The sequence below is a fragment of the Centruroides vittatus genome, unplaced genomic scaffold, assembly GCF_030686945.1.
Source record: "Centruroides vittatus isolate TY-2023 unplaced genomic scaffold, ASM3068694v2 contig_329, whole genome shotgun sequence".
Classification (NCBI taxonomy): Eukaryota; Metazoa; Arthropoda; class Arachnida; order Scorpiones; family Buthidae; genus Centruroides; species Centruroides vittatus.
Window position 1 is genome coordinate 4,164,507 of NW_027122113.1, and position 144,179 is coordinate 4,308,685.

The 144,179-nt window shown below is 30.8% G+C and overlaps 7 protein-coding genes and 1 non-coding gene across 10 annotated transcripts; 4 read left to right on the plus strand and 4 right to left on the minus strand.

The window, feature by feature from the left end:
* Positions 1 to 8,268: 8,268 nt before the first annotated feature.
* Positions 8,269 to 18,524, plus strand: Pyroxd1 (pyridine nucleotide-disulfide oxidoreductase domain 1). The gene is made up of 13 exons (XM_067268636.1): positions 8,269 to 8,507; positions 9,984 to 10,064; positions 11,242 to 11,361; positions 11,840 to 11,911; positions 11,978 to 12,034; positions 13,209 to 13,282; positions 13,364 to 13,524; positions 13,599 to 13,690; positions 13,753 to 13,873; positions 13,950 to 14,062; positions 15,555 to 15,677; positions 17,899 to 18,036; positions 18,109 to 18,524. Exons 1-13 carry the CDS (start codon positions 8,448 to 8,450, stop codon positions 18,355 to 18,357), a joined length of 1,461 nt encoding a protein of 486 aa, XP_067124737.1. The 5' UTR covers positions 8,269 to 8,447; the 3' UTR covers positions 18,358 to 18,524.
* A 3,419-nt stretch (positions 18,525 to 21,943) lies between these two features.
* Positions 21,944 to 23,443, minus strand: LOC136973856 (U8 snoRNA-decapping enzyme-like). Its single transcript, XM_067268637.1, has 3 exons — positions 23,226 to 23,443; positions 22,224 to 22,490; positions 21,944 to 22,140 (listed from the first exon to the last, which is right to left on the minus strand). The coding sequence occupies exons 1-3, from the start codon at positions 23,391 to 23,393 to the stop codon at positions 21,970 to 21,972; spliced, it is 606 nt and encodes a 201-aa protein (XP_067124738.1). The 5' UTR covers positions 23,394 to 23,443; the 3' UTR covers positions 21,944 to 21,969.
* Positions 23,444 to 36,635: 13,192 nt separating this feature from the next.
* On the plus strand, positions 36,636 to 54,368 carry LOC136973815 (uncharacterized). Its single transcript, XM_067268593.1, has 9 exons — positions 36,636 to 36,915; positions 40,968 to 41,038; positions 41,143 to 41,371; positions 41,437 to 41,545; positions 41,617 to 41,671; positions 41,743 to 41,893; positions 41,960 to 42,247; positions 42,318 to 42,572; positions 54,204 to 54,368. The coding sequence occupies exons 1-8, from the start codon at positions 36,783 to 36,785 to the stop codon at positions 42,563 to 42,565; spliced, it is 1,284 nt and encodes a 427-aa protein (XP_067124694.1). The 5' UTR covers positions 36,636 to 36,782; the 3' UTR covers positions 42,566 to 42,572; positions 54,204 to 54,368.
* Vinc (vinculin) lies at positions 42,681 to 77,487 on the minus strand. Of its 3 annotated transcripts, XM_067268590.1 has the most exons (23): positions 77,262 to 77,487; positions 70,197 to 70,304; positions 69,603 to 69,774; positions 69,341 to 69,486; positions 66,578 to 66,746; positions 64,645 to 64,799; positions 64,339 to 64,557; positions 64,071 to 64,263; positions 63,609 to 63,754; positions 54,545 to 54,637; positions 54,398 to 54,467; positions 54,148 to 54,296; positions 50,542 to 50,607; positions 50,342 to 50,453; positions 50,049 to 50,246; positions 49,884 to 49,975; positions 49,701 to 49,800; positions 49,496 to 49,620; positions 49,303 to 49,418; positions 49,097 to 49,220; positions 48,774 to 48,864; positions 48,608 to 48,646; positions 42,681 to 43,726 (listed from the first exon to the last, which is right to left on the minus strand). In XM_067268590.1, the coding sequence occupies exons 1-23, from the start codon at positions 77,316 to 77,318 to the stop codon at positions 43,557 to 43,559; spliced, it is 2,910 nt and encodes a 969-aa protein (XP_067124691.1). In that variant the 5' UTR covers positions 77,319 to 77,487; the 3' UTR covers positions 42,681 to 43,556. The 3 variants fall into 3 exon arrangements, with proteins under 3 accessions (XP_067124691.1, XP_067124692.1, XP_067124693.1); XM_067268591.1 differs by lacking the exon at positions 48,608 to 48,646; XM_067268592.1 differs by lacking the exons at positions 42,681 to 43,726; positions 48,608 to 48,646; positions 48,774 to 48,864 and having other exon boundaries at positions 49,109 to 49,218.
* A 4,877-nt stretch (positions 77,488 to 82,364) lies between these two features.
* TRNAR-UCU (transfer RNA arginine (anticodon UCU)) lies at positions 82,365 to 82,442 on the minus strand. The gene has a single exon. It is a non-coding gene; the product is annotated as a tRNA-Arg (tRNA).
* A 16,580-nt stretch (positions 82,443 to 99,022) lies between these two features.
* LOC136973890 (transmembrane protein 11, mitochondrial-like) lies at positions 99,023 to 99,708 on the plus strand. The gene is made up of 2 exons (XM_067268668.1): positions 99,023 to 99,093; positions 99,165 to 99,708. Exons 1-2 carry the CDS (start codon positions 99,023 to 99,025, stop codon positions 99,706 to 99,708), a joined length of 615 nt encoding a protein of 204 aa, XP_067124769.1.
* A 4,163-nt stretch (positions 99,709 to 103,871) lies between these two features.
* On the plus strand, positions 103,872 to 126,531 carry Dbct (Dihydrolipoamide branched chain transacylase E2). Its single transcript, XM_067268594.1, has 11 exons — positions 103,872 to 103,988; positions 111,306 to 111,423; positions 111,887 to 111,962; positions 114,134 to 114,318; positions 116,013 to 116,167; positions 116,238 to 116,334; positions 118,556 to 118,833; positions 119,066 to 119,143; positions 119,215 to 119,406; positions 120,517 to 120,588; positions 126,342 to 126,531. Exons 1-11 carry the CDS (start codon positions 103,917 to 103,919, stop codon positions 126,507 to 126,509), a joined length of 1,491 nt encoding a protein of 496 aa, XP_067124695.1. The 5' UTR covers positions 103,872 to 103,916; the 3' UTR covers positions 126,510 to 126,531.
* A 703-nt stretch (positions 126,532 to 127,234) lies between these two features.
* Positions 127,235 to 138,354, minus strand: LOC136973818 (uncharacterized). Its single transcript, XM_067268595.1, has 13 exons — positions 138,059 to 138,354; positions 135,200 to 135,415; positions 135,076 to 135,128; positions 134,867 to 134,968; positions 134,770 to 134,796; positions 134,669 to 134,701; positions 134,568 to 134,594; positions 134,448 to 134,499; positions 134,299 to 134,363; positions 134,096 to 134,215; positions 133,955 to 134,020; positions 133,842 to 133,862; positions 127,235 to 127,374 (listed from the first exon to the last, which is right to left on the minus strand). Exons 2-13 carry the CDS (start codon positions 135,273 to 135,275, stop codon positions 127,354 to 127,356), a joined length of 663 nt encoding a protein of 220 aa, XP_067124696.1. The 5' UTR covers positions 135,276 to 135,415; positions 138,059 to 138,354; the 3' UTR covers positions 127,235 to 127,353.
* Between the last annotated feature and the right edge of the window lie 5,825 nt (positions 138,355 to 144,179).

Below are 144,179 nucleotides of genomic sequence, written 5' to 3' on the forward strand. Positions count from 1 at the left end.
TCGAACGGGTCGATAAATCCCCAGAAATTTTTCGGGAATAGTCCGTCCGGATATGTCAGGCCCCGTCCCTCACCACCCGGCAGCCCCATTGTGGGCCTGTCCATGAGGGCTTGCTAGAAGAGGCCTCTTAGTCCCCACAGAGCGGAAAGTGATCTTAAATAAATAGAGGGTACTAGAATATAATTTTAAATTCAAAAGAAAGTCTGTTTTAAATAAAGAAAATAAGAATATGTTGTTTGATAAATAATTGTAGCAATAGAATTTAATTATATGTTGGATTATGGAATCTGATTAAATGAATAAAATATTATGTTTGATAATTATATATTGCAGTGATATTCAATAGTTGATACGTTGGAGTTTGGAGTCTGATTACATAAGGGATGCAGGGCTATTAAAGTGTGACAGGGTTGAATTAATTTATAGACTATCAAAGAAGGTGAGAGACGGTCATGGCACAGACTTAAAACGGCTAGCCGCTAGCTGCCAATGTAAAAGCACACACAAATAATAAAAGAGTTTACACGTTAGAATAAATTATTATTAGCATATTTGTTCTCATATAAAAAATATATTGACAGTCAAAACTTTCTCTTAAGCATGCGGCGCATGCTAAGCAAGCCCAGAGAATTCGCCCCTGCAAATCGTTTCAGTTTTTAAAGAATGTCTGTGGGATGTCTTACACACGTTGCTGACTAAATATTAGGGAGGTTGAGGCCGAAGGTTTGAACCCGAAAACGTGTACGTCAGACGTTCAGCGCCGCTTTCCTGTAAGTCTAGAATTTTGACAATGGCGTTTGGAATGTCGAGGATGATTCCACTGACTTTCCAAACGCCATTGCCAAACTTCTAGGCTTACAGGAAGACGGCGCTGAACGTCCGACGTACACGTTTTCGCGTTTAAACCTTCGGCCTCAACCTCGCTATTAATTAAGCTTGAAACTGGGTGAACAAATCGTGCCTCCCACACACAATAACATCAGTTTTTTGCATTTCTCGACGTTTCAGGTCTCGAACCCAAGATTTTTACATTACAAAAAAAAAGTTTGTTTTTGTTTGTGAGAAATTAAACAGTTAATAAATACGATAGTAAATCGAACCCATTGTTACGCGTTATTGAAACAATACAACAATTAAACATTATTAAAATAATATAGAAGAAAGAACAATCAGAAAAGTACAATATTGAGAGTTTTATTTAAAACATTATTGAAACAATTGAGTTAAGGTAAGAGTAAAGGGAGATATGTCGAGGTCCTACCTCCACCCATTATAGTTGCGAACTGAAGACTTAATTAAGCACGATGTTTTTCCATTGATTGTTCGACACGAGAGAGATTTAACAACTTTTCTTTTTAGAATGAATCTCAAATTATTAACAACTTTGCTGACGTTTATGTATTTCGTCGCAATTTCATCGGCCTTGAAATGCTCGAAAGGTATTTTTAATCAATTATTCACAAATTTGGTTACGTATTTTTGTGATAATTACCTGTTATATTCTACAGGAAAAGATTTTGATAATACGAGTGAAGGTTCTTTCGCTTCGACATGCCGCTTCTTGGGGGATACGTTGGTGAACGTGTTCAATTACGCAAATCGGGCTTTTGCATCGGCACGTCAATGTTTTATGCATTGGCTGAAAATTTTCGTCTATCGCATTTTGTGCGCAGCCGAGAAGTGCATTTCTCTGGCTAAATGCTACGTACGACCGAACGAGATGGAAAATTCCGCATTCGAATCGGATTTTCGTCCCAAAGAAAAATCATTTTCGATTTTCGTGATGGTCGGTAAAATCCTCCTAATTCCCGGAGTTATTACCGTTTTCACCTTCATAGGAGTGAGTAGGACGTAGTGTTAGCATTAGCATGTAGATTTTACAGCTTCGTTCTTTAACGATTTCGTCTTTGCGTTTCAGTTGGTGTTTTTCCAGGAGTATAAAGATCAGATTTCCAACCTGATCAACGCTCTTTACGAATTGGGAGCTGGAGGACAAAATTGAAAGGAAATGAGAATATTTAAATATATAAAAATTTAATTAAGAACATTTAAAATCAATCTTTGGCAAATATCAAATAAATAATCAATAAAAGTTTATTATTTGAAAATTTCCTGTTTATCAAATGAATATTGAAGCAATTTCCATCGCGAACCGATCAAATTCACGTCACATATTTCATTAGTTATTTATAAGTAATTTTTTAAAATTTAAATGCGTTATGGCTAATGGTTGTTATTAATTAGCAATATAAGAGAATTTCAAATACAAAGTGAAAAAGTCAAACATTGCGGATAAAATTAGGTTTTATTTTAGGTAACATTTTAGGAAACGTTTTAAATTTAGATTAAATTGAAAAACAAAAATAAAAAAAAGTACCAAACAAAACCACTAATTTCTATCATTTTAATCAATAAAATAAGAATTATTATATATTGGAATCTATCGTGTAATATTTTAATACATTGAGATAGTTCAGCTGTATTAAAACATTATAGATTACGTAACAAATTTCTTATAAATAAGATATTGTCATCACCTCAAAATCAATTCTATACAGGATATATTATATGTAGAGTTTAAATTGTTTTAATACTAATTGGAAGAGGAGGAACACAAAAGGATAACTTAGGATTCTGAAGTAGAATCGCTTTATTGGAAAAGTACAATGAAACTTCTCTTATGTGGCAACCTGTGAAATTTCCTGTAAAACTGCACGTTTTAATATAAATCAGACTCCAACCTGGTGGCGACTTCACTTAACTGGTCAAGACAGGAGCGTCCTAAAGTGATATTTATCTCCGTTTACGTGGCCAACAGAACACGAAAATCTCACGTTTATAGACTGACAACATTGTGTAAAGTGCTTTAAACGGAATTGAGTTCTCTTGCTATAGTTTGGGACTGTTTGCTGAAATCCCTCCTCCGGCTGACGACGTTTAAATAAAATAAACGTTTTCTTCATTTAGCTTCTTGTTTAGATCTGTATCAAATTATTATTTCAGCAATCCAAATAGTATCGGTTTTTCCCCAAACTTATTACCGACGACTTTTGTATGTTATAACTTTTTTTTTATTCTTTTTAAGTACCTTTAACAAAATGCATTTCGGATTCATATCGTTCCTCTACAGTTGTTATATATTAAAATTTGATGTACAAATCAAATTATTAAATATACATTTGGCTTTCAAATCTTCAAATACATTATTAAAATTAACGAGACATATACCTTAAGATAAGCGCACATATTTCCCGAATATTACTTTGTGAGGTAAAGTTCATCTGAAAATTTTTCATTCAAAATTGTGACATTTTGAACTCTGGTCCTGACCTACAAAATTTCACCATCTGCACTTTTCTCATCTCCCTTCTTTATGCACGATCCGGTGTTTAGGATAAATTATTCCTTTGCTTATTAAGTAACAGTTAATTTACCTCAAATAAAAGACAGTCTCTGTAAATGAAAATTGTGAAACGACGGATTTGTGAAGACAAATATTTTTTGTATTCTTCAGTAATCTTGTGTTTGAGAAAAAGAGATAGGTTTGAGGACTTTAGCCCAAGTTGTCAGCTTGGTTTCTAGGTACAGGCGACTATCATAACCAACGACAAAATTAAATTGTCTGTTTAATGTTGGAATAATACAGATGATACTAATAATCGCTACGCTTTAGGTCTCAGGTTGGTCATATCAAGGCATTTTGTTTTCCTTTATTTAATTCGGGATGCCTATATAAAGGTACCCTAATTTAAAGTCGATTTTTATCGAGTATTTACCGTAGTTTGGCGAGCAAATGACGAGAACCGTATTTTACAGCTTGAATTTTAAATACTATAGTCTTGAATTTATTCATTTTTTTTTTAAACTTCGAAAAATTATTTTTTAGCACTGGTTTGCATTAAGTGCAGTATTTTTAGTTTTCATAGCCTTTTTTATTTTGTTTTTGTTAATTGTTTATATATAATGAAGATGTTTATTCGTTAACACTTTCCTTATATGTATTTTTCAGATTCCAATTATTTATTATGATTATTTTTCATATTTAATTCTTTTTTATATTTGATTATAATTTATAACAATTATAATTTTATTTATACTCGTAAATCGTAACTGTTTCTCACGTTAAGCAAAACACTGTCACAGGTTCAAATAATTGGGCTGTAATTTGAAAAAATTGTAGACCTAAAAATTCCTATTATCGACCGTCTGTCCGACCGTCTTTCCTTAATCTCGAGATCGGAGTTAGATAAATGAAAGACGAGACTAGATATGAACACCTCAGAGGCAGGATTAACTATACACGAACGTACAATGTAAAACGGAAGTCACGTTATTTCAATTCAAAAATTTTTCCCTGAAACGTATTAGGTAAATGACTGCACAATTCTATTGTTAAAAAGAAAAGTATGGTGTACGGGGGCAAGCCACTACTAATTTGAGGCGGAGAGCATATATTTTAAGTTCAATAAATTAAAAATATGATTAAAAATTTCAGCCCGGCATTGCGTCGATGTCACAATAAACATTTGCTCGTAGGTCTTCAATTTTTCAAATTGCAGCCCAATAATTTGTATTTCATTTACTTTTAATGACGATGGGTGCTACTTATCGCAGCCATAAATCATCTCGTTGTTAGAAGGGGAATAATTTTTATACGTTTCATAAATATAAATATAAAAAAAGTATTTTTTCTAATTCACGAGTTTTATATATCGTTAGTGAGAAGAAGTAATGTTGAAATTGAATTAATCATTAAGTTTTTTGACGCGATGATCATAACTTCACAATAATGACATGAATTTATGTCATGTGATTCAATAACCAATAAGACTTATAACCGAGATGGGTTGAAAATAATAATAAGCGCAGAGCCCAAACGGTTAGAAGTTGAAAGTTTAATTTGGAACACAGTCAAGGTACGTCATGAAATGTACACGAAGAAGGGACTTTTCGAAAGTTCCCCGGGGGAGAGGGAAAGGATTAAGGCTTACCCTGAAGGGCCACCAGTGGCCAAGCGGCCTTCGTTCCCTGAACACTGGAGTTCGGTCGTAGATTCGTACCTCGCTCGGACCGGCTGGCCACGTGGAGTTTTCAGGGTTTTCTCCACGTCTGTAACGCCTAAATAGGGGTCAGTTTCCCTTAAAAAGACCTTCCGGAAAACATCCTCCCTAGACAGATCGCCAAGTGTTGCATTGCCATTACTAACTAAACAAACTTACCCCGAAGAATTCGGCTTCTACTGTACTATTTTAGATATATTTTTTTTTTTTTTTTGCGTTTTTGTGGGAAATCAAACATATTTTTAGACCTATCTAAAAATTCTCTAATTAGTCTCGGAAGAGGGTGAACCTAATTCTTGCACCCGGTGAAAAATAGTAAGATCGGCTATGATCTAATAATCTTAATCTTCGCTACCGTTACTTTTTGCCCGAGCAACGCCGGGCTCATCTGCTAGTATACATATTTTATACCAAAACGTACAGAACAATATTTTGTATCCTGCTGCTTTGGTCTGAGGAACAAATAAACTGGCAAACTATGGGTATCGTCTCAAATATGGGTAAACAAAGACGTATCGAATCTCATTTAATTTTTTTTTTCAAAAAGTTTATAACACTAACAATAAAAACATATTACACCTAAAGCTACTTTCAATAATAAATGAATAAAACATTTTTTTATACATTTACAATAAACATCTGAATTTTGGCGAATTTTTAAAAAGGGACTTGTGCACAGTGATCTTGAGAGACCTACATTCCTGTAAGAGTTTCCGTTTCCGAAGACAACCGTTACTCCACTTGACCACTGGTGGGCATTCCATTAAGTATTGTACTTTACAGTAACTGAGTGAACCCTACTGCGAACAGCTTGCATTAACTGTAAGTGCAATGTATATTTCAATATTCTATTATTTAGTATAAATACAGAACTCTGTAGGTACTGTATATTGCAAAAGATTATCTAAATTATTTATTTTTTCACTTTTATAATCTGTACTAAACTTTTAGCAGGATTCAGTATGGTACTCTAATTAGTTTTGTATGTCAATTTTTTTTGGGTGACCACCTCACTTATGTGGCCAGAAATTGTATATCCCGAAGGTGCCACAAGTGAAATTTGACTATCTTTTGCTACGATTAAAGTTTTCTCCCCCAAATCCTATTAATGTATCACAAACTTTTCGTTATCTACTTTTTATACATAAAACTATATACAGTGGGCGATCGGTTAACGAACACAATCCGTTTCAAGACTTTGTTCGCTATCCGAATTATTCGTTAACCGATTATCGATTTACCATAGGTTTTTATGGGAATTTGATTAATTCCTTCTGGAGACCCCAAAAAATAAAAAATATATACTTTCTTACTACGTTTATGTATATATGTAATAATAAAAATACATACATACACAGTCTTGCATTCTTATTAGTCATGTTTTTTCCGTTTGTGGGGGTTAAAGAATCTGTCTAATGTCGATTGCTTTTCTCTTCTTCAGGATTTTTCAGACATAATTAATAGCATTGTATTGTACAGGTCCCCAAACCTATTAATCTCAACCTGGTTTGGATGCCATTCTAAGACCGTTGTCCCACTTCTTGGAAATATGTTTAATAGCAGATGTTGGTATTAATCCTCTTTTTCAGAAGAAAGCATATCTCGCCGAAGTTTTTTGTTCTTCATTCAAGAGTTCTTGGCATTCTTCTGTCGTCAGATCCGTTTCAGGTTCCATTATGAACTCTTCAATGTTCTTTATTTCTCAGACGTAATTTTTGTTACTCCTTAAACTACTTGAGTCTTCTTGATAATATAGTATCTTCCTTAGATAAGATTGAACTGCGGCCTACTGTAGACCTGTTCGAGCCATACTGACCAGCAACATCAGACATCTTCTGCCCACTCTCTATCTTTGCTATTATACTCTCACCTTTTGAAAATAAAAACCGACACAAAACTTAAGAGTGCCCGCCCGACAGTCTCGCGAATACTATAAAAGAATTGTTTCTGTCAGAAAAATAAAGGCTGGAATTACAAGAGAGAGTTTCAAAGTTCGGAGAAATACTATCCGATCAGTATATACTGCAGACATGGGCAAATGCGGCTCTTTTTGAGTTACATGCGGCTCTTGCTGAAAGTGTTAATTTTTGTTTTTTATTATTATTTTTACAATTTTATTTTTTATAATTTTGTGAAAATATGTTTATTAAAAAATTCAATATTTGTTTTTATATTATATTTATATTATATAATAAAATCGCATGCCTTACCATACTATCCGCCACGACAGTACAGAACTGCGGCTCCCATGCATTTTGCAAAACCTACATTTTGGCTCCCACTGAACTCTTGCTTGCCCACCCGATGTACTGGGTTGAGCGTCGATGTAGCCTAGAAGTTTGACAATGGCGTTTGGAATGTCGAGCATGATTCCACTGACTTTCCAAACGCCATTGTCAAACTTCTAGGCTTCAGGAAAGCGGCGCTGAACGTCCGACGTACACGTTTTCGCGTTTAAAACTTCGGCCTCAACCTCGCTATTCGCTCAACAGATGCATTGGAAGCTGGTAATATCATCAATAAACTGAACAATTTTTCAAGATTTTGAAACAAACTCTCCAGCAGCATTTTTAAATTAAATATTTTTGACCAATATGACTTTTTGACCTCAAGTCAAGTAGAGCTTGTTTACGCCATTCATTGTGTACAGCTTATAAATCAACCTTGACGTTTCTAAGCTTTTAAAACAATGGTTCTAAAGATCTCACTATTAAATTTTGTGCATTTTCAAGTTCAAGCAAAAGCAGATATGAAAAAATGTCATTACTGAAATGAAATCTGGCATAGATTTCTTTTACAAGTGTACAATAAAAACTTTTACAATAAAAGCATCAGATCACAGGGCAGTTTTATCCTAGATTTATCCTAAATATAAGACTACCCTAAACATTACCCCGAGAGGTTGAAATTACCCTAGAAACGGCAGCACTGTTCCCGACACTAATAAACACGAAATAGGATCTTGGTCCCGATCCACTCTTGAGAAGCTCGCGCCAAAAAAAAAAAATCAACTATATTCGTTACAAACTGACGCAAGATATAATTTTATATCACGTTATACATCCTTTCTGACAATTAAAAGACTGTAAATAATAAGAATATTAAATTTAAACTTACACTGTATTAACAAATAAGAAAACAGATGACAACAATTTTGTTTTCCTGGCAACACTGAAAAATTTGTCACGCTTTACTACATTTTATGTAATTGCTGAAATCGAGTATTTTAACGAATAAATATCCACGTGGTTTGTGGTAATTATTTTGTATATTTCATAATTTAAAAGCGAACATTATTTTAAAATTCTTTATAAATTTTAGATCCTTTTTATGAAATTTGAATATATTTTAAGGTAACGAAAAGTATTTCGTATTTTAAATATAGTTATGGAATTTACATTTGTGATTGTTGGAGGAGGGATTGCTGGAGTAAGTTGTGCAGAACAGGTAAATATTATTTATCATCAGTATGTATATCCCTATTTACTCTGAATAAACAGCCCTGCTGCAAGATGAAAAAATATAGACCACGCTGTTTACTAGAATGCAGTATTTTATACAAGGTATATAAATATATCGTATTTATTCAAAAAGATAGCTTGTTGTCTAACTTTTTCATCTTGCAGCTATGCTGTGATTAGAATAAGTACACTACCTGTTTACATTTCGGTACTCTTCGGTTAACGGTATGCCAGTCATTTTCACTACTATTTTTAGCAAAATCTTTATTTTATTTCGTGATTCACACCAGTGGTGTGCAATCCGTAGAAGCTGCGGAATTGCCGCTTCCCTTGTATTTTCTAAAATATAAATATTGTGCAATTATTTTCATAAACAAGTTCTTATATCTTTGTTTCATGTCAATGTAGATATTTTAAAATGAAAATAAATAACTGTTTATTTTTGTCGTTTCCAGTATTTGTTTATAATTTTTATGGAAACACAGCTTCCCTATCATCAAATGTCATTGCACGCCACTGATTTACATATATTTAAAATTATAAGGAAATATTGAAAAAGTTACAAAGGCATAAACTTACTACAATTATTTTTATGTTTTGTGCATTCAGTTTCGGGGTCTACAAAGTTTATGCGTTCTTTTCTCACAAATGTTCATATCCAGCTTCTTCTAACTCATTTTTGTCCACTTTCCAACAATCGGAAAATATTACACTTTCTAATAATGGTCTTGCATGGTGACTAAAAAACACTTCTGACATTTTTCTCTATGTGTATATCGACTTTCTTCCACCTCGAGGCCTCTGTTTGCACCACCTAATTTTACAAAGGTTTGAGATGATAAAAAAATTGGTACAAACATAATGCATATAATCATTCCTATCAAAATTCATACTGGGATTATTTCCTAGCTTGCCATGTAAGATTTCAATTTCTAGGAAAAAACGAATCGCAATTTCTTTGTCAGTTGACAATTTCCATATTTTAAAATCCATTTTAAATGGAAGAGTTAGAAACAGATAAAAATGAACAATTATGGCACTTTGAAAAAATATTACAGTATCTAACTTTGAGGTATATCACCACATGATGTTGAATGATGCAACTATGAGATGCAGTACTACACTAGATTGAAAAGAAATTAAAAAACGTAATTTTAACTTTTAATGTTATTCTAATTTAGAATTTATAACCAAATAACATAAAATAAGAAGTTATATGTATAATATACAACTAGAAATGGAAATTTAATTTTTTCAATTATACCAACAAGAAGATATGCTAATTGCTTTTGATATCAAATGTGTATTAACAATTATTGTTTAATTTCTATTAACCAAAGAGTACCTACATTTCATACAATGTAGATTTACTGTTAAAACTATAAGAAATTTAATTTTCTCTTATTGTTAAATAAATACCCATATTGGTTAGTCTAACCAAAATATTACTTCTTAAAAATAGTTATGTATGCTGAATCCAAATGAAAGTGTAGCCTTAGTTTCTTCATCTTCATTAGTTAAAGCTGCATCAAATGTTCAGCAAGTAAGTAAAATTTATAAGTAATTTATTTAATTTTAAACAGTTCAATTGATTTTTGTTATAAGATAAATGCATTATTTATAATAATGTTTAAAACTGTGATTGGCAATAGAAAAATCCAAATCAATGAAGTTAATAAATGACAGTCTACATGCTGCACTTGGCAGAGAGCAAATTTTTTCTTTTTTCAACAAAAGACTTATTTTGGACTTTTCAGGAATTTATTGCAAGAGATTTTATCAGGCATTACTTGTTAAAATGCACATTATTTTTCATTAACAATTGATGTAAAGTAGCAGGTATTATATATTTTAGAAGGGAATTCCCTTCTAAAATATATAATACCTGCTACTTTACATCAACATGACATATATAATACATACATTTTATATTATTTCCCTGCTGCTTATGCAATATATTTTTCAATTGATAAATTTAAGTTCTACATAGAAAATTAATTATAAAAATATATAATTAGATGTTCAATGATGATTGATCAACAGCTAATGTAATGGTAACTAAGTCTTTTAGAAGAAATCTCTCTTAATATATGTTATCAGAGATTTCACTTTGAGAGGATCCTTTTCATACATCTGGTTGGGTGAAATGCAAAATAGAATTGGCCAGCAAGAGTATCAGATATATCAGTGAATTTTTGCATATTGGATACAAGAAGGTTAAAGTGTACAAGGAAGAAGTAAACGCAAGGGAAAAACTACATTTTTACATTTTTTAGATTCATGTCTTTGAAGATTATACTTTAACACTTTATTTTTTTTTATAATTATTCATAATTTGCTTAATACATTTTGTACTTTACATCAACATTTGCCAATTTTATTTTTTCTATATTCAAACAGAGAAGTAATGATTTCTAAAAAGAGCAAGAAGATTGTGTCATTTAAGTACTAACAATAATTTGGTGTTTCAATTCTCATTTTAAGTTATAAAAAATTATACTAGTATTACTGTTATGATGTAAGTTCAAATAATTTGCCAGAATTAAGCTATGTAATATAGACAGATGTTTATTTTTAATATTGTTCATAACTATGCTCATCTATTTAGGTTTTTTATGTTAAGTTATAATTATATATGATGATAAATGCATTAATAATTTTATTAATTTATGAAATGTTTAAAATATATATGATAACTTTTTAATTATTCTAAATTCCAGATAACACAAACACTGCAATCATTTGATGTGGAAGAGAAAAAAGGTTCATTCCTTGAAGCTCTTTATCCAAATTTAAAAGTGGTATTTTTACCAGCAACTGGATTAAATGCAGAGAAAAAAGTATTTCTTAGCAAATAATTTAATTAATAATTATATAAATAAATAATTTTATCAGAATTCTTTATATATTTACTTATTTGTTAACATTTTATGATTATTTTTTTAATAATATAATATCCAAAATATACCACATACATCATGCTACAAAGGACTGTCATACTAAAAACAAATCACATAGTTTGAAAATTCTTAAACATCGATACATACACAAACAGTACATAAACAGAACATTTCATTTCTGCCTTGACTTTGGTATGACATGGCACTAGAACTAGTATGTATGCCATATAGAATATATTTCAATAACACTACATAATAATAACAACAACTAAAGGAATTATATATAATTAAATTCATATAATTTTATGATTTGTTTAAATATGAAATGTTTATATTATATAAATTTAATTATTTTAATTCATAAAAATAATTATGGTTAATTTTCTTTGTTTTATAATGAATATTAAACAATTTATAGGAATTATATTTGGAAGAAAATTGCATTATTAAATATGAAAAATTATGCATCTGTACTGGAGCAACACCAAAGGTAAATTCTATTTAATTTCTTGAAACTAAATATTTTGTTTTATTAACTTATTGTATATGTTTCTAGATTATAGCTAAAGATAATCCATACGTTTTAGGAATTAGAGATACTGAAACTGTTCAGGTAAAACTCTTATTATTAATTTTCAACTAAATTTTTAAAACTTGATTATAAATTGTTGCATTTAATTATTATTTTTGTATATATCAAATATTCTAATATTCAATATAAATAGTTTTCTAAAAGTTTTATTAAAGTATTCAACAGTTTTCTAAAAAGTTATTAAAGTTATTATTTATATAAAATGATTTTAACACTTTATTAGATATATCATATTATTAATTAATACATCATAATATTGTTCTATATTTCTATGATTTGTTGATAATTTAATTTAAAAAATATATAACTGTACAACTTTTACTACTAAATCTTATGTATATTTAAAAGAAATATATATTGAAAAGAAAAAGATCTTGAAATCTATAATGGTTGAAGGATTTATTATAATAAGACTTTCAACCCTGCTTGTTAATTATACCAACAACTTTTTTTTTATAAACAAAGCCAAAAACACTTTTTTTTTAAAAAGTGTTTTTGGCTTTGTTGAGCCATCTCTGGTTTTATGTATAAAATAGAATTTGTACAAATGTTCTATTCATACAGTTTAATTTTAAGTATAACAGTTAATAGTCTATAAATATTTTAATTTCTTCCAAGTCTTATATGTTCTTTTAATTGAAAAAAGAATGTTTTAAAATTTGTCTATTTGAATGTTCTCATACCAATTATATGCTGTACATAAAACTGGCTCAAAGAAAGCCAATAATATTTAAATTATATTACAAATATGTAAACTGTGATAAAACTTCAATAAAATTTGCAGTTATCTTTTATACTTACCCAACTTTTCATTTAATGTGAATGTTAAAATAACAATAAACTAGTATTTATCCGTAATACACAATGAAGTGCACTCAATTGACCACCAGGCTTTACATCCATTTTTACTTTGCTGTTTTGGTACCTAAACAGCAGAATAAAAATGGATGTAAAGCCTGGTGTCTGTTGATAGCACTTCATTGTGTAATAAAGATAAATATAGACAAAAGACATGGTTTCATATTGGAAGAAAATAAACTAGTATTAAAAGACTTCAAAACTATTAATTTATGTTATATTCTTTATTTTTCAAATATATACCATCTATACCATTGTAATTGAAATTATAATTAATTATAATTTTTAAAAAATTATTAATTTTTAAAAAAATTTAATTTAAAATTTAAATGTTTAGATATTTCAAAAGAAATTACAAAATGCAAGAAGAATAATTGTTGTTGGAAATGGTGGAATTGCAACAGAACTTGTGTATTTGTTACATATTTAATTTTAATTGAGCCAAAATAAAAAGATGACAAGTTTATCATTAAAAAAACAAAATTATTTTAGATATGAAATTGAAAATTGCCAAATTATTTGGTCAATAAAGGATAAATCTGTAGGCAGCACATTTTTTGATCCTGGAGTGGCAGAATTTTTTCTCCCTCATCTTTCTGAAGAAAAATGTCCTAAAAGAGATAACTTCATAAAACACACAAAATATATATCAGGTAAAACATATATAAACTTATATTTTGTTGATATTGATAATTGTGTTAAATTGTATATTAATATGATTTTTCAGATAGTGATCAATCTACAAATTTTTCAAATTCACCTGGTTCAGCATTAGGCCCAGATTGGTCATCAAATATTTTAATGAAAGGAGATTCTCCTGTAAGTAAAAACATTGACTAAATAGAATTAAAATAAAAAACTGATTTGTTTACCCTGTTTAGAAAATGCATGATGTTCATATAGAATATAGCTGTGAAGTTGAAGACATTTATGAAAGAAATGAATTTTTAAGTAAAAATATTCAAGAAACAGAACTAAAATTAAATTTATCAAATGATAAAAGTAAATATTTTACTTAAAATATATTCTAAATTTGCTTATTCTTAACATTTATTACTTTAATTATAAATTATTTTAGGAGATTGGCCAATATTTGTTAAACTTACCAATGGAAAAGTTTATGGATGTGATTTCATTGTCAGTGCGACTGGTGTGATACCCAATACAAAACCATTTACATCTTTAAGCAAGGTAAATTCTACATTTTTAATATTGTGAAATTTATTAAAGTATTCTATTCAGTATAGTGAAGTTTCAAGCACTTTTTTTTCCATTTATATTTCAAATTACATTAGAATATTTTAAATTCAGTACATTAGATTGGACTTAATTTAATAGTCTTTCAAATTTATTAGTTGAAACATTCCTGTGAGATGGAGAGAAGCAGTTAAAGAAAATCATGGATGCACAGCGGGATTGTACAGTACATTTCATAGCAGTTTTCAATGAAACAGCTATGGAAAGGTTTGTTTATTGCAAACCTTTCCTTTAATATTTAGTTTTAGGCCTACAGAGTAGAGTCAAAATGATAATAATAGATATAAACAAGTAACGAGACTATATCTCGGAGAGTGCAAGCAATGCATGCGCAAATCTCGCACTTGCGCCTGTTTGTAGTAACAGTCTTAGCATTTTGTATTTTATTTTGAACTGGTTCTCGGTCTCCTGACTACCTATAAGTCTGTTTTATTTTATGTGCACATGATTCAGGCACCAAATACTCTGTGCCAAATTGCAACTCCTGACATGTACTCCTTCATATATCTAAGGCGTCCAGTCCAAGCAGTGCAATTTTAGAGACAAGACAGTCTCATTGATGATTTATTTTTACAGTTTAAGTTTTGAATCTGTTTATTATCAATTAATTAAAAGTGGAGAATAATTGAGGGAGGCCAGTATATTTTTAGAAACAATGGCATAAATTCACACAGTTCAGTTTTCAGATCATAAAATTGTAATTTAATAAATAATAATACACTTTTGAATGCAGATTAATTTGAGTAAATTTTGAGAATAATATTAAAATAGGCAAAAGTTTATTTTTCGAATTTATAATCCTGTGGGATGCATTTTGAAATTTTGCTGAAGCAACAAATGTTAATATCAAAACTTTTCTGTACTACACTCTTTAACTGCAGGTTTGATTTTGTTAGTCAAACAAACAGTTTTATTCACAAAAATGATTTGATTGGCTGCAAGTGAGACTCCAAACAAACTCAGCAGCTAATTTTAATAGTGATGATCATGAAAAATGCAAAAGTTAACTGAAAAAAGTCTCATGTTACAAACCTGAACATGTTTAATTTTGAAGCAAAGACAGTTCAGAAAATATTACGTATTTTCAGCAGCAATCGAGAAAATTAGAGATCTTTACTATAAAGTGAAGTATGAGTATCTTTATTTAAAATTAAAAGTATAATTTGATATAATTGCAATTTGCTCTTTAAGATAAACATCTAAGACAAGTTTTTGGTTTCTGTTTCATTTAGTTTAATGTTATTTAATATTTAATAATTATTCAAATAACATTTAACAAACTGTATTTGAATTTTTAAAGTAAATTTCAGTCCCCTTTACAGAATCACTATAAAAAAAATCACAACTCTGTACTTTTGATCCTAAACTTGTGACTTTAGACAGGTCACACCTGTTTTTTTCTTTTATTAAATCTATATTTTTACAGATAAATTTGGCCAATGATGGTGGTATTTTAGTTGATGATCAAATGAGAACTAATATACCAGATTTATATGCAGCTGGAGATGTTTGCACAGCTGGTTGGAATCATGCTTCTCATTGGTTTCAAGTAAGGTTTATATACACACTTTCTATATTGATAAAATAATCATTTACTTCTATAAGATTAGCCTAAAAAATTATTCAAATGTTACAGTTAATTATTTTAAGTGAAAGCAATTATTAAATAACTAGCAGGTAGGCCCGGCATTGCTTGGGCAAAAGTAATGATTGCGAAGATTAAGATTATTACGTTTTAGTCACAAAATAAAAAGAGTAATTTCATCAACGAACTAAGTACAGTCAAACCTGTTTTTATGCGGGGGATAGGGACCGCATTAAAAAAAACGCATAAAAAAAAATCTCACGAAACTTCACGAATGGCTGTAAATAATAGTTTTCGCAACACAATTAAAAAATATTTTTTTTATGCGGTCAACAGGGACCGCATAAAAGAAGTCTCACATAGAAAATAACTCAAAACCGTACGAAATAGAATTTATTGACAACAGATGTCAGCACTTGACTGCATCGTCTGGTCTATCGTCTGTTTTACATATTTTTGTCCAGTTGGTGTTTTGTTGACTTAAAAAGTAAATTATTTCATTTTTCGCATATTCATGCAATAATATTACTATAATAAGTGCATTTATGCTATAATAAGTTTATTTAGCTATAATAAGTGAACGTAAGACATGACGAATCGCACGAGACTAGTCGCCAACTATACCGCACAAATTAAAAATTCGCATTAAAAAAATCGCACAAATAAAAATCGCACATAAAAAGAGCGCATAAAAACAGGTTTGACTGTATTTCTAAAGAAAGGTCAAATTTGAAAATCGAATGTTCTAATATTGTTCGATTTTCACGGTGTGTTCTGATTATATTATTTGGTTTTCATCAAATGTTCTAAAGAAGAAAGGTTGAGAAAAACCGAACTAATCTGTTTAAATTTGAAAATCGAATGTGTTCTAACATATTACTCTTTTTCTTTTTTCTTTTTTTCCAGAGCCTGTAAATCTTGCACGTCGCTTTCTCTTGTTCTCCATCTAATACTTCCATTGTTGACACTTCCATTGTTGACACTTCCATTGTTACTTAACACTGTCATTGTTACTTAACACTTTGGTACTTAAATTTAGTACCCTAACTGTGTACCAACTTTCAACTTTCAACTCCTAATCGTTTGGGCTCTGCACTGATTATTATTATTATTATTATCAACTCGTCTCGATTATATATATAGATGGGAAAGTAGTAATTATGAGTTGTGTAATTAGGTTATTTAGATTTTTGGATAATAAAGTTTCTTTCTGATTTAAGAACCAATTGTTTTTATATGTCAGTGGCGTAGTGTAGTGGGGGCGGCAGGGGCGGCCCGCCCCGGGCGGCACTTTTAGGGGGCGGCAAAATTTCACAATAAATAATAATATCTTGTAAAAATTTGAACCTGTAGAATACACAATAATGATGATTGTTCTTGCTGAAAAGTTCTTTAGAATTACTGTATATTTTAGTCTTTTAAATTGAGATACCTAAATAAAGGGGCGGCGAAATTTTCTTCCGCCCCGGGCAGCTGACAGCCACGCTACGCCACTGTTATATGTAAATAATATTTTTACTACTTACAATTTAAACTACTTGTGAAAATCACTCACCATAGTCTTAAACTGTACACAAAAATCTGAAGAAATTTATTAGCTAGTTAGATGGCAAAGATGGTTAAAGCATCAAGAATTTTTTCTGAACAATCTGTCCTGGATATGTCGGACCCTGTCGCCCCATTGTGGACCTGGCCAAACTCATAATGGGTATGACTAAAAAAGCCCTCTTAGTGCCCTCAGAACAGAGAGAAAGAGAGAAAGAGAGAAAATCCATATGACAAATAAAAAATATCTCACAAGATTGAACATTATCAATTTTTTATTTCGAATGCATATACGTTATATACAAATGTAATTAAATTTTCCTATACATTTATTAAGTTTGGAGCTTTTATTTAAGATTTATTTTCTAACAGTAGATATGTTATTGTTTCAGTAAACAGTTCATTCTGGCATAAAGTTAAACAATAATTTAATTACAATACAATTAGTTAATTTTATATCGATACATTAAGCAAAATAATAAAATTGAAATTGATATACCATATATAATATAAAATTTTAAATTATCAAAGATGTATTGTAGAAAAAAGCTACAGTTCAATATCTTTTTTCTTTGCAATTCACAATTTTAAAATTAAGATACTTTGAAAAAGTTTAATCAGAGTTTTAAAAATTTTTTAGATGAGACTGTGGACTCAGGCCAGACAAATGGGTGCTTATGCAGCTCGTTGTTTATCCTCTCATTACCACAATGAAGAAACAATGTTAGATTTTTGTTTTGAGCTGTTTGAACATGTCACTAAATTCTTTGGTTATAAGGTATGTTAGTTTTTTTCTCTTAGAATAATTGTAAATCAATCAAATTAATATTAATTTATATGAAAATTGTAGGTAGTACTATTAGGTCTTTACAATGGTCAGAAGTTGGGTAACGATTATGAACTTCTTGTAAGAGTGACAAAAGGAAAAGAATTTGTTAAAGTCATACTAAGAAATGGGAAAATGGAAGGTGCCATATTAGTTGGGGAAACAGATCTGGAAGAAACATTTGAAAATCTCATATTAAATCAAATAGATCTTTCTCAGTATGGTGAGGATTTGCTTAATCCCACTATAGACATAGAAGACTACTTCGATTGATTATGGTCAAATCGTTGTATTTAATGTAAAAAAATGTTATATAAAATAATTTATTTCAAAGTATATATTATGTTAAAATAATTTTTAATGAAGATATCTACCATTTTGTTGAACAAAGATTGTTAACTATATTTGTTTTGTTTGTTTGTAAATAAAGATGCTTTCTTGAGTATCAAGTAAATTGTCATTACTAAAAAATTTATTACTCTGTTATAACAAAAAACACATAATTCCTATGTTTGTAAATCTGTATTTTAAATGTAAATGTACATGTTTAAGTCCCTATTTTATAATGAAGTTTGGATGATGATTGGATGGCCCGAGTAGTTAAAGTATCAGTCTATCGCTCTTGGGACCCAAGATCAAATTTAGTTGGGTTGAAAAACTCAGGGATTTTTTTTGGGGTGTCTATTCCAGATATTCCTTCTCTCACCATCCAGCTGCCCCATTGTAAACCTGGCCAAACCCACAAGGGATTTGGAAAAATGCCCTCTTGATGCCCAGAAAGTGGAGAGTTTACCATTCTTGTTCAAACATTTTTTACACTCAATGAGTTTTAGAAATAGATATTTATTAAATAATGCTTTAGGATACCGTTAATAGAAAATACTTAAATTAAGATCTGTTACATACATTTTTATTCTAGTTTTTATGTGGGTTCTGTATGAAATTGATTATACAGTAGAGTGTCGTTTATCCGAAAGCCGGTTAACCAAAAGCTTTCCAGTTGGACTGTCGTGCTGAATCGAACGTTTTTGATACTAGATTAATTTCTAAAGTTTTTATAATTTTTTTGTTTTTATATTTTTCAATATATTTATTGTTTGTACAAAATAAAAAAATAATTTTTAACGATATTCCTCGATTATTATTATAAAAATTTTCATTAGGCTTAAAATCGATGAAAACTCAACACGAAGCGACACGCAACGGAGAAAAATTTCAACATTGGATAGGTTAATATGTTTTTTCATACATAATTGGTTATCTGAACCACCCCAGTCCCCAATTGATTCGGAGAAATGACGCTCTACTGTATTTAGAAAGTCAGTAATTTCGTTCAAAGTATTCCCACCATTTCTTGTACTTTGCATATGATTTGTATAACAATTATAATATCAAGTGAGACACACTCAAGGTTTCTCTAAAGTATCTCTGGCCATTTTGCAACTCATCATTATAACGGTTGCATTTGTACCAAGGTGATCTGTAGTTCCCAAAATCTGAGATACATCCAACAGAATTCTGGTTTTTACATACATTGTGATTGCATGTACCATCTTTTACTATAGTGACACTGCATTTGAGACATTCTTTAGTGTTACTGGAGCCTCTGTCTGCCTAATTGTAAGTGCCTCTGTCATCATCATATTTCTTCTGCCACTTCTGAAACAGGTCACAACTGGTTCATGCCACACTTTAGAACAAGAAAATGTATATCCACAAGTGCAACCAGTTGCCAATCAATGTACTGCACTTTAATGGCTTTAGTGCATTTGAGTCTCAGACAACATTTTATTAAATGGTTGCATTCAGGAAGCAATCTGTGATAAGATATTGATATCTCTCAAAAGTTTGAGAACAAGAGCATCCTCTATTGTTGAATTGCATCAATAAGCAGCGTATTGAATTGCTTCTACCATCCCTTTGACTAGTATTTGGTTCTCAAGTATTCTTACCACAGTCCAAACAGAATATATGGTCACATTTGGATCATTCCATTTCTGAATCAGAATTGCCATAACACATCAAATTAAGTAGAAAGCAAAGAACAAGAATCAAACTTCTGTTTTTGAACAGGAGGATTGTGTTTGTTTGAAAATCTTTGCTTCATCATATAGTTTTACTTTACCTCCATCAAAATAGATATTGAAGAGTATCTTTGTCCCATCAAAGATAATGATTGAGAAGTGTTTGAGTGATTATGGGTGAAATATGAACTAGTGTGTTCACTTCCACAATACACTCCATCTCCAACATTGCACCTATTTGTTCAACATTCAATACTCTACACTTGAAATTTGTTTAACACAAATCTAGAAATCTAACCAAAGAGAAATTGCCACGGACTCTTGCGTCAACACTCTGTCATTTTGTTCAAAATCTTCTCAGAATCCATAGTTTATTTGGAAAACAACAGAAAAGATCCTGATCTTTCTCAAAAAATGCCAAATTTAAACTTTTTTGCTGAGTTGTTATTTGACAAGGTTTCTTTATTTATTAATGCAATGAAAATATCAAAATTATTACAAAACTGTTAATGTCAAACAAATGAAAACTACATAATAAATGCATCATCACCATTAATGTTTTTTCACATGGAGGATTATAAAATTTATATTCTTTAAAAAATCATTTCCATTCAATTTCTCTTTAAAATTGCAGTAAAACTGAAAATGATAAAAATTTCTATTACTGTTCCTTTTTCCCAAAAAGATTATTATTAAATTCAGAAGTGAAGTTTTAGTTCTTAGAATTCTTCTCTGCATAAATGACAATTACAATCATATTTATTGTTTTTTACATATGTACAATGATTTATTCTGGAATTAGTCTATAGATATCAAATTTCTAAATAGTATATGATAATTATTATAGATGCATAACTTATATGGTTCAGTAACTGAAAATTGATTGCCTAAATATAAAAAGCTTGCATTGGATTAATCTAAGGTTATCAAAATTAATTTTTTTGTGTATTTATTATTGTAGACATTTATTGAAATAAAGTTAAACTAGCCACCAGTTAACTTTATTGATGATGTGACTTAACTAAGTGATGAATATACTTTTAAAAGGTAAGGTTAGCATTTCTCCAACCATTGATAAAGGTGCATTGGATACATATATGTTACACTTTATTTACATCATTCCTCTAGAAAACTTCTTATCAGAATGTTATATATAGTATTAATTCATAAATTAAATTCTGATGGTTTAATGTTTTATGTATAATTTTGTTGAAGTTATAATAAATTACTATGGCTAACTTTGGAATTAAACTTTGTCTCCTGATTAAGTCTTTGTTTTACACAGAAAACCTTGAATTTGTCTTATCAGCCTTAATAGCAATACTAGCAGTTTTTTCTGCATTCATATTATTATTAAATTAAAAAAGCACTTTTAATGACATAGGTTTATTACTGGTTGTGCAATTAACTTACTACCTGAAACCAATATATTGTTGACTAGTTTGTATTTATGCAAATTGATAAAAATAGCACTAAGCTTAATTTATATACTTTCTCTAAATACACATCAAAAATTAGTGCTTGAAGACTATTAGCATTTTTAATAAAAGGTTATAATCTATGGAAGTTATAACTGCTTTTGATGTCTCTTCTTTTTCCATATTTATATCTTACTGTATAAATGACAATGAAGAGAGAAATTTTCAAAGATACTTTCAAGAGAGTCTCATTTGTTGTGAAGTTAAATTTAAATATCTAGTAATTTTTTTTAACAATGAAGTATTTTAAAGAGAAATTCAATCATCTATAACAATATTCAATAACAACAACATATAAAAATAAATTTTATTTACTTAAAATTATGATGTTAAAAATAAATTAACATGTTTCAATATGTAAATAATGAAATATTTTTATAAAATTAAGCATTTCTTATAGCTTCAGTTAATTCATCAATAGGTAATATTTTTTCTTTTCCTAAGAAGTATAGCAATTGAAATTTGGCATTTTCAATAAAATTATTTTGAAGAAATGATGGAAATCCTTGGCTTGAATTAAATGTATAAAGTGGTACTCTTAATATTCCATAAGTCTGAAAAAAAAAGTTTAATTGCTATAGTTAACATCAAATTTTTTTTTAAACAGATTAAAAAATTCAAAACAGTCATTTGTTACTTCATCTCCATAGTCTTCTGCTAACAAAGCTCGCTTCTCCGTTTCATAATATTCATCAGGCAGCATGCGCAACCAAAAGAAATGAAAACAGTATTTTGCTTGATGATTTACAATAGTTAATATATAATTTTCTTTGCAAAACTGATATTTATCCGTGTCAAAATTAATCTCTTCTTTCAATTCTCGACTTAAGCCGTCGACAATATTCTCTCCCTCGGGAATTCCTCCTCCAGGAAATCCTAACGTTCCATCAAATCTCATTACCATCTGACAAAACAGAAAAAAATATATTTAAAGTATTGATACAATTTTATTTCTGTTGTAGACCAATTTATCTATTAGAAAAATAATTTCAATAGATTAAATTAACTTAAAATTAAATTTTTACACCAAGCAATATCTCCCAAATTATAAAATGATGGCCTAACTTAAACTAATTTCTCAGTCCATTACAAGGTGTAGTAATATTTTAAAAGAAATCGTAAGGACTTTTGCAATGTTTTAGGATTAAAATTTTACATCTGGCAATTTTTCAAATACAAAAATAAATTCAGAGTGGCACAAAGTTGCTATGCACACTAATTAGAAATTTTAAATGCTCTCTTTATTCTAATTTTAATCTTTCTCCCATGTTCTAGACATTTTCTATGTTGATAGTCATTAAATAAAGCAGTTCTATATAAGTTCTTTTAGATCAAAACAGGATTGAGAAAGGAGTTTGTCTGAGAGATATTCTCTAAGATCTAGAAAATGGTAGGCATAAAGATTCTGTGATCACTGTATAAACAAATGTAAAAGATATTTTCACTAACAGTTGCTATAAAGAGACACTGATAGAGATTTCACAATTTTCCACGAAAGTTGCCTAAGGCTTCTCATTGGTGATATTGAAGAAGTTGATATGAATATGATCTAAATACTATTTTCTGAAATTTAAGACAACTGTAAGAAAACTTTAGTAAAACAAATTTATAAGAATAAACAAATTTAATAGTTACTAACTAGAACATTTGCTTTCGCTGAATATTTGGATAAGACTTTTTTATCGGAAAGAGAATAAATGGCACAATGAGCTGCTTGCGTGTATTCTTCATAACGGTTAACATCAAATATTACTTCTGCATCTTTCTCTAAGAAATCCCGCGTAACTTCATATAACACACCATCCATCTTAAAACACGTTACCTTCGAAAGTGAAACAGCTGATCGATCTGAGAGCCCCCTACAAAGTTTTTATATTATAATAAATTTATGACAAATATTGTTTATTGAATTTTAAACGATTCGATGATTATTTTTACTTAAATTTTAATATATATGTTTATTAAAATATAAATATATTTAATTGCGAAACATTATATGAAAATAAAGTTTAAATAATAAGTGTAAAATTAAAATATTCAGGAATAATAAACACAGGGTACGTTCGTAAAGTCGAACGAGTTAAACGAGAATGACGTCATCGTTATTCTTATTTTGTACTTCGAACGATTCGTTTATAACTAAATGCTGTTTCTAAAATCGAAGATACGAATGTTGCTAGTGCAGCCTTATCCGAAATATTTTTCTTAGATTGCTTCGGGTGGACAGTCATTTCAATCATTTCACCTTTTAATTCACAATTTAAACACTCGAGTAAATTTAGAAACATCGATATCGTCGGACACCATTTTCTAAACGAAGTAACTAACTCTTTCCATTGTGAGCTTCGTTTGAAACGTCATCACCGCAGAGCATGCGCACTGAGTGAGACTACTTTTCGAACGATTCGTTAGTAACGCGTTTAACTCGTGTGACTTTACGAACGTACCCATAGAAATAACGTATTACAGTGGGTGATCAGTTAACGAACACAATCCGTTCCAAGACTTTCTTCGCTATCCGAACTATTCGTTAGCCGATTATCGATTTATCATAGGTTTTTATGGGAATTTGATTAATTCGTTCTGGAGACCCCCAAAAATAGAAAAATATATACTTTATTACTATATTAATTTATATGTAATAATAAAAATACATATATACACATCTTGCATTTTTATTAGTCATGTTTTTTCCGTTTGTGGTTGTTAAAGAATCTGTCTAATGTCGATTGCTTTTCTCTCTTCAGGACTTTTCAGAAGCAATTAATAGCATTGTAATAGTAGACATCCCCAAGCCTATTAACCTCAATATCTCAAACCTGGTTAGGATACCATTCTAAGACCGTTGTTCTGACATTCTCCCACTTCTTCAAAAGTTGTTTAAAACAATAGCAGATATCGGCAATAATCCTCTTTTTCAGAAGAAAACATATCTCGCCGAGTTTCTTGGCATTCTTCTGTCGTCAGATCAGTTTTAGGTTCCATTATGAGCCCTTCAATGTTCTTTATTTCTTAGAAGTGATTTTTGTTACTCCTTCGGGAAAAAATTTTGCATTAAAATTCAGCCGTAGGAGAAATTTGCGGCTGCTGTTCCCTTAATGTGCGTATTACGTATGTTTTCTAACTAATTTCGGGATTTAAAAAAGGAACTGCAACAATTTTATTTTAATTACAGGTGTGAGATATGGAATTGACGATTAGAAGATTTTAACACATAAGGCACAATAAGACAAAGTGCATATCTGTCGAATATTTGTGGAGAATGTTTTGTGAGTCATTTTATAGCCAAAATTGGTTAAGATTTGCCTAATAGTCCTTTCTACAAAGTTTTGAACACCTCTTTACCTACAATAATACTACAGTATATATATATATTAAATTCTTTCCGCCTGTTCGGTACTGAGAGGACATTTTTAGGAATGGCCCGACATATTCTGATGGACCACCCCCGATGAAGTCCTGAAGTTTTGTGACCTTTCCAAACTCGATTCCGGGTCCTCCAGAGGTGTAAGCTACCAATTGACCATCAGGCTATTACCCTGTTTATTAACGATTAAAAAATTTTGCACTTTGTAAAATATTTGTTTATAATTGACAAGACTATGTCTTGTTTATAAAATCGTACTGCCTGCTGTGTTACAGGTTAGAGGTATGAAGGATTACATGTCAGTAGTTGCAATTTCGCACAGAGTATTAGGTGCCCAAATCATGCGCGCATAAAAAAAAACGGTGTAAGTACAGTAGTCAGGGGACAGAGAACCGAGTCTAAATAAAATACAAAATGACGACGCTCTACAAACAGGCAGTAGTACGAGATTTGCGCATGCGTTGCTGGTTGGTACGTTGGAAGTACGAATGTTGTGAAATTGAATTTTGACAAACACGTGCGTTGGGAAGTTCGAAAAGCGAATGTTGCTAAATCGAATTTTCACAAACGAATCTTTGAAAAATCCCATTTACCTGTCCGTTTTATTCCCCACATATTTCTGGTCGCCACGTGCTAACCTCGACCGATTGACCGGAGATATCTCGTTTCATCGTCGGAACTTTTTGAAACTAGATGGCGCGTCGTTATAATTTTATATTAAAACTAACTTCCGAAATATAATTTCTTTTTCTTTTACATTTATTAATATATATATATTATATATTGTTTGTGCAAAATAATAAAATACTTCGTAATTTCGGACGATACGATAGCCACGATTATTTTTTTTCAAAAACGGGAAACTTTCGTTATTCATCGAAAAATTCAACCCAGCCGACACGCAACGAACAGAAATTTCGACATTGGATAGGTTAATTTCACTGAAAATGGTCCGTGGACGACCTCGTGGTCGTGGCCGAGGCCGGCGAAGTTTCAAAGATCGCCCTCAAAACCAGCGATACCAAAGAAGATTGGAGAATGAGAACGAGAGCCGCCGTGAGCGTCAAAGTGATCCCGCTTAGCAGTGAGTCTCCGAGACATAGTCTTGCCCCAAATACGGCTTTGCCGTTTTACTTGTTTTTATTTGTTATAGTGGATGATTTTGAATATTTTTCGAAATGTCATTTGGAATTTTTGAAATAAAGCTTTCAGAAATTATAATTTATTTTTTAATAAATGTGAAATCTTTCTACGGTAACAAAAATTGTTAACAATGGACAAAATATTGTTTTATGTAACAATGGATTCGCGATTGTTGCAAATAAAACTACTGTATTGTTAATTCAAGAGATTCTCAACGAAGTAAAAAGTAAGACGTTTTAAAAATATTTTAACAATTTGTTCCATATTTATCCAGTATTTCTACAGATATTTCTTTTTAATTCTTAATATAATGATGAAATCGAACATACTCCAATGTAAATTACAATTTATATTCGATAGAATGTCAAAGAAATGCAGTAAAAATAGCTTCTGCGAAACAAGTTGGATTTGTTTGATCCAAAAATCTGTAAATTTTTAACTTCAACTGATATATATTTTTATTTGGCTCTTACCGCCCTTAGGGTTCTAAGAAGACCTTTCTAACTACGCCTATCAAGAATTCGACTGGTGGTGAGAGACAGGGGCCCGACATATTCGAGACAGACCAACTCTTTTCAAAATTTCTTGGAGTGTTCGCCCAATTTCGATTCCGAGTTCGTCAAAGCTGCAGGCAGCTCACGACAGACTTTAACTACCTATCAGTGAGACATTTCTTGTAATATTTCATAAAATAATTACTTTAAAAGTTGAATTTTTTAAGATCGATAGAATAAACCAGACTAATCTTAAAAGTTGATTTAAACTTTCGTACTATTGGATTAGATTAATGGAATGCAACAGATGGACATCTCCGAAGAGGGTTTTCTGTGAGAAACTGGCCTCTATTTGTGTGTCAGACACACGAAGAAACTCCAAAAAATTCCATTTGTTTAGTCTGTTGGGTAGGAGTGAACCCACGTCCAACTACCAGTGTTCAACAGTCAGCAGTCATTGGTTTTATCCGCTCGGCCACTAGTAAGCAACTTTGTATTAACTAAGAGTATTGGAGTATTCGAGTTTTAATTTTCTCGATAAGATTTCACTTATTATTAGAAAATTTAAATTTTAATTCTAATCTGATAAAAGTTTCTATCAACGAATGCAGTAATTTTAAATTTTTATGTCAAATTTCTAATTTTTAATTTGATCTCTGGAGTGTTGAATCGACATTAATTTGAATGGGCTGTAAATACTGTTCTTAAATTTTGTAATACGAGATGACATACCGACACATCAGGGCTGTGGAATCGGAGTCGGAGTCGTGCAAAAATTCCCCCGACTCCGACTCCTTTTTATTTTTCCAACTTGTTATGTATATAAATAACGAAAAAGTATTTGAATCGTGTCACATTTGACCCTCTGAGCTTTTTGCAAATCTATACGTTTGGAAATCTCTCGAACCACAAAAATGTCAAAAAACGGAAAAATTCGCGCGCGCATGCGCGTTTTCGGCGTCTAATTTGTTTAATTTCTTTATTTTATTCTGAAATATTAAACAATACCTAAGAATGAGTAAAGTTTAAGAAAGAAAATTTGGCACAGTAGCGTGTGTATGAAAGGCGTTAATGCTATTAAATTTTGGTTCTTAATTAAAGCTAGAACAGAGTAAAGACATAGAAAGGGTCATGTGTCATATCTCTAGTGTGGTCGGACTTAATGAATATTTTACTGGTCCCAAATAATATTATATATCTCATTGTCATTGTATTAAAATTTATGCTTGATTGTTATAGTTCTGTAGTATATGGGTTACATTAAATATTGTAAATACAATGCACTGTATATATTAGATAACGCTTTGTATTGGTTAACTATTGGTGTTATAATTATGTTTGTGCCATGTGTTTGTAAGTTGATGAGGGGTCCTGTACCCAAAATGCATACTTACCTAAATTTGAATATGATTATTAAAAACTAACTTTTTTTATTAAAGATCCAGTCCTTCTTTCTGTCGGCCTTGGTGTGATAAGCCCTCCAATTGTTAAGTCCTATTTATTTAGGTTATCTAACTCTATCCAATTTATAGTTGTGGGCTAAAAGCGTTGTTTATTATTAATATTTTACTCGTTCCTAGCATTCACAATCTTATAGTATAATCGAGATGGGTTAATAATAATACTGTATAAGATCAGAGTTCAAACGGTTAAGAGTTAAAAGTTAAAATTTGATATACAGTTAAGATACGTTATATAGTTTCCTATATAAAACATGAAAAAAGGTTGAATTTCAAATAAGGCAATGCTTTGAAATTCATTAAAAGTATTTCGTAACTACAGAATATACCTTAACAGTCTCTTCATTTAAACAGAATATTTTATTATGATATTAATATTACTGGAGTGTCATCCTGGAAAAAAAAAAAAAAACCAATTGCCTGGACCCCCAGCAACAAGGAACGTTAAACTAATCTCTTCCAAAAAATATTTCTATCAAAAAATTACTCTGAAAAAATATCTGAAGTTCAACACTATACTTGGCCCCCTAATTCAAATTTGCCCATCGGACGTAAGAGAAAGTGTGGGTACTCAGGTAAGAGTGTTATTTTCAGGTTACGGTGTTACTATCAGGACGTGGTGGGATGGCGAATGGTCTCGCTGTTTCTATAAAATGCCACAAGAGTCCTACGACGGTAACACAACGTGGCGAGATCATGCCGCCACTAAAATAAGCATGAAAGTATGATTTGTTACTATTGGGTGTTTTGCGATAGTTTAGTTCTTGTTGTTTTTCAATAGTTTAAATTTTATTATGTTATTTATTTAGTTAGATGAATTTAATTTATAATTAAATTTATCTATGTATTATACTTATATAGTATTTTATATATATTTTTTAATATACAAATATGTTAATATGAATTGTTTATGTTTGGAAAGTAATCCTATATTCGTTGCTACATTTTGTATTAAATGATAAATTTTACGGAGAATTGTGATAAGAACAATTTATTGGAATGACAACCATTGATTTATTTTGCAAATGGTTTCAGTCTACTGAATAAATTGAATAGCAACGAATGTCCAGTTTTATTCTCTGATTGTTACTCTGTCAAGCAATCAGGGTCAGTTTCTGGAAGCTAAAAAACTACCACAAAATGGGTGTCGCCTTGACGTGGCTTTGTGGCTTATTGTGTGAACTTTTTATCTGTTTTAAAGATAAAATTTTACACAGACTAAGAACACCCGACAGAAATTTTTGTTTCATAGAAGTTGAGTGTAAGGCCAGGAACACACATGCGTAAAATTGTTTGGCAGTAAACTGAATCAGAAATCAGCTTTCAGTTCAGTTTCTGTTTTACGCTTTTATGCCAGAACACACATACGTAAAAATTCTGACCGAATAGGAAACACCACTGCCACCAACAGTGCTAATTTTATTAATTTTTTCTTGTCATATATCTATTCCTTTGTACCTTCCATTTTTTTCCGCTTCCTCTGCTATAATATAGAAAATTTAAATTAATACACTTGTATTCCGAATTCAAATAAAGAACGTTCGTGTAATCTAAATACTAAGCCTATAAATCAATTCTACTAGACCTACCTGTTGTTTGAAATTTTGCACCTATAGCCATCCATAAACGTTGTTTAAATATAGTGGCTTTATACATGACACTGATGTGGTCGAATGGATTCAATAAACTCCTCTATTTCATTTATTTTTTGTTTTTTCGAGACCGTCACAATTGTAGGGTTAACCCTCATTGCCGCCATTGTTAGAATAAAAAGCACGTGTCTACTTTGACGTCACAGAAAAGACTTCTCTTTATTGGAGGAATTTTGGCGTAAAAATTTTACGCCGTAAAAAGTAGAGACATGCTCTACTCTATTTTCAGTTCTGTTTCAGCCAAAATTTCAGAAAAAATTTTACGCTTTCTGTTTTACGCTAGATTTTACGCCGAATTTTACGCATGTGTGTTTCCTGGCCTAAGGATGTATTTTACCGGTAAAGGCAGACTGTTTACAGAATCCAATGATAATTTAACTTATTTTCACAATTTTTTTAAACTTTAGTATAATTCCCAAAACTTGTCCAAGGTAGGAAACGGTTATTTGAAATTCAAAAATATTTCAGGATTTCAGGATTATCTGAAATCCTGAAATCCTGTTGTTAATTATTGTCAAAGAACTTACAAACTAATGAAATAGAATATTTCGAGCATGACGCTATACCTACGTAACAATATTCACTTTTTATTTCTGATCTTGTAAGACACATAGCAAAAAGTAAGGCTGTCTTGCGTAAACAAAAGGAAATATCACCCGATCAAAGCTAGAGATGTCGTGTTAAACATATATTATTTTATCCGTTAAAATTGACTTTATAGTAGCTAAAAAGTCACAAGATTATAGGCTACTAGCATTACGAGTGGGTTTGTTAAAGCCGACTCATAAAGTTTAATTCTCAACAGGCTGTCTGAATGTTAAGTCCGGTCCTTCACTACTCAACTGCTCCAGTTACGTTCTTGGCTGGACGGATGATGTCATCAATTTTTAGATATTTTCCCTTACTGATGCTACATTTGGTCTGTCATCCCGATAATAAGATCAAGCAGTTAGTTACAGACGTTTGGATATACTGTACATTAATTTATTCAAATTTTCTGCCAACTCGAGGTTAATTTTAAAAATACACAATAAGAAAAAAATTTACCGATAGGACTAAAGTAGTAAGAGAGAGTAGGACTAAAGCGTAAAAGTTATAATTTTCGCCTGTTATAAAAACAGGCGAAAGGCGAAATTAATTGTTATTTTCAAATAACGATAACAACTTGTTAGTTATTTACAAATACAGGTCTTATTCCTTCTCAATTATTTGAGATACGCCTTCAGTGTCATCGCTTATGCGTTTCCATTTCCATAAAAATGTTAGTCATGTCACACATAAAGGACTGCTAATAAATTTAGAATTTTTTTTTTGCAGGTTCATAAACAGTATTTGCTTCTGAGTAAACATCGGTTTAACACGAGGATGAAATAAATCAGCAATGAGTTTCTCGACTTTCTGCCAACATTTAAAATTTTGGTGTAGGTATTTGTTAAAAAAATTTTATATTTTTATATTTTATAATTTTTATATTTAGGCTCTACTATTAGAAAACGGCAATAAGCTTAATTTTGAGGGCAGGAATGAGTTTTATAAAAATTGTAAATGCAAATAACGTGTAAAATCGTCATTAGGTCCGACCGTACTGAACATACATTCCATTATTCCGTCACCCTCTCGACCTTTAACCACCAAAATTTAATAGAACCAATCTCCTTAACAAGAAATTTTTTTGCTAAATTTTAGAAAATTTCGACAAAAAGCACAGGTGCTTTAAGCTTCAAGCAGGGTGAACAAATCGTGCCACATGCACTAAGACCAGGAATAACGGTAGTGACTCCCCGCCAAGTAAAAATATTACTGATTGACTATATATACATTCACCAGAGTTACTGATTTTCGGGAGTCGATTTCTCCGCCCCCAATCACCTGAAGTAACTTCGAATATCTCATTCGAAAGAAAATTGTTTTCTTATATAGCTTGCAAAATTTCAAGACTTTCTATAAAGCGGTTGCTGAAATATAAGTACTGTAATTGAAAAGTGCAAAAATTATCGAAAAAACTGTACAGTATTTTCTTTTTCATCAGTCACTGCACAATATGGTAGAGAAAAACTACTGGGTCTAGAAAACTCAATTTTTAAACTTAAGTCTTTCTCGTTATTAGTGAGAAACTGTCGAAATTTCCGGGTCTCTATGTCAAAGTTCACGGGAGTTTCCCATAGAGCTATTTTAGTTTTACGGCTTAATTTTATGCTTATCAGGTTAAAATTCCATGCAGAAAAATGAATTTTATTCAAAATGTTAGTTCGAATTAAAAAAAAAACATCATATTTATGCATATTAAAATTTTTTTATAACGTGTTTTCTAAATGGCGTATCGAAAACGTCGGCCGAGGATCGGCCACGTTTTCGAAACTTAATTCAATTGTATTATTACGTCAAGACAAAGATCGGTGGCCGAGGATCGGCCACCGATCTTGTCTTGACGTAATAATACAATTGAATTAAGTTTGGCCAAGTAAAAACTTGTGATAATTCAGACAACAGTCAAAATTTTTCTTATAAATTTTCTTTTGGTAAAGATAAGATTGTGCTCGGAAGCGGTAGCTACAAGATTTTTACCCGTATTTTATACAAGAAAAATTTTGACTCACTAAAATTGTCATGAGGTTTTACACGGCCAAATTTTACATCTCAGATATTTTTGTTTTGATTTATACAAACAAAAATTACTCCCGAATTTTTTTTTTTTTTTTTTTTTTTTTTTTTTTTTTTGCATTTTTCGACGTTTCAAAGTACGCCGAGTACTAAATTGTAAAAATTTGTGGAGTCATTTTTCGACCGATCACCATACTTTTCCTCGGTTATACATAACGGTCGAAAAAGTAAAAATAGAATATAATTTTCTGTTAATTTACCATCCCTTCCTTAGAGGTGTGGGTTAGTTGGTAAACAGTAGGGTTTCTCAAATGGATCCCGGTTGTTTTTTTAACCCGGGAAATATTCCGGAAAATCCCGCAAATTTCTTAAACGTTCACTTTTTTCTTATTTTATGTTAAGGTTGAGGAAATTTTGCAAATAGAAAGTATAATTAACTCATAAACTGCCAGAATAAATTTGTATTTATTAATTTTAAACCTACTTATTAGTTTTTTAAGTTTTTCCTCGTTATGGCACGTCACAAATTATCAATAATCAATACGTAGCTTATTCTTGATAACTTACTTCTTGATATATACTTGATAGGACTCTCAAAATTCTCTACCAATAATATCTGGAATAATTGCGCTTACGCTATCTTAATTTTTAACCATGCCCATTAATTTCAATAATTGCGTAACGCCAAGTTGTGCAAATTGGGCAAGGATACAAACGAGTACGAAGTCTGCAAGTATGAAGTTTTTCTTCATAACCTGATAATTAAAGACAAACGAACTGCCGAATTATTGGACTATGGTGTTTCTATTAAAGCAGTCGAGGTAGACAAATCAAGAATGCTAGACAGCAAAAGAACTACTACAATCTCAAAAATGGACTAGAAATCTTCCAGGCTACAGGTGAAAAACCACATCTGTCTTCTCTTAAATGCATTAAACACGATTCCAATTACATCAATTGAATCGGAAAAGGCATTCTCGGTAGCAAGACTTTTCATTACTAAAATAAGAATTAGATTAAGTGATCGGAGTATTGACCATCTTTGCTTTTTAAAATCTTATAAAAATTTACAATACAGTCAAACCTGTTTTTATGCGCTCTTTTTATGTGCGATTTTTATTTGTGCGATTTTTTAATGCGAATTTTTAATTTGTGCGGTATAGTTGGCGACTAGTCTCGTGCGATTCGTCATGTCTTACGTTGACTTATTATAGCTAAATGAACTTATTATAGCATAAATGCACTTATTATAGTAATATTATTGCATGAATATGCGAAAAATGAAATAATTTACTTTTTAAGTCAACAAAACACCACCTGGACAAAAATATGTAAAACAGACGATAGACCAGACGATGCAGTCAAGTGCTGACATCTGTTGTCAATAAATTCTATTTCGTACGGTTTTGAGTTATTTTCTATGTGAGACTTTTTTATGCGGTCCCTGTTGACCGCATAAAAAAAAATATTTTTTAATTGTGTTGCGAAAACTATTATTTACAGCCATTCGTGAAGTTTCGTGAGATTTTTTTTTGTGCGTTTTTTTTAATGCGGTCCTATCCCCCGCATAAAAACAGGTTTGACTGTATTTTGTATTATGTTTTATTTAAAAAAACAAAAATTACCTTCTAAGTTAGAAGTTTGATCTGTTCTTTTTTTTCTTTTTTTTTAAATTTTCAACTCAATTCAAAGGCATTTTTGTTGTTGTTGTATGCAATTTCCAGCAAACTTTAATATTTTTTTTTTATTTGTAAAAATTTCTACGTAATTCAAAGGTAATTTGTAATATATATCTTACACGACATTATTAATATGATTTTGGAGGTTACAGAACGTATTAAATTACTTTAAAGAATGAAAAGTAATTATATCATTTGATTTCAAGATATTTTGTATATCTTAAAAATAATTAATTTTGTCCCGGGATTTCCCGGGATCCCGGGAAACAGTTCACTTTTATCTCGGAATCCCGGGACAAGCAAAAGACCGGGAAATAAGAAACCCTAGATGCACCGGTACCTATTCCTGTAAATGAGCCTATTGTTTCTATAATGATGAAAAATTACAGTGAATGAATAATCATTTTTTATCAGGCCGAATGGCCGTGCGATTAAGATGGCAGCATACCCCTTTGGGAAACCCGGTATCGAATCCGAATGGGTTGAAAAATCCCCAGGATTTTTTAGGTGGTGGTCTGTTTGGATATGTCGGGCGCCCATTGTGGGCCTGGTCGAACCCATAATGGACCTGCTAAAAGATACCCGCTTAGTATCCTGTGGCACTAAATGGGCCTATTTTTACCAGAGAGTAAAAAAAAAATATTTTTCATTAGGCTGATCAGCTGATCATAAGTACCATTTTGAGTGAGGTAGTATCATTTTTTTTGTCCTGTTCCATCTGTCTCGCCCTTTTCATAAAATTTTCACTTTTATTCCGTTTTTGAAAATCAAAACGTTTAGCTCTTTAGTTTGTATGTTAAATACGTTTGTATATTGTATTCCGAACTCGTGACTTGTTAGAAAATGTTTATTCTGCGTCTATAAGGGTTGTAAATGTGAATGGATATTGTGGGAATCCGGTGAGTGAGAAATGGTTTTTCTTTCTTGTTTGGCCTCAGATCGGATAGATCCGCCCGCAGGGTCGTTAGGATGGGTTTTAAGTATTGTAAAATTTGGGGACAGGAAGTTCGTTTAATCTATTTGTCAGTTTTTCCTGACACCAGCCTAATCAGTGCGCTAGGCACGCTAATAATTAAATTAATTAACTTTTCCGAGAGAGAGGGATCGTGGACCCGTAATAAGACTTTAGCGTAGAGTTCAGCTCAGTAACGAGTCCATTTAAAATTTAACTAAATAAAATTTAATAAAAAGAAATAAAATAAAATACAGATATCGAAAGATTCTAAATCCCTATCTATTACAGTGAGAGAGAGAGTTTACAAACATCAAACGTATACTACCTCGATAGCTGATCGGGTTAGTACTCTTCTCTTCTGGAAAGGGCTACGAAGTGTTTCGGCGGCTTCGATAACGGACGAGGTCTGGGAGGAGAATGATGAGTGAAGCAATGAAGTTCAAGGCGGAAACTCAGGACAAATCTTCTGAGAGACTCGGGGTTCGGAGCACAAGGAAAATCTTTGGAGAACTCTGTCCCTCTTATGGCATGTTCAAATTAATCGGGAACTGCCCCGAATGACGGGAAAATCGCCCCATTTTTATCCTAATTTTTAGCCAATAGCATTAAAGGATTTACAGTTGCTAACGGAATGTACAGGGAACATACAGGAGGGTAGATAGCCAGATAGTTTGATTCAGATAAGAAATAGACTCTTTTGAAAGGAAATTGATTTTCCCTTTTTGTAAAAGGTATCGAATGTGTCTTCCTTTTTTGTAAACAACTCGAAAAAAACTAGATATATTTCCCACGCTAATTAACTAATAAATTCATGCGAAGTTTCAAACAACAAAGTAATATTTTAATGATAAACTTATGACCCGTTAAATAGATTAATAAAAATTAGTTAAATTAGCGAATAAAGTTAAAAATGATCAATTTTTAAACTTCGCAAGAGTTTGGCCTCGTGCGGTCGCACCGTTCAGCTCCACCACCAGCCAACCCTGACAAAGGGATTTGATGGGACGCCGGCAGAATGGAACAAATTCTTCAGCATTGTGATTCCCACCACAAAATACAAATTAAAGTACAATTGGCACAATAAAGACAATAATAACCAAACACTAGGAGAAAGCAATAAATGGTGTAACTGACAGATGGTCAAAACATTAATAAAATGCACGAAAAATATTTTGAATGCCAATATTTAAATTAGATAGAATTAACCCTTTGTTGGCCAGAAACTACAGCTTCTGTAGAATGAATATTTTCACTTATGAATTCACGGTGAAAAAAGTCGGAATTACATATTGAATTCTTGAAAACAATGTTACCTATAAAGCAAAATTGAGCCCAGAGCGGTCAAGGTGGCAGCCTACCGCTCTGGGGGATCCGGGATCGAATCCGAACGGGTCGAGAAATCCCCTGGAATTTTCTGAGAGTTGGTCTGTTAGGATATGTCGGGCTCCCTCTCTCACCACCCGGCTGCCCCATTGTGGCTGGGCCTGGTCGAATAAGAAGACCTCTTACTGCCCACAGGACGGAAAGAGTTAAACAAAAATATATGTATTATTTTAATAGTATTTTATTAAATTATATTAATAATAATAAATATTAATAATTAATTTATATGAAAAATATTGTGCTATAAGATATGAAATCTAATGTAAAATATATATTAGCAGACGATAACTTATTTTGGCGCTGCTATCGGTGAAATTGTGTCAGCAGACGATAATTTTCATTTCAAAATTAATCTTATTGGTTCTTGCAATCACGTGTCATTGCATGATTTAAAAATCTTCGGCTAATTTCTTGTAGTGGATTTTACTTTTTTTAAAATATTTCCATTCTAAAATCATTAAGATGATTTCGACAGATTCGTCTTTTATATTTTCAAATAATGAAATAATTATCGATTGGAATGACTTGCACGAGTTAATGAATAAAAATCTTTTATTGGAAGACGAAAAAAGCCAAGTGCCTGATTTTATTTATTGTGAGTATATTTGATACATTTAATTAAATTAATACATACTAACGATTCAGTATCAGAAATATATTGTCGAGTACTTTGAATATATATGTGATATTGAATCTTATAAATCCACATAAATCACTTTATCAAATAAAAACTTACATTCGACGGGATGGTAAATTAGCCTATCACTCTGGGGATCCGAGAACGACGGGTTGAGAAATCTCAGGACATTTTCGGGGGTTTCTCAACCCGTCTTGAATATATGAGGCCGACGGCCGGATGGCCGAGCGGTAAAGGTGGCAGCCTACCGCTCTGGGGACCCGGGATCGAATCCGAACGGGTCGAATAATCCCCAGGAATTTTTCGGGGGGTGGTCCGTTCGGATATGTCGGGCCCCGTCCCTCACCACCCGGTCGCCCCATTGTGGGCCTGGCCGAACCCATAATGGGCCTACTAAAAGAGGCCCTCTTAGTGCCCACAGGGCGGAGAGTTAAAAAAAAAAAAAAAAAAAAAGAATATATGAGGCCCGTCCCTTACCACTCGGTCACTCCATTGTAGATTTGGTCAAACCCGCGATGAGCCTAAAGCATTAAGAAGACCTTTTTAGTGGCCCTCTTAGTGCCTTGACGGAAAGAGTAAAATAATAATAATGAAAACTATAAATTAATCGAATCTAATAATTACAGTTCCTTTTAATCAGTAAAACGTAACTAGTAAATTTATAGGTTTTTTCTTAGATTTTTTTTTTGTGTAACGCTTTCCGTCCTGTAGGCACTAAAAGAGCCTTTTTAACAAGCTCATTAAGGATTTGGCTGGGCCCAATGGGGTGGCAGAGTGGTGAGGAACGGGGCACGACAAATCCGGACGGATAACACTCAGAAATGTCTGGGGTTTTCGACCCATTCTGAACCTACGACTTTTTAACTTTATTTTAGGGAATAGTTAAAAGTATGCAGGGATCGGGGGGTAGAGGCAGGGCCGGCCTTCTCGATAAAGGGGCCCGGGTGCAAGAAACTATTTGGGCCCAAATGTTTTTCTAAAATAAAAAAATTTACAAACACGAACATATATTAATGCATGTTTATTTAAAGCGTGATTTTGTTCTTGCTAATACATTAATTACTTCAGAAAAATTACTAAAAATACTGCATTCTTGATAATGTTGGGGCCCCCTCAATCGCGGGGCCCCGGTGCGTAGCATCCGCCGCACCCCCCCGATGGCCGGCCCTGGGTAGAGGTTTTGAAAGTACCGTTATGCCCTTGGTTAAATATTCATTCACTATGACAATGTCCTTGCGCATTAATTGTTTCAATTGTTTCATAACTTATAATGCAGGTGTATTTCCTCCTGTGCTACTCGTCGTTACCACGTGAATCGTCCGGGCGGGGAGAACGATTCACGTGGGTGGAAATTCGTCTCGCATTCTTGAGGAAGCAACATTCCCGCCCGTCGCCTCGAATCTGTCGAGGTCATTAATCCAGATGTCCAGCTGTTGAAATCTGTACTTCACTTATTAACAGAAGTTGCTTTTTTGAGGGGCGCACTGTCATTTGCGTTAATTTTTTCTTATTGGTTTTAGTTTTATTAGTTTATTTATTAATTAAAAAACAACTAATGCAGACATAACCTGAGAAGAAAGATAATTTACAGTATCCTCTTCTAATAAATTTCCCAGCTAATTACCACTATTTTTTCGTGGATGTTATTCATATCGGAAAAACCTTGTTTAAATACTTTCACTCTCTTTTGCTCTTAATTCCGCTCGATATGTCGCTGAATTTGCTTATTCCGTTCAGTCCGCCAGCCTCTTACCTTAATACATTCATCTCTTAGAATCGCTTTCTGAATTAGTTATCATATAAGTTTTCAATATTTTAATGAGTTAAAATTATTTTAAACGTAACTTATTTTATCTTTATGTTAAGATACATTATTTAGTGTTAATTTATTTTCAATTAAGTTATTGTCAGTCTTATTTGCAATATCTGATGTTATTCTTTAATGAGTTGTTAACTTAAAATTAGTTGTGTGTGAAGCAGGGGTACCCGTACATTGAGGCACGTGCGGCACGTGACGTGCCCACTCCTTTTCGTCTCGATCGCCTTTTTCCTAATCCCCAAGTGGGCTCCAAACAACAGAAAATTCGTGACTTCTAGCCTATTCTACAAATATAAAAGAAACTAATGAGCAACTTTGTTGTATGTTGACCAAATCTCCATTTTATTTTTTTTTTTTTTGTTTTGTTTGTTTGTTTTCAAGGCTAAGTTAGCCCCGAGTATAACCAGTGCCACCTTAGGAGCGCTGATCCGACATTGAATCAGTTTGAAGTTTCTTGCATAATGTACGAGGCCCTTTTTTATAGTTTGTGCCTCCTCCCTTTTTCATAGTCTGCGGGCGCCGCTGGTTTGAAGATATGATTCCCCCAGAGCGGTAGGCTGCCACCTTTACCGCTCGGCCATCCGGCCGTCAAAAGAGAGGTATTATTTAAATTGCTTGCCAGTTGCCTGTCAATTCGTCCATATTTGACAATAGAATAGATAGGCATAAATGAAAATTTAATAGGTAAAAGTGTTCTGGAATTCGTTTGAGAAACGCGTAATTACAACTCTGACTATATTGAATTGATTTGTCCTGGGTGTATTTATGTTTTGAATTGTATTTGATAAATAATTCATTATAGAAAATCATTTCATAAAATGCGTTTGTATTTTTAGTACGATATAATGTTCTGTTTCGTAGTATTTCGAATGTTTAAATAATAATAGATTTCGAAATATAATAATGTGTCTTTAGAACAGCCGTGGCGCGTTATCCTTTGGGCAAAAGGGCAATTGTCCTTTGTTGGGAGCCTCCAAACCAATCCTTTATAAAAAAATATTTTCCCAAAAAAATTCCCTCGAAGAAAAATGTCTGAAATCACTGAACATGGGACTCCCTAATTCAAATTTGCTTGGTCCCATGAACCTATAACGCGTCACTGGAACAGGTGTAGAAGGCCCCTTTTGGTTATACCACTGCATCTGAGAGCCACAAATTCAAATAAAAATAAGAGGTCGATCTACTTTTTTAAAAAACTCTTTCTGCCCTGTGGGCACAAAGAGAGCCAAAAATGGCCTTTATGCCTACAGGACGAAAAGAGTTTTTAGCAAGCCCATTATGGATTCGGCCAGGCTCAGGCTCACAGTGGTGCGCTCGGTGGTGAGAGAAGGGGCCGCCATATCCGCACTGACTACCTCCAAAAATTCCTGGGGCGTTTTTGACTGGTCCGGATTCGATCCTGGGTATCCAGAACAGTAGGACGATTTACTAGAATACTAGAAATTAATTTTAGAAAACTACTGATGACAATTTTACAAAAAATTGTAAAAATATATTGTTTTATATTTAAATTATAAAATATTAGTTTTTGATTAGAATTATGTTATAAGTTAGTTTTACCATCTGGCAATGTCAGAAAATACGAGTCTCTGCAGAGAAACCTGTCTGAGACTCGTATTATTTACGTTAAAACCATAATTAGTCTACTCTGTTTCAAGTACAGTAGGTACAGCACAGTACATCCTTACTAATAAAACAGACATTAATAATAATTAACCATGATTACATAATTGTGTAATTGCATTTCAATATGGTATAATTGCACAACTTTATCAGTAAACTGATACATTAAACAGATGAAATATTGTAATTAATCTTATATGGTTCTTATCATACTGTATATTGGTTTATTTATTAAAATGAATCTTGGATTCAAATTTCCAGAATAATATCGAATTTACATCGTATATTAATGATCAAAAAACCAATTAAAACATTTTATTTTAAAAATTGTTCTTTTAAATCTTAACAATTTCAAGTATTATTAATTGTACTTTCAAAGAAAATTTATTTTTACCAAAGCTTGAGTATTGATCTCAAGCTGAAATTCCTAATATTTTGGATGATTAAGTGTTAATATGATTATAAATTAACATTAAATTCTTTGAAATAGAACAATGAAGTTTATATATATCTAATATTTTATATATGCAAATAATTTTTCTTATCGTTATTCATATTGTACCTGAAGCATGTGGGAAAAAACTGGGAAATAAAAGGAAAAATTTTAGATTTCCGGAAGTAAATATAGAAATAAATGAGGTAAAATTTGTATCATTTATGTTAAATAATTAATTTATAGTTTCAAAACTTTATTTATAAAATAAAGTGATACATTTATTTTGTAAAATTTTCAATTATTTCAGAAAGATGAAAAAAGTCTGTTTATGAAAAATGAAATTTACATCAAAAATATATTACCTGACCCACAGTTTTATATATTTAAACCAAATCAACTTGCACAGCAAACTTATCAATCTGTAGATGATGGAAAAAAGTATAATGGAAAGAAAAACAGACTACGATATAATGCTACATGCTATGTTTGTCGATTAAATCAAGAAAATCAAACTATTAATTGTCTTCTCCCTGAAGGTAATTTTTTTCAATACTCTTACTGAACCTGGCATTTGTTTTGACTTTTTATTTTAATACTTCAGGTACTAAATTAATAAAACCTAAAAAGAAATTAGTAGCGTTAGTGGCTGATGTCTTATATAACAGTCCTGAAGGCATTCTTCCAGTGCAGCAAATTTATTCTGCACTACAGTAAGTGTATTACTAAAAATATATGATAACAGCAAAATTTTAAAAATTTAAATTTAAAAATATTTTAACAGAAAGAGATATCCTTATTTCCTATTTATGAATAAAAATGCAGTTAACAGCTGGAAGGTAAAAATCTTAAATATTTAAGTTTTTTCTTTAATAAAAAAATATTTAATATTTTCACTTGTTCTGTACAGAGTTCTGTTAGACATGCAATATTTCAAAAATGGTTTTTTAAAATGAAAATATGTAATGGCAATTATAAACAAAAATGTTCATATTGGGCTTTAAATACTGCTTGCACACCAAAAGAATGGATTATGCCAGGTATTAATCTAAGGGAAAGAGGTAATGAATTATGATTGAGATTATTTCATTTCATTTGGACTTTACTTATAGAAAAACTATTTGTAGGTGTCTTAGCACAATCAGATATTTTAACAGCTGTGATATTAATAAATTATTTACAACAATCCAACTGTATTTCACAAAATAAAACTATCAATGAAGATAAGCTTACAGATATTAATATTAACTTAGATCAGAGTAATCAATCATCAAAAATTTTAGCAATGCAAAATAAATATCCAAATATATCACCCAAACAAAATTTACATATGCATAATGAAAAAGAATATGATCCAGTTATATCAGGAATAGGCTATCATAGAATAAAAAAGTGCTTACATTTTTCAAATGAAGGTAGAAATTTAATACTTCTTTCTTAATTAATTTAGATTTATTTTTAGATTTTAATATCAGTTTATTGTAGATGAAAAGGAAAACTACCCAGCTTATTTGAACATAGACCCACAGATGATAGTGGAAAAAAATGATGATAAATTATTTCATCACAACAATTTCAAAGTAGAAGAGGAAAACAATCAGTATTATACACTTACTTCATTAATGCAGAATAATCCACATAATAATGAAAACTGCAATTATTTAGAAATTTATGAGCTATTTGATTTTTGTATGCAAACATATGAAGATAATCCTTCAAGTTCTAATTATTGAGATAGAGGTATGTAAAACATTTTTATTCGTAAATCTTATAATTTTATATTATTGTAGTTGTAGAAATCTTTTTAATTATTATATATTTGTCTCATAAATAAATATTACATTAAAGCATGAATATAATTACTGTTTATTGAAATTGTAACCAATTTTTAATAGTTTCTTTCACCAAATTGTTAGCACCATAAATAAACATCACAAATTCATATAATTAATAACAAATGCAAATAAAAACAAAAACAATATACAGATTTTTGATATTTTAAAACTCAACAGTAGTCTTGGAAGATGTATATAATTTCAAATTTTTCATATTTTTACATATCCTATTTAAAAGCATAATAAAAAAAAATGTATATATCTTACAGATTATCTCAATACCAGTATTAAATTTAATTTTCATTTATATTTTTAATCAAAATTTTAAACAATTATAATATATATTGCACTTCATAGATTCTGATTAGAATTTGAAAAAATATTATGATTTAAAAATAGTAATGAATCATTTTAATTGTCTGAAACAAATAAATAATAATTACACTTTTCTAAATGATAATGATAAAATTACAGAGTTCATAATCAATGGCAATTTGATTTAAAAAATTATAATAAAAGATGGCACAAGATTTATTGGCAAAAATAATATAATTATAAATTAATTTTAAAGAAAAAATATGTATAAAGCAAATATATAAATGCTGAGTCAAAATATTGAATATGTAAATAAATCAATAAGCAGATTGTAAATAAAGACATTAAAACCACAACCACTTTTGGCATTATTCACTGTCACAGCCATATTCAATTCTGAGTTACATAATTATTTTTCAGCTGATAACAATTTTTAAGTCAGTTATACTGATATAATGTTTTTAGTTAAATTCCATATTAAAATTTTATAGAAGCATCCTCTAATATCATAATCAATTTACATTATTCTTTTAACGTTTATAAAGTTTTTGATTTGTTCAAGATATGTTTTTCATTAATATTGATACCAAGGTTGTTTACGGACCCAGCGTACTCTGATTCCAGAATCAGTACGGATTTTAATAGATGCTGCTTCACAAGCTCGAACTGTTTCTTTTACTGACTGCATGAGGTTTTGAGCATTGCCAACTAACATATCTGTGGCCTCTTGATCTTCTTCAGTTCCTATCAGTGAAAGAGATTTTTATAGTTATAATTAATTAATTTAAAACTTTTTTTCACATAATGAATTTTTTTATATAATTAATTCTGAACACATTTTCTAATAAATTACCATATTTATTCACATATAAGGTGAGGTTTTAATTCATTTTACACTGCTTCAAAAACCTAGGTCATCCTGTGCATGCAAAAAATTCTTTGCGTTTTTGCAATAATTTTTGAGAACAGTGTATTTGCATTTTTTATCGGATGCTCACCCTATGGTGTTTAAAAACAAAAGTATTTTATCTGGGTTGTTTGAATCGTTCTTGTGTATTGTCAAGATTAAAGATGAATAGCAATAGGAAAAGCAAAGCTTTTGAATTAAATTCCAAATTGAAATTTCAAAATTGCACAGGAGCCTGATATAAGTTTAAATTTATTCCCAGGTGAAAACATGATTATTCGGAAATCAGAATTTGGAGAAACTCATAAGTGTAATTGACGGAGAGTGGATTCAACTGTTAAGAATAGACAAAAATGGTTCCGGATTGTCCAGCTTTACATGAACAAATTATGTTGTCGATTTTACAAGATTTTTTCTTAAAGTTCAAAATGCCAGTAATTTTTGCAGGACAATGTGTGCATTTACATGAATTTGATATAAAATTAGAATTGTATTAATAAATCTAATTTTCTTTATTTTGATCTTTAAAGTCACACCTTGTTCTATATGCAAGATCTTATATGCAAGTAAATATGGTATTTAGTATATGATTCAAGAGAGATCATATTTTCAAGTGTTCTATATTAGCAATAATTTGTAAATGATTAATTATATTTTGGAATAATAAGGCAGAATTAATAATAATAATTTAATTATAAAATTTATGGATAATGTGCTAAATCAATTTATAAATTGAAAATCAGAGGCAGCATAGTATTTGTTATTTAACTTAAAATATTTCAAAATTCTGTTTGTGCTTACAGTTAATACCATGTTATGAAATTATACAATCAATCTTTTTATAATTAATTACAAAGGATATTGCAATATCAAATTTAAATATATTATTATTGAAAACAGAATTATTTTATGTACTTCAATAAAAATTAAATAAATTATTCATTATAATTATGAATGCTGCAAATATCTATTATTATCAGTATGCAGCTTAATATATTCACTGATATAATATTTTTATAAAAAATTGTAAGTCTAGTTAATGACTATAAATTCATAATTTCCTATCCATTTGTCTGAAAGATTTATTTTATCTGGCTATTGATCAACATATTTTTAGCAAAATTACTTGGTCAACTTTTTTATTGATGTAATATCAGGGAATTTCACTTGAATCACTGCTGTTATATTGATATTCTTTTCTTTTAATAATGAATTATATAATTTAATAATAGATATTGTTTTATTGGGCTGCAATTTAAAAAAATTGTCGACCTATAAATTTCCACTGCCATCCACCAGTCTTTCCTTAATCTCAAGAACAGAGTTATATAAATGACAGATGAGACCAGATATGGAAAGCTTAGGAGCAAAAGACTCCAATTATTTATATACAAGCTTCCAATGAAAACCAGAAGTTATGCTATTTCAATTCAAAATTTTTCCCTGAAAGGTGTTAGATAGATGATTGGCACAACTCTGTTGTTAAAAGGAAAGTATGATGTACAGGGGCAAGCCACTACTAATTTGAGATGGAGAGCATTTATCTGAAATTAAATAAATTAAAAATATGATTAAAAATTGCAGCCTGGCATTGTGACGTTGTCACAAATAATTGCTTGTTGTATGTATAATTATTCTCTTAACTATCAATACTAGGTTTTTAGCTCAATAAATTTACTATGAGTGGTAAATTATGTTTCTGAAGTAAATTTATCAGTTATTATATGTTTCAAGAATTTCCAGATTAGAATTAAACTATTTAAGTCAATTAATGATTCAAGAAGTTTGACTACAGAGACATATTGCCTGCTGTTAACAGCAATTAATAAAAATTGAAAAACTTTGAATTAAATTTTATTACATCAAGAAAAATAAATATACAAGTGGGAATATATGTTCAGGAAAGGATTTATTCTATAACAAAAATCAAAATGCTTATTTCAGAAAATCAAAATTTATTTATTTAAAGAAATATTTTTATTCTTTCACAGAACAGTTTCAGCTGTACATTTGGAAGAAAATCCAATTTGTTCTTAAAAATATCAATCAAACAGTTTAAAAACTTAATTCCAAATCAAAAGTTGGGTTAATGTATATTCATATTTGTATAAGATTCTAATATTTAAAAATTTTAAATATAAACTCATATCTTCCTAAATCTGTTAAAATTGAACAGAACAGAACAGATCTTTTTGAAGAATGAACTGGATTTTGTTTCAAATGAAGCTGTTTAAAAGAACAGAAATGTTTCTCTAAATAAATAAATTTTAGTTTCCAGAGATAAGAATTCTGTTTTATCTGTTTATTATGATGCTAAGTACTCAAGAATGTTTTATTTTTGAGGTTTGCTATTTCTAAAATTTGAATTTTGCATATTGTGTGTGCTATAAATCTAACACAGAATGATGTAAAAATTATAAAAAAAAATATTCAAATTTTTTAGAAAATTACATTTTAGGAAAAGAATTGCTAAGGTACACAAGAAAATATGATAATTTATCATGTTCTATAAAATACACAACAAAATTAGTGTATTTTCATTTATTATACAATCTCATTTGCATGCAACATGCAGAATATTTAGATACATTTCACCCAAGTTAAATAGATACTTGGTTCTTTCTACAAAGAATTGAGAAGTGTATTGATTTGTCATAATTTGAAGTGGAAATGATTTTCAATGAACAAAAATTAAAAATCTAGATTTCCTTTCAGATATTGAAAAGTAATCATTTAATTATATTGAAAAGAAGGTTAATGTTACCTATGGTTCCAAAATGGCGGCTCGTCTGTGTTTCCAGCAAATAGAAGAAAGGAAACAGTGGGGATGCTTGTTCTAACCTAACCTATTCTAATAATTTTGTTGGTAATAATTATGGTAATTTATTAGAATAGATTAGGTTAGATTAGAATGTGCATCCCCACTGTTTCCTTTCTTGTATTTGCTGGAATCAGGGACAAGCTGCCATTTTGGAACCATAGGTAACATTAACTGAAAAGAATAAGGAAAATCTTTTAAAATATTTAAAAAATAACCATCTCTTTGATAATTACTGTGATGAAAAATTTTGATATTTTATGACAGCATAATTTGCTATGATAATATTTACCCAAAGAAAGCTATTACATTTATTTAAAATATAGTCATGTAGTTTTTTATTTAAAATAAACATATGAATTAGTATTTTATATAATAAGCTATTACACTAATTTTCACATTTGCAAACAATGTATACCCAATTCTGTTTTTCCATGGGAGATAATTCCCAAAAAATGTGTGTGAAAAAAAAATACTGTCCACATAATACAATAAATGAATCATTTTTATATTTTAATTAGTTTTTCAGGCCTGGAATGAATCAATATAATAGAATGTTATTAACTAAAATTGAAATTTTATTTTTTTTTATTTATTTATTTTTTTTTTGTAATTCTTTCCGTCCAGTGGGCACTAAGAGGGCCTCATACAGCAAGCCCATTATGGGTTTGGCCAGGCCCACAATGGGGCAGCCGGGGGACCGACATATCCGAACGGACCACCCCCGAAAAATTCCTGGGGATTTTTCGACCCGTCCGGATTCGATCCCGGGTCCCCCAGGGTGGCAGGCTGCTAACCTTGACCGCTCAGCCATCCGGCCGCTCTGAAATTTTATTTAAAAAGTCTGAGGAGGGACAATTGTAACTTAATTATCAGCAAATTTTAATAAATTTATATTATTAGACATATTTTATTTTTATTTTCATTTTTGTCTTATTTTTCAATTAAACGTTAAAATACAACAAATATCAAAAGGAAGAGAGCTGAAATTTTACTTTGGCTCAGAGGAAACTAAGGCCTGTTCCTACTTGAACACACAGTAAGATTAACATTATTTTTACTGACAGAAAATAAAATTTTTTAGACTGCTTTTTATTAAAAAAGAAACTTTCTATGTATTTTATTTGTTCAACAAATAAATGGTTAAAGGAAACCCACTAAGAGACAAAAAGATCCAGCTCAATCCTGGGCTCATACACACTCTCAACAGCCTTGGCTAAATGCTATACAAAAACTGTTCTGTATTGAAAGAAATCAGAAGAAATGCAATCATACAAACAATTTGTTAAGCTTCAAATTAAATTAAATGGGGTAAAAGATTGATTGTCACTATATAAGTTTAAATAAGTCCTAAAAAAACAGCCAAATCTTAATTTACTTGAACATGTATAGCAACCTTAAATGCAAGTTTTAAAAGTTCTCTCTCCTAGAAATTTTCTCTTTTTTAAAAAGAAAGTAAATATTTTTTCTTAGGAGATTTCAAATGGAGATTTTTAAAAATGCAAATTTATTGAAATGTATTAGATCAAAACAAATCATGTTAAAAGATAATTATTTTTCCAGACTGTGTTAAATCAAAATCATGTAAAAAAATCTGTAAAATGGAATTTGGTGTATTTGACCTCACTAACATGATATTGCAAATATGAAAATAGTTTATCATATAGTTAAGAATGATAATGTGTTCAAATTTGGAATTTCATCAAAAAGAAAGAATTAGCCAAGTATCCTATTTTAGTTGAGTTAATTCCAATACATAACCATCTTTTATGATATTACAAACATGAAATTAAATTGAAATAAAAACTATTTCTCATCCTACTATCAATGAAAAGCAAATCATGCATATGAACAGATGCACAATGCACTTCATAATGCAGAGATTTAAAACTTTAATTACCACAAATAATTTGGCTCCCATCTGGAGTAATTATAGGTGCTGGAATAAAAATGTGCCATTAATATATAAGATAACAAATGAATAGTAACTGCCAACATCTTTTTTTCTTTTCCATTGTCTTTCTTTTAACTTTAAAGATAAAACTACAAATGTAATACAACTTTACCTTGAGCTCCTAGCATTGTTGCTTTCACTGTGGATAAGATGCGTAGTTGAGTTCCAATAGTAGGAATTCTTTCACATACTTGGAGAATATTCTGAAAAAAATTGTCATTATTATTAAATGAAAAAAATTAATTATTTATTAAAATATAAACAGTAAACTACTGAAATTTCATTCAAATAGATGAGATTTAACTCTTTCATAATCACATACCTACCTCTAATAATTATTCCTTTTTAGAAAGCAATTAAAAATTAATATAAATTACATAATGTTCTGAACTTACATTTAAAAAATGTTAAATATATTTTTAACTATACACTTACAGTTCTCATTCGTTTATCAGTGCACATGCGTGCAAGTTCTTTTGCCAAACGAGTTACTTCTTCTGAAGCTTCAGCAATGGATTTAGCACAGGCAATGAGATCTTTCTTAGATCCTCCTTCTCCTCTAATATATAAATTAATTATTATTCATACGTCAGAAATTATTAATAATTTTAGATAATATGTATTTTATAAAAATGTATTACCTGACTAGCTGACTAAGTTTAGCCATCAGTAATGCCATCTTTTTGGCAGCTGCAATTATTTCATTATCTTTACTAGACCATTGTTTTACTTCCTGATGAAGACCATGTGCTGCTAACTGTAAAACAATTTTTGTTTACATTTTAATAAGTTATTGAAAAGAAATGTTTATATTTGTAAAAACAAATATCAAACCATGATGGGTTGATTTGGAAGAGGAGAAGGAAAGTGAGCTTCAAATTCATCATCTGTTTCTGGCAGTGGTGGTCTTGGAGGAGCTAAGTCTTCAGTATTAGGTAGAGGTGGACGTGGAGGAGCAACTAATGCAAAAATAATTAAATAGTTATAATAATTTAATATGTTATTGTTTTATTAGCATTTATAATACATATTAACTTACCATCTAGATTAAGAGAACTCATATCTGGTGGAGGTGGTATAGGTGGTTCCTCTGGTGTCACAGTTACAGCCTGTCTTACTTGACCTACAGCTGTTATTAACTATTGAAAATTATATTTTATTTCTTTTCTGTTATATAAAATCTCTTAAAAATAAATATTTAATTAAAAAGTTTATAATTTACCGCCTTATTTGAATCTCTCCAACGTGATATGGCCATTTGATTATTCATGTCCAATGTAACAGATTTTGCATCTTGCACCATTGGTGTCACACCTGAAATAAAACAAATAATAATAAATTTTTGTATTTGAAAATGAATTGTACAATGAACATAATGTTAAATTACTTGATTGAAGTTGATCAGCAGCTATATTAACTTTTGAAACAAAGTGCGGATCTTCTGAATTATCAGATTCTTGTTTAGCAACCATTAAAACTCTATTTGCTAAACGGGCAATACTTGAAGTGTTATCTACCATCAGTTGTGGGACATGATGAACAATGGCATCTTCACATGAATTAGTATGTTGTTTAATACAATCCTCTAAAATTAAAAATATAATTTGTAATTAGCAAATAAAAATATAAACTTATATCAAACAATCAAAACTAAAAATTTATAAAATTTTATTTTGTTACCTGTTGCTTTAATAAAGCTAACGGTGTCTGTAGCTTCATCTGCCAATTGGCGCATCTTTTGCATTGTCTCAGAATACTGCTTTCTTAAATTTTCAAAATGTTCATCAGCAGCCTGTAATATTAATTATTATAAATAAATTGTTCATAAATTGATTACAATCAGCATAAATCATTTTTATGAATACAAATAAATATATTACCTTATTTTCAGGATAAGACATTCTAATTCGGCCTGCACTTACAAGCTGTGGTGTAAGACTTTCCAACTGAAACAAAATTGACAAAATAAAATTTATTCATTTATTTATACAAATGATATTTTGTAACATAAGTACTATTTGGAAAAATCAATTATCTTAAGATATTAGGATAATGAGATAAAATCACTTTTAAAGAAAATCTTTATTCAATAAACTAAATGTAAATCTGCAAAACTTGTATTAAACTATTGGAAAATATGCAATAATGCAAATTATTTTAGCCAGAAATATTTTATAATTTAAATATGAATTTGATTGGAATGGAAACATTTATTTTAAAGTATCATTCAATATCAGTATATTAATGAATTATATCTGTTATTTTTTTAAATGTTAGAATTTAATTGTAATTTTATGGCTGATTTGAATGGTCAACAAAATATCTGAACTGATAAACATAATTGACATTAAGATGGTCTGCCATGTGTATGTTCAATATAGTTTATAATTTAAACACCAATTTATTATACCAATTTTAAAACAATAACAAAAATTATAAAAATATCTGTTGTTTATTTTGATGACTTCATTTTATCAGAAAAAATAAAAACATCAATTAATGCTCCTTTTAATAATACTTGCTGAATGTTTACTACTGTGTTCTTGTGATGATGCAGCCATATTAATATTAAATATGAGAATAAAACTAAAAAAAAATTGCAAAATATATAAAAATATTTGTTATATTCTTTGATATATTTACCACATCAAAAAATAATATTTTTATTTTTAATGTAATGATTATTTTTCTATAAGTGCTTAAGTGTACATAAGAAACTACTTCCGCATGTAATATTTAAAGAATATCAACTAATGTCTTTATTCTATTCAGACAAAGTGAATTTGTTGAAATACATAACAAATATTTTTACACGTGTTATTGTTTTTTGAATTTTATTGAAATTGATATTAATGATTTTTGCATTTCCATGTTAAGATACAGTGGAACCTTGCTTAATGAGCACCTTGCACAACGAGTATTTTGCATAACGAGCAAAACAAATTGTAAAACTTTGCCTCGCTTAATGAGTGATGTTTTGCATAACAAGTGATGAAGAGAGGGGAAGTCCCGAATTCTGAGCATGCGACATGTTCCATCAGTCTGTTTAGCACTCGTTCCACTAGCATCTTAGTGTTGCTTGTGATCACATATTTTTCCAAACTTGTGTTCACACATATTACTTATAAACATCAACAACCATAACCTGTTATATAATAAACACACCAAATGATATGCCAAATTCTTGGGTCATTAAATTTAATGACCAATTTCAAATTAAATTTTAGAAATGTGTGAATTAAAAATTAACTACAGTCAAACCTGTTTTTATGCGCTCTTTTTATGTGCAATTTTTATTTGTGCGATTTTTTTAATGCGAATTTTTAATTTATGCAGTTTTTTTTGTGCAATTTTTTATTTGTGCGGTATAGTTGGCGACTAGTTTCGTGCAATTCGTCATGTCTCACGTTGACTTCTTATAGCTAAATAAACTTATTATAGCATAAATGCACTTGTTATAGTAATATTATTGCATGAATATGCGAAAAATGAAATAATTTACTTTTTAAGTCAACAAAACACCACCTGGACAAAAATATGTAAAACAGACAATAGACCAGACGATGCAGTCAAGTGCTGCCATCTGTTGTCAGTAAATTCTATTTCGTACGGTTTTGAGTTATTTTCTATGTGAGACTTTTTTTATGCGGTCCCTGTTGACCGCATAAAAAAAATATTTTTTAATTGTGTTGCGAAAACTATTTTTTACAGCCATTCGTGAAGTTTCGTGCAATTTTTTTTAATGCGTCTTTTTTAATGCGGTCCCTATCCCCCGCATAAAAACAGGTTTGACTGTATTTATAATTATTACATTTAATATGAGATGGAAACATAACTGTCTACCTCTAGTCAAATTAATTAATTTCTAATATTTAATTATAGCCTTTACATAACCCAAGAATTTTGGTTTGTAATCGTTTGTAGTGTTTATGAAACATATTAACTGTGATTTTTTCTTTCGTTTATGCAAATCGAATTCTCATTCCAAGATGGTTCATTCTGTGCTAGAAGAAAGATGATGATGATTCATGCTCCTTAACAGTGTATATTGTACAATTTTTTTTGAATAAACATTATACATAAAACATTTGAGCATTTTTTCTGTGTGGAACGCATTATTGTATTTTACATTAATTTCAACAGGAAAAATTGTTTCGCTTGACGAGTGTTTCGCATTACAAGTAGGACTCTGGAACAAATTATGCTTGTTAAGCAAGGTTCCACTGTACTATTCTAAATTTTCAAATAATTGTTAATTTTTCTTAATTTTAGTAATAATAAAATTTTAAATCATTAAGGAGCTTGATTATATTGATTCAATTCAAATATAAAAGAAAATAATTATTAATATTCTTAAATTAAAGCAATCCTTTTATTATTTAATTGTATTTTCTGCACTGAAAAAATTATTTTAATATTAAGAACATTCTTAAGCCAAATTATGTACATAAATACATATTTAAATATGAAACACAGAAGCTCCCTTACTTACAAATGTTCAATTTATGAACAATTTGATTGTATGTCCAAAATTTAAATTTTGTGCAAGTTCTGAAGTTTTCACGGGATAGCATTGAAGTCAGTCTTTGGGCAGTAATAAATAATAAATTTTTAATTAATACTTAATGTTGATTTTTTCTATTGCATAACTTATTTTTCATTTTTACATGAATTCTGATGTGTCATCACTACTTGTGAGGTGGCATTGAAGTTTGTAACATTCGAGTATCAATGCTTATCATTATTGTTTGAAATTTTTATAAACTTTTACAATTATTGCTTCAAAAACAAACACAATAGTAAATCTATCAGTAGAGGTTATGCAAGAAGTGTCTCTCTATTATAATGGAAACCAAACTTTACATTATAAAATTAAAAAAAAATGCATTTGAGACATCTGCTACTAAGCAGTAGCAGTGGGTAAATGAGCATGATGTATTCTGTTAAGTATATTGAAGTATCAAACACTAACAATATATAATTATTCTGTACAAATGTACATTCTAGGTTAGTTTTTACTTAGGGTACTTACTTAGGGCAAAATGTCTGGAACCTAACCTGTTTGCAAGTAGGTAACACCTGTAAGCCTATTCCTAATATTAAAGTAATATGTTTTTTACACTATAATTCAGTTTTGGTTTTTATTTTAATGTAAATTATGCTTACAAAAATGTATAAAGTAATATTGTTTCCATTCCAATCTCTTATTTTGTTAATTTTTAGATAAACTGATAAATTAAATTTAAGTATTTGGTTGATTTTCAAAAATTTCAGAAAACTTAAATGAAAAAAAAAAAAAAATACAAGTTATCTTGATTATTTATCCAAATTTATAACAACTACAAGAAAAAAACTATTTTTTTCCTTAATAAAAGTATTTTTAAGGCAGTAACATTTTGTAATGTAAAAACCATTATAATTAGCAACAATGTCTGAAATTTAAGAATCAACTGCTTTATTTTATATAAAATATTTAAAGATCAAACCTGATGAGTAGATGCCAATAAAGCTTCGGCTACTTTTTTGTTTGCTGTACTTCCAGATGCAACACTACAAGCAGTTCTGGCCAGTTTCTGTGAATAATCAGCTAATGCTCGAGCTTTCTCTTGAAAAGTTTCTTCTCTGTTTGGAATTCCTGTAATTATTTTGTATTATTTTATTATTTTGTGTTACAAGTAAGAATATTAAAAATATTTTTCTCAAACGACATATATAAATATTAATTGTGTTATCTACCTTCAACAGCTAATACAGCTTCAGTAAACTGTTTTAATGGTGTACCAATATCTATAAAATCTTCCACAACCTAAAATAAACAATAAAATATATTGATTAAGTCATACAATTATAACATAAAATATTACTTGAAAAAAAGCTTGTTACCTTGTTAACCAATGCATTTTGCACTTTTGATTTTAAGTCATATAATTTCGATGAAACAGTTCTTGCTAAAGCCTGTGCTTGTGGAGTAGATCCCTAATAAATTATTTAAAAAAATAAAGTATTGATCATTATTTATCATGATTTTTTATTTTATATTTAAAGCAATTCCTTAATCTCAAAACATTTTATTTTGTGAATGTTCCAACTTGCTTTAAAATGTTTCAAAATTAATTTCACAGTTTGTAAGAAGAAATTGTTCTTAACAACTCTTACAGAATCATTATACTTCTGATGATTTATTTAATTAAATATATATCTAAATGACTGTAAAAACATAAAATACTGTAGTTCTTAAAATAAAACAATCATATTTTTAAGTTTTATTCTCTAGATATTAATTTCTAAATGAATTTCATCTCTCAAAACTTCCACCTGTGTTGTAAAATCTTTTATTTTGTATTTAAATGTATTTTCCCTGCTTCTGCCCATAACAGATTAAAGAAGAAAATATATTTAAAATAAAAAATGAAAGATTTTATAAAAAAAAACATTAAGCTTTATTAGAAATTCATTGAAAAATTGGTGCTTAAAGAAGTAAAACTTAAAAATAAAACTTTTTACTGTAAGAAATGCTTTTCAGTTTAAGAATGGATGAAAAAGTGTCTAGGTGAAAAAATTTTCAGAAATTGGCAAAAATTTGTAAATTGTTTATTTTTGGAGGAATAAAGAATCCATTGCTACAGAATGTATTGTTGTCTTCTGAGATACATGTATTTAAAACATATTTTAATTACATTTTAATAAATTTATTATATATCAAATAAATTATTTTCAGTTAGGTTCCATTTTCTATAAACTATGAAACTTTATCCATTGTTGCACTTAATTATGAACAAGAAAGATACACTGTTTTCATGTTATTACAGCTTTTACTGGCTTAAATCCTGCATGAGGCACATAAGACTTCCGTAATTTTTTTTGCCACATTATTTCATTATCCTTCCAAAAACTTGGATTATGAGGTCTTTTCCTACCTTCAGTTTCCCTGTTTGCTTCAAATTTTGTCCTTGCTATTAGAAAAATCAATAATGTTTTAAATATAAAACCTTACACACAAAGCTGAACACATTTCACATAGAGACTGCCATTTTGAAAATTAGTGCTATTTAGCAATGTATGTTAACAAATTAGCAAATAATCTTTAAAATACAAGTATGTATTGTCTGTTTTATGGGAAACCACTATATAAAACCACTCCAGGAAATCAAAAAAATGAATAAATGAATGTGGTCTTAGGTATCTTATCCCATCAAATGCCTCAATTTATCCAAACAGGCTGTTTTTTTTTCTTCCACTCAAAGAGTTCCTGACTGAATGCCTCAGGCCATGGCAATAAGCACTCTGTCACTATATTCATAAAGGGTAACCAAACAAAAGTCGTCTTGTCCTTAGAAGTTTCTAGAAGAAATCAGAAGTGCAAACGTACAAAACAAAGTATGAAATATAAAAGGACAGATCGTTTATAGCCAGAGAGATTTTTGGCAGAAGACCTTTTACACCCTTTAGTACTGCTTTTAGTGTACTGTTTGTGGACATTGTGATAGTCGTTTTTGGAGAGTTTTTTCATGAGTTGGTATCATCATCTAAAAAGAAGTGTAATATGCTGATAGAATCAAAACTAGAAATTATTCATTGTTTTCACAAAGGAGAAAATGGAGTTTCTTTTGCCAGAAACTATAACATAGAAAAGGTGAAATATAGATATAAAACCCAACTGACAAGCCATCTTATAATTTGCACCTGACTTGATGCTGATGATAGGTCAAAGAAAAATGATGAAAGATACAAATGATACAACACATGACCGATCGCTTTATTTGTGGTTCTTCCAAAGAAGGAACAATGAGAAACTAATTTTTGACTTTTTATTACATGAAAAGGTGCAACATATGAATAGTCATTTGGGGCTCTCCTAATTTCAAAGACAGCAATGGTCAGGATTTCATGATGAAGGAGAGTTATCATGCTGCCACAACATGGTGCCAATTAATTCAATGAAAAATTCATAAAATTCATGAAAAGCAAGAGATAGTCAAAGATTATGTCTACAATGTTGACTATGAAACAAAGAAACTGGAAGATGCCATCCTAAAAGTTACTTGTTTTATGATGGGAATCTGCAACTCTTGGTTTTAGAAAAAAGAAAGAATGAATCACTGCATTGGCTTAAACACATTCCAGTTACTATTATTGGTATTTGGAAAGTCTAAAAAACCTCATTATTTCAAAATGTTTGTTGTCTGTATACTTACTGTTTACAAGGCACAAAAAATATGCATGGATGAACTCTGATCTTTTTTGTGAATGGTATTATGGTATACTATATACACTAAAGACTTTATACCAAGCATTAAATCATGAACCCTAAGGAAAACAAGGCAATGTTGCAGTTGCTTGCACCATGTCATCCATCAGCTGATATAATAAATGCAATTGTGATAACTTTGAGCTGATTTACCTGCCACCAAACATCACAGCATTAGTTCAACCAATGGATCAAGGCATTAACAAGAAACTAAAGAGGATGTACAGGAAACATGTTTTACTCTTAGCAGAAAATGTTAAATATTTTACTTTTACAGTGTTGCTTTTTACTTTCCTGGCTGTTATATATAACAGAGGGATAGTATGGCAATCAGTCAAAAAAATGACCCCCTCAAGATTTTTACGTTTTGGACTCAGGACACCTTGAAATGTCAAGAAATGCAAAAAAAGTTGTGGGTTTTCTATGTGTATGGATGTTAGTGTGTATATGGGGCAAATTTTGTTCACCCTCTTTAAAGCTTAATAACTCCTGTGCTTTTTGTCAAAAATTTCTGAAATTTTGCAGAGAGGTTTCTTTATTAAATTTTGGTGATTAAAGGTCGAGGGGCCGTGGAGATAAAGGAGGCTGTGTGTACTCCAGTAGAATCAGACTTAAATGACCATTTTACTCGTTATTAGCATTTACAATTTTTATAAAAGCCATCCCTACCCTCAAAATTAAGCTTTTTGCCATTTTATATTAGTTAAAAATATAAAAAGTTTTTAAATAAAATATGATAACAGATAGTGCTACCAAATGTTGCTGGGAAAGTTAAGCAACTGGTTACTGGATTTTTTTAAAAAGCTTGATGAAGGACTGCCACTATGTGTTGGCTGAAGCTTGGAAGTCATTAACAAAAGATAGGATAAGCTCTCTTCAGATCTAGAAGACTCAGAAGAAACTGATCAGAATGAAAAAGTCAACGAATTTATGGACTTGTTTCAACTGATATCCAACTTAAAGATTGTGACAAAAAGATGCATATGAATGACTAGTGAGTAGTAGTTTTTGAGTCTTAGCTAAGAATTAGAATATGGCATGTGTGAGTGAAACTAATAAATCTGTCAAAAAAAAAAAAAAAAAATGAAAAAGAGGATAAGTCAGAACAAAGCAAAATGTGTTCAATGCATGCTGAGGTATTTGCTACATTAAAGAAAGCAATAACATAATATAAACAGTAGTCAGTCTTCTCCTGCTCAACTACTTTGCTGTAAACAAATCAAGGATCTTACAGAAAACAAATAAAGTTCTAAATCTGTTCAGAGGAAATTTTAATAAAATTTATTTCTTTATATATAATATAATTTTTTGTTTAATGAAATTTTAATCATTTATATATAAACTAGCAGGTAGGCCCGGCGTTGCTCAGGCAAAAGTAACAATAGCGAAGATTAAGATTATTACGTTATAGTTACAAAAGAAAAAGAGTAATTTTATCAATGAACTAAGTATTTCTAAAGAAAGGTCGAATTTGAAAATTGAATGTTCTAATATTGTTCGATTTTCACGACGTGTTCTGATTATATCGTTCGGTTTTCATTGAATGTTCTAACGAAGAAAGGTCAAGAAAAAACGAACTAATCTGTTTAAATTTGAAAATCGAATATGTTCTAACATATTACTCTTTTTCTTTTTTCTTTTTTTTTTTCCAGCGCCCGTAAATCTTGCACGTCGTTTTCTCTTGTTTGCCATTGTTACTTAACACTTAGGGTACCAAATTTAAGTACCAAACTGTGTACCAAATTTCAACTTTCAACTCCTAACCGTTTTAGCGAAAATTAAGATTATTATGTTATAGTCAACCTTAACCATTTTCACAGAATGCAAGAATTGAGTCCCCCTGTTTCCAGACTAATTACAAAATTTTTAGATGGGTCTAAAAATATGTTCGATTTCCCGCAAAAACGAAAAAAACTGCATCTGTGTCTTGCATGTCGCTTTCTCTTAACAATTCCATTCTTACGTAACACTTCCATTGTTACATAACACTTTTATTGTTGACAATTCCATTGTTATGTAAAACTTCCATTGTTGATAGTTTCATTGTTGATGGAAGCCTTAATCCTGTCTCTCTCCCCCGTGGGGAGGAATTTCGATAAATCCCTTCTTAGTGTGCATTCTCGTGACGTACCCTAACTGTGTACCAAATTTCAACTTTCAACTCCTAACCGTTTGGGCTCTGCACTGATTATTATTATTATTATTATGTTGGGTTAAGTGAGATATACTCGGTTAACACCGGTGGCTGTGCACTATGCCGGACCAAAAACCGACATTAAAGAAAGCAATAACATAATATAAACAGTAGTCAGTCTTCTCCTGCATAGTAACCAAAGCAAGAAACCAAGGCATAGTAACCAAAACAGAAATTAAAGAAGTGTATCAGTGTGTGTGTCTGTATTCAGGAATTTTCTCACAATATGACATGTATTCAATATAGTGGCCTTCTGTAGTGTGATGTATGTGTTTCTATTCAATTGTAATGTGCCCAGGCTTTTGTGTAGTGTGTGTGGTATGACACCTGTAGAGGAGAGAACAACAGGTACAATAAGCACCCTATCCGTCCTCCACAGATGCCTTATTTCCTGGACGAGTTCTGTGTACTTGCTAATTTTTTCAGTGCATGCGTTTTGTATATTGTGAGTGTTTGGAATGGATATGTCTATAATGTATGTGATTTTATTGTGTTTGTCAATGAATGTGATGTCTGGTCTGTTGTGGTAAATTGTTTTATCTGTGATTATGGCTCTGTCATAGTACATTTTGTGTGTGTTGTTTTCCAATACTGTCTGCGGAATGTATTTGTAGTATGGTTCGTAGATGTCTACTAATTTGTGTTTCTTTGCAAGCTCTTGATGTATTATATTTGCTACTTGATTATGTCTGTGTAAATAATCTGTCTGTGCCAAGAGCTTGCAACCAGAGGTGATGTGTTGTATAGTTTCTGGCATGATGTGACATTTTCTGCATGTGTCATTTGTGAGTGTTGCATCTTTGAGTATGTGTTTTCTGTAGTTTTTAGTATTTATGACCTGATCCTGTATGGCGATCATGAATCCTTCCGTCTCCCCAAAGAGGCATCCCCGAGCTAACCAGCTGTTTGATGCAGTTTTGTCAACAAAATCCTGGGCCAGATCATAAGGATGCCTGCCATGGAGTGCCTTTCGAGCCCACGATTGCTTAATGGTGTCTATGCTTTTTATATGTTGTGTTGTGTCCATATGATGTGAGTGTAAGTTTAATGGTGTGTTATTCGAGTCTGCTAGAGTTACTGCTTTATGTAATTGTGATGTTTCTTGTTTTTTATAGAAAAACTCTCGCAGTGACTGTATTTGTTTGTAGTGAAGGTTAACTATGTCAATCAGGCCACGTCCGCCATCTTTACGTGGAAGGGTTAATCTTTCTGTGGCAGATTTAGGATGATGTTGTTTATGCTTAGTAAGTGTTGTTCTTGTTTTCCTTTGGAGTTGTTCAAGATCTGTGTGAGTCCAATGTATAACTCCAAAAGAATATGTGAGTACTGGGATGACATATGTGTTTATTGCTTTAATTGTGTGTTTTGCATTTAACTGTGTTCTGAGAATAGCATTTAACCTACTTTGGTATTCTTTAATTAATCTTTGCTTTATTTGTGTATGTTCTGTTAGTTTGGCCTGTTGGAATCCTAAATACTTGTAGAACTCGCCCTCTTCCATGGATTCAATAACGTCTCCATTTCCAAGTGCAAAATCTTCTTTCTTCAGGATTCCTTTTTCTATATGAACTGTTTTGCATTTATCTAGGCCAAATTCCATTTGTATGTCCTTGGTGTATGAATGTGTGATTTGTAGGAGTTGATGAAGTTGTTTTTGTGTGGATGCATAAAGTTTTATGTCATCCATGTACAGTACATGAGATGTGACAGTGTAAACTGTGTTGTTTTTTCATGTCTGATATTGTAACCATATTGCGTGTTGTTTAACATGTTGGATAATGGGTTCAGAGCTAAGCAGAACCAGAGAGGACTCAAGGAATCTCCTTGAAAAATTCCTCGCCTAATAAAAATTTGGTTTGTTTGTATGCAAGTGTTACTAACCCTGAGATGTAGTGTTGTTCTCCAGTGCTGCATAGTGTTTTGAAAGAATGCAATGAGTGATGGATGTATTTTGTACATATGCAGAATATGTAGCAGCCAACTGTGTGGAACGCTGTCGAATGCTTTTCTGTAGTCTATATAAGCCATGTGTATGTTTCTGTGTTGTTTGTGTGCTTGCCGTAGAATGACTGAATCTATGAGTAACTGTTCTTTGCATCCCTTGTGATTTCTACGGCAACCTTTTTGTTGTTCTGTTAGAATGTCGTGTTCTTCAATATGTTTGTATATTTTGTTTGTGATACAGGATGTCAATAATTTGTACAGTGTTGGGAGACATGTAATTGGTCTGTATTGTGTGGGGTCTGTGGTATTGTTGTTTTTAGGTTTCATGTAGGTGATGCCCTGAGTAAGAAAATTTGGCATGTCCTGTGGATTGATGATAATGCATGTTAGGTGTTTAGCTAGTTCCTGGTGCAGTGATGTGAACTTTTTGTACCAGAAATTGTGAATGTTGTCTACACCAGGTGTCTTCCAGTTGTGTGTTCTGTTAACAGTGTATTGGAAATCATGTATGTTTATTTCAGCACAGGGCATAGTTGGTATGTTGTGCAAGTTTCTGTTCTCCTCCTCGATCCAGCCTGCATCAGCATTATGCGTGACAGCACTGGACCAAAGAGAAGACCAATATGTTGTGAGTTCTTCTTCTGTTGGTGTGCCACTGTGCTGTGTATCAGTGTTTGCTTTGTTATTAACTTGTCTGTAAAAGAGTTTTTCATTGTTTGTAAATAATTTATTTTGTTGTTTTCGTAGTGTACATGTTTTGTATCGTTTGAGTCTACGTGCTTTGGCAGCAAGTTTTTGTTTTAGTGTATCAATGTATTCTGTAATGTGTGTGTTGTGATGTTCATGTTTTGTGTGTGTTTTTATTTTCTTGAAAATGTTTTTGAGCTGTTTCCTTAATTTGGGTGTTATGTTGCTTTTAGTGTATTGTGTCAGCCTGCCTAATTGCTGTCTAATGTCATTTATTTGTATTTCTATTCTTCTCTGCCAGGCAGGCTTGTGATAGTATTGTGTTTTCTGTGTATTTGTCTGTGACTGTACTTTCAGTCCATGGTGTGTCACTACTGTGACTGCCCCAGCATAAACTAATGTATGAATGTCTGCGAGTGTAGAAATTGAATGAATGTAGTGTGGTATTAAGTGAGTGTTTACATAATTTAGTGTTTTTCCTACTTCCTTTGACATGTTGATTTTTGGTATTCGTGGTCGTTGTGTGGGATCTGTGCCTGTATATTTAGTGAGTGTTTCCTGAAATATAAGTGAGAGCGTATTAACTAAATTCATGTCTATGTTATCAGTGATGGACAAGGAAGTGTCTGTAGTATCATTAGTGGTAATTGTTGTATGTGTGTTATTATCAATGCTTGTTGCTGGATTATCCTGACAGGTTACATGATCTTCATTAATGTTAGATGTTTCTGTCTGTTGATGTATTTGATCAGCAACCTGTTGTTTGATAAGTTCAAGTGTTGTTTGTGGAATAAGGTTGTTGTGTATAATTGTTCTTTTTTGATCAACAACCCTTTGTTCAGTGACAGTGAGGTGAGGATATTGTTGTGTGAATTTATGGTGTAGTTGTTGTCTGTATGCTGTCATGTTTGTTTCAAGTTTTGTGATTGTGTAATAAGTACGGATGATAAACTCGTTCATTTCTACTGTCCATTTCATCTGTTGGCGTGGTTTTCCAGCCTTTGTGGTCTGTGGATGCATTGCCACAGAAACACGAAGGCTGGGTTGGTTCCTCACATCTGTTGAGGGCATTGCAGTAGCCATGCTTGGGCCGGTGCTGCTTTCGCCACCGGTAACCAGGGAGGACTGTGGCCTATTTTTCGAACGTGAGCCTCTGCCTAACTCACGAACGCGGACCTTGTTAACCCGGGCGACGTTCGAGCCGGTATCACATTTAGATCTGGTTACTACCATGATACGTTTCTCCACAGAATGTGGCTGTGTGGTCACTCTTAGCTTCATTTCTCCCCATAGACCTTACTGGCATGGGTATCCCTACCAGGAGCTTGTGCTCCAGCCTGCATTGCCCTATGGATCAGTAAAATTACTGGGCTCTCCCACCACGACCAGGTGGTGACCATGGGAGAGTTATTGTTATTGTTATTGTTATTGTTATTATTATTATTATCAACTCGTCTCGATTATATATATAGATAGGAAATCTATGTCCTATTATTACAGTTATAGTTTAATAAATTTTCAAACACATCATTATAGTTGATTAGTTTGAAATATTTTAATAGAGAGGTTGTGCCCGAAGATTTCAACATTTGGAACGTCGAGCATGATTCCACTGATGCTCCAAATGCCATTGTCAAACTTCTAGGCTTACAAGAAGGCGGTGCTGAATGTCCGATGTACACATTTTTGCATTGAAAACTCTGGCCACAACCTCGCTAGTATTAAGAATAAATAAACTTGTATCCATCAGAAAAATTAAATTTATATCACTAGAGATTAATTTTCAAGTTAATAATTCTAATGAATAAATCTTATTTCAATATATTTAAATATATTATTACATTAATTTAAGTAAAACATTTTTATATGCTTACCTGGCCATGTTTACACATATCTGCTAACTGTCTTGATAACAAATCCACATCATTACAAAGATGATAAATTTCAGCTCTTTCATGGGGATTGCAACTTTCAGCAACTCGTTTTCCTTCTTCTACAATTAATTTTATTGCTTGAAGACCTACAAAATAAGTTTTAATATGCAAATAAATATCCATATTTGTTTATTTAAAAACAGAATAAAGGTAATAAAAATTTTAATTTCCAAACATTTCTGACACTGAATTTTTTTCTCATTTTACCTTTTTTTAATGTTTACTTCTGTTATAATTTTTATATTATTTAAGAAGATTGGAATAAAATAAGAAAAACTCATAAAATATAAAATGAATATTGCATTTCTAATTGTATTTTTTTTTTCTGCTGCAAAACATTTATTCCAATGAGTAGTAGTAAAATTCTATTATTTATTAAAGCTTGTCATTCACTGAACTTACCAAGTCCTTTATCATCATAACCAGGTGTATTCAGCCAACGCTGAGCTTGTTCAACTCTTCCAATCATAGTATGTGCTGGCTGTTGAATGCCGCTTCGATCCATATTAAGTATGGCTTGACTGATAGCATTATTTAGATCATTTAATTTCTGGCTGACAGCTTGCGAAAGAGATCGAGCTTGAGGGGAAGATCCCTGAGATAGAATAACTTATTGTAAAATATAAATTAATTGTGCTGTTATTCGTTAAAAAAAAAGAAAATTACATACCTTTCCTTGTTGTCTTAGATCACACAGAGTATTAGTCATAGTAATAACATCATCGGATAATTTTTTTAATGTATCTCTATCTAGAGGAAGAGCTCTCTCTGCTACTTTTTGTGCATAATTTAAAATTTGTCGGACTGACTTTTCTCCAATGCCACCAGTGAGAGCAACAGGATCTGCTAGCCATTCATGAGCCGTTTGAAGTTTTCCAGTAATGGCATTCTTTTATCAATAAAAAAAATAGACAATAGATTAAAAATTCATAAAGTTAATGGAAATTTATGTAAAAAATATAAGAATTAGATTTACCTGAGCTCTTTTCATTGCTGTTAAATTATCAGCTTCCCATTCATCCTCATCATAAGTAGTTAATTGAAGGACTCTAATAATTTCATTTATTTCATCTGTCATTCTTTGAGACAGATAATTTCTATTTTCTGCTGCTTCATCTGCACCTTTTCCACCTAAAAAAAGCAAATTAATTTGTTACAAATATTACAGTCTAAATTTATTTATCATTCTTTTAATTACAAAGAGATGCTATTGTATGTATATATATGTACAGTCAAACCTGTTTTTATGCGGTCTTTTTTGTGCGATTTTTTATTTGTGCGATTTTTTATGCGATTTTTTTTGTGCGGTATAGTTGGCACTAGTCTCGTGCAATTTGTCATGTCTCACGTTGACTTATTATAGCTAAATAAACTTATTATAGCATAAATGAACTTATTATAGTAATATTATTGCATGAATATGCGAAAAATGAAATAATTTATTTTTTAAGTCAACAAAACACCACCTGGACAAAAATATGTAAAACAGACGATAGACAAGATGATGCAGTCAAGTGCTGACATCTGTTGTCAATAAATTCTATTTCGTACGGTTTTGAGTTATTTTCTATGTGAGACTTTTTTTATGCGGTCTCTATTGACCGCATAAAAAAAATATTTTTTTAATTGTGTTGCGAAAAACTATTTTTTATAGCCAGTCGTGAAGTTTCGTGCGATTTTTTTTATGCGGTCCCTATCCACCGCATAAAAACAGGTTTGACTGTATATATTTTTCATTTACGTATGTAACTGAATCAGAAACTTAGAAATTTAAGAAATGGGTTTTTTACAATTTATTTTGTTTATTTATTTATTTGCAAAACATCTAATTTCTAAAAAAGAATTAAAACTCACCCAAAAGTATATAATTACCCAGTGGGGTTCTCAAACTTTTTTGATTCTAGGTGCCCTTGCTAAATGCAGATTTTCCCAAGACACCCTACATCAAATTCTAACAAGTACATTATAGAAATTCTAACAAGTACATTAAATTCTAACATTATAAAAATTTTATAACATTTTGTGGTGCCCGTGAGGAAGCCGTGGCACCTAGGGCACTGCGATGCACACTTTGGGAACCACTGTAATAACCAATTTATCAAGCAACTCATTTTTGTTCATTGAAAATTTTGATGCTACTTTTTCTTAATCAATCTTTGCTAAATTTTGGATATGCCTCATATAGTGTGAAATATAATAATCAGTTAATTAATTGCATGTATATCTTAGTAATAGCAGCCACAGTAGCCAAATTGTGCCTTGCAACTTGCATACAGCTTTTCTACATCCTTACTGCAGCTCCTGTATGCTTATACAATTTCTTTTCATAAACTTGGTACATCAGTGATGTAACTGAGGGGACAAGGGTGGGCATGTGTCACAGGCACTCCAAAATCAGTTTGTAGAATTTTTTATAATTAATGTTAAATCAGGCTTACCAGGTATGAGGTTTAGTCCAGGTGCCAAAACTGTTTGATATGGTCCTGATACTAATTATACATAACAAACTTACAAAAATATTACATGACTATTATGTAGTGTGATACACAACGATCATAAGCACAACTTGCAACTTTATCTTGAATGGGTAATTGAAAGCTAAGGATATGTTCATAAAGTCAAAGGAGTTAAATGAATGTTTTCTTAGCTGGTCATAAAATATCAGTGGGGTAAAGTAACAGTGATATCTACTGTAAAACAATGATAACTATGTATTTTAACTATATACAGGTATAATATAAAATACTGTTTTCACTTGAGAATGTATCTCTCATGTATTTCTGATAGGTTATGTATGACTCCTAGCAAGTTACAGTTTGGCCATCTTTGGTATATATAATATCCCAATTAAAATTATAGTTTTATTTTAATTTGTGTTTATAATTTAAATATCAATTTAAATTATCTACCTTGAGAATAAATCTGGACAAATATTTTCATGCTACATATTAAAATTGGAGCAAGGGTTTTTACAGATTCAAGACACCGAATCAATATTTCTCGATGCACTTGATGAGTAAGTTCTTTCTCTCTAGCATCTACATCTCTTGACACTTTGGTTAGGCAGGGACTTAAATCCTAATTCAATTAGAAAAATAATCATCATTATATATTTTATTATTATATTATAATAATATTTAAAAATTTGAGTGACTGAATTATTAGCATATTATCTATCAAAGCCATATTTTACAATTCTAATTGTTATTTATTTTATCTGTGTCATATATTTTCATTTTAAGAAAAATGGAAAGAATTAAAATAATAAAGAAAAGATAAATTTAATTAGTCTAGTGCTTTTTTATTTACAAGAATGTTTTTAGCTTATACAATTTGGCATTTAATTTCAGAATATACTGTGTGATCAAAATTAAAGATTTAATGCTGTATAGAGACTTATTTAGCAGTCCAAATGCAAGCAAATCTGGTATGGTGACATTTCAGGACTTGCAGAAGATATTTATGTAAAAAAATTAATACCAGAACTCACCACTATAGCACTTTTGGCACTACAAGCAACAAACATTTTATTTGTACAAGATACTTAAACTATAAAGAGATTAGCAATGCAGGGTATATGTGATCCCTATTCAGTTGTTTAAACCATTGTTAGGATGAAGTTATAGAGGACTAAAAAAAATGGATTTTCCATTTGTAGGTCATGGGGAAGCTGCAGCAGGTCTGTGTGGTGGCCGCTGCAGAAAAGCAGGTCCAGGGTAGTAGCCTCCAGAAAAAAATTTTTTAATTTAAAAACTTTTTAAGGATACTGGATAAAATGAATGAAGAACTGTAGAATTATTCAATTGCATGCGTAATGCAGTGCTGCTTACTTATGTGGGTACCGAGGAGGGACGACGAGGTCAGACCTCTGTCTAATTTCAACTAACAAGTTGGAGGGACTTGCCCACGAGTCAGAGATGGCTTATTTGTTGGTAGAGATCCCGTAGGGTCGGGACTACTTTTCATCCGGTCGAGTGTAGGAGGAAAGGTGGAGTCGTGGTAAGGCGATAAGCGAACATTCGAGCAAACCAGACACCATGTAACAGGATAACAACGATTTAATGAAAAAAATACGTTACAAAAATCTGACATTAAAGGGGTGACATATATAAAAAGATATATATCTATCCCTACCAGGCAAGGAGAAAGAGAGCTTACATAGATGGGTTCCATACCTCTTAGACAATCAGTATTTCTAATATCCTGTCGGTCACAAGGATCGATAATTCGTTTAAAGGGAAGGGTCAGTAACTCTTGCGGCACAAAGTAAAATTTTTCGTTAGGCACAAAGGACAAGATGGACTAGATCGTGACTCGATCTAGGTCGATGACTGACTCCCCGCGAGGGGGGGAAGGAAGCATCTTATATAGCCTTTCGCTGGGAAAGTTGGTCACTTGAATGTGCTTAGGCCATAGGTGTTCCCGGGATTGGAAACAATACAGCAAATTTGGGCGCTAACTATAAACTTAAGTTGCAAGATGATCTGTACTCAGCGTAAGAACAATGGATAGTTGACAGTTATACGGCCGGGGACGCATATTTTCTCGGCCAGGACCGTTTTAGGCAGAATGTTTATAATAGGAAAAATTTCAATTAAAAATAGGGAACAATTATTATAATTTTACGTTCAGGGGGATTTCCAGATCTCACACTTATACTGGCCCATTTTTCTAAGTAATGGGGTGCTTTTAAAATACTCAGCCAAATAATGAATTACCCAGTAAAACTAGTAAATTATAATCTTGACAGAATTTTTTACAACAAATCTGCTGACTATGAACAGGTAATATTAATAAGAGTGCCAAATCAATGATTTTTACACACTACAATATTTTCAGAATGACAGTATATCTTCTGTATATTCAGCAGTGCCATTGTCCTCATTCTGAAGGTGTAAAACCTGAAGGTAATGAACAGCATGTTAAATGGCTGGCCAAAATTGATCCTCTATGATGCTTTTCACATGTAGTATGATACTTTCTTTCAAGGCTGCCAAATTTCCAACATGTCATTGATAAACCTCACTTTTTAATCTTTTCACCAGCGGGTTTGGTTCTTGCTTGGTACAATTTAGTGACAAGTTAATAATGTTAAGGGTAAAGTTATCAAGTACAATAAATTCTTGAGAGGACCAATATTAGTGAAAATAGGGATTAAAAGTTCTCATTTGTGCTAGTGAAGGGTTATGTGTCCTTTCAACCAAAAATCACATGGATTAAAATCACATGGCTTACAGTGCCAAAAGAGTTTTGATATTGGATAATCATTTATAATAATATAGCTTTATGAATTTATATTTTATACATTAAAATGTTTTAATTTTTAACAACATTAATAAAATTTTTAATATCTATTCAAACTTTTTCTTATACAATTTATTTTACTATTAACTGAAATGACTAATTTTCTAAATAATATACTGTAACCTAAGTAATGTATAGGATTGAATTTAGTATAAAATTAAAATTATGTTATTCTGTTATTTTAGTCAAAAATGAGGTAAGTGTTGAAATTTTTCTAAGTAATATTCAAATAACTTTGCATGTATTCTGTATATGCAATGGTGTTTGTTGTAATGGGGACAGTAATCATATGTTTCAAAGGAATGCTATTGTATAATTTTTAAAAATAAATAAATAAATTTTATTATAATGATGATAAATTATTTTACCTTTACAAATTGGACAAGATCTTCCATACTTTCGATTACTTCTGCCACTGCAAGATAATCCAAAACTTTTTTGCACTCGTGAATTATTTTTCTTACTTCAGACTCATCAAAACATAATAAAAGTGCCGAAGTTCCTTGTAGAATGCCTTTTATGTAATAATTTTAATAATTAGAATTTTTAAAGGTTATTTTATTAATGACTATATCAATACCAATAGATTTCATTTTGAACAGACATAATTAGATATATTACAATATTTACCTCTTGATCCTTCAATGAGTGTTTTTCTTGCTGGTTGAGAAAAAGGATCTGCTTTTAGCATTTGAGATGCTTCTTCCAAAAGTTTGGATGCCTGCTCAACTCTCTGGAGAGCTGAAGGCATATCTTGCCTTAATATCATATCATCACTGCTATTAATTGTATCTCTTCCAACCTAGATTTCAATAAAATGCTGATGAAAAATATTCAGTAATAGGAAACTAAAATTTTAATATTTAATTGTTTTCTTTATTTCTTTACAGGTATTTAATTAAAATTCTGAATAAATTACTCAATTATTTGATTTTAAAAATCAAATTAAGATGTAATGCTATATATAATGTTCTGATGAATATTCTTTTTAATGTATGCTGAATATTTATAATAATAATTTTAACAGCTGCTACATACAGATGAATGTTTATAGTAACAACAATAATACTGATATTTATAAATATTTCATATTACAATTTTCACATCTTCTCCTCACAAATCTTCAATTCATCTCACAAATTTTAAATTTTATATTAACTAAAACTTTATGACAAAATAAAAAACTTTGATATAATAATCTTTATAACTGTTTCTTAATATTACCTTTATTAAATTAGCCACCGCTTTGCTAACAGCTTGAACTGGTCTCGACAAATCTGGCATAGCATTTCCATCTTCGGCTTCTTCATGTAAAATCACCAGTCTAGATACCTGTATAATATTTTTAATATATTTATACTTATTTTCTCCTTCATTAACTCAATATTAGAATTTTTCACTGGATTTTTTAGAATTTCTTAATAATAATTATTTTATAGAGTTTTATGCACTAAATTTCAGTTTAAAAATACAAACAATAATCAATATTATACAATTTTAATTGATTCATATTACAGATGCACCAATAATAATTTTAATTATAAACTGCCATTTGATTTATTAATTTTAATAATTAGCTAATAACCAATATTTCATTTTGGTTAATGATATAATGCAAATATTTTAGCTTTAAATGCATTCTTAATATGTTACGTTTAATAATAAATTTAAAAAAACAAAAGCCTGTTTAAATATATTTTATTATAACAACTACTTCAAACAAAAATTATTGTAATAAAATTTTATCAGTTGATAAATTCTAAATTAAAAAAGACAAAAATATAGATATCATAGGCTGTAAAATTAGCAGCACAAATTATCTAGTGTAACATGTCACATAAAAGACTTAATATCTATTTAAGGGCAGGCTGTCCAAGACCTATAAGATGCATGCAATAATGTACAGTACATTTAACTGGTTAACTGGTATTAAATGGACAACTTACAGGTCTCGTATGCAATATTATGTGTATAATTTTAATGTCATTACGAATTTCTCACTGCACAGTAACTTTTTATACACCCTGTAAATGGAACATACAGCAAAACCAAAATTTTATATAACTGTTTATTTATATTTTAAAAGAAAAAAGATAAACTATAACTGAATTGAATAAACTGAATAATGTAATTGTTGATTGATGAAACATCAAATTATTCTCTCATCTCCTTATTCATTGAAATTGTCTTAAAGGAGATTTTACAATTTTAATAAAGGATTATCAATTCAAGTTAGTTTGAAATTGAAAAACTGATTTTAGTTTAAACACACAGAAAAAACAAGCTATTTTATAATATTAATGAAAACTGTCTATCTCATTTACAGTACTTATAAATTACACGTTAAAATACTAACAATATAAGCTAAATTAAGCATAAAGATATAATTATTAAACTACTTCATGCATTAGAGCTTGTCAGTTCTTCACAAGTTATTTAATAAATTTATACTAATAAAAATTAATACTTGTAGGCCTATATGCTTTGATAAAATTCATACTAAATTTATATACTTAATGCTGTTAATAATCAATGTCATCAATTGATTATGATATTAAAATTTCTGTATTAAAATTCATATATTTAATTTAATGTTTAATTATTTGTAATATTTCATAAGTTTAAAAATATAATATTTGGTACATCACAGGACAAATATAAAATGTAACAGACACAGGGAAAAGGTATGCAACTCAAAAAAAACTTTAGATGCCTATGGATTTTTCAGTTGATGAAATTCTGTTTACCAATAAAGATTTTTATGGCTTAAATCTGTATTACACCTATGTTATACATCAAAATACCATATTGTATAAAAGAAAACATAGATTTTATTTTAAAAACCATATTTTACAGCAACTTATTACCAAAAAAGGGCTCATAAAAATTGCCTTGTATCTGATATATGAAGTTGCAATCTTCCAAAGGCTAATGAATTTCCCAAACAGCCTTCAGTACGTTACAAGTAACTTCTACCAAACCAAATTCTTGAATAAAAATGGTATTGTTTAATTAAACTTGTTATTATTTGCTATGGCTAAGCAGCTTTTGTATGTACTCATGTAGAATGCTTTAATAGTAAATTTTAATTGTAAATAATTTATTTTAAACTGCTACTTTTTCCATAATAAATAAAGATGTGCATTTTAATTTTGCTTTCTTAACTGGAATAAACTATCTTCTTAACAAGTTACTGGAATGAATCACACACAGGGCCAGCGGATTAACCCACTTTGGGGCCCTAGACATTTTCTTGTTACCAGGCTCCCTCCCTCTCCCACAAGAAATAAAGCATACAAAAAATATAAAACAATAAATAAAACAAAACTAAATAATGTGAAAAACTAAAACAAATCTTACATTTTTATTAATAAAAAATATTTAATATACAACAATAAATTTTAGTTCTTCTAGAAAAGTTTGAACAGTTTGTTTATAAATTTAAAAAAAATTGAAATTTATTTTATTAAATGTCTAACAAAAGTTGTTATACAATAACAATATTACCTTAAAATATTAATTGTTTAATTTAACCTTTTCAGTTAATATTTAAATAATATAATATTTTACCCATGAAAGGTAAATTGAATAATGAAAAAGATAATTTAAATAAAAGCCAAGATAGTTTTAAAAAAGTAAGTATATAAATATGAGTAAACTTAGTTTACTTTTCTGAATTTTTAAATAATCTTATTTACAAATCTTTTCAAAGTAGACAGTTTGACCGGGCCCTGCATAGACATTTGTCTCATTTGTCTATGCGATGATCCGACCCTGATCACACACAATCAAGAACCTTTAACCAGAATACATTACAAAATATGTTGGGAGCCAAGTACCAAAAGTGCAGGATGGTTTAAATACACTAAATACTTTTTATCCTAAACATTCTGTGCTGAAATGAGGATATCTCTTATATGCTGTAAAATATGGTAGATATGTGATGATTAAGTTTGCTGTTTCTGTTCTGCAAGAAAACAAGATTATGTGGAATGACTATATTTTTAATCTAAAATATTTCCAACTGCCAGTTCCTGAAACTTTTAGAGTTATGTGAAATCAATATATATAAATAAATTTTAATCCACATTTATACACTGATATTCACTATTACTTTTTGCAGGTAATCTTATATTAAATTGATTTAAAAGCTATATCAGGACTTTGCAGGATGTTATAAATTAGTACAGTATTTTGATTTATTTAACACTTTTTTATTGTTCTGTTCTTCTTAATAAGAAATTAGCCTGTTGATAGCTTTTTCATGTAGGAAAAACACTTGCTTTATAGTAATAAATTTTTAAGATCATATAAACAATTGAGGAGAAACTTTTTATTTTCAGATATTTTATTGTTTAACAACTGTCATTAAAAACTGTTTATTTTTTCCTTTACTAATAAAAAATTGTCTGTTTTCCTTTAATAAAAATTAACGAAAAATATAGTAAATTGCCTATTTATTCTATTGCTTGAAACCTTTATTACCATAAATTAAAATCTTTATTGTATCTTAATACATTTTTAATATTAATCAGAAAGAATTAAAAAGTAATTAACAAAACATTTCTTATTAATCTAAAGTGATTTCTGCCCAGCAATTTAAAATTATTAAATTTTGAATGACAATAAACAATAATACTAGTAACTTATTGCTGCAACATCGTGTAGCTTTTGATCCTTTTGCAAAGTCTATTGATGTGGATAATATACAAGATTCATGGATATAAATGCAGATATTATAATCAGAACTTTGCAGATTCATTATGCATAATTCTAATCGTAGCTTTCTGATTTTGAATTTTCTAATCTAAGTTTTTAATATGAGAAATCACTTCTTGTGATCAAGTATAATGTTACAATATTTAATCTGAATGAAAGTACATGGCTGCAATGTTTAATTTTTAATAATTGTCTTAACTATTATTAGATAATCATACATTAAATACATATATAATTAAAAGGATTGAAGAAAAAATATTTTGATGTAAAAGAAATGTTTTTTTAGATCTGCATTAATCAGCATAAACTTTTATTATAAATTTTACATCAAACTGTTTATCTTAAGGATAAAAAACACGTTTTTCACTGTATAAATATATATAAAACAAAATATTTATTTATATTTCTTCTTTCTTAATTCATTTATTTATGCTCGTTTCTTATATTTTAAGAATTTTATATTCTTGCTTAAATATTACCGGTTTATTTTACGGTCTATATAAACAACAATAGTCTACTAAAAACAAAAATAAAGAGATTGGAATAGATTCAAGAAAGTAGAATATAAATTGCTAAATAATCATTATAAATAGTATTCCTGTAAACAGCTATATTAAATAAAGACAAAAAGGATAATATATCATGAATATTTATATAAAAAAAACACTAGATACTGATTTAAATTTGTAAAGTTTAAGCTATTATTTTTCATTTATTTTTTTCATCTAGTAACATGTACTACTAATTAAAATATATATATCAATATGATTATGAATTAAATTTATTCATTTATTGATATGGAATGCCATGATTAGTTTTTAGATTGAATTGTTCAAGTTTCATTAATGTTAAATTCTAGAAATGAACTAGTTTTAAAAAGTTTAAGTAAATCAAATGGGCATCTCCAGAGGGGTATACAAGGCATTGCCTTCCTCTGGAATAGAGTAAAATATTCCACAAATTATAATCCTAAAAGTGACTAAGGTACGTAACCTTACACCCTAGACCGTGTGACATTTTAAATACTATATTCTATAATCTATTTGCTGTAAAAACCAATTAAAAAACAATTTATTGATGTAATTATTTGTCTCCAAGCTTCATCCCCCTCCATTTTAACAAATCAATTTAACACTATTTCAATTTATTATTATAAATTTTAATTTTATTTGTTGTTTAATAGGGGTCAATGCTAATTCTTTTCATTATTCATGTATATTTATATAAATAATGAAAATTCTTTTAATAATATATTATTAAAATAGTACCTATTGGCTTTAATCCAAAATTTCCATTTTCTATATTGTGACATTTGGAAAGATTGAATTATTACTAACTTATTTAACATTAAAAAAATAATATAAAAATTAACTATTTCAAAATCTCCAATTTCTTTTAAAAATAAAATTATTCTTCATAAATTATATGTAACTTAATATCTTTGGCCACATTTTAGAATTAAAATATGCTTGTTGAATATGTACAAAGTGATTAATTAATCACTTCAATTCTTTTTTTTTTATCAATGTAATCAATCGGTTTCACGTTGCTGTAAAAGTACATCTAAGCAATAATATACAATTATATTTTAAAACAAGCAGCAAATGTCACGAGGGGACTTAACGCGAGTTGACATCGCGACACGTTTAACGCGCGTCACGTCGTCACGCTTGTCGCGCGCCTCATAGATAACACAGAAAATTCTGCCAATTTTTTTAATTTCTCAACTACTACATGAATTGATTTTTTTTTTTTACAAGTGTATAAAGTTTCCAACAACCTCAAAAGCATAAAAATAACTCAGACAATTTCAAATTTTTTAATCTAATAACTTTAATATAAAATTAACGAGACGACGCGTAGTTTGGTTACCCTCTTTTATTTCAAATTAATTTCAGATAATACAAGAAATACGACACTTTCGAGCGCTTCAAATCAAGTAACACTTCTCACAACAGCATATTGTAGTTAAATGTGATGAAACGACATTGATTCTTCGTTGGAAGTAAACTGCAGTACGTGAAATTTTAGTAAAATACAAAAAAAAAAAGGTGAATATATTTAGTACGTTTATTCTTATTTTAGAATTTAACCCTTAGCTTTGTAAGACGAATCTCGGTTTTATTTAGACTTCCGGTGAAAAATAAAAGTTTATTCGTGTCTAAAAGACAAGCGGCAACACGTACGCTATTTTTCGTGTGGAATGACACCTGTTATCTAGGAATGTGGGAGGAACAACGTGAATGACGACAGCAGGGCGACTATTAGTAGATCCGGCAATTTTAAGGTCCTCTTTTTCTGTATTTATCAATCTCGGTATTCTACGTATACATTCGCAAGCTAAAACTAAATTTTTTAATTAATTCCTTACAGACAAATATGTCGAAAAAATTATATACTATATGTTATATTTTAAATTTATTAAATACAATTTTACACAGTGAAGAACGGTCATTCAAAAAAAGAAGAAACACGTGCCGTGAGTCATGTGCAATAAATATAACCCAACCGAGAACACTGCCAAAATCTTTGAAGTTAACATTCTGCAGTCTTACCACTTAAAAATTAATTTTGACAGTTGATTTATGTACTGTGTGTATTTTAACAATAATAAAGTGCACACCAGCATACATACGTATAATTCCCATTACAGGTAGAATATTTGTGTAAGTGACGTAACGATGACGCAATTTGCATCATCACAAACGTGAAGGCGGTTGAACTTGTTTGGCAGCCCGCGCACACTTCATTAACATTATGCTAGCATATTTAAGAAGTAAAGTACGGTTGACAACCCACACCGTCCTTGGACTACGATTTGAACTCTTCGAGAAAATCATATAAAATAACTATCGAATTACATTTCAAAAACTGACCACTAACGTTATTACGTCACATTACTTGGAAGAAGGTGTGTCCTGTTACATCATATCCAGACATTTACTTCTCTATATTTGGAAATTAGGAAGGAGAAGGGATGCTGTTTTACTTCGACATCTGTTAACAATGTTTACGTTAACTCAGAAGGAAGAACAGCTCTAAATTTTTCAACCGATAATTTACATTAGTCTGAAACCAAAAACGAGTCAATGGTGCAAGTTTATAAATATTAAAATTAAATAATGAATAATAATAATAGTAATAATAATAAAACTCGTTTTACAACAGTAAATTATGTTAAACGTTTCTTTTAAAAATTTCTTTGTATATTTTAAGCGGCTTTTTAACCAAAAAACGCTCTTTTATATACAAATGATTATTTTAACTGACAGATTTTAATCTGTAACAATTAACATGTGTTTTAACAGTGAAATAGTGGAATTTAATTGAGGACAAGTGAAAAATACTAGAAAAATGCATCCAGTTTAGCTTCGAACTTAAAATGATATACGTATACAACGCCTTGTTTGCGGTTTATGCATTTTTATAAATATAAAATTCATTGTTTGTTCGTAATTGTATTAAATGGTGTAATAACTGGAGTTTGTGTAATGTCATTTGAACTTTTACCATATTATTTTACAACCGTTAATGTAGAAATAACTTTAAAAAATAAAAGAAAAAACTCACCTGTTGTGCAACAGGCTCCAAAATACTTTCGATTGTCTTCGTATGAAAGACGGGCATCTTACACGAAATTCTTCTTTATAAAAATGAACTAATCAAATCAAATTTCTTAATGCAAAAGTGCAATATATGCATTAGTTTTTATCCGATTTTTCTCGCGTGCTTAATGGTAGACGACCTTCTTCGTCTGACAACGAAAGCGCCCTCTTATTTCACATTTTGCCAAACCTCTGTGACGTCAGAATTCCGCGCACCACCAACACAGTGATCTGTGTCACCAGTCACGATTGAGTAATTCAATTCTCATTCTGAACCTCGTCCAATAAAAACATTCGTATTATATTCGAACTAGTGTTTAGGAGAGTTAGCGAATTAGCGTTTCTTTTACGGGAAAAAACTAATATTGAATATTATAAAGGACGTTATTTAGCGTTTCGAATGCTTTTTTTAATGAATAAACTGATGGTTTATTTAAAGCCACTTTAGCTTTCCACTTCTATAGTATCAGTCAAAGTGGGTGTGAGCTTCTACATTTCCTACGCTTTGCTTGACCATACATGGAAGCTCTGAATGTCAGGAAGTAAGTAGGGTGAGAGAAACGAAATGGGTGTTTTTATAACAAATGTCAACATATCGTTGATTAACAAAGGCGTATTAGTTTATCATTGACATAAATTTTTTTATGATACTTTATATATAACAGACGCTACTAATTCCTTTATTAAATGGGTTTAAAATATAACAAACACGTTAACAATTTACTGGAAACGTAATTAAAGATAACAAATTTCCGTTTTATGTATAAAACATAATTCAAAGAATTATTTTTTTAAATATATAAAACCGTTTTATGTATAAAAACACCTTAGAAATTTGAAAAAATTGTTATTTTATTTCCATATTTATTTATTTAATTTTGCGGTCATTTTAAATATCAAAGTCATGTTTGTATTTTTTCCTATAACTTCGAATGATGTATAATATACAGGCCATCTTTTAAACAATTAATCCATTGTGTAAGCTTAGGAATCTTACATAATTCAGACATTAATCTCGGTAATTTAGAAATCATTTAGAAATTTTTATAGTGGTTAGATTTCGCCACTTAGATCAGTTGATCTCCTTACACTGTACGCAGTTTATTTATAGAGTAGATAAAGTAAAAACATGATATAAACAATCTTTATAAAGCTAATTTATATCCAAACTTTCATATAAATTCTATCTTTATCTATGATATAAATTAAAGATTTAATAGAAGACAAATTTTATAACTTAGACAATAAATAATCAGCTTAAAAAATGATCATTTCCATCAAATTATACAGTAAATAATTTTGATTTTTAAGTATAAAATTAAAACTAAGAGATTAAAACAATATTTATATTATCTTCAATTCATATTTTAAATTTTTATCAATTTATGCAGTACATAACTTTTAATTAATTTTTCACAGAATCATTTAATTTGCTATATAATAAATCAATTTATATACAGTATTTATGTATGTCCGGCCGAAATATATTTAATTATATTAATTTTATTCTAATATTTTTATTCAAATCATATACTACTGTTTATTGAATATTTCATAGATATATTATACTTGTAAAGTGTTCATTAACTTAACATTTTTGTATGTTTAATTGAATTTTTTTCTATTATTCAGACACGGTATATTTAAATAAAAACATTTTAATATAGGATGAATTTTTCTCTCTTTAATTATGACAAGCATGAATATTTTATGAATTAATTTATTTATATGTTACATTGATCAGTGTCCATACTTACGTAGAGATTATACACTATACATTTTTTAAATTAAGTTTTTATGTATTGATAAATTAATAATTATTTTAAATTTCAACATAATAAAAATTTTTATGTACGAAAATATTAGAAAATTTATTTATTTATTTATTTATTTTGTGTGATTTATCGATAATTATACGCATTTAAATGAGAAATTTAAGGTCTCTAAATTAATGGTAAAGTATAATTAAATCAAGAAGGAAAAAGTCTCTTGGATCATAAAATGATTTTGCCGCAGTTTGTACTTTATTATAACAAATTCAGAATCAATAATGCAAATAATCAATCATAATTATGGTACAGTGGAATCTTGTTATAACGAACCACGTAATAACGAACTTTTAGATTTTCTTCGAACCAACCTCCGTCGGAACTCGTCACAAAATTTTCCACTTGTGTGAATACATTTATTAGTTTAACGTTCCTTTTCTGTCACAGAAAAGGAATGTTAAACTGAATTCTTGCAATTTCACTTCACTGTAACAATTTTCTTACAACTTCTTTTTCTCTTTTTCGCTATTGTCTTCGAACCAGTAGACAACTGGGCCCAAGGGAAAGAGACAAGTTCGGAAATGGCGAACGATTTACAGTTGTACTAATCTCAACAAGAGCCACAAGTTCTCATTAACAGCCTTTTATGCCTGTTCATTTTGTTACAATATTTATCTTATTCTTCACTTAAGGCGCGAGGGCAAGATGGTGCCCAGGGACATACGTGGGAGGAATACATCTGTTGGACTCATTCTGATCAGTGGTTTCCAGTACAGGAAACCAAAAAACAGGAAGAATATGAATCCGACGTAAATCAAATTGATGAATCTAGAACTAAACTACGTACTTTATTTACCGCATTTTACGGACTATAAGACGCACTTTTTTCTTCGAAAAATTGCCTCCAAAATTCAGATGCGTCTTATAGTCCGTAGTGTCTTATAGGTATTTTTTTAAAAAATTACTTAAAAATTAAGGTGCGTCTTATAGTCCGTAAAATGCGGTACATAAAATCATTTAAAAAAATACGATGTAAGTAACGTATAAGATACATCTTTGTTTCATATGTAGACTTCATATTTAGTTATTTAACACTACCACAATTTCCATTAGTCATAATACTGTAATTCTTCAAGGAACAAACAAAGTTGTCAGATTAGAAATAAAAGTTCCTACCGAAATATTCCCACATGACCAAGATGCTCGAATTCCAGCAGAAGAGAAAGAATAAGAAATCTTCGACCATAAGAATATTGTATTATTCATTATTAAATTTACTATAATCATATATTTCATTGAATCAATACTAGAGTAAATTATTATTTAACAGATAAACTGAGACATCAATATTATTACTATATATTACAAGTTGTATTTGATTATGGTTTTGGCATATCGCTGATTGCATATCAATGTTTACCAATTCGTAGTTATTCGTAGTTATTCATAAATAAATCTCTGTCCGTCGAATGAAGACCCCAAATCAGTGTAATCCTAAACGGTGATACAAACCGTCGATAGCAAAGGAAGTTAAACAATCAAACACTAGAAGATTTCGTAAGGAGTCGGGAAATCAAGGGAACAACGGTAAACAACATGGTTGATGGTCTAAAAAGTTTGGGTAGTGGGTTTGAGAAACTGGGTGAGGAGCTGAAAGCACTAAGCAGAAGCAATTTGACTTCAGACATGTCAATAACAACAGAGTACTCATTCATTGTTCATGGTGAATAAAAAGAATCTTTGTGTCTATACAAAACATTTATTATTGTAAAAAGGTGATTAAAGCATCTTGTCTCTACTTACAGAAAATAATTTTGAATAAGTTAGTTTTTCACTTATCTGTCTTCTTATAGAAACCTTGCACAAGCCGTTCTTATCCATCATATTGCAGATTTGGAAAGATTTCATTCTCTTCCAGAGACAGAACATCATGTTCCAAGGGCGTCGCCAGCCAATGGGCCAGGGGGGGCAATATGATATAAATTGATAGAGGATATGAATTGTATGTAGGTAAAATAAAAACGATTCATAAATTTTAAGAAGCTTAAGAAGATTATTTTAATTAAAATATAATCTTCTTGGGTTTTTCGCGCGGGAATTATAAATCGGGCAATAAATGACTTAGCATTTAAATAATTTTTTTCGCATGTCTAGGGAGGGGCAACTGCCCCTCTGCCCCCCTCTGGCGACGCCCTTGTCATGTTCTACCCATATATTGTGCAAAATGTCAAAGACACATATAATACGATGCCCTTTTCTAAGTATTAAAACAGTATGCATTCAATTTAAAAATATTTGCAAACTGCTTATACACACCAATGCAACGCTGAACAACCTTACCGAATTCCAGTGATCTATTATATTGTGCTTCTCCGGGGTGATTTGCTGGGTGAGAAACTGGTGTCATGGTTAAAACACTGAATCATCTAGAAGTCAAACAAAAATAGTATTTGCATGTCGAAAACTCAAAAAATGTACAATACTTGCTCATGAGTCATTCATTCCCGCCAAACAGGAATTGGGCATTTGCAAATAGTCACCACGGTTCTAGATAAATAAATCATGGTTGGCACCGGAAAATTTGCTATTAAAGCTTATAATTTTGTATTGTGCAACACTTATCTGAAAATAATACAGAACGATATAGTACAGTATACCAAAATCGCTATACACATACACGAGGACTTGTCATTATAAGGCCATACGCTTACAATCTTTAAAGCTTCCAGATTATGGTACGTAACAAAGTAGCGTATTTTTATATCAAGTAAGTCAAGTAGGTGTAATACTTACTGCCACCACATTTATTGTAAAATCGAACTTGCGGCAAAAATAATTTGGAGAGAAATATTGTTTTTCACTTGGCACTCCACATTACTAAGTCTAATACTTCTATTTTTTTCATAATAATTGTTTCTCCTATAGCCGTAGCGCTGCCAGTACTTGAGTTTCTACAGTAATCCGAATATGATCTTGAGAAGCTTTTTACAGATTGGGTCGTAAAACATTACACAATATTAAATTTCTCTAACAATATTCTTTCTTTAACCTCCAGAGAACTACTGAGGAATCGCGCTGTGAAAGTCGTCTGTCGAGAGAGTACCTCAAAAATACGTGCAATCTTCAACACTACTGTACGTAAGGATGATGACATTTCCAATCAGATTGTACGAATAGAACCGAATCTCTTTCTATCTCATGCGAGAGATAGCAGTCCAAAATACAGCTCTTAGTCCTTCTTTCAGACAGCAGCCTTTTATCGTCCCAACCATCCGACCGTCAAAAATACAAATGGCATACGTCGCTGCCGGGATTCGAACCCGGAGCGGGACCTTTGGAGTAGAAGTTCAACGCGCTATCCACTGCGCTACAGGGACTTATAAACTGAGCTGAAATGATGAATATAAATCCTTTAAAATTAAAAGTATCCAAATATTCTTCTTTGTGGTTACTATTAAATCTGGTCGTTTATGTCGATTGTTCAAATATACTTTAGTTTCTATCAATTTAAAATATTCATTTAATCTAACTCGTAAGTTAATCTTACAAACTATTTGCTAATTCTTTTTCTTACAAGTGACTATCAAAGCTAATAATTAACTATCAATCTGAGAAAAGTAAATAGATTTATATTTTAAAAAGTTTATAGTTAAAATTTTTTTATCTCAGTAATATTAAAATAATATATTTAAAAACGATCTCTATTTAAACAACTTTTGTGGCTCCATTTACGTGGAACCAATTACAGTATTCGCGTAAATGGAGGAATTACTGTATTGATTTTATCAACTATTTTCATTCTATGTAAGAATATTTATGTCGTAAATATTCTTACATATAAAACTTTTCTTATGTTAGAATTCGAGTGTTAAATGAAATGTGAAATTTGATTTTGCTGTAGGTCAGTCAACAGTAACAATGGGCGTTTTCGAGAGAACACAAACGCTGACAAAAATGGCGAATGATGTGGATTTCCACGTTACGTTAAATTTATTTTTGAACTTATTTAATGAGAACAGTTTAATGATAAATGAATATTCCGAAAAGAGAAAATGGGATAACGATTTTTTAAATTTTCGTAATAGTTTTAAATAATTAAATCAATCCTAAGATTACACTTTAACAACTAAGACAAATTATCTGACGTCTCACGTAAATATACAAGTATATTAAAATATTCTGTTAATGTACTAACCGAATTTTAATTTATTCGGGGTTTATTCATCAAGCAGTGGCGTGCCGTCATTGGAAGCGGTGGAAGCGCCGCTTCCACCTTCCAATGACTTTCCCTTGTATCAATAGTTTCTAAAATATAAATTTTCATATTTTAACGTACTTTGAATTAATTAAAATTAATATTTTATTATAACTGCATTATGTATCTTATTACAAATTTCTGTACTACATGTGAAAAAAACGATAAGATTGCTATTGTATATTCGAATATCAGAGCGGAATGGAAGCGCTTACGAGAAGCTTCCACGGCGAGAATAACTGAATGGTGTAAAGCAGCCAGAGGGCATTGGCGCATGCGCTTCACAGAGCAACAACCTCACCCGGTTTAGCTGGTGGAAGCTACACACTTGTAACGCCTCCAACGATTCTATCCCTTAGCCACTGGGTAGGGACCTACTGACTAAGTGAATTGTTTAAGATTTAAAAAGTAAAGAGTATTCAATGTTATTCTTATGTACGTTTTTTTTCAAAGTTATATTTGATTATAATTTTCTTTTAATTATACTGTAATTATATTGACAGATTTTCAGACAAAATCTTAAGAATTTTTATCACTTTTAGATGTTAATAATTTTTATATTATGAAAAACAATTTTTCCAAGCGTGTTTTAATTCTTTAAAGTAAGTAAATTATATAGGAATTTTTTTGATTTATCTAAATTACATAGTGAATCGCAATATTTATATTCGTGTCCGGACTATATCGACAAGTAACTCTTAAACATAAAACATATTATAATTAATGTCGATCCGAACAAAGACGTACTAAAATAATTATATGATTTAATATCATTAATATTTACGGTACCATCTACCGGTGGATCTGCTGAGCGCAATTTTTCGACCACGAAGCAAATTCATACATTGGCCAGGAACACTCGGTGGGAGGAAAAATTGTAATCGCTAGCGTTGCTTTCCATAGAAAAAGAGCTTTTAAATACATTAATGGAGTCGACGACCAGCGACTTCTATGATAAAGTAATTAACGACTTTGCGGAAAAAATCGCCGAATAGAGTTAGTTTATAAAAAATTAAAAAAACAAGTTTTTCTATCATTGTTTCTATCATATCAATTCGTATTATGTATGTATTATTGGTATTTTAAAACTAAAATACATAAATTGTTTATTTTTGTCATTTCCAGTATTTGTTTAAAACTTTTATGGAAATGTCATGTACCGGACAGGTCTGACCCGTCACGAAAGACTCGAAAAAAACGGTTAATTTAAAGAAAAATTTATTAGTTTAAGAAAACATAGGTAAAAGTCGTTTGTAGTCGGACACCCATTGTTTATATCAAACTGCCAGGCAGAAACCATAAATCGCGGAAGGAAATCGTCCTATGATCGGTGGAAGATCGAATTCGTCTTCGATTTTGACTTTTCTGGCGCTCCGGGTAAGAGTCTCGTTACGTTTAGTAACCAGGGATCAACCACTCGGGAAGCGTGATTGAGGGAGAACGACCAATCAAAATGGATGAAAGAAAGAACGGAGATTGATATAATCTCCGACAATCAAGGACACCTGGCATTCGGTTAACGTTCCGAATAACCAAAACGCGTGTGTCAACGCGCAAAAAAAAAAAAAAAAAAAAAAAAAAAACAGTTTCTCGTCTATTGTGCCAACCCGTAACCCGTGCCACGTCGAACTTAGACCGTGTCCCCGATGCCAACAGAGGAAGTCTCTTCGTGCCCTACAGACTTGTCAACGCCACTGTCCCGGGGCCACCTTCGATCGACCATCAAAGAACCACATCGACGCCCAGGATGTCCGAACGGCTGATTGTCCTAAAGCAAACTATTTTGTACATAATATATGTTTATTTTATGTTTCTTTTTTGTCGGTTTTTGTCAGATACGTCTCTTCCGCTACCACGTACGTACGAATGGACCCTAGACTATCACTGACGCGCAATTAACTGATTGCCCCTGGAAGTCGGCTTCTTACAGAAACACAGCTTCCCTATCATCAAATGTCACGGCACGCCACTGTCATCAAGAAATAAATTCAAAATTGTCAACGCAAAATACAGCTCTTACGAACTTCATGGTGGCTGCCATCTTCTTTGCTGGCATATGGAGCACCGAAAAAGACGCTTGCAGTTTACTGGAAGCACGCTGGCAACAACCGGAAGTTGCCGGAGATTTTGAACAGAAGTGCTGAGTGGTGCTAACTGGGTTGAGATTTTAAATATGCTCATTTTTTTCATACTTTCCTTTTTAGCGGTAACCTTTCTGTCGTTATTGCGATCGTTGTATGCAAAAGACACAATGTCATTATAATTTCGTTTAAAACTCTTTCCTTTATCCTCCCTGTGGTCACTAAGAAGCCATTTTTAGCATTTATCTATTATTTGCATCGTTAAACAAAATAAATGTGTAGAAACACTAAGAATTTTGTTTATGTTTATGTAACAAGAGATATTCCCCAGTATCTATTTACAAAATTAATTAACTCAGGAGATTTTGGTTGCTCAGACAAAATATGAGATATTCTAGATCAGGAACTCCCACTCCGGCCGGTTAGTCTCGAATTATGTGAGTACAAACTGGCAACAAGAACATATTGAGAATACCACGTGGTACCAACGTGTTCAATAAGGGTGCATTTGTTATTTTGCTCGTAACGAATGATCCGAGAATGGGTATCGCATGACAGAACATACCGAGTTGTTCTCGGAGCTTATGGGAATAAACAAACAGTACTCTTGATAAAGCAACATGAACATGAAATGCTGTTTTATTATTCGCCGTTCAGGCTACGAATTATTGTTTTAAAATTTTGAAACAAACGGAAAAAGAAAATGTCGTCGTTTAAAGTGCTGAAAAAATTTTACCAACATCGAATGATAGACAATTTAAAGCGCATTTCAGAATGGAGAGATACACATTTGAAAAGTTATGTAAAGACATATGACCTCAAATTAGTAATGGGAATAATGAAAAATCCTTTTTATATCAAAAAATGAAAAATGCATGTGTGTTTTGTGAAGATAGCCATATTCTTGGAGACGCAGCATACCCTCTGAGTTCCAAATTATTTGTTCCATTTCGTGCCACAGGTATGTTAACTGAGAAGGAATGTACATTTAACAGCAAATTTTCTGCAGTCAGAAGCATTATAGAGCGTGCATTTGTCTTGTTGAAAGGTCGTTTTAGACAATTAAACATCTAGATACGAAAAGAATCGATCTTATACCATATGTTATTATTGCATGCTGAATCTGCACAACATGTGTTTAGAAGAGAACGACTTGATTGAAGAAACTCTTGAGGTTAACATAATAAATACTTCTGAAACGAGTTTATTAAATAATGCAGAAAATGTGTTTGAAAGAAATCGAGGAATTACAAAACGATTAAGAATAGCCAACAACTTGTAAGCTTTTATTTCTTTTAAAAATTTACAATCCGTATTTTGAGAAATAAACATAATGCATGTGTTTATATGTGTACAATTTTATTTACCTGAAAAAATAGTTAATGTACATTAGCTAATTTAAAATAATCAGAGTTTTTTCTCTAACAGTTTTTCAAACAACTGTAAATATCTGTATTATCATAGGAAATAACAAATTTTAATAGATGTAACTGTCTGAATAAATGTTCGGAATGACAATTTACAGCTTTTTTACGACACTGACGAATTCTTCTGTAAAACTTTTAGCGAATGCGTAAAATGCGTATCCGAAATAATAAATACTGTTAAAGATATTTAGGTCTGATTCCCTCTCCGAATTTTCGATTTGTTGCGCTGGAATAAACACTGCTTGCTCTTCCTGTTCGTTGTCATTTAATTCAGTTGCATTTTGTCGGTCTTCTATATTACTTTCGTCTCTAAAATTGGTTTCAATGTTCCAATTTTCCTATAATAATAATAATATTATTATTATTATTAAAATCTGTAACTAAAATAAGTTTTTTGTTTCATAGGCTAATGCTACGCAACACAAAAGTGATCTGCCAATGAGGTGCAACCTGGAGAACTTTCTACTTTGAAACTATATCCTGTTCAGGTATTAATTAAATGTATCTAAAATTCAAGTCGTATGCAACAAGAATTCTTAATATCGCAATCCTTAATAATTATTGAATGACACGATTTCTACAGGGTGGGTGGGGAGTAATTAGGCATTGAGAAATTGCTATAATTTGTACATTTCTAAAGCAAAGGATGATGAAAATTATTTGTCTTGTACCGTATTTAAAGGATTGTTTCTAGATGGAATGTGGTACGTCATCCCTTCACCGTACGCCACCATCTCTAAACAGCAACCACTGATTTCCATACCTCATAGCGTCAGCAATCTGCGCTCGCTTCCGAACAGACAAGCGGTCGACCATCTTTTTATGCCACTGAGCGTGCGGCCTTTCTCGTCAATGCCCGCACTTTCGATGCAGAAATCACCAAATTCCATTGATTGACGTGCATGCACACATTAAATTTTAATATTATTGTGTTTATAGTACAAAAATTTTAACGATTTCTCATGACTAGTTATTTTCCACTCACCCTGTATATTCTATAAAATCTAAATTCTTATATGTATATTCTGTATGCAAAATACTAACATTTCTATCCGTAGAATCGATTATAATGATGTCAATATTTATGAATAGATTTCTTTGACTGCCTCTTATATTGTTTATTTTTTGTTCTTTGGTGTTGCTCTTCAGTTACATGACATTCACAAGTACAAGTAGAATATTGAAGATACAGTATCTCTGTTGAATGTAAATTACTAAAATGTTCTGGAGGAAGGTGGACTTTTTCTACTCGGACGGTTGCGTTTTTTTTTTTTTTTTTTTTTTTGGTGTAATTTTTATTTAAAAAATATAAATATTTCAGTAAACACATTTAGCATGAAATTATTATCTCTAGAGTATAGAGATCCCGAAATACAACCACAGTGGCCAACAACCATCACAAAGAAATTTTGGTCATTCTCCAATTCAGTGATCCGGTTTGCTACTTTTCACTCAGATTTAGTATCATCGAATTATTGGCCATTTTGGTAAATTTTTCAGGCCATTGAGGCCAAGGAAACATTATTTTAAGAATTCCTGACGTAAGAATTATTGAGGAACAAACAATTAAATGTAAATTTTATTTATAATTTCTGCAATTAGGAAGTTGGTTAGCGGTTTTAAGGAATAAATCAAAACAAAGTAAGGGCGGTCTGACAACGGAGTTGTCTTTCAAGACTATTTTTAGTATTAGACAGAATAAAACCTAGAAAACTCCATGCAGCAGCGTCAAACGTGAATCTAGGATCAGATACCGGTGTTCAGCGATGTTATCCATCTCTGTGGAAAGTAGGGCCATTGGCAAGCCCTATTTCATTACACTGTGGCCGCCAGCGCCAGAGATCCCGAACACTGCCTGGCAACACTTGCCAACGAAAGTTGGCTGGCAACGTAGAAAAAGAGGCGCGAAAGTTCGCGGGTTTTTGCCTGGATGTTGGCCGAGGATGTCGGTGACAGTTCTCACCTTTTTAATAAAGTTTTTTTGTTACTGTTCGTGTTTGTCTGCTTAGTTCTAAAGATCAGTAGGATCGAATGACAAAGTGGTGACCCGAACGTGATGCGATTAACGAACTACCTGGACTTTCGACTGAATTGGATAGTGAACAACTCTGTGTCTATGAAGGAACATTTTTAACAGGACATGCAGGTATGATCAGTTTCTGAATCGTAAATTCAATAAGACGACTAAGAGTGCGTGACTCGGGCTAAGCCTAATCAAAGACTATCCCGCTTTCCTTGTACCCGCATAGTTAGGCGCCCGAAATGGCGGAACAGAACGAGTTGGAAATCGGACGTGTACAGGCAAAAATGCCTATCTTCACTAAAACCAACATCAAATTATTTTTTGTGCAGCTAGACGCAGCTTTTGCCATTAATCGGATTACAAGTGAGAACACTAAGTACAACTATTTAATCAATTCCCTGGACGCGGAGATTCTATCTAACGTCAGTGACTTAGTATTTGACCGTCCAGCCGAGGCTCCGTTTACTAAACTCAAAGATCGACTCCTCGAAATTTTTCAGAACTCCGCTGCTAAAGAGGCTAAAATTCTGCTTGAAGATCTGGCGTTAGGGGATCAGAAACCCAGCGTTTTACTCCGTAAAATGAGGGAGCTTTCAGCGGGCAAGATTACCGAAGAATTTCTTAGAAACTTGTGGCTCCAACGTCTCCCCAAAAATATTCAGACAGTTCTGGCTGTTAGCGGTGATGAACTAGACAAGCTAGCCATCCTTGCTGACAAGGTTGCTGAACTTACAGAACCAACCCAACTGGCCAGCATCAACTTAGAAGCCGACAATCCCGTAATCAAAAATCTCGAAATGCAGATTTTAGAACTCACAACGAAGGTTGCAGAACTTAATGTATCGCGTACTGCTCGTCCCCGTTATCGTAGTAGAGAGAGAAACCGACATGACCCGAATTCGAGGTATCGCATTAGTTCACGCCCTCGAGGAAGAAGCCTCAATCGTCAGGGATATTGTTACTACCATGATAAGTTTGGATCAGCTGCTAGGAAATGTCGTTCGCCGTGTTCCTTCGACCGAACTGCTGATCAGGGAAACGAGCGCAGCCAGCCGCAGTAACGGCCTGTGGGTCCAGCCTGGCTCCTAAATATAGCCGTCTGTTTGTGTATGACAACAAAACTGGCCTAAATTTCTTAATTGATTCTGGAGCAGATTTATCGATCATTCCCAATCGCACTAAGAATCAGCCTACAAAGGTTGAATTGTATGCTGCCAACGACTCTAAAATCTCGACGTATGGAACAAAGGTGCTAGAACTTGACCTCAACTTAAGACGTTCTTTCAGATGGGAATTTACCATAGCTGATGTGCAGAAGCCTATAATCGGTGCAGACTTTTTGGCCAACTTTGGACTCATTCTCGACATCAGAAACAGATTACTGGTTGACCCCCTGACTTCCCTTACTACACGAGGAAGATATTATACAGGACCACCTACTTCAGTCAAAACTATAATCAGCAATTCCCCAATGCAGGATATCCTCAAGGACTTTCCACATCTCACTCGTCCTCGACCGTTTTCAGATAAAGTCAGGCACAACACAGTGCATTATATCGAGACACACGGTCCACCCGTATTTGCTAAACCCCGTAGATTGCATCCGGCTCAGCTGCAAGTAGCAAAGCAAGAATTCCAGCACATGATGGAGTTAGGTATATGCAAACCATCAAAGTCCAACTGGGCTTCTCCCCTCCATATGGTGCCGAAGGGCCGTAACGATTGGAGACCTACTGGAGACTATCGTGCCCTGAATAGGTTAACTGTTCCCGATCACTATCCAGTGCCACACATCCACGATTTTGGTCAAAGTCTACACGGAGCCCGAATATTTTCCAAGATCGATTTGGTTAGAGCCTTCCATCATATACCAGTTAACCCAGATTATGTGCCAAAGACAGCCATTACAACGCCATTTGGGCTATTTGAATTCGTTTTCCTCCCTTTTGGTCTCTGCAACGCAGCCCAATCATTCCAACGATTCATGCACGAAGTTTTGAAAGGCTTAAACTTTTGTTTTTCATACCTAGATGACATCCTCATTGCTAGCACTTCGTGGGAGGAACACAAGATGCACATGCGGCAAGTGTTTCAACGCCTTGACAAGTACGGTCTGCAAATCAATGCATCCAAGTGTACTTTTGCTGCCCCACATGTATCATTCTTAGGATATATGGTGTCTTCCATAACTCAACAGAAGCGACCACAGACCCTCAAACAACTGTGAAGGTTCTTAGGCATCTTGAACTTCTATCGTAGGTTCCTACCCCATGCGGCCCATCACCAAGCTCCTTTACACGATCTACTTAAAGGAGCAAAGAAAAACGACCAGCGCGAGATTAAATGGACTGACAATTCGATTCAGGCATTTGAGTCATGTAAGTCACAATTAGCAGATGCCACCTTACTGCATCATCCTTCACCAAGTGCTACCCTTGCACTTCACGTCGATGCATCCGATTCTGCTGTGGGCGCTGCCCTTCATCAAGTTACAGCACAAGGTCTCCAGCCACTGGCGTTCTTTTCCCGCAAACTGAGTAACTCTCAGCGTCAGTATTCTGCACACGACCGAGAACTTCTGGCTGTGTATTTGGCTGTGAAACATTTCCGGTTTATGCTGGAAGCACGACAGTTCACCATTTACACAGACCATAAACCATTAACGTTTGCCTTCCAGCAACGACACGATAAGTGTACACCCCGTCAGTTGAGACATCTTGATTTTATAGGACAATTCTCAACAGACATCAGACACATAAAAGGGATCGATAACGTTCCAGCTGATGCTCTTTCCCGTATTGAATCAATTAGTAGCCCATCTATAGATTATAGCAAAATTGCAAAAGACCAACAGCAAGATCCTGAGCTCCAGTCTCTCCTGACTTCAAGTGACTCATCACTTGTACTTAAGAAGTTTAAACTTTCTGATAGTGATGTCGAAATTTACTGTGATGTATCGACAGGTCGCATTCGTCCATACATTCCGCCTAATTATCGTCGCACTGCTTTCAACACTGTCCATAACCTGTCCCATCCAGGTGTAAGGAGCTCAACAAGATTGGTAAAAGCAAAATTTGTTTGGCCATCCATCAGTAAAGACTGCCAGACATGGTCTCGCACCTGCATTTCTTGTCAACGATCGAAGATCCAGAGACATGTCGCTAGCCCTTTGGGAACCTTTCCTCTTCCAGACGCTAGATTTTTAAATATTCATATTGACATTGTTGGTCCATTGCCACCTTCCAACGGCTCAACATATTGCCTCACAATCATCGATAGATTTTCTCGTTGGCCTGAAGCAATCCCGTTGCCAGATATAGCAGCTGAAACAGTAGCTTCAGCCCTGTACTCAGGCTGGATATCTCGCTTTGGAGTGCCTGCCCAAATAACATCTGATCAAGGACGGCAATTCGAATCTGGCTTATTTAAATCCCTCACTCAACTTTTTGGTACCCAAAGAGTTAGGACAACAGCATACCATCCAATTGCAAATGGCATTGTTGAACGCTTTCATCGTTCACTTAAAACTGTCATCAAGTGTCACTCTACTGAAAGATGGACGGAAGTGCTACCTACAGTCTTGTTAGGATTGCGAACTGCGCTCCGTGAAGATACCAATACTACCGCAGCTGAGATGCTCTATGGCACCAGCCTCCGACTGCCTGGAGAGTTTTTCGTCCCAGGTTCTCAGGACGTCAATCCATGTTCTTTCGTCGAAAAACTCAGGACGATGATGGCAAACTTAAAACCAGTGCCTGTGGTGCACCACTCCTACCGCAACCCATTTATCCACAAAGAACTGCAGTCATGTTCCCACGTATTTCTTTGCAATGATGCTGTACGGAAGCCCTTGCAGCCTCCATACGATGGACCCTACGTAGTCGTGTCACGTGGTAGCAAGACATTCACTCTATGCATAAAAGGAAAAGAAACTGTAGTTTCTATTGATCGACTGAAACCGGCTTTTATTCTCGCAGCGAGTGAGTCGGACCAGTTACCCCCAATGTCTCCAATGCCAAGACCAGCGCCAACTAAACGTACCACAGACAATCCAGCCCTAACGCGACAAACTACCCCACGCTCTGGCCGACATGTATCCTTTCCCGCTCGTTTCGTGTCGCAGACACTGGTGGGGGAGTAGCTGTGGCCGCCAGCGCCAGAGATCCCGAACACTGCCTGGCAACACTTGCCAACGAGAGTTGACTGGCAACGTAGAAAAAGAGGCGCGAAAGTTCGCGGGGTTTTTGCCTGGATGTTGGCCGAGGATGTCGGTGACAGTTCTCACCTTTTTAATAAAGTTTTTTTGTTACTGTTCGTGTTTGTCTGCTTAGTTCTAAAGATCAGTAGGATCGGATGACAAAACACTAACTATATAAATTTTCTATAAAGCTACTGTATACATTTCATTACCCATGAGCACTTCCTAGTGGCATAAAATGTTTGTTTCATATAAGCAAATTTAAATTAAACTTCTATTTTAAAAATAATTTAAAGGATTAAAAATATAAGGGCCAGATCCCGAAGCATCATCTTACCACACTGGGAGGATCCGGATGTCGGAACTTCAAGAATGTTTTGTGTATATTTTGATCTGGATACGGTTTTATCAGAACATTATCTCATGATCTACAATTCCATTATAGAACTAGACCCAACTAAGTACGGGCCAACATACCTACAATGATGTCTACCATTAGACCATCGTCATTGTAAATATGTTCTCGTCTCCCTGCACTGTTCGTCTTTCTCCCTGCACTGTTCAGTGTAATGGTGAATACACGATGGTCTACAAGAATAGACATCACTGTAGATTATCGCAAATTCATAATACGTTATTGTACCCAACTTGGATTAAATCCATTATGGAATAAGCCAACGATGGGCAAATAAAGAAAGCTTTTTAGTGCCCACAGGACAGAAAAATTTTTAAACTCGATGATTAATTTATTTTAAAAATTTACTTGTTTATTAACCTTCTGTTTTGTTGTATTCTTTGTGGGTTTACACGATTCTTTACGAATTCCAGATGTAGAAGGGAGACAATCGTTAGATGCCAAATAATTGCTGGCAGGCATAGTCCGTTCATAAATGGCGTAAGTAAAGTTATACTTGGAATTGTGGTTTGGCATTTCAGAATTTCTAGAGGAAGAAGCAAAAGGGTTTCCTAAAGGAAGAATATTTTCCAGTACGTCTCTCGTAATGGGCAATTTTTTGGTCTTGGAACTGTCTGTCGAAGAGGAATCACCCATTTCTGAAGGAAAATCACAGTGATTATTTTATTACCCAACTTGATTTTACAATTGTTTCAATATAATATGAAAAAGCGGTATATTGTTTCATCTTTTATTGTTTACAAATGTTATAATATAATTTAAAAACTTCAAAATTAACTTAATTAAATTAGCATTTATTCAAGTAAAAATATGAAAATTATAAATTAAAATAAATTCATTACTTAATTATTCATTTTCCTTTGTGCTGATTGACACCATGTTTTTCTCTTAATATTGAAATTTCTGTGTAATATTAATAAAAATCAGTTGTAATCGCACTGAAACTTCATTTACCAGTTGGGAACGAAACATTACAATAAACTTCGATACTAAACATAAAATTAATAATATAATAAGAGCGTTTTCGCATTTATCACTACTTGTACAGACTATACCAGTAAATAAAAATATACTATTGCTTGACATCAGTGACATAACTAGAGGATGAGGAAAACTAGGTTAATAACTCCTGTGCTTTTTCTCGAAAATTTCTGAAATTTTTCAGGGAGGTTTGTGTATTAGGGAGATTATTGCAATTAAATTTTTGTAGTTAAAAGATGAGATGGGAAGATACAGCGGTCACGTGTCATAACTCGAGTAGGATCGAGTGGGATTAATATTTTACTCATTATTAGCATTTACAATATTTTATAAAACTTATTTTTTTATCATCAAAATTAAGCTTTTTCCCATTTTATAATAATTAAAAGTATAAAACTTTTAAAAATAAAATATAACAGATGGCGTCACCAAAATTTTAAATGTAGCCGGGAAAGATAAGCAACTCGTTGCTGTTTTTTTGCATTTGGTGCGGAGTCATTCCCTTAACTCGATATATGACATTCCTGGTCATTCGATGATGATTCTTTGGATAAATTGAGAAAATCTAATAATGGCGGCGCAAGTTTTAGAACAATTGTTACTCTTGAGCCAGAGCAGAAAAACTATTCCGATTGCAGTTATTCTCAGTGAACCGAATAGAGTGCAGAGTAATCCGCTGCTCTACTCTGATCAATCGAACAGGAAGAATCAAGCAGAGCACTATACGAGTGCTCCCATCGCTCCTTCCTATTCGACTAGTAAATCAACGTATTTGTTGTAAAGTTTAAATATTTACGTGTCCGTCCCCCAAAAATTGGAAATTCTTAAAAATCAACAGAATAAAGCTCGAGTGTAAGACTTGTTTAGAAAATTAAGGCGTCCGATCACTTTAATCAAATAATTACGACGGCCGGATGAGTGGTCAAGGTAGCAGCTGCCTCTATGGAGGATCCGGACGAGTTGAAAATTTCTTCAGGAAGTTTTCGGGAAGAAAACCAGGGCCGGATTTACATAAGGGCATTTGGGGCCTGTGCCCAGGGCCCCCACAAAATAGGGACCCCCACAAAACTAAAAAAAAATTATGTTTAAACATAATTTTTTTTCTATCACCGCGACAGCCTAGTGTGGGCTAATCATGAGGGCAACAGGCAGAGAAAACCAAACCCGGGAATGAACCTATGAAACGTCGGAAAATTTCGGGAAAAAATTTCACATAGGTATTTTTCAGTTAAATTAAAATAATTAGTTTTACACAATAAAATATATGTATGTTTACAATAACCTTATTTTTAAATGAAATTTACAACTTCCTAGTTCAAATCTAATTGAAAGTACAGTATTTTGTGTAAATTTTCTAAATCATCAAATTTGCCTACTCTTAAAGGGGGGACCCCCACCGAATTTGTGCCCAGGGCCCCTGGATTGGTAAATCCGGCCCTGAAGAAAACAATCAAATAATTACAGAAATGACGTTTCATTCATTTATTTTTATAATTCAATGATTAAAATCGAACTCGCATCCTCCGTCTTTTCACTTTCGTCGTTCTTCCTCCCTCGTCGTTTTCGGCCGATTCCAAATATTTATAATAAAAGCATAATTTATATATTTTTGTTAACAGTAAAATTTAGGTTGGTTTGGTGGGTTACGACAATGCGACGAGGGAGAGATCTGCCAAGAGGGGTGTACTTTCCGGGCGGACTTTCCTTGGGAAACTACACTTATTTAAGTGTTAGACACATGAAGAAAACCTGCAAAACTCCACGAGCCTGCCCGTTGATGAGGCTCGAACCAGCGACCTATTCCCAGTGTTCACTTCTTTTATCCACTAAGCTACTGATATGATTGTGAGCGCTAAGACGGCGTTTTAATGAATCCCATCGTAGGTTCAACCAGGTGGTGAGGAATAAGACCCGACATATCCAGATCACCAAGATGGATCACCTCCGAAAAAATTCCCGAGTTTTTCGATTCCTGGCAAACAATCACACGACTTTACTGTGGTCCGTCCCTCACCACCCGATCGCTCCCATTGTGGACCTGGCCGAACACACGACAGGCTCGATTATAAGGCGCTCTTAGTGCCAACAAGGTAGACATATATAAAATGTAAAACGTGTTTCTTCGTAGGAAAATTATGTAATAATTATAATAGCAATATAAAAAAGAGGATTATATATTTTTTATAAAAAATATTAATTTACAAATAATTATAATACCTTAATCACGTTACATTTTAATTCCAAAATTCTGATTCTTTTCCGTTAAAATTTGAAATCATTTTGATTTTTTCGGAACATTTTTGAAAATTTTTAGAGCTAGGTAAGTAATTTGATGTTTAGTTTAGTTTAATTTATTGCTATAAACGTAATTTATTGAAGACGTGTATACAATTAAATTATCTGGTGTTACCGTTACGCTAAATCCCATATCACGTGAATCACTTTATGAGTAACTTATTAATTCACTTGAAATTGGGGTATCTCGGATCTATCTCGATAATCCCATTCACAATTATTACACAAGGCAGTTACGTGTTTAATTCAAGCGGAAATGATATTCCTCCAAAAGTATAGAGTATCTTTGCTACTGCAATAACAATATTTGTGTGTTTATATGCAAATCGGTCTGAAACTGAGACACGAGTTTGCGTATTTGATATCTCGGTACTTTTCCGTTAACTGGGCGCCAACATTTTTACGGTAAGTCCAGCGAGGTCCGGGATTTGCGTACCGGTTCAGGTAAGTCGATTAATAATAAAAATAATAATAGTTTTATTTACAGGCAATAGAGGGCGACTCCGGACGACTTCAGGCTGGAGACGTGGCCCGCGGGCCGTGTGGAAGGGGACAAATCGGGGAGGCGCGCGCAAGGAAAGCTAAGAAAGGGGAGCGCGCACTTTTTTTTGAACAGTAGGTGTTCAAAAAAGAGTGCGACTTTCCCGAGACCGCGCGGGCGATGTTCCAGGGCTTCCTTTTGGGCGCTGTGTCACGTGACCGAAAATGACGTAAACGATTCTTTACAGGGCTATATCTCGTGAAGGGTCGCGCGTAGGGATATGGTTTTTTTTTTTTACTTTTTTGCTTCCACATCGGGTCTATAATTTAGAGGGTCGCCGACCCCCTCATTCGGAGCTTGAATTGTGCCATTTTTACTACGATTTTTAGCGCAATCGATATTTTATTTCGTAATTCACACATGAATATATTTATACGCATGTTTATACAGAATTTTACTACTTTTCTATTATTTATTGTATGTGTTTGGTTTCGAGGAATGCTAAACTTAAACATTCAAAGAATGTAAAGAATGTTAAAAAAGTTTAAAAAAGTAAAAAATACAAAATGTTAGGGAAAAAGTTTCTAACGCGGTAACGGAGAACGAGATTAACGTACCGTATGAAATTAAACATCGTTTTTTCTAAAACTGGATTGAAAAATGAATGACGCCCAGTTAACGGAAAAATGCCGATATCTGTTTTCTCTTAAAAAAATTAGACATGACGTAATTTAGATGTGCCGCATATCATGTGCTGTTACCCGTTGTAAATCATTTAAACGTGTTTTAAACGTTGTAAGCAACATGTTTGTAATCAAATTTGAATAATTTAGGCAATATCAATTGAAGGCTTGGCTGTAGCGTAGCGAGGGGGTTTTTTTTAACTCTTTCCGCCCTGTGGGCACTAAGAGGGCCTCTTTTTTAGAAGGCCCATTATGGGTTCGGCCAGGCCCACAATGGGGCGACCGGGTGGTGAGGGACGGGGCCCGACATATTCGAACGGACCACCCCCCGAAAAATTCCTGGGGATTATTGGACCCGTTCGGATTCGATCCCGGGACCCCCAGAGCGGTAGGCTGTCACCTTGACTGCTCGGCCATCCGGCCGGGCGCCACTCACTGAGGGGCGCCCAAATGGTGTCCAAGACAAACTATGTTTCTGGAGGGGGAAGAGGGGCGCCAATAAAGTGTCGGGTGTCAGTTATGCCCCAGGCGCCAGTTATGTCCGCTACGCCACTGAGGCTTGGGGCAAGAATGTGATAACTCATTTTCTCACGTTTATAAGAAAATCTATGGGAAAGTCACGAGTCTAGAAACTTTATCTGCCCCACTTTTATTCAACAATGTTGAACAAAGAAAGGGATTTAACATGTGTTGATGATCTCAAGTTCCTTTTAGAGATCATGAACATTTTTAAACCCACATGGATCATTGTTTTGTTCAATGGATATTTCCTACCCTCTATACTGCCATCTTTCATCTTTACGTTTATCACAGATGATTTTAGGGTACTTTTGATGACAAACAGCTGAACACAAGCCAATGGTCCGTTTCATTTTAAACGGAATATGTTAATAGCTTATTTACTACGCTTTAAATATTGGAAAAAAATATTTTATGAATTTAAATCCCTTAACCATTGTTTGAATGATCGATTCAGTTTAATGTAACAATGTCGCATTGTTAAATTCATCTAACAAGCAGTTGTTTAATCAATTTTTTAGTTAAAAAACAAACAATTCTTTAGTTTTCATCTAAAAAGTCACCAATTTACAATTTTTCTGATTTCATTCAAGATTATAATGAAGAGAGAGAGCAGATGCAAAAGAATTGTTTCTAAAAGCATTCCCGATTCAAGTATCGCAGAAATAAAGTAAGTTTGCGAAGACCAAAGACATATTTTTGTAATAATTCTTATTTCAAAATATAAAAATCTTTGTTTAGAGACAAGCTGAAGCAACAGGGGATTTTCATAGTTTTCTCCGATCATGTAAATTGGGACGGAACATCCGAGACGGCAGATAACGAAATGGAGAGAGCAATGGGACTCGGCGCAAGAATCATAATCATAGAGCCGCCGGATATTGGCGAAATGGCGTCGGTTTGGATTGTTTTTGGAAATTTCTTGCATAAATTGATAATAGTATCCGGTTTAAGTACCCTCGCAACGGCATACTATTGGCCGGAGAAGCCATTTTTATACGGTTCGCTCGGTACCTTCACCTTCCTGTGTACCTCGATATACGGATTTGCTTGGCAATTTGATCCTTGCAGCAAATACAAAGTAGAGAAAGACCCCGTCAATAGATCGAACCTACCGCTTCACTACGTGTCAACGAGATGCCCGACCGTTTTAATTAAAGAATCTTCCTACTGGAAAACGTTTTGTAGGATTGTTGTACCGGTTTCTGCAATTGGTTTATGCGCTTGGAATCTCTATAAATTGCATAAAAGCGGCACGTTTGTAATAACTGCCGTAAAATGCTAATTTTTCTTTTTTACAAATTCCTAAAAGATTGTGGCTTCGATGGCAATATAAATTATTAATTATTCTCTTCCCAATTTTTTTAATCATACAAAAGAATAAAATTGTTTTCAGTAGTTGATCTTAATGTGTTTATGGTTTATATAAAGTGTTTTTTATTGATCGATTTGTATACAATTAATTAATATTCGTCCAGTTATAATTTTAAAAAATTCAAATATTTTAAAGTTGCAACTCTCTATCCTTTGGATGTTGGTTTGCTTTAATGGGATTTGGTGCAATGCAACATTTGGTGATCTGCCACAGACGGTGCCTGCTGTGTAGAATGTCTTACCCCTATTTAATTAAATGATTATAAATGGCAAGGACAATTTATATTATACAGATATTTACATTTTAGTTAAGCCTGTATTCTGGTAAAATTTCACACAATAGTGGTTAACTGTTGAAAGAAGCAGTATATATCAAACTAAATATTAAAATTGCACATTTTTAATATGAATAATAATGTCTTTAATAGTTATAATGGATGCCAAAAAGGAACAAAATGTACCCGATGTATAATGTAACAAATATATATAAATTATACGAGCAAAACATAATTATAAAAACTTAGTATTTTGTAGTAAAACAATCGCACGAGAAATAAAAACTCTATGAAATCGATTATGAAAGCCAAGGATGACAAGGGTTCTGGAGTCAACGTAAGGGTTAAAAACCTCAAAAAATAAAGAAACATGTACATTAAAATTTAAAATGCTATTCGTGTTAAATAATATTTCATTTACTTAGTAATAAATATTAAATGGATCCACTCTAACTGATAAAGATAAATTATAACTCAGGAATAATACAGTTTAACCTTTACATAAATATTTTGTAGTTACCATTTTGTAAAACATGCAACATCAATTTTACCATGGCTAAAATCTCGTGTTATCGATTGTAGATAAACTTTGATTGAGCAACAATTTCATGTTTAATAAGTTAAAAGTTTCAAGTCATCTTTCTAATTTTAATAAATTATATCAAGAACTTATTTGTGTCATGAATTCCTGTGTAGGAAGAAAAAGTGCTTTAAATTTTAATATGTAATAATTGGTCTTTTATATATAAAAACTGTTAGTATAATTCTTTAAATATTTTATGTTTTTCTTTCGATTAATCTTGTGCTGATATAAACAGAAATGGCTCAAGGCCAATATATACAATGATGTTTGTAAAATATCAAGTTAATACAAGGAAAAATATAAGGAAAGATTTAAATTATTTATATATAAAAAGTCGTAGGTTATATTATATAGAGTTTCGATAATTTGAATAGTTTCTTACATTTATATTTATTGAAAGTTTTTAATAACAAACACAATAACACAAACACAAATATATACAATAAAAGTTCTTTTAACAGACACTTCTCTAAAGTGGTCATCCTCCATAACAAATGATTTTTGTGGTCCGGAAAACATAACATCATTACCAGTCATCCTTTTTAAGCGGACATTGACATGAAATGCATTACAGTTCGTGTCTCGACTTCTCTTAACGGGCACAGTTGATTCTTATCAAACTGACTTCCTTGTTCGAAGTTTCTGTGGGTGTCAAATCGGTTCCAAAAATAAAATACTGTATCTTCTGTTGGGTTTTTAAAATCGATCTGACTGAACAATTTTCTTATGACAGTAAAATCTTTATATTAGTTAATTTGGTGTGTGTAGGAAGTCGCGTAGTGTCTCGGTTCGCATTAATTCTTTACGACTATAATTAGTAAAAACAACGGTTTTTAATGCATTAACAATTTAATGCATAAGTTCAGTTAAACCTGTATTGTGCTTTTTTTACCTTTCTCTTTTCACATTTTCTTGTTGTTTATGGCGGATTAAAATTTTATAACTAGCAAATCGGTGATAAAATAGTTGAACATGTAATATACAAGAATATTGAAGCTACCCAACGTACAAGATCAAATTAAGGAGAATAGCAAAATTAAAATATGTGGCAAAGCAGTTAGGATATAAAGCGAACGTAATAGAAGGATTGCTTAAGAGTTACAAACAGCTGAAGAGTTGCTTAAGAGTTGCTTAAGAGTTACAGAGACAGAGGATTTAATAGAGAGGATCGGATCAGCAAGTTCACATACGACAGGAAAATGGAAGGAGTGATGAAAAAGTTATGTAAATATAAAAACACAAAAATGATATATAAAAGAGCACCAAGCATATACAGATTGCTTAGAAATGATAAGGACCTAATTAGAATGCAAGATAAGGCGGGAGTTTATAAAATTCCCTTTGAGAATGAGCAATTAGGAGTGACAAAAGATTACGTTGGAGTCATTAGAAGAAATTTGGCAACGCGTATAAAGGAACACAAATATGATGTAAAAAAGGGGCATAATAACACCATTTTGGCGATCATGGGACAAACAGAAGGAGCAAACGTAAAATGGGATGAAGCGAGAATAGTCAAGACGGTCCATTCCCCGACGATTGCGTTAGCGATGGAAAAAGTAGAAATATATTAGAAGACAAGTGTTTAAATGCAAAAGACGCCAATACTCTCCCAGCGGCCCGGAAATACATAATAGAAAAAGAAATGGGATTTAAAAACCCGTAGAAAGGACATGGCAGCTTTAACTAGTTTAATCTACTTCCGATGCAATATTTATTTATTTATTTTTATGTTTGTTGATTAGTAGTGTAATTTGTTTGTGGTTGGTTTAATATTTATTATTTAATCCTTTATTATTTAAACCGTTAAAATTTTTTTAAAGATTCGAAAAATTTTAAATGTCGCGAGCATTCGAAAGCTTTATGTTCGAATGTGGAAATGTAATAAATTTTTCCTGAAGATGATCTATAAAAATTAGGTTGAAAACGTTAGAAATTAAAGATAGCAGTAAGCTCAGCAAGTGTTTTGGTGTTTGAGTATTGTTGCTACTGTCCCTACTCTGGATTAAATCGCTGAACGTTTGGCTTTGTCATTAACTCAATATCTTCGTATTTCGTATATTTCAAAGTGCTATGACAGTTATTTCGTATATTTCAAAGTGCTTGAAGACAGGTTCTGCCATCAGCAATTCCGAATTGTTTCTTCAAAGCAAGATTTCCTTTCAGTAATTAAACAGTTTAGCAAAAATTATTACGAATGCAGTGGAGATAACCCAGTCTCATAAATACAACAAGGTTTACCATCATTGCAAACCATTACATTGACAAATTATAGCTTTACATTGACTCGTTCTCAACTTCAGTGAGTGAACAAGTCAGAATGAAAAACAATCCTTCATTCACTCTCTAACATTGAAGAAAGGGAGAATAAAGATGATGACGATAGTAACGAAGGCAAAGGCTTTAGCCGAAATGATACTTTTTACAGAATCTACTAATAGTCATACAAACAGGACCTGGAGCATTTTTATGTGTATAGAAAAGCAGGATTTATGATTTCATTATACACAATCAATAGCGGATGGGCCCACTGGGAGGTCGAAAAATTTCCAGAAATTTTTCGGGTGATCCGACCGGATATGTCGGCACAACCCGTCTCTCACAACCCAGCCGCTCCATTGTGGGCCTGGCCGAACCCATAATAGAATTGCTATAAGAGGCCCTCTTAGTGCCCACAGGGCAGAAAGAGCAAAAAATAAAAAATAAAACCAAGGAAGAGTTCAAGGGCCAACTCCCTTCGTAATGAGAAAGCTAATAAAAATGCTAAATATACGAAAAATAAATGAAATTATATGACGATATCAAATTATAATTAAGTTGCCAAAGAAATTTTCGTACTGCGAGTGACAATGGTTTTCTTTATTCAGCTTGTATAAAAAAATTCGTTAAGTCGTCCGACTAGGCAATTATTCCTCCTGGGCATTATAGTTATACGTTCAGCTTGAAATTTTCCCATTATATAAATATGTGGATCTAACTCTCAGATCGAGTAAAAGATGAATGATCCAAATTGTCCTTAAAAAATAGCACGAGTTTAGTTCGGATTCGAACCCGAACCCTGATTTACCAGACGACTTTTATATATATATATATATATTATATTAAATACTTAATTCAAGTACTGATAACCGAAAACAGCTTAATATTTATAGATAATAATTTTTAATTAATTAATTAAATCGGATAACTTTAAAATTTATTTTATAAAATAAATATCGCGATCACTCCTAGGGGGATTTCTGCACAGTATGTGATTTTAACATGTCCACGTTGAGAAGGTTGTCCAGGTTTCTAGCGATCAGAAGGCATTTATCCTCGATCAATAGGAATCTGGTAAGAAAATAAATAATCAAATGATAATATTAAGAATCTCAGAAACGATCTTAATACTCTTATGTCATGCTCCTTATTTTAAGAATTATATTTATGTATAAAATATTGAATTGTATATGCTATTTGTTTATTCATATTGTTTACATTACATATTTTCTCTCTTGTAATTTTATCATTCAAAATATGTCTTTTGCTTAAACAGTTTGCATTTGGTATGGTTCCAGTATCCTTTAATATGTTAAAGCTCTTATAGGGAGCAATCTGTGTACTTATTTCTCGAAATAACAGTAGAAATAAGTGCTAGAAGTATAGAACTAGAAATATAATAATTTTTATTTTATCCAGAAATGCATAAATTGTAGTATTAAACATATACATATTTTATTGTAACTTGGATAAAAATTCTGTTTTATTACTGAGTGAAAGCAAGGATTGTCTAGAATTGAAGAGAGTAAAATTCTGATTAAATATATTCATTAAAAATAATTCTAAAATTATCTTGTTTGATTAAATCTCTGAACTTTCTTGGTGAATGGAGAAATAGCTGTGCAGCTTATCTGGGCATGCTTTCGTCAGTTAATATACAATTAACTGATTACTAACTACTTTGAATTTAAGGAATATAACAAAATTTTGACTCCCCAATTTTGTTAGTAATGTATATGAAAGTGCAAATTTTAACAGTTTCTAACTTAATATTTTATTTTATTAACAAATTAAATAGATTTCTATAATGTATGGATGATAATTTGTAAAGATTTTTAATTTGACTCTACTTTTAGTAATAATATGTAAATGAAATAAAATTATATATTACTTAAAAACTACTTAGGTTTTATTTTACATAAATAAACTATTTCAACATTTATCATTCTTAAATGCAAAATTGTCATGACTTTAACGAATTTCCTTTATATTTCAATTTGAACCGGAATCGTGCAAATTTTAAACATATATTATGCAGTGATACATTTGAAAATATTCATTTTTGATTAAATTTACTTACATTTCTCAGTTTTTTGAGAAATGGACAATATAACAATACAAAACTCATTTTATTTATTTATTTTTTAATTTATACACATACTTTGACCAAAGATTGTTGATTTTATTTTCCTAAAAAATACTTTGCATTAAAAACTTATACATCTTGGTCACTTTCCTCAGACATTAGTAATACCAGATGGGTTGAAATTCAATTGTTAATGTATCTCCAGAATTTTGTTCTATAGGGAACTACTGTTCTATTGTTTCTAGGGAATTAATTGTATTTTCTCAATAACAATTTAACAATATTTTGAATTTATGGTTTTTAACTATATTCTGTATAGTGACTAGAGGGTACTTTAACCATTATGTGAAAATTACAGTTTATGCATTTTGGTTGCATTAGTTATTATGTATATAGATGAAAATTAGGTAACTAACAGGTGGGAAAATACAGGTGGGATTGTGTGATATCCTCTTTTTATGTAATGCTTCTAGAACTGAAAAGAAAGGGTACCTCATAGAAAAAAGGAAAAGCTTTATTGCTTTAATAGAACTGAACTACCCTTCCCATATTACAACATCAGGAATGCAAGGATGACAAGTTGGATTTAGTTGGATATTATGCAAAAGTTTCTTTGTCAATTGAACAGAAAAATTATTCTGTTTAGAATAACCTGGAAGAAAAGAATCAGCCCGGAGTGGGACTTAAACCCGCAACTCCCACTTATATTGCCAATTACTGAATCGGGTTTCAGAAGACATTTATATATGTATATATATACAGGTAACCCCGTATAACACGGCACTTCTACAGCACGGATTCACTCTAACATGGTTCGAGAATTGTGACCATCCCCGTATAACATGGTACTTTTATAGCACGGATTCACTCTGACACGGTTCGAGAATTGGGTAAAACCCTTGTACAACATGAAATGTAATAAATTTTTACGTACTTAAGTACTAGTAGTTCACAAAAATAATTTTTGTGAACTACTAGTACTTAAGTATGTAAATTTTTTTCCCGCCTTCTGTCGATACATGTGGTCCTTCTCAAAACTTGTTTCAATGTCACCAGATCTCGACGCTTCTGCTTTTGCCAGATGTTTTTCTCTTATTCCATACTTGCTTTATTCTTCATAAGTGCTCAGTACAATATAAGGAAATTTATAAAGATCTTTTAACTAAAAGCAAGCAATCTAAAATTACATACTTTTTGCAAAAAGCATGGATCTGAAGATAATGCAGAAAAATGCTCGGAGGATAAGGATAACTTGCCAAAAAGAAAACGCCTGTGGTTAATAGTGCTTACTGATGACGAAGAAAACATTGTTTAATTTATATTAATATGTATCACTTAAGAAAATTTTAATAAAGATATTTATCTTAATTATGAAAATATAATAGCATGTTTTTTAATTTTTGGAACCTAACCCCCTTTTCGTACTAGTTCTTTGTTTCGTATAACATGGCAATTTTTTGGAACTCCTGTGTTATACGGAGTTACCTGTATATATATTATACACCATGGTAGGTATGCGATGACCAGCTGAGTGTCTTGTATGGGAGATTACAGGATAAGGGTGCTGAATGCGTCCCCAGTCAGTTCCATAAGTAACTGACAATGGTTATATCGTAGTTAATTATTATTCTGTATTGTGCCATAATGCAACATACTGTAAAATGGTGTGATTGCATTATGTACTAGTGAAAAATATCAAAATTACGTATTTTCCACGAAACATGACTCCTTTAATGCAACCTCTAGATGTAGGATCATTTGTGCAGCTAAAGGTCATTACTGCTTGCAAGTAATAAGAAAAATGGTAGTGGCAGTGAAAAGTGGTATGTCTGTGAGTATGACAAATTAGTAAACACATTGAAGTCATTACATAAGTTAAAACAAGCTTGGTTCTAGTTTTGCTGGAAGCCATTAAAAAGTGCTTTTCAAAAATTATATTTCTGTGGTGAAAGCACGAAATGATTGAGGTAGTCAACACATGGTCAAAGGATGAAACAGTCAAGTGTTCAAGTATGTTTGAGTTCTGTGATTTTAGGGAAGAAGATGACTTTCATTGACTACAATAAAGAAGCAGAATGTTTTTAGAACTGTGTCATTGAAATATGTGATGGGTTAAAAGAAAATGAATGGAGTAAAAGGAAGAGGTTGAACAAGACAAAGATGAAATGGAAATTATAGTTCACTTCCATATTTGCAAATTATCATAATAAAATTTGAACATTAGAAAATAACTATTCTTTCAGTAACCCTACTTATTTGTTTTTATATATTGTATGTTCCATTAGAAAACATTCAGAAATGTTAGCACAAAGGTGTTCACATCTTTACTTCTGGCCTTGTCCTCATATTTCTGGGAAGTGAAAGTAATGTGACTAGTAAATATACTGTATTTACTGATCATTTGATAAAACTATAAAATTGATGAAATAAAAATGGAAGCAAATAAGTTATGTAAGTACAGTAAAATTATGTGATAATGAATTTTAATGCTTTCAAATATATCAAGTTATATAGAGCTTCTAAGACATAAAGGATGGAGAGATTTTGACACCACGAACAACCTCCTGGATGATTGTATTAATTTGGATGAGGCATGATGCTGTGATTCTGAAAGTGTTGTCTTAAGCAGACTTGATTGTATCTGTTTTCAATGAAAAAATAATTATTATACTTAAATAGAGTTACTAAATGTTTGCTATTTGAGGTTTTAATTAAAATACTGGGTTAATGTTACCTATGGTAGCCAAGAAATCTTTAAAATTAATTTTTATTTAATATGTGTAACATATTAAATGAAATGTTAATTCAAATTTATAATATAAAACTTGATTCTGGATTACAGGGAAATCTAGAAAGTTAATTTATTTTTGTAACTTGAATTACAGAAAACTTTATTTTGGATTTTTATGTTTGAAATATGACAAAAATCATTTTAGAATTCTTTTGATGTTGAAACAATTCTAATTATTACATTCTCTACAGAAACAGATTCTTTCATAGATTTGTGCTTTTTAAAGATAGATTAGAAATATAAAAAAATAAAAGAAAATAAAAATTTCTGAAAGGTGTTGTTTATTTAATTTTTTTAACTTCTAAAAGGGTCTTGTTAATTCTATTCAGCGTTATACTTCAATGCATAAAATTTTTTAAAAATTCAAATAAAATTATTTATTGTGACATTGTCACGATGCCGGGCTGCAATTTTTAATTATATTTTTATTTATTTGATTTAAAATATATGCTCTCCACCTCAAATTAGTAGTGGCTTGCTCCTGTACATCATACTTTTCCTTCAACGATAGAGTCGTGCCAGTCATCTATTAACTGCTTTTAGGGGAAAAGTTTTGAATTGGAATAATGTAACTTCTGGTTTGAGTTGGAAGTTCTTATATAGTTAATCGGGGCCTCCTGCCTCTAAGCTGGTATTCCATATCTGGTCTTGTATTTCATCTATCTTATTCCGTTCTCAAGAATAAGGAAAGACGGACAGACGACAGTGAGAATTTATAGGTCTACAATTTTTTCAAATTGCAGCCCAATAAGACTTGTTATTAAAGCAATATATTTAGACTTCATTATTTTAAAATAATGTATGAAATGTAATGAGTATTCATTATTATAATCAACATTAACAATATTATTAAAATTCATCATTATTAAACATCCAAATCATTTATTCATAGACTATAGTTCTATGATGTTATTTAAGAATTGCGAGAATAAATTTTCGTAAATAATTAAATTAGATTTGAAGTAAAAGTAATATTCTCTATTAAAAAATTAATTCAATAAAATTAATTAATTTATTGAATATATTAAAATATATATTGAAATGTTTGATTCAGATTTGAAGTGATGAAATTTGGTTCATCCTCAAATTTATTGAAATGTCATATAACAAAAAATTATTTAATTAACATCATCAGAGATTAAATGTTAATATTTTCCATTCTATAAAGTTTCGCAACATTTAGTATTCAATAATCAAAATATGATACCAATTATTTGTGCAGATATTAAATAACATTACTCAAGTGTGTTAAAGTTTGAATTATTCATTTTTAATTTTACAGGTTCAATATTAAACATCTGGAAATATAATTCTCAATTTTTCTTTGGAATCAGACTTAGATATTTTAACAATAAAATATAAAAAGAACAAAGTTAAAATTATTTTTTTTATTAATGAGTTAATCAGTTTGATATAAATTAAAATTTATATCAAACTGATTTTTATCAATTTGCAACAAAATTCTAAAAACTAGAAGTCATATTTTTATTTGTGATTACATTTTTTTCAAGAGAATATCTTGAAGATCTTAAAAGTTTTCTAATTCAGTAATAAACTTAATTATAATTTAATTTTTAAAATTGTGTTATTAATAAATGTAGAATGATAAATTTTTTGTTTTATTGGAGATTACCATTGTATTATTTTTAATATAGATTATTTTAATAAATTCTTGAGTATAAAATAAATGTTTGAATGCCATGTAACTTCTATTTTACATTGCTTGAAGCTATCAAATTCTGCTTATGGTTTTTTAGTTGCTTCACACAATAAATCTTAAGTTATTAAAAATGAGTTACTTTTAAGCAGATTTTATTATCATATTTAATTCAAACTAAGATTTTTCTTAAAGAAAAATTCTGATTTGATTCATATTTAACACTTCATTATGGTAAAAGATGACATAAAATGTTTGTTTCTGTCATATTGTTTAAAAGCAAGTTTAAATATTATAAATTATACATAAATAGTTATTTTTGCTTCAATGAATGACAAAAATAATCTTAATGATTAATATGAATAAAACCATATTGATTGAATTATTTTTATTGCAGATTTTTGAGTGAAGATGATGAATAGTTGCAGAAATTTTGGAATTTGATTATTTAAGAGCTTTAAAATAATGAGAAAATAACAGTAGAATTGAGTCTACTTAACAGAGCAATAAGGGAACAGTTAGCTTAAGAAAGCACTCTCTCGTGTTCCTGATTTTCTCCTCTATGTTTGCATTAGTAGGATACCTATTGACATAGAACTAGATGGTAGAGCAGTTTATTTAAATGAGTGCTATGTTAGTGGAATTTTTGGATCAGCAATCTGCATAAGGTAGCGCTATTCTAAGGAAGACTTACAAGGTTCTAGTTTTTTACCTTATGGTGCATCATTTCCCAGGGCACATGGTGACAGACTCTCTACACTATATTTGTTGAGATTTGGTAAAATCATTAGTCAGTTTTTTAATAAATGGACATTCAAAAGATTTCTCATAGAATCATAATGCACACATGTTGGATTTATTGGAAATACACATGAGAAGTAATTATGTATTAAAAAAGTATCATAAAATATATCTGAACATAACATCCCGAAGCCCAATGTATTGATACTAATTCAAACTCTTGCTGTAGTTAATTGGACTATTATTAATTATTTGTCTGTTGTATATGCAGTCTGCTTAACATCAAACTACATACACAGTAAACCAGATATCTCATAAGAGCTGATTAGAGCTAAAAAATTTGTAGCTGCCTATACCTTTTTTATATTTAGATATGCTTAGATGTATTAAATACATATCATTGAGTTGTGTATGGCCTACATGAGTAATAGACTTAGAAATTCACATGATGTTAGCACATAATTACAGGCAGTAGGCATGCCGAGTTGTATGTGTGATCTTGTTCTCTTCCCACCAAGAATGGCATTCTGTAGGATCAAAGTTTCTGTTACGTAATTTAAATAATGCAATTTATTGGTTTTATCTTTATCTAATTCATAATAAAGTGTATTACAAAAATTAGAGGCCTGAATAATTCATTTAACAGATTCAAATAGTCCTTTTATTTTTATAGTATATTTGTAAAATTGTGAGTCTTGGTAAATTTAACTTTCATATTATCAAACTCTAAAATCAGCCATAATTTATTTTAAAAATTAAGGTATGTTGCAAGAATTTTATTAAATTCAAAGTGTGTTGCTAATTCAAAGAGGTTCAGAAACACTGGACTATACCATAGGTTTCTCTAAATACACTTTCTTATATTTTCTTAACAGTGTATTTCTCAGAACATATGCCCATTTTTAAGTGTTTCATACTTGTATAAAGAAATTTTTTAAGTTAAATATGATTCAATTTAATTTTAAACATTCAAAAAAAGATTAATTTAATATATTTAGTAAGACTTTTATAAGACAAATAAAGGTTTTTATTGTGTAGTCTTAATTTTCGTTTAATTAATTTAATATGTTTCATTTTGTTTGGGATGCAATAATATATTTTAAATGTAAATTTTAGGTATCTGGTAGTTATTGTTCACATTTGACAACACAGTGGAGGGGAGTAAATAAAAATTATTTGTTTCAACGATCACCTGCAGTCCAGTCTCAACATTGTAAATTTCATAAATCTAATAGTGAGTCAAATTTTTATATTCTAATCAAAGTCATTTTATATGAGTATATAATATAATGCAGGGAGTGGCCAACAAGTCAATCGCCAAGCCAATTTTGGTCGATTGCTCGCGATGTCTTGACTTAATGTATTATATTTGTATCCAATCACAACAGTATGCATGCAGTTATCACAACTCATAAGCAGTGCACCTCGTACTGAAACACAGTTTATAAACATAGTATGTATTTCACACTTTCCCCTCCCCACTTAGACTAGTGACAACAAGTCAATTGCAACACATTTTTAAGATAAAAAGTAGATCTTATGTACACAAAAGTTGGCCACCCCTGATATAATGTAAATTAAAATAATAAAACTAGATATAAATGCTCACTCATTTTTAAAAAAACTTGTTGTTTATACATTTGTTATTATGCATTAAAAGAAATTTTTTAATTAACCAAAATTTATTTCTATTGTAGAATTGCTTGGTCAAATTGTTTCTTTTAAACTTTCGGATATTGGAGAAGGTATAGGTGAAGTTACAGTTAAAGAATGGTAATTTTAGTGAAGTTTTAACAAAAATTAATTAATTAAATAGTCTTAATTTAGTAACTTATTGAAATTTAATTAATTTATTAAAAATGGATACCAAATTCTAAAATCTTATTATGAAATCTGAGACTAATTAGATTTAAAAAAGAAAATGAGTTTCATATTTCATAATACAGTTTTACAATGTTGTTTAATTTTCAGCTGCTCATAAATATGAAATTTCAACATTTTATTATAAGATTTCGTATGTTATGCCAACCAACTAATTTAATAAGTAATGATTAAATTAATTAATTGGCATAACATTTAATACATTACTGTATTTCATTGATTAATTTTTAATTTAAATAATATGAAGTAATTGAATCTCTTTTGCTAATCTAGCTTGTGAATGATCAAATTATAAAGTTTGTAATAGTATTTTTGATTAAATTATCACCATTGTTTAGTCTAAAAGCAGATAATGTTATCATTTATTTAAAATCCTGTTCTAATATTTAATATTTGTACAAGATACTGATAGTTCTAATTTTAGTCTAAAGTTTGACAACCATTAAAAATTGGCATAATTAGAGCTCAATAAAATCTGACAGAATTTGGTTTGTTTTAGTTAGAATTTTTAATTTTTCTTGATTTAATTTTTCACCATTGCAGAAGCCATTGAACCATTTGAGATTATATATAATTCAATATGTATAATAGTTAATGAATACTTTGAATTTTTTTATTTTATTTCTGTGTTATGTCAATATACAAGTAGAGTCAAAAATAAACTGGATGTTTCAATTTGCATGCCTTATGTAGTTTCAGTGGATGGGTGCCCTTGTTTCTAATACAGGAGTAGTTCAAGGTTATATGTATGCATCATTTGTTTTTCTCTTTGCTATTATATGTAGAATGATAGTGTTTGATTTTAACAGTTCTATTCTAGAAGATTGATGGATCAAAAATAACACTTTTGGAGCAGTGGACAAACATCAAATTTGTGTTAAACTGCTAAAAACATTTACTGAAACGCTTAGCGTGATTAAAGAAGCCAATAGTGAAGAAACATTGTATTGAACAGAGCATTTTGAGTAGCTTAAATACTTCAAAGATGGCTGACAATCTATTGAGAATGATCCTCATCTGGGAGCCCTCTACTGCAAGAAATGATTAGCAGAATATGAGAACAAATCAGAAAGAATTGTAGACAAATGATATATGATCTGGTTGGACTTTTTGGACTTTCTCATGGCTCTGTACATTCTATACTTATTAATAATTTGAACATGCAGTATGTCTGCAACACATTTTCTTTGAAGATCTGATGGAGAAGCAATGCAAAAAATTGGACCTTGATAAGTGGAGTTCTCATCAGCATCATCCTCAGCTATTGAACAGAGTGATCACTAGTGAAGAAACTTGGTGTTCATGGGGATTGGTGTTATCTTACAATCCCCAAGAACAGCAATCTTCCACCTGGATATCACCAATGTTCTCTCACTAGAAGAAATTTAGGCAGGACAAATCAAGAGGGAAGGTGATGCTAATTGTGTTTTTTGATATTCAAGATTTGGTGCTTTACAAATTTATTCAGGGAGGGTCTACTGTAAATAAGAAAATGTATTGGAAATTGTGAAACAACTGTGTGATTCTGTATGCCAAAAATGGATAGTGCTGTGGAATGGAAGGAACTGATTCTGCATCATGATAATACCCCTGTGCATCAGTTGTTCTTGGTCATGGTAATACCTGACAAAAACAAGCATATCAGTCCTTCCACTTTAGTTACCTATCTTGCTCCTGCTAATCTGTTTCCTAAGATGAAGGAGAAATTGAAAAGTTGAAGATTCTGTCTGTAACAGAAGTGGAAAATGCAGTGACACGAGCTTTTCACTCTGCAAGAATGATTTCCAGGATTGTTGTGAGAAATGGTATGGATGTTGGCAAAAATATGTAGCTATGAAAGAAAATTACTTTGAAGATGTGATGTAATGGCCTCATTGCATTGAGTAATAAAAATTATGCAAAATGTTTGGTTATTTTTGACTCTACCTTATATAACAATACCACTAAAATAGTTTTATAATATTGAGTATTGAAATTTTAACAGATATTTTACAATTATATTATATTATCTGATGCTTATAATTGATATTAGAAAGTCTAAATAAATAATTATTTCATTTTAGGTTTGTTAAAGTTGGAGATAAAGTGAACCAATTTGATAATATTTGTGAAGTACAAAGTGATAAAGCTTCTGTCACCATTACTAGCAGATATGATGGAGTAATTGTTAAAATTTATTATGAAGTCGATGAGATTGCTAGAGTTGGACAACCTTTAGTTGATATTGAATTATCTGAAGAGCCATCAGGTATATAATATACAGAGGGTTGATCACATTCCATAATGCCGATTTGCATATTACCCATAGTTTCAGTTGTAGGAAGTAGAATAAAAGCAACTGGCCCATGTGCTGCTGTATATTCTGAGTTTTACTTTTGATAAGTAAGGTTTATCTATCGCAAATATGACATCTAAAATTTCAGTCTTTTGGACAGGTTATGTAACTGCGCTTTCTGACGCAAAATATTCGCAAATTCAAATTATTAAAATGTGCAAAAATCATGGTTTTAATGTTTTGCAATATGGGATACAGTTCAGTTCTCAAAAGAAATGATTTGCAAAAGCCAGGAATGTCGTCAAGTGTTTCAATTTGGCCCAGAAAAAGGAATGCCCCAGCAGCATACTGGAGGTGATAGCAAAGGTGTGACGACTGATCAGTGGTTCAAATACAAAAACCCAACGAAGTATTGCCCAGAGTGTTGGAATAGCTCAGTCCACAGTTCATGCCATCATTCACAAGAATTTGAAACTGGAGAAATGCCATAAACAAGCTGCTGTCTTGTCACATTCAAGAATGAAAGACCAACTGTCGAAAACTGTACAAAAAGTATCTAAATAAGTGGCAGTTTGTAGTCACGCTAGATGAAGCATGGGTGTATATGAACAATTGTAACAAATCGCGGCAATTTACTGCAGATCATCAGATGGGAGATCATACCAAAAATGGTTCAATGAATGTTGCAAAAGTTTTTCGTCAGGCTTTATGGTCATTGCGGGTTATTGTTTTCACAATAAACTAAACATCAGAAAAGTTGGAAAAAATGTTAAAATTAATTCAATGTACTAGCAGACTAACATTCTGGAACCTCTATACCATGAAGAGATCCCTGCTTTGTACGGAAATGACCAAATAAATGTATGGGTGCATCAAGACAAAGCTTCCAGTCATACCTCCAAATCAACCTGAGATTTCATCCATGTATTGGAGCAGGAAACAGGAATCCATACTATCCCTTTCGATGATGTTCCCGTGAAGTCACCCAATGCGGCTCCAATGGACTACTGTGTGTTCAGTCTATTGAAGCCTTCGTCCAAAAACAGTGGCAGGCTTATGGAAAGCGTGTAAGTAGGAATGGGACTGTTTGGACATGAATATTCTTCAAAGAAGTCTCCTACAGTGGAAACTTCAATGCAGGGCTATAGTTTCACAACATGGCCATCAGATCAAGCATAATCGAAACTGGTGCCATGGCATTTAGATTACTTTATAGGCCTTTTAATTTGACATTATGTAATGCAATCAACCCTCTGTATTATTGAAATAAAAATTTTAAAGGTCTCTAACATAATCAACTTTTTCCAATAAATTAGTTATCTAAATTATTTATTTATTTATTCATAGTTAAATTACAATATTTCAAAAATGTTTTATTGGTGAAAAAATGTATACAAATATTTCCAATCAATCTGCTCCAAATTATTTATGAATATTTGCTTTGTATATTTGCTTTTTCTATATTAAACTGAGAATTTTATATCAGACTGAATGAACTCAGACAATACAATTTGTACATAATTATAAATTTACAAATTGACTATTGCTCATAAGTACTAATTAAGACTTAAAATGATAAATGTAATATTAATACGTCATATAAATATAAAATTTGAAATTTATTTTCTTTCAGGATAATACATTAATTTTCTTTCTTATTACCTTAGTTATATCAATTGCAAACACTGTGGAACAAGTTGATGAAGTTCAAGATCAAGATGTAACTACTATTTCAGAACATTTTAATCTACCAGCTAAGTTAACTTCTTCAGATAAAATTCTAACAACTCCTGCTGTTCGTCGTTTGGCAATGGAAAATAAAGTAAATAATTTTATCTGAATTTAAAATTTTTAAATATTTATATATTCTTATGCTATATTTTTAATTCAAGATAAAATTAAGTGAAGTAAAAGGAAGTGGTAAAGATGGAAGAATATTAAAAGAAGATGTTTTAAAATATATTGAATCATTAAAAGAAACGCCTTCAGGTAAATAATGCTGTTGATTATTTTTTTAATTAAATAACAGTTTAATATGCTGGAACAATGTTAGCTTTTGATATATAAAGATATACAGGGTGTTCGGAAATTCCTGTTACAAACTTCTAGGACTTGTAGAGAGGAGTGAGTACATAATATTTTGATTAGCAACCCATGTCCAGAAACGTACCGTTTCTGTTCTATGACTGTTTCAATTCAGATGTTTAACTCTTCCACTTCTGCTGAGGGAAAAAATGTTAATAAAAACAAATGTGCTTAAGTGATAAATGGATATTTCGTTATGTTTCTTTTCAAATAGTTACCTAATAATTGCACTGCATCACAGCTAATTCAAATTCCTTAAGCAGAAGTGGAAGAGTTAAACATCTGAATTGAAACCATTGTAGAACGGAAACAGTATGTTTCTGGACATGGGTTTCTAATCAAAATATTATGTACTCACTCCCCTCTACAAGTCCTAGAAGTTTGTAACGGGAATTTCCGAACACCCTGTATAAGTTAACTTATAGAAAAAGAGAGACTATATTTTAGTAAAGCACAATTACAAATGTTGGGAGAAAAATATTTTTATAATACTAAAAATATTAATATTTTATCCTTCTAATAATTTATTTTAAAAATATTAACATATATTAATTATATTATGTAATGTATAGCAATATATTAGTACTTAGCTTTACACCTGTCATTAATATTGTATTGACTCAAACATAGGCTGCCCATGAATGTAAAATGACATACAATTTTAAAAATCTTTCTGAAATAATTGATATCAGAATATAAATTACCTTTTATTAATAATCTCATTTGCATACAAAAAATTTAGTAATTTTACATTAAAAAAAAACACATTTGAAAAGTTGTTGAAACAATATTTCACCACTCATCATCTTCATTCTCTTTGTTATCATTTCTGTTTCCTATTTTGTTATTATTATGGTCTTTTGCCATTTTGAATATCATCTGTTCTGTTCAAGTTGTTGGTAACATTTCTTGAAAATCTTTACAATTGTGTCTTTGGCAACACTTCTTCGGGCTTCCTTGATCCATGATAGTTATTGGATGATAAAGGTTTCTGTATTTTTCAGTGCTTATGTTCTTCCAGAGGCCATGCTACATATTATATATGCACCTTGTTTTTAAAGGGCTTATCTTATTAGATTAATAAATTTTTACTAAGATTCTTTAGTAATGATTTTATAAAAGTCTATTTAAAATGTGTTATCATTTTATAGACTTTTATTTTGTAGTTTTTCAAGAACTTCTTTAATTAAAACTTATTTTGCTTTATTATAAATTGTATTTAACTTCAGTATTAATTTTCTAAACTTTTAACTTTTATTTTTTATTTTTGTTATGAACTTATTATGTTTTGAATAAAAAAAATTAAAAAAAGGTTAAAAAAATTTAGAAAATGGTATTAATTAATGACAAACAACAAAAATACCACATTATGAAAACACTTATTGAAAATGTCAAAGTTTGTTTAATATTTATATATATTGCAGAGTAAATGATACATAATTAGATAGCAGGTTTAAATTTATGGGGGTGCATAAGATGCAGATGCAACCCCTTTCTGGAGTTTTTCCAAATAGAACCAGTTATCTCAAGTAGTAAAAAATTTTGTAAGACATGTTTCTTTTCTGCACCCTCTCTAAAGCTGCTATTGTTAGTTAGTGTATTTATTCTTCAATTCAAAACAGGATTAAGTCAGGATATACCACATAGAGATAATATAATATTAAAGTATTTAAGTGATTTAGTGATTACTTGAATCATTAAGAAAATTATAAGATTTATATTAAGTTCAAAACTTAACACAAATAGAATGTAAAATGATCAATAAGCAGTATATAAAGTATCACTGGCAGGAAAATTAGAAATTCTTATATACATGACATATCTCTATTTATATTTTTACATTACTCACTTGTTTTGCTACTAACAGAAATAATTCCTTTTGTATGAAAATGTAAAATTTTGCTATTGATGTTTTTAGATATTTTATTCAATTTCTTTTATTAAGTTTAAAGAAATTTTATCTTATATTTTCAATCTTAACTATTTACTAAGATACTGTATATCCATGAAAAAGAATATACAGTGTACTGTATAATATATTTTTCAAACATTTTATATTACAATTATAGCATATTATATTGATTTATTTACTTATGTTTAATATATTTTTTGTTTATATTTATAGTACGATCTGTTCTAGAAACACCAAAAGTTCAACCAATTGTACAAAAGTCTGTACCTGTAATTTCCACCTCATCTAAAATTGAGAAACAAGATAGAGTAGAACCAATTAAAGGTTTTAAGAAAGCAATGGTAAAAACTATGAGTCATGCATTACAAATACCTCATTTTGGATACTGTGATGAAATTAATGTCACTAACTTGGTTAATGTAAGAAATTCTATAAAGAAATCACTTGAAAAGCAAGGAGTAAAATTTTCTTACATGCCATTTTTTATTAAAGTGAGTATTTATTAAACTGTTTACATTTAAATATATAAACATGAAATATTTTTGAATGAAAATAAATAAACTTTTTTAAATAAAATATTTTTGTAATTATCTTTGTTTTTCATGTATATTTGTTAATTTTTGGGATGGATGTCAGCTATCCTTTGGGACTTTTCCATTTATTTGTAAAAAAAAAAAAATATTTTTTAAAGTAAAATATTAAAATAATTTATTTATTTAAAAGGTAACATCACTGGCATTACAACAGTTCCCAATTTTAAATGCATCAATTGATGAAAAATGTGAAAATATTATATATAAGGTAAGATATTTTAAATTTTTTTGCATTCTATTTTGTTACTCTTAATGTTAATAATTAACATTTTGTTGTAGGCTTCTCATAACATAGGTGTAGCAATGGATACAAATCAAGGATTAATTGTGCCTAATGTAAAAAATGTACAAAATTTAAACCTCTTGCAAGTAGCTTCTGAAGTAAATCGTCTTCAAGAACTTGGCTTGAAAGGACAATTAGGAACTTCTGATCTTAGTGGTGGAACATTTACATTGTCAAACATAGGAACTGTGAGTTTACTTTTTAAAATATAATTATGTATTTATTTAATTGATTCAATTAACATTTCTTTATAATAATTAATTATTGAGCATAAAATTGAACAGTTAAAATTGATTTAATGAACTGTAATTAGTGATTTAAATGTATAGTATATTTATTTCTTAGTATATTATTGAAAAGGAAATTCTTTGCCAGACTATTTCTTTATTTTGAAGAAGTGCTTCTTTGATGGGATGTGTGCATAGTGGTTTACTTATTTTATTGTAATGAAATGATTTGTATATTTGTAAGGATAATGAGAGATAACTACAATAAGCCAGTAACAATACATCGCCACCTGCCATAAATAATTGGGCTAACTTTTGGATATAAACGATTAAAGATTATAAATAAATTTGGCACTTGAGCCTAATGTATTTATAATCTTTTATCCAAATTTAGTGCCAAATTTATTTATAATCTTTAATCGTTTATATCCAAAAGTTAGCCCGATTATTTACGGCAAGTGGCGATGTATTGGCTTAATGTTATCGGGTTTAGTACAATGTTTATTTGTAAGCCAGTAACAAAAAAAAGAAAAACTTTCTTCTTCCACTGACTCTATCAGTTTCATTTTTTTCTATTTTGCCATTTTATCACATTTTAAATTAAAATTTGAATACAAATCAGATATTAAGTATATAAGAGCATAATTAAGCAAAAACAAGATTCCAGGCAATATGGATGTAGCCAGAACATTGTCAATTTTAAAATTTGTAATTGTTTTTACATTATTCATATATATCATAATCTTTGTCTATGAATTATTACACAAAAATATTATAATAGAAATGTAATAATAAATTCTACAGTGTTCAGTGTTAAAAAATTTTATTATTGAAGTTTTAAGATATATTTTTTAAATTTATTACTATCTCTGAATTTATTAACTTTTATCATTACCATCAACATGTGTATACAATAATGTAATTATTTTGTCAAGATTAAATATTAATTATTGAAATTATCATTATAGTTTTATTTTTACAATTATTAAATAATTAGACTGCATATTTAAAAATAATTATGCTGTGTAGAACATTTAATTTTTAAAGTAATATATTTAATTAAATTTATAGTTAGGTGGAACATATACAAAACCTGTCATTTTACCACCAGAAGTAGCTATAGGAGCCATTGGAAAAATTCAAGTAAGCAGTTTTAAATTTTAAAAACATTATGAGATTTTTGTATTCAGCTAAAAATAGCATATTGATTAATCTTTTTTATTTTATGAAAGATATATATACATTGAATTATTCAAAAAGTAAGGGCAATATATTCAATAACCTTTTAAGACTGTTTTATGTTCTACGGTAGATTATTTTTTAGCATTTTATCCTGTTGAATGAAGGTGTTTTTATTTAGAAAAATTTATATCATGTGCTAAATGCTATTTTTTCAGTTTTAATGCTTTTTGTCTATTTTTTTATCTTAATGAGCAACAAAAAACTCCCTGAAGAAAATGTTTATATTTATTTCAAAGTATATATCTAAAGAAAAAGTAATGAAATAATAAACACAAATTTTCAATATGTATAAATTTACTTAATTTATTGTCAGCCTTATTTTAAATACAGCTAGCAAATTATGAAACTGTGAAATGTATAGGGAGAAAGCATCACATGAATTCTATTTATTAGTGTCTATGCTTATAATATATATTTAAAATGACCATTTCGATTTTATAAACAAAACCTATTTAGAATATAATACAATATAGAAATTATTTTAAAAATTTCCATAAAATAAATTTTTTTATGAAAATGATTAATTAGTTAAGTAGTCAAAAACATCTACTTTGATTAAAAGTACTGTGAATCCCCTGCCTGTAATCTACTGCAGCATATAACCTTTAGGTGTAATTTTTCATTGATAAAACAGTATATCATCATATAATTTATGCACATTCATGTCATTATCAGCAACGAAGTGATACATTTGCAATGACATTAATATTTAAAAACAAATATTCTCAAATCTAGGAAAGAAATTAAACAATTCATTTAAAGTTGTATACTGAAAGTTTAAAATCCAGATTATAAAATCCTCAGTTTACATCTTCTCAAGGCTGACCAAAACTAACATACAAAAAGATTTATTTTCAAGTTCAAATAACTCTTAGTTGCACTCGCTAATGGGATGGTGTAACAATTAAATATTGAATATAATAGTATAATGGGAATAAACATTTACTATATAACAAAAATTCATAAGTTATTTGTGTTTAACTCTACAGCTCATGCCTTTATTTCCCAAAAATTGAAAATGGATCTATCTCTGTGGAGTTCATATTCAGGGAATTTCATTCTGTTTAATTAGGGATTATCATCATAATCTAAAATTTATTATTAATGTACTTTACTTTGTTATAAATTAAAAATTAAGTCTATTTCACACAAAGAATGCAGTCTCTCAGTATGAATTGTGATGGTCTAAATGTGATTGATTATCTGCATATATTCATAAATTCTGTATTAATAAAATATCATAATTAAATTGCCCTTCTGTAAGAACTGTCTGGATGTATTACTGGAACACTCAAATTTCTCCATATCAACAGTAATGATGAGTTTTTGACTTACACTGACTCCTTGTGAGAGTTAGACATTGTTAATTATTATTGCTTATTTGAGCTAACAAGGGGACCTTACGGTCTCGGAAATTCAGTTCGGGATGAGACTTCGCAGGTTTGTAGTATACCTCAAGGATGTCCACCTAAAAAAATTTTAAAGCGCACTAGCCAGAAGATTTTGAAAAAAAGGGCTTTAAAGTTTTAAGCGCAGCTCATATACCGATCGATTTTAAGTTTTCGCAGCACGGCGAAATGGCTGAGTCTGTAGCGAACCTTCTTGCCACGCGGGTGAGCTGGGATCGCGCCTACCTTTGGCTAATTTTTTTTTTTTTTTTTTTTGTTTTAAAAATTATAACAACTTTTAAATAAAGTTAATGACCTAAAAGTATTATTAATTAAATCATAAATCATTTTATTTTATTTATGAAATGACTGTTACAGATAATTAAAATGTGAATTAAAGATATTTTATTTTTAAAAAGTTTAATAATTTCAAATGCATTTTTAATGGAGGTAAATCAAACCTTTAATTACTATTGTCATTAAAAAGTTATTACAAATTTTAAGATATTATAAGCTGTGGAGAGGTTAAAAATATTCGTTGAAAGAGAGGCAGATAGTCAGGAATTTTCAAGACTCTAACGGAACTAATCGAACAATGGTCCTTATCTGCTACAGAACAATATATACAGGTTTACCCACCCTTATTCCTCTAGAAACTCGATCTAACGTGCCAGTTCATTCTTGACTTTCGCAGGATTGGAGCGTTCTGTACTGTGAAATATTATCAAAATTTTTAAAATATTGTGAATTGAAAATGTCTGTTAATGGAGAAATCGCAAAAGTATCAGAAGATGGAAATGATATCAGTCAAGATTCATTATACAGTGAAAAGTCAAAGTTGAGGTTAAAAGATGCGGTCGTTTATTACGAAAGCTTGCTTGCTGAAAATAATTTGACAACATCAGAATCTTCAACTTCAATTTCTCGTGAAGCAATGTTGATGGGTGAAGAAATTTACGAACATACTATGGACATGCTGGCTGAAAAAATACTTGTGACTGATGAAGAACTTGTTCATGAAAATGAAAACTGTGATGAGGAACTTTTTGAACAAGTCGAAGACCATAGCTCATCAGATGAATATGAACCAGAAGAAAAAAAAAGAAGAGAGGTAGACCATCTTTCTTTGGATTACAAAATTAAAGTTGTTAATATTGCAAAGGCTCACCCCACGTGGAATTTACGAACATTGCAAAAAAAAGGATGCAGCCGGTTAAAAAAGATGGAATATTTATCCCAATGGGAAAAAAAAATAAAAAAAGGAGGAAATCAATTTGATAAGTACGCAACAATCGATTCCTGGACACATGATCGTTTTGTTGAAGCCCGAGAGAATTATCAACAAGTGACAACTCGGAATTTACAACAGTGGGCTTTAGCAGCAGCACGACAATTTACAGATTTTCAATTTAAAGCTTCTGACAGCTGGGTTCATAAATTCAAAAAAAAGCATGGAATTCGTCAACGAAAAGTGACAAAATTTCTTTCAAAAAAAGAAACAGCGACGATCGAAGAAACCTTGGCTTCTGCAGACATTTTTCGAACCCAGACGTTGAAATTGATACCGAATTTCAACAAAGATTTTGTTATCAACACTGACCAGACAGGTAAATTTTTGCAGAGTATTTACTAACTTATTTTGCTCTCTATTTTTACGACTCTCTGACAAAATACTTCAATTTCGGTTGTTTTCTCTTTCCAGGATGTCAGTATCAGTCGGTGTACAACAGGACTCTGGGTGAAAAAGGAAGCAAAACTATTTTCGTTAAAAGGCACGACATGAATAAACTGACTCATACATATACTGCTCAATATGCTGTTACTCTGTCTGGAAAAGTCCTACCTCAAGTATTTGTTTGTTTGCAAGAAGCAACCGGTAATTTTGGTCCCCGAGTTCAAAAAACAGTAGATGAATATGCACAAAAATATAAAAATGTCGTAATAACGTCCTCGAAATCTGGGAAACTAACGACACGACTTTATATTGACTTTCTCAACCGTTGTTTAAAGTCTTATGTGGGAAAAGAACAGTTTTTATTAATTATTGACTCTTGGGGTGGCCAAACAAAGCCTGAATTATATGACGAAATCTTTCAGGATGACGAAAAATCACCGACTTGTACAATTAAAGTAATTCCACCAAAATGTACTCCTCTTGCTCAACCTTGCGACGTATATTTTTATAGACAGGTAAAAAATTTAATAAAACGTATACAAAATTGCACGTATCTGATTGAGAATAATAGAGAAATAAACTCCCGTGAAGACTGTGTAAAAATACAATCAATAGTGCATCATCAACTGTCATCGCCAATTTTTAATGAAATGATCCGGTATGCCTGGTATGCTTCCAGGCTTTCTGATGACAGAGAAATTTTTATGAATGTCAACGAAGTATGTTTTCCAATAGATCTTTTAAAGAAAGGTTGTTCGTGTAAACAATCGTCCTTCATAAATTGTGCAAGATGTCGAAATAGTTTTTGTTTTCAATGTTTTTATGATAATTATCATTCTGGTGATTGTATGTAAAATAAAAAAATTGACAAATAAAGACGATATTGTAAAAATTTTTATATAAATAAAACCCTACCCGAAAATTTGTTATAGTGGTAATTAAAGGTTTAATTTACCTCCATTAAAAATGCATTTGAAATTATTAAACTTTTTAAAAATAAAATATCTTTAATTCACATTTTAATTATCTGTAACAGTCATTTCATAAATAAAATAAAATGATTTATGATTTAATTAATAATACTTTTAGGTCATTAACTTTATTTAAAAGTTGTTATAATTTTTAAAACAAAAAAAAAAAAAAAAAAAAATTAGCCAAAGGTAGGCGCGATCCCAGCTCACCCGCGTGGCAAGAAGGTTCGCTACAGACTCAGCCATTTCGCCGTGCTGCGAAAACTTAAAATCGATCGGTATATGAGCTGCGCTTAAAACTTTAGAGCCCTTTTTTTCGGAATCTTCTGGCTAGTGCGCTTTAAAATTTTTTTAGGTGGACATCCTTGAGGTATACTACAAACCTGCGAAGTCTCATCCCGAACTGAATTTCTGAGATTGTAAGGTCCCCTTGTAAAATGTTTTAATCCAAGCCTAAAACATTCTTCAAGTAAAAATCATCTTCAAGATGCTCATTAGAGGGCTGATAGACCTGTAAATAACATTCTATTGGTCTTTGGAAGTAAGCACAGAATTACTATGGAGAACTTATCATATAGGAACACAGTTGATTGGTTATGTAAACTATATTATATAAAAAGGATATACATTTTGGGCTATTCACTTCTCTTATATTCTATTCACCATTATTATACATATCTGATAAAACTTAATGTATTTATTGGTAACAGCTGAAATAACAAATTTTTTAAAAAATAGGGGTAAAAGTAATAAAACTGTAAAACATAAAAGTTACAAATATTTAGATTGGTAAATAGAAAAATTAACACAAAAAAAAAATTAAATGAATCATTCATTCTATTCAATTCACATGCAGAACTGAATGGTTGTCAACACTTTTGTTTTTTATATCCATCTGATACCCAAAACGGTGATATCTTGTTTTTGTTTATCACATCAAGATTTCTTGACATAATAAAAAGTAAAGTAATATTGATTAACACATTGGCTAGGATGACATTAATATTTTAAAAAATAGAAGAAACTAAAATGTCTTCATTAAGTCTTTTTACACACCTTAGCAACAAAACTGCCTTTTTTCTGATGAAGTAAGATCTTTTATTGAAGGATACTCATCCACTTTAATATGTAAAAAAAAAAATTTTAAAGGAATTTCAGGATCAACCTGGAACGTTTTTTAAATGTTCCTAAATTATGTAAAAGGACACAATAAAGACATTTTAGTTTCTTCTACTTTTTTAAATATTTTTTTTTAAAAGTAAAGTATTCCTAGATTTTTTTTTGATATGGAAAAAATTGTCAAAGATTATATGCAACAGTCTGTAATTTGTACCATTGAAGTCAGAAAGTTTTTAACATATAAATTCCACTCTATAATCTGGGGATTATGGTATATTTATATTAAAAGTTGAAGATAAATAAATCCAAATTTAGTTTTAAAAGTTTATTATGAACACAGACAGCAAAGTTCATCAGAAATCTAATAAACCAGTAAAAATACTTAGACAAATAAAGATACTATATTATATATTTTAAAGAAAAAACATATTGCCCATAGTTTTTGAATAATCTGTAAGAAAACATTAAGATTTTAAAATATATTTTGATTATTTTATTTAGGTTGTTCCCAAATTTGATGAAAATGATAATCTAGTAAAAAGTTACGTTATAAATATAAGCTGGTCTGCTGATCACAGAATTATTGATGGTGCCACTATATGTCGATTTTCAAATCTTATAAAATCTTACTTAGAAAATCCCATGTCTATGCTAATAGATTTAAAATGAAAAATAAATAAAATAAACAAATTTATTATTTATTTTATTTAGTAACACAAGACTCATTTTATTAATTTATATTAAATTTCAAAGTGAATTGTATAACCAGATGCTGTGTATATATATATCATGTATAAATATTTAATGGCAGTTTCTAGTTTTTTAATATTTTTATTTTGAATCTGCATACACTGTGAAAAATTTTATAGAATCTCTTTTATATATTAGAAGTACAAAAACAAAGAATAAAGTCATAAAACTTGAATAAAATAGATTTATAATATTTAAAATTTCTCATCGTTTCTTTCATGTATCCTTTGCTTCCTTCATTAAATTCTCTCATCAAATAAATTCTTGACAACAGAAGTATTTCAAATGTACTAAACTTCTATAATTATGTAGTGCAATATAACATACATGGAGTATTCAAAAAGTTCCCTGAAACCGGTTATTATTTGTAAACAGAATGTTATATTTATAATCAATTGATGCAAGCATAAACTTATTGAGACTTGTTTATCAGGTTTAGAATCAAAGAGCACTGATTTTTTTTTTACTGGAAGCACTTAGAAGGGTGGCAACACTATACAGAAAAATGTTTTAACTTAAATGTAACATACATAGAAAAATAAGGTGTTAAATTCAATTTGCTGTCTTTTTATTTACATTTTCTGGGAACTTTTTGAACCTCATACATTTTTTGTAAATATTTTTCTTTATTTACAAGTAACTGCTTTCCTTTATCAATTCCCTTTATTAGTTATTGGATTACACAAGTTAATTCAAACAGAATTTTACATAGATTTTGTATTAGAAAATTGCACAATTAATACAGAAAATGTTCAGTATTTTTTCAAGATCTTTTTGGGCATGGCTGAAAGAAAATTAAATATTAATTAAAGTTGAAATATTTTATATGATAAAAATATTTATCTACTTGAAATTAATTTTGATTATAATTCTAACAGTTAATTCTTTCTGAAAGTAATATAGAAACTAACATTTTTCAAAATAAAGTTAGTGAAGTGTCATCATCATCATCATCATCATATGTATATTAATTACATTTTATCTTTCAATCAAGATGGATTTATTATAAAAAATAAAATAAAATAACATTTTTTTGTAAAGTCTTAAAAAGCATTTACTAATGTAACAACTACCATTACAAAGAGCACTTGGTTATTGAAATTACATTAACCCTCAGCACTGCAAGGATCAATGTCTGTTTTAATTTATAAGAGATGTCGGACTTTATTACAGAATTTGTTACGTAATACGCAAATTTTTAAATTAGAATCTTGTTTAACACATTTTGCATTGTCCAAGGTAAATTGTGACTGACTTGTGAGTAGCTTTGTCAACAATGATAAGAAAGTAACATAATACAGTTTGTTTTGCAAATTTTGGCTGGGTAATATGCAGTATTGTAAAAGAGCTGTAGAGATTATAAAAAGAATTTATTCCTGTGACTTCTCATAACAACATGCATTTTTGAAAATTAAATAACTTTTAATTATAATCACAGATTTGTTTTTGTTTTAATAAACAATAATTGAAAATATTTTATTGTCTAACAATAAGATGTTTTCAATTTTGTTTAAAATTTCATTATCAAGTCATTATGTTCAATAAATAGGAGTAATCTATAAATATATTATATTATGTATGTAAATGCAACCAACTCAGTAGTATAATAATTTACTAAACATTTTGTTTTTGAAGGTACCATCAGTCTACATTACCTTGGATAATTGAGACTCTATTATATAAGTAATACAAAAGTAAAATTTATTTAATCATTTGTACAAGGTGTTCAGACAATAATTAAATTCGTATTTATGATAAAAATTGTGTAAAGTAGTAGACTACAAACTGAAAAACAATACTTTATAAGTACATAAGGAAACATGATACATTTAATCTTCTATCAATCATGCTGTATACAATTTTTTACATGAATTAACAGCTATAATCTACTTTCAAATTCTAGTTATTTTATTTTTGTATTGAGAGTTTGGAATACTGCAGCTAACTAAAGCAATTAAAAATTGTACAGATGACTAAAAATATTATAACAAGAAAACAAAAAAGTTGCATTCATAGCCTGTTTTAATCAAACAGGATTCATAAATGAATTACACTGTCACTCAAGGATTAAAAATGTATTGCTTCTTTCACACTTACAAAATTGCACATTTTTTATTCTAGTTAAAATGATAAGATAAAAATAATAACTATGTTTTGAATTAATATACAGTACTAAGTTATATCTGATAGCTATGCACAATGTGATAAATTTCATTGTCATTAGCTGTATACTTAACTGTCAGTCAACATTAAAAAAAAATACAAAATAATCTTTAAATATTTTACTATTTAATGTTAAGCTAAAAGAGTACAATTCTAAAAAAAAAAGCTTAAATTTTAAATATCACAGATTTGTATTTGCTTTAATAAACAGTTATACAATAAAATGTTTTTAATTTTATTTACAATTTAAAAGTCATTATGTTTAATAAATAAGACTAAATAGTTTATTTAGTCTTATTTATTGTTATTAAAATTGCCACATTTAATAAGATGATATATCATCATGTTAAATATGACAATTTTAATTTAGTAATTAGTATTATAACAAGATGATATAACAAGATTTAATGTTTTGATGATAATGTTTGGGGTTGTCCATTAATTACATGTATAGTTTTAGTTATTTTTGACCCTCCTACCAAATCATGTACTTACAGTGAAATCATGTACTTTTTGCAACCCTCTCCCCCCTTAAACTGTGAATGCAAGTAATGGATGACCTATCTTATCATTGGCATCATTAATTTTTTTATTGACATATTCCAGTATTGAAAATTCTTGATAATTCAAGAAAAAACTTTCAAAATAGTTTTCTGTATTTGCAATGAATATTTTTGGTTCTCTATTGGTTCATTTATTTTCTACGATCCATTCTTTTCAGTTATAAAATAGAATAAAAAATAATTCATAAAGACAGAATCATATTATTGTTGTTATTAATTTACATTTAAATTTAAAAAATCTTTGACTCTAAGAATATTTAATAATGATTTATAAAAAATTCTCTGAATTATAATTAGTAAAAGTAGGTTTTAAAAATTCAAATTTTAAATTTTTCTTATTAAATTAATAACTAATTAATTTAAATATAAAATATTTATTTATTCACATGAATTTATAATTCTAAAGTCATCTTTATTGAGAAAATCACCATCAGATTTATAAAGTTGTCAAATAAATCTGATGGTAACTTTATTTCTGAAAAAATATGGGATGCACAAAAATCAAATTGTTTCATAACGATGCATTATTTCATAAATTTTGAAAATAGGATGTGTGCCATTTATTGTTATTTACAGCTCAAAGCAGTAATGGACTTCATACCAAATATTTTGCAATAAGTGATAATCACTGTGTGTTGTTAATTTGTCACATACAACCTTTCAAGCTATTCTGCAGTTTAGGTGTTTTGTGGATAATGGAATCCATAATGGGCTTGCTAAAAAGCTCTCTTAGTACTCACAGGACCAAAAGGGTCTTTAAAAAATGATTGTTTAGTTAGTGACTCATTGATGAATCAACAACTAAACAATCTTTACTGCTCTACAGTGGTGTAGCGTTGGTGTCAGCCGCCCGGGGCGGAGGAAAATTTCGCTGCCCCCTTATTTAGGTATTTTTACAAGATATTATTGGAAGACAATCTTCACCCGTGATTACCGGTACAAATAAATTCCAATATCGAAGTCTGCTTTTATATCGGGGTCCACGGACCCCGATATAAAAGCAGACTTCGATAACACCAGACTCATTAAGAAGTCGTTTAAGACGGACCACATCAGGGCTTTGGAGACTCTTGAGATTTACAAGGCTACCAAATCGGGGAAATGTATTAATTTCAAGGAAAGTAACGTATTATCGTGCGCGTGGTGATATGCCTCTGAGATGCATCCGCAGTGGTAATCATGTTTTACTCCTGTCTATTAAATTTACGTTGTATCATTCGTCATTACTGCACGCGGGGATATTCGATCTTTTTGAATTTCGAAAGCGTTCGATTCTTTTCGCATTCCATGATCAACGAACCTGACGAAGACCTCGGTGGAGGATCGAAAACGTTAGTTTATGTGTTAACAGTCGTCTTATGTACCGGGAATTTTAAGGTTGAAGAGACTGTATTGGCAAGATATTATTATTTATTTGAAATTTTGCCGCTCCCTATAAGTGCCGCCCGGGGCGGGCCGCCCCTGCCGCCCCCACTACGCTACGCCACTGCTGCTCTATGATTTCCTTTTTCCTAATTTTGAAACTCGTTGCCTGAAAAACAGAGCGTGTAGTTGCTCTATTTAATTGTAGTTTTTTTAGTTGCTGTGATTAAAAAATGCCAGCACCAACATTAAAATAAATGTATTCCATTTTGTGAACTAAAATTGCAATGATGAGTTGTAGGCGGTATGGATTAAGAAACAAATCACTAAATTCCAACATAATGCTTTTTACCGGTAATGCAATCCCTAGTGAAAATCATGGAAGCTATGCATCACTGCATTTAGGATGGGATTCAGCTGGTTTGTATAATGGAACATATAAAACTGGTACTTAATTCCTTTTTGTACTAGCCAAGTATCAATATTCATATTCTTTTGAAATTTTTCATGATTAAAATATCATTTTGTAAAAAATACTCTATGTCAGAGTTTGTGATTTAATAAATTAGAAGTTTGTTACTATCCTGGCAACAATTTAGTAGTGACTTTTTTTGGAAAGACCTGTGGCCATCTGGTTATATTATCTTCCGTATTGAGCCAGAAAGGTAGAGTGTTTTGAGCCCATTTCCTCACATGAGAACTTGGCATGGCATAAGAGAAAACACAAATAAAATGGAAAATGGAGCAAGAACAGTCTACCAGGGCAGATGAGAAAGGAATGAAAGAAGAAAGCCCACTCTTTCTTCATAGTGGAGGGATTGTGAGTAGAAAGAAGAATAGACTGTGATGACAAGCTCCCAGATAGTATCTGGATATTAAAGTGAGTGTTCCCGGACTTCGTTTTTGGAACTATCACTTTATTTGTGTTGTCTCTGTTTTATTTGTACATATTAAACAAACAAATATATTAAAGATTACATGACACTTCGTATGTGGGTGTTTACCCACTGCTATTTATTTTTCTTCAAATAAATTATATTCAGGAATTGACTCTTGTCTTTGCGATAAATTTTTTACAAAGGATATATATATATATATATATATATATATATATATATCCTATAGATATATATATATATATATATATATATATATATATATATATTTGCAAGAAATTTTTTTATTTTGTAATGTCTTTCAAACCAGAAATTTAATAAGGACTGAAAAATTAATTAAAAAGTCCATTAAGGCATTTGAAGGCTTTTAAGCTTGTCAAGCACCAGCAAATTTGATAACCTCCAGTACACTAAGTACTGAAATAAAATGCTAATGATTCCCACATAATGATACACATACTAATGATATGCAATTAGTTTATTCTCATCTTTTTACTGGAAGAGTTTTGTTTCAATATTCTTTGTCAAAGAATATCGACTTAGTTATGGGACGAGGCTAGAAAACAGGAAAACAAAAGTACATTGATCAAGCCTGGGCCCACATATCAGAACCTTGAGAGTCTCGTGTGGCCTGCGAGCCATGCAAGTTGCTCGTGACTGTATTAAATTTTCATTAAATATGGAATAAGGCAATAGATTGGTTTGGTTTAATTTGGTTACTTCAACACATAGGCAATCTGTTTAAGTTCGTCGCTAAATACGGATAGCCCTCTAATCACCTTTTCATCATAGTGTCATCATAGTGTCAAGGGGATGCCATCCGGGAGGGGAGGACTTTCTACGGTAAACCTGGCCCCTATTCAGGTGTTACTAACATGAAGAAAGCCTGGAAAACTCCATGTGGCCAGCCCATAGCGATGAGCAAACCCATGATCAGTGGTAGGCTTTGGCAATAGATTATTATTGGTTTTAATTAACTGACTGATTTAATTTAATGGAAAGTTGAAATATCAAACATTGCTGAAAATATAATACATACTAATTAGACTATTGAACAACATATGATTCATATAAATTTGTAATTTTGAGGATTAGCAAATGTATTTTATGAAATGTTATCTGAAAGAAATTGTAGGGAAAGTTATTTGTACATTTCAATAAATTTCTCAATAATTTATTGAGAAAGATACTGAACACATAAGTATGAGATATTTGCACATTTATAAATATATAATTCTTAGTTATTTAGGCCTATTAGTGGTCGTGGATTTGTGCCTCACCAACGGGCCGTCCTCAGGACTATATAGAGTCCTTGGGGCTGGCCACGTGGAGTTTTCTGGATTTTCTTCACGTGTCTAATACCTAAACAAGGGGCTGGTTCCCATGTATCTCATTGCCATACACAAACAACAAACTTAGCTATTTAATACAGCAGCATTTTATCTTTTATTTATAGTTTTTGGAGTTTTCTCTCATTTAAAAATTAATTACTGTATTATTTACAGTATTTGCTGTATAATTTTGTATTTTAAATATTCTTAAATATGGTCATCTGAAAACAAACAAATCTTTATCTATATGTTTTTAATTCTAAATTGAAGCCATTAAAAAGAAACTTGTGTCTACTTTAAAAACTTAATAATTGTTCTGAAATATTACAATTTTTCTAGAAATTTTGATTATCAAGAGCATTGTAGATGTATATTATACAAGTTTTCTTATTTCCTTCCATCCTACGGGCAGTAAGAGGGCCTTTTGCTATGCTCATTGTTGTGTAACTAGGTCGTAATGAGTGACCGGCTGATGAGGCAAGGCCTGACAGGCTATTGTAGAAAAGTGTTTTTTTTTTTTGCTGCCCAGATTTGATTCTGGATCCCCAAAAAGTTAGGCCGAGGCCCTAACTGTCAGCCATTCAACTGGACCATACAATAGTTTAAGAGGCCTTATGTCATAGCTATCTGGTTAATAAAAAGTCATCACCCAATTCAAAAACACCAAAAAAACCCATTCAATAATGATAGATAAAAGGCCCCTATACATAAATTCTAAACATTAATGTAATAATTTATATCTAATGCTATATTGACTTTTTTTGACACAAATAATTAAAATTAAAAGAATTACTAAGAGAAATTATTAAATATTTTCAAGACTTTGTTGAAATTTTCTGGAATTGCAAAAATTCTACCAGTAATTTACCCAGTAAAGTAGAAAAATTCAAATCAATTTAATTGTTACCACTATTAAAATAATGTATCAAATCTTACCTCAGTTGCTTTTGAGCATTCCTAAAACGTAAAGAAAAATGATTAATATTTTATTTTATATTTATTTATTGATTTAATATTTAAATATTAATTATTTGAATACAAGTACTTACAGATATATAACTTGGAGAACAGTTAGTAGAATTTTTTCCTATGGCTTCCATGTAACAGTCCTTCCACTATATTGAGGTAAATGTAAATTTAATATTATTTAATGATTCGAACGGTAATTTCTATTCAAATTATTAACTTACTTCTCCCAATTTTATAACCATTTCTTTTATATTTTTTGGATAACAAATTTTTCTCATGAATTTTTCCTTTTTGCCTAAGGGTATGTGTTTTTCTTGACACTTTCTCATTGCTTCAACATCCTGAAAAATATAAAAAATTTAAAAAATGTTAATTTCTCGATAATTATATTTAAATTTTTATATATAAAAGGTTAAAAATTTACTTTTCTCGGAGCTTTCTTCATCAAGCAACAGAATCTTTCAGATCTTTCCCGTTCATCTTTTTTCTCTATAATTTTGGAAATATTTTTTTTTTTTTTAAATAAATTACATTTAAAATGAAGATAATTATTTATTTTTAAAAAAGTCATACTTAAATTACAGAAATATGCCAAAATTGGAGCGCCTGTTTGTGGATATTTTTTCTAAAACAATACGTTTTACTTTGTATTTTTTATAGAGAAAATTCATAATTGATAAGATTTTCACTTACCTCAACATTGACTTCTTCGTAGCATTTCTAAGGTATACCAAATTAAAATAATAAATAAATAAAATAATAATATAAAATGTTTTAATAAAAAATAAATATACCTTTGGTATTTTTCCACAAAAATCTTTATTTTTCTGAAATATTTAAAGCGTTAATTTTGAAAGTTTAAAAACTTTTAAATTAGTGGAAGAATTTACTTTACCTTTACTTCTTTGATACAATTAATTAACTGAAATAAAAAATTATATAATTGACTGTTATAAATGTTAAAATTTAATTTTAAAGACAAATTAAGCAACCTTTTCTCTTAATTCATCATCATTGCAAGCTTTTTCCCCCAGTTCTGAATAGGTAGATCCATTAGACAATTTCTCTTTACATTCATCTAATGCTTCAGTAAACTACCAAAAAAATGTAATTACTTTAATTTTAATTAATAAACTGTTAATACTTTAATTTTTAAAGACTTTTCTTTAACTTTACAACATTAAAAATGTATTTTCCTTACCACAACATGAGCATGTTCCTTGATACAAGTAACAAAATCTGGGAATTTTATACCTGAAAAATTATATTAATTCATAAATATAATTAAAAATAAAATTAAAATAGTCAAAAATAAGAGGACTCACTACACAGTATCTGTTTAGATCTTTGTATATTAGCAGCAGTAAATGTAGAGAGAAGGATTATCAACCAAAGCCTCATGTTTAGATTGGAGCTTATAATGCAGTGGGAAGGTTACGCAGTTACATAAATAAGAATTTCCTGTTTAAATTGTATTTTATTTCCGTTTTAAAACAATGACACTTGCGAAAACAGGATAAAACGTTGCAGTATTTGCTCATCTGAAAAGAATTTTTATCAGAATTTAGCTAAACAATCACAATGTTTTACAGAGCGTGAATGCCTGTAATTTATGGTTATTCGGAATTTTTAAGTGATGTAAATCATAAGTACTATATTTATGTAATTATAAACAAACTGGAGTGTTTTTACTTCAGTTAAGGTTGACTTTAATGAGGAGACTTCCTTCATAAATATAAGATAAAGTATGACTTTTCTGTATGTTCTCTATAATTTAATTTAATTTGTTTTTTTAAAAACTATATTTTAACTAATATAAAATCTTAAAAAATATATATATTTCTCTGTAATGAGTGAATAAAATGAAAGAAAAAATTATCTGTTTACAGCATTTTTTACTAATATTCTAGCAATCTTTGTACATTTGAATTTCCCTTTCCCTTTGAAGAGTTCTTATTTCGGTAAAATATATAATTTCTTTTTTTAAATTTTAACTCTTGGATAGATTTGATGTTTTATTAATCAAAACACGAAAAGGGATGACGAATAATTCAACAATTTTTCTTAAATTTCGTCAGTATAAAGCGTGTTATCCGTAGATCGACACGCATTTTCTCTTTTCTTATTTCTAATAAAAATTAAACTGTACACGAAATTCTTAATGCAAGATGTTTTCTAACGTGTATAACGCAGCGAAATTTAATGCTAAATATAAATTATCGATAAAAAAAAAATGTCTGGCAGTCTTATATAACACAGCATTAAATTTCCTTGCGTTATATACAGAATGCATTTGTATTACGAGTCGTTATCATTTTTAATTTCCTGGTTATTATGTAACGGAGGGAAAGTAATGACCCCCAGGATTTTCACATTTTTGCAGTAAAATATCTGTTAACGAAACTAAAATTTATCATGAAAATATCCTGCTACAAACTGTCAATGAGATAAATTACCTAGTAATTAACTTTGACTGGAACTTAACATTTAAATCGCACATTTCTAAACTCAACAATAAAGTCAAACAAGCAATCGATAATCTTTTGTTTTTATGCAGCAAATTGAAAACTTCTGACTTAAGAATACACATGAAACTTTACAATTCTTTATTAACCCAATGATATTTTACGCCAGTCCCATTTGGAGCTTGGATTATCTCTACAAATTAGAACTATTTCATATTTACTATCTACGCAGATTATTTCAGTTAGAACGGACAATACCCGGAAATGCACTACGTCATGAAACCAATCGTATATGGTCCTTCCCGTTTATATTAAAACGAATCATTAAATTTTATTACAGACTCAAATTCAATAGTGACAACAATTTGATTGCTTTATATCATGAAAACATCAAGCAAAGTAAACTTCAAAAAAATAAACTGCTATGGCATAACAAATTAAAAACTATCTTCAACTCTTTTGGAGTATCAGAACTACTATTTCAAGATAACATTCAAGATTGGAAAACAGGCTACTCACTACTTTTGAACTCAGCTATGGCACAATCCATAAACAAAGATCAGCTCTCCCTACATAGCAGTAAATATCATCCGTGGTACTTAGATATATTTAAAATACCATCAGTTCAATCATATATGTTGTATTCGGTAAATTTGAATGTAAAACGCCTTATAGCACAACTTCGTTTAAATAAATATTCGCTGTATGTTAACAACACTTATATAAGCTTATCAACAAAATGTTTCTTATGTAACTCCGACGATTTAACACCTTATCATTTAATATTAAAATGTCCAAAATTAAACGATATTCGTGAACACTATGACATAACTCGAACTTATAAATGCAACTCGCTAATAGGATTGTTAAAAAACTTCAACAAAATGAGTAAAAAAGACTCATATAAAATTTATAACTATTTTTGTAAAATAATCGACATTTATAAAAACAAAACAAACTAACACTAATGAAGTATTAAAATATGCTATTATTAATGAAATAGAACAATAAAATTGTAAGATTCAAATTAAAAATGTTTGGAATGTATTCGCGGAAAAATAGGTGTAAATTAATTAAAATCAAAAAATATTGTAAAGTAAAAAACAAGTAAACAATGTAAATGTAACCCCCTTGTAATAGGGAAGAAATTCTCAATGGACAATAAATGATAAATGATGATTTTCACATTTTTGGACTAGGGGGACGTTGAAACGTCGGGAAATTCAAAAATTTGGGGATGTATGGATGTGTTTGTGGGAGGAGAGCACGATCTTTTCACCCACTTCGAAGCTTAATAACTCCCATACCTTTTGTCGAAAATTTCTGAAATTTTGCAGGGAGGTTTGTGTATTAGAGAAAAAACGTTTCTAAAAATTTTTAGGAAAATTGGACCATTGGTTCGGGAGATATGGCCCATCTCTTAATATCTCCCGAACCGATCTGAAGACTTAAAGGTAATGGTAACAATTATTAGAGATGAAAACAAAATAAAAAAAAATACCGGGAAAGTCAAGCAACAACATTGCCAACTTTTTCAAAAATTAGGTATTGTATGCTATATTAAAACAGATTTTTAACGAATATTTACTTAAATACGTGTGGAGATTACGCGCGATTTGACGCGTGAGTTACTTAGTAACAGGTGTAAGATTCTTACATTTAAATAGAGAAATTACGAGAATTTAGCACGAATTTCGAAACTTAAGGACTAAAACTTACTCAATGTTTGCTTTTTATCCCCAAAAGGCGCCCTATTGCTATAAGAGAAATGGTAATTAAATCAAGTAATTCCGATAAGCTGGCTTCTTCTTTAATACTCTTTCGGCGATGTCCCTGTCTCTTTTGATCGGATCCTGGCATATTTTTGTCGATAGTTAATGTAGTGAATACTCGTATTTGAAGAGAAGTTTAAAATCTCCGGAAATTTATTTTATTCGAGTGATTCAGATTTTTAGATAAGATTTAATTGCAAGCGAGGGATTATTTTAACTCCATGGTGTTCATTAACGAGCTTTGGCATTTCGAAATACGCTTTCATTAACTTTCCCAGTCGAAAATAAAGACTTTATTGAAAGATTCGGTGGATACAAACTCGAGAAAAGTTATAAAGTCGATATAAATAATCTTGTATATAAAATGTTTGCTGTTATTTAGAGTTATATTCGAGTTAAAAATTAATATAAAATATTTTTATAATTATAAAAAAAAATTGTGAAAGTTGATAATTACGTAAGAAATTTTTTTTTAATTTGTTTTCTTTGTAAATATATAATGATGCGATTTTATTTTAACGTCATGTATTAGCGGGTGGTCTGAAAATGAAGGAGGAATGTTGTTGTTCGTATAAAATATTTTTAAAAACTTAAAGAAGTATATTCTAATTTTATTAGAATTAATTATTTTATATCTTCAGAAATATTTTCTCTTATTTTAATAATAATTTTTGGACTCTGGACACTTTGAAACGTCGAGAAATGAAAAAAAATTCCGGGGTAATTTCTGTATCTATGGGTGTTTGCGTGCGGGGGCACGATTTTGTTCACCTTGTTTGAAGCTTAATAACTTCTGTGCTATTTATCCAAAATTTCTAAAATTTTGATAAATAGCAGGGAGGTTTGTTTGTTAGGGGGATCAATGCTGTTAAATTTTGGTGGTTAAAAATCGAGGGGGTGGGGAGATAATGGGAGTCGTGTGTATCTTCAATAGCGTCGGACTTAATGACGGTTTTACTCGTTATTAGCATTTACAGTTTTTTATAAAACTCATCCCTATCCTCAAAATTAAGCTTTTTGCCATTTTATAAGAGTTGAAAATATAAAATGTGCTTTTAATAAAATATGATAAGAGATGGCGCTACCAATGTTGCCGGGAAAGTTAAGCAACTCGCTGCTAGTTTATTTTTAATGGAGACAAATTCTGTACGCTTCTCTAGGTTAATTGAATTTATCTTTATTTAAATATTGTAAAATGAATAATCATTAAGTATTCTTTATATATTTATTTTAAGCTTTTGATTAAGAAAGGGCAAACGCTCTCTATACCCTTCCCCGAATACGCTTAACTTATACGTATAAAATACACAATATATATCAATACTGTATGTTGGTGGTGCTCATTTGTATATTAATAATAATCTCGCGTTAGTTTAGAGAGGAACAAACAAAGCCATTTAGTCCAGAAATTCAGGTTTTTTCATTAATTTTTATTTATATGTTTTTATGATTTTTGGACGGGGTGGAAATCAACGTTACACCACAAAATAGGATAACAATCAAATTTCTTAGAATAGAATGAATATTGAATCTCTGATGGCTGCTAAAATATAGCTTATTTGTTCAGAATTAACCAGAAAGAAGGGCTTGGAACGGTGATTATATAAGTCTAGAATGTGCTGTATATACAGGTATATGAACTTAAAATAGAAATAAGTTATATAGCTTTTTAAGTGATGTATATGAAAAAATTATATGGTGATTAATAATGATCCATATATTTAAAACAAAACAAAATACTTTAATATTAAATAATTCCTTAATTTCGTGTAAAAATCATCTTGTCACCTTGATTATTGCAAATAGTGCATTGCGTTACAAACGAATAGTGACAGTGACTCTTGGGAATGGGGATTACTGCACCGCCATTTTAAAATTGCAGAACTGTACCTTCCCACTGTCTGTTCTTCGTTAATCTCGAGAATGGAGTTGAAAGTCGAGAGCGGATGTGGAAAGCGTAGAGACTGTAGCTTCGTTAACTATATACGAACTTCCGGTGAAGTGAGTTTTTTAAATTAGAAGATGCAGCCCGGTATTGTGACAACGTCACAATAAATAATCGCTAGTTTCTTATTCGTTTTTCTTTTGAAGAGACGGGCGGACGCTCTTTTATTGTGGCTTCTCTAGATAATTGCCTGTGATGGCTAGTGGTAAAACCTGCAACATCGTGGCATTAAGAATAAATAAAAAAGAAAAAAGCATGGAAATCTCTTTCAGTGTGAGATCAGAAACTTTAGTCAATCTTAATAAAGATTTATCTTCTCTTTTTTTTAACTTTCTATGTGCTTTCACTACATATTTAAGAATTTCTTGAGGGTAAAATGGTTTGAAAACAATTTTTCTAAGCTGAGTTTGGCGCTTTAGTCTCGAGAATGGAGTTACCTAGATGAAAATCGAGACCGGATATGGAAAGCGGAGTGCCTTGTGGCACTCCGCTTTCCATATCCGGTTTTGATTTTCTATTAACAAGCCCGATTAACTATATGCGAACTCAAGGTATATAGAGATAGATGCGAACTTCTGGTCTGGACTGGAAGTCACGTGATTTGTTAAAGTTGAAATATGATTAAAAATTGCAGCCCGGCATTGTGCCAACGTCTCAATAAGTAATTACTCGTCTTCTATAGGTTTGATTACACTAAATAGTAGTTAATTGAATACGATTAATTATCATTAGTCACACTAAATAAGAACGATGACTAATTCGAGTGTGATGATAATTATTAATATTTATTATATATTTAATTACGTCTTTACCTAAAAATATCATATCTCTTAATTTTACGTACTCAAATTTTTCGTTTTCATTCAAATAATTTCAAATAAAAATTCAAATTTAAAACTTTTCTGGAGGCTTTCGACGTTTTATTCATCATAAACGCGGCCTGATTCACAGGAACTTACAATGGACACGATTAGAATTGCAAGAGATGTGTCTAGGCGGATAAGCAGCTAAACAAGCGAGTAAATAAGTACAAAGACCGTTTCGACGAAATGTATTGTGTCATTGACTCGCTTACTTAGCTGCTCGTCATCTAGACGCACCCAAAATACAATACTCACGATGCTAATGAAAATTCATAAAGATCCAAATTTCTGAAGATGGATGATGGCTTCCATCTCTTGACTATTTTCGAATGTTTGTTGAATCTGTGGAATAATATAATACGTCTTTCAAAATTAGCATTTGTTCACTAGTGGAGAAGTGGATAAATCCACCGAACACCGATAGTTAGTCCCCAGTTTTCTTCCGACCAATAGGCTAGTCACGGGTTTTTTCACATATCCGAATATAGGGCATCTCCATGGCATTGCCCTAATCATCGAGATTAACATTCAGCAAAAATGATGTTAAACACGCCATATATTCAACAATTAATATGGTGAACATTGAATATATCTTTTATATATATGAAGAATGCAATGCCATTGGCACATACATTATGGTATCGCACGCTTCATACATGTTTATCACAACTCTTCAGATTTTTTAAAATTATAAGACACGTTCTCAATGTGAGAATTAACGCAATTCGTACGAAGGAAAAATTATTTTTCTCTGAAAAAAATATTTAAAAATCGCATCGTCTACTGAAAATGCTTACGACATAATGATACAATGTTTTTAAAAGTATCTACACGATGTTGCAATATATGATAATGAGAGAGGCGATGCTCTCGAGAAGCTCTCCGAAATATTAATCATTCTATAATTGAAATTAAATACTTTTATATAAATTTCAATTAGGTAATTAATTAGATGTCTCAGTATTCCTTAAAGATATCATTCAATTTTCGGTATCATCTGTCAGTATCTAAAAAGATCGATTAGAACCGTTGACTGTCCGCTTTCACCAAAAACTTGACACCGAGAAAATTGATTGCGATTTTTATACCAATTGTAAGACATTTAAAGCAAAATTACAGATAAAACCCATTTCTTCAATCGAGTGAACGTATTTTTATTCTATATTTTGAGATGTGATTTGTCATTTAGTAGAAAGTTTAATTGCTTCAAACGAATTATAATTAAGTCATAAAAACTAATCAAACTTGGTTACAAATTTGCATCTGATTGCATAGAAATGTACGATCTTCCCTCGTACATTTTAATACATGGAAATATTTTAAACATATTTCGTACTTTATAGTATTCGGGATCCTTTTTTTCTTTGACTCTACGTCCTGTGACCATTGAGAGGGGCTTTTTCGGATCCATCACGGGTTTGGCCAGGTGGGCGGGTATCGAAGTACGTGTCATTCAAATACGACGTCACATCAGACTACCACTCCTTCCTTGTCACGTTTGTCACCAATTTTTACACGACCCTTCAAACTGATGTCATACTTGAGCTGCCGACCCCCGATATTAAAATCAAACAATTCTGTAAAACAGATCTACAGTAGGGCCTACATTAATTTATTCGTTCTCCCTGCCAAGGCAAGGCTAATTTTAACACTCTCTCACTCCCTGTCATAAAATTTTTACATAATAATGAAAATTCTCGACAGAATTTATGTCTAATTTATATAATTCTGTTTCCTAGTAATGAATTGTAATCCGTAATATGATCGTAAAACCTGTTTCTTTGATAATATCACATTCTTTCAGAACAATAGGAAGTCATTAATTAAAAACTTTGTGAAATTGTAGTCCAGATCATCTTTTCGTGTTTTCTAAATTTGACAGAAAATTGGAATTTATTTAGGTATTCAGCTTTGTGTATACACGAAAGGGGCCTCCCATTAATTACGCAAAGAGTTTTTGAGCTATTTTCACTTACTTCCTACTTGTAGCCTATACTTTTGGCAAACTCCTTCCCTTAATAATTCCCCGAATTAAAGAAATGACTAATATGCTATGCGAATATTTTCTGATAGTTTATTCATATGACTGGTATGTGGGCTTACAAGAACAAATTCGGATGCCACTAATTCCTCTGAAACAGTCCTCTACCTCCTCCCAATCATGTACAATGACGTACTGTACGACATATTTCACCCCCTTTAAACCGTACAGTAATTAATGAACGGCTCCAGAGATCCAAGTATACATTTCCGTTTCTCAATTATATTAAATTTTTCTTATTGTAAAAGAAAAAATTAAGAAGACGCTTAGTATTCAAAGTTTTTGATTATGAAAGCCTGAAACAAATTTCTAAGATATCTTCAGTCGATAAATTCACTTAAATTTCAAGAAATAAAGTGACAAATGGTCTCGATAAGAAGACCTTATCTCGGTACGAACATGACATGAAAATGCAAACAGCAATGAAGTAAAGAATATTAGTAAATTTAAATCCTTATCTGATGAAGTTTGAATGAAAAGAAACCAGTTTTTATTTATGCCAAAACTTGAAATAATAGCAATTTACACAGTTTACAACTCAGATGAAGTGTAACCATATCGAATATTATAAATCTAATAGGCCTAATGGAATCGAAGTTTTTAAAATACGAATTATTCGTGAATTAGAGAAAGTTAACAGTAAAATCGTTTAAAAATAAACGTGTTCTACGATATATCATAACATCGTTCGAATTTTCTTTAGGAATCAACTTTAATAGGGAGGACTTTCTAGGAGAAACTGGCACCCATTTAGGTTTTAGACACGAAGTAAACCCGGAAAACTCCCCTGCTGTTGGTGAGATATGAACCCACGACAACCAACTACAAGGGTTTAGTGATTATATCCCTTTTTATAGGCTACAAGTAGTCTCGCTCTATATACTGAATGAAATAAAAAGAAATTATTGTGCTGCAATTTGAAAAAATTGTAGACCTATAAATTCCCACCGCCATCCGTCCGTCTTTCCTTAATATTGAGAACGGAGTTAGATAGATGTGGTCTGAGACCAGTTATGGAAAGATTAGAGGCAGGAGGTCCCGATTAGCTGTATATGAACTTCCGATGCAAACCGGATATTACGTTTTTTCAATTCAAATATCCTTCCAAAAGCAGTTAAAAGAATCCTCGGGTATATCTGACAAGACCACAAATCTTAAAATTATTGGAGAAACACAGCAACTACAACTTCAAAAAAACAAAGGCTTTCGTGGTTGAGAC

Excerpts from the sequence above, each read along its gene's own strand:
- Pyroxd1 (XM_067268636.1), top strand. The coding sequence starts at position 8,448 with ATGGAATTTACATTTGTGATTGTTGGAGGAGGGATTGCTGGAGTAAGT. Across the intron at positions 10,065-11,241 it reads CTGCATCAAATGTTCAGCAA|ATAACACAAACACTGCAATC; the intron begins GTAAGTAAAATT and ends TCTAAATTCCAG. Across the intron at positions 13,525-13,598 it reads ACACACAAAATATATATCAG|ATAGTGATCAATCTACAAAT; the intron begins GTAAAACATATA and ends ATGATTTTTCAG.
- LOC136973856 (XM_067268637.1), bottom strand. The coding sequence starts at position 23,393 with ATGGATGGTGTGTTATATGAAGTTACGCGGGATTTCTTAGAGAAAGAT. Across the intron at positions 22,491-23,225 it reads CAGCGAAAGCAAATGTTCTA|ATGGTAATGAGATTTGATGG; the intron begins GTTAGTAACTAT and ends CTGTTTTGTCAG. Across the intron at positions 22,141-22,223 it reads CAGAAGACTATGGAGATGAA|ACTTATGGAATATTAAGAGT; the intron begins GTAACAAATGAC and ends TTTTTTTTTCAG.
- LOC136973815 (XM_067268593.1), top strand. The coding sequence starts at position 36,783 with ATGATTTCGACAGATTCGTCTTTTATATTTTCAAATAATGAAATAATT. Across the intron at positions 41,039-41,142 it reads TAAATATAGAAATAAATGAG|AAAGATGAAAAAAGTCTGTT; the intron begins GTAAAATTTGTA and ends CAATTATTTCAG. Across the intron at positions 41,546-41,616 it reads CAAATTTATTCTGCACTACA|AAAGAGATATCCTTATTTCC; the intron begins GTAAGTGTATTA and ends ATATTTTAACAG.
- Vinc (XM_067268590.1), bottom strand. The coding sequence starts at position 77,318 with ATGCCCGTCTTTCATACGAAGACAATCGAAAGTATTTTGGAGCCTGTT. Across the intron at positions 63,755-64,070 it reads TTATGATGATAAAGGACTTG|GTCTTCAAGCAATAAAATTA; the intron begins GTAAGTTCAGTG and ends CTTATTTTGTAG. Across the intron at positions 48,647-48,773 it reads AACAATGCTAGGAGCTCAAG|CACCTATAATTACTCCAGAT; the intron begins GTAAAGTTGTAT and ends TTTTTATTCCAG.
- LOC136973890 (XM_067268668.1), top strand. The coding sequence starts at position 99,023 with ATGAAGAGAGAGAGCAGATGCAAAAGAATTGTTTCTAAAAGCATTCCC. Across the intron at positions 99,094-99,164 it reads TCAAGTATCGCAGAAATAAA|AGACAAGCTGAAGCAACAGG; the intron begins GTAAGTTTGCGA and ends ATCTTTGTTTAG.
- Dbct (XM_067268594.1), top strand. The coding sequence starts at position 103,917 with ATGTCCACGTTGAGAAGGTTGTCCAGGTTTCTAGCGATCAGAAGGCAT. Across the intron at positions 103,989-111,305 it reads CCTCGATCAATAGGAATCTG|GTATCTGGTAGTTATTGTTC; the intron begins GTAAGAAAATAA and ends TGTAAATTTTAG. Across the intron at positions 118,834-119,065 it reads ACATGCCATTTTTTATTAAA|GTAACATCACTGGCATTACA; the intron begins GTGAGTATTTAT and ends TTTATTTAAAAG.
- LOC136973818 (XM_067268595.1), bottom strand. The coding sequence starts at position 135,275 with ATGAGGCTTTGGTTGATAATCCTTCTCTCTACATTTACTGCTGCTAAT. Across the intron at positions 134,969-135,075 it reads AGGAACATGCTCATGTTGTG|TTTACTGAAGCATTAGATGA; the intron begins GTAAGGAAAATA and ends TTTTTTTGGTAG. Across the intron at positions 134,595-134,668 it reads TTTGTGGAAAAATACCAAAG|AAATGCTACGAAGAAGTCAA; the intron begins GTATATTTATTT and ends GGTATACCTTAG.